The 128,755-nt window shown below is 33.9% G+C and overlaps 3 protein-coding genes and 1 long non-coding RNA gene across 6 annotated transcripts; 3 read left to right on the top strand and 1 right to left on the bottom strand.

Annotated features, from left to right (window-relative positions):
- Positions 1 to 31,988: 31,988 nt before the first annotated feature.
- Positions 31,989 to 38,626, bottom strand: LOC111516428 (mitochondrial ornithine transporter 1). The gene is given in 4 exon segments (XM_023172592.2): positions 31,989 to 32,691; positions 33,628 to 33,765; positions 33,768 to 34,160; positions 38,270 to 38,626. Coding segments are annotated over 4 exon segments (924 nt in total). The 5' UTR covers positions 38,337 to 38,626; the 3' UTR covers positions 31,989 to 32,365.
- A 6,982-nt stretch (positions 38,627 to 45,608) lies between these two features.
- Positions 45,609 to 48,405, top strand: LOC141485506 (uncharacterized). The gene is made up of 2 exons (XM_074182329.1): positions 45,609 to 46,779; positions 46,832 to 48,405. Exons 1-2 carry the CDS (start codon positions 46,752 to 46,754, stop codon positions 47,140 to 47,142), a joined length of 339 nt encoding a protein of 112 aa, XP_074038430.1. The 5' UTR covers positions 45,609 to 46,751; the 3' UTR covers positions 47,143 to 48,405.
- An 8,699-nt stretch (positions 48,406 to 57,104) lies between these two features.
- Positions 57,105 to 118,808, top strand: LOC111513218 (uncharacterized). Of its 3 annotated transcripts, none has more exons than XM_023169378.2 (14): positions 57,105 to 57,247; positions 57,349 to 57,688; positions 64,967 to 65,958; positions 66,012 to 66,113; positions 73,448 to 73,707; positions 79,082 to 79,540; positions 81,252 to 83,147; positions 85,353 to 87,981; positions 93,445 to 94,229; positions 98,748 to 99,578; positions 107,548 to 107,797; positions 110,354 to 110,492; positions 110,548 to 110,714; positions 118,413 to 118,808. In XM_023169378.2, exons 2-14 carry the CDS (start codon positions 57,369 to 57,371, stop codon positions 118,490 to 118,492), a joined length of 8,910 nt encoding a protein of 2,969 aa, XP_023025146.2. In that variant the 5' UTR covers positions 57,105 to 57,247; positions 57,349 to 57,368; the 3' UTR covers positions 118,493 to 118,808. The 3 variants fall into 3 exon arrangements, with proteins under 3 accessions (XP_023025146.2, XP_023025147.2, XP_023025145.2); XM_023169379.2 differs by having other exon boundaries at positions 66,000 to 66,113; positions 107,548 to 107,785; XM_023169377.2 differs by having other exon boundaries at positions 66,000 to 66,113.
- Positions 118,809 to 118,845: 37 nt separating this feature from the next.
- LOC141485654 (uncharacterized) lies at positions 118,846 to 128,141 on the top strand. The gene is made up of 3 exons (XR_012467333.1): positions 118,846 to 120,376; positions 124,827 to 124,989; positions 127,671 to 128,141. It is a non-coding gene; the product is annotated as an uncharacterized lncRNA (long non-coding RNA).
- The last annotated feature ends 614 nt before the right edge of the window (positions 128,142 to 128,755 follow it).

Below are 128,755 nucleotides of genomic sequence, written 5' to 3'. Positions count from 1 at the left end.
AATAATCGCATTGACCATTTGATTCACCTCAGCGGACTTATATTCTGCCCTTCTTGAAGGTATTATAATATGTTGTGTATAAAACTAAACATTATTCTAGTTTAGTCGTTTTTTTTTGCTTTCTTATAGATAGGTTTCCTTAAGAAACTTAATTAAGTGAGAATCATATTGATTTCTTTTCATTTTTCTCTTAACTGTTCGTGAAAGAGTATGAATTCCACAGGGTTCTAGTGCAGGGCACAAAATATGGACTTTGTGGCCCAGTAAAGTCATTTCGGCCCTCAACACAGGAGCCGTCCATTGAAGCAGAGATAGAATCCACAGGGAATATTTACTCGGTATTCAATTATTATTTTCAACTGAACCGACTTGGACCATATCGGAAGAATAGTTATTTTTTTGTACATTTTCTCGTTTTGAGACCCTCAGTGGGTCATTGTTCCGTTTAAAGTATTTAGAAATTGTAAATTTAATGAATTGTCATACAAGAGACTCGTTCCTTGAACTACATCAATAGTTTATTTACTTATCATTACTATATATAAATTAGGGATTTTTTTGGGCTGTCGGACACTGTTCTATTGAAGTCTCGCCCTGACCACGCACTTGGATGCTTGTTTTAAAAGGGGTGGATCCTGTAAACGTGATATGGCCATACCATGGTAACCTACCCCTGACTATAACTTCATCGTATTTGTCTTTCTAATTTCACCATTTATTCCACCCTGAATATTTCTGACTGCTTACCCATTACCATAGTTACCGTCTAACGTTACGTAAGCAGGATTGTCGTGCTATATGGGTGAAAATAAACAGTGTTGGTGGCTTTATATTTTGATTTCACTAGACATACCTACCCGTTGAATTTCTAGTTACTCGACATCATTATGTTCCACTATTTCTAGGTTTCGCGAGTGGATCATTACGAAAAGGCACTGGATGGTAAGGTAAACCTTGTGGCGACCTGATAATTAAGAACTTTCTTATGAACCCCGCCTCCTCCACTGTTATAAAGCTAGGACGGCCCATGCCAGTGCCCTGTCGCCTTCAAGGGTAGAAAAAGCCAGCCCCTATCAAAATAACATTATTTTCCCGAATTTTGATATTCTAACAATTGTCGATACTTTGAAATATTTCGGCACTTCGAAATTTCTTCGGACTAGAAATATTTTTTGACTTGCATTATTTTCCCGAATTTTTGATACTTTAACAATTGTTGATACTTTGAAATTTCGTCGGACTTAGAAATATTTTTTAACTTGCATTATTTTCCCAAATTTTTGATACTTTAACAATTGTTGATACTTTGAAATATTTTGGCACTTTGAAATTTCTTAGGACGTAGAAATATTTTTTACTTTGTATTGTTCTCCCGAATTTTGACACTTTAACAATTGTTGATATTTTAAAATAGTTCGGCACTTTGAAATTTGTTCGGACTTAAAGATATTTTTCGATTTCTACTAGTTTCGAAGTTTGGTACTTTAGTAATTGTACATACTTAGGAACATTGTGTTGCATTCCTGGACTAGGTCGGGAATTTAGATGGTCCAACAACCATTGATACCTTGAGGTAGTTCGTATTTCGAGAATTCTTTGGACTTGCAGTTAATTTTTTTTATATTCGGGTTGAAATAAGATCGGTACGGGATTTGGCGTCACATTTTTGGCGCCCAACGTGGAGCCTACAAACAAAACAATAATAATAATAATAAGAACGTTTTTTACGACATCGAATACTGACATAGCCGGTTCAGGATGTCTCAAAAAATAGTTATAAACCGATTAGGCCAGGATGAATTAATATATGAGTTACAAGTCCGTGGTATTGGCGTAGGTACGGTGGAAGAAATGCGCCATCGATTGTCCATGGCTATTCAGCTCAAAAAGAGTGGCGACAGTCTAAAATATCCGGCTTATCCATTTTCTGCTACGGAAGACCTGGAGGCGGTGACTTCTAAACTAGTTCAGTTGGAAACTGATATAGCTGACTTCAATAATTCGGAGAGTAGTGGTGATTTTCAAAAGTACCAGACCAAATTGTTACACGTCCTGGGTCGGATTGATAACATTCCGGTTGGCGAGGAGAACAGTCTCAACATCAGGAGATCGGATCTCTTAGCTAAATCTCTCTCCCTCTTAGACCTGTTGACTTCCAAAGCTGAGCAGTATTCGCGAAACCTACAATCAGCACCTCCTCAGCTCAGACTTCTTGAATCTACGGAGTCGGATTTCCAGAATGTGTCCCCTCAGCGGAGGTCGTCTGCTCAGACAGGTGCAGCTGAAGTGGCACCTGGTGTATCTTCAGGTGTTCGGCCTAAGTCCATTTTGCCAAACAGTGCATTTTTTGAAAGAGTGGAAGAACTGAGAGTGGCCCGTAATGTGAGCAAAGATGTTTTATTGGAATCAGGCATCGACCTTTTTACTGGAAGAGCGTACCAATTCTATTCAGCTTACAGGCACGAAGCTGTTAGATGGGACGATTTTGTCACTCTCCTTAGGGAGGAATTTCTTACTTCGGATTATAACGAGAAGCTCTTCGAAGAAATTAAACGTCGAACTCAAGGCCCAGACGAGTCTATGGGAATTTACCTTGCAGCCATGGCTGGGTACTTCAAGAGGCTGACGTGCTCGATTTCCGAGGAAGCTAAATTGAAGATTTTGCTTCGCAATATATCTCCCTACTACCAAAGCCAACTCGGATTGGCTAACATCGCCTCCATAAGTGAACTTTTAACTCTTGGTAGGAGACTTGAGGTTAGGAAGGCTTCCATCGAAAGTTTCACGGCACCTACTCGAAAAAGTAGTGCCCTTGCGTACTTATCCATACCTGAAGACGTCTCTGCGAGCGTATCTTTAGTGGCGACAGGGTCGTCGGGAACCAACCATGTTAGCACTCTTTGTTTTCGATGCAACCAACCGGGTCACCGAGCTAAGGGTGTGCTTCCAAGAAAAAGATTTGTTTCAAATGTAGAGAGGAAGGATACACGGTGAAGACCTGTCCTACGTTTTCAAGGTCGGAAAACTCCGATCGGCGTGTCTAAGAGGTCGTAGACACGCCGAGATATATACAAATTCGACCCTTCAACCAATACTGGACTACGTATTGGATCATACTCATAATGACGAGAGACCATATCTGCGAATTGATATATTGGGTTGTTCCTTACTTGCTTCTCGAACGATTTTAGGTAATCAGGTTTGGGACGTAGTTGGACGACTGGGAATTAAATTGAGCAGAGAACAGGTGGTATTTTGCACTGTTGCCAATGGTCAACGATGCTCTAGTATCGGAACATGTTCTGTACCGATAAGAGTTAGAGATCGTGTAAGATTAATGGAAGTATTGGTGGTTCCGGAGTTGGCTCATGGTCTCATTCTAGAGGCAGATTCCTGGATCCGGATGGGCATAGTACCTGACCTGCGTCATAACGAATGGCAGTTCTCCAACACAGAAGAAATACGAGTGTCCGTGCTCATTCAAGTCCAGGATTTGACCGTGTCTTCGACGACAGAGAAAGCTCGCCTCAACGCTGTGTTACAGCGAAATAAGGAACTTATGGGGATGTCTTTAGGGTATACGAACTTGGCGGAACACGTAATCAGGACCAATCACAAGCCCATCAAACAACGTTACTACTACCGGTAAATCCTGTAATTATGAAAAACATCGATGAGGAGTTGAATAAGATGTTGGATGAAGGCATTGTGGAGCGTAGTAATAGTCCATGGTCCTTCCCCATCTTACTTGTGAAGAAAAAGAACAACACTTACCGGTTTTGTGTGGACTATAGAAAACTAAACGCAGTTACAGAAAGAGATAGCTATCATATGCCCATGGTATCAGACACTTTGGATAAGCTGAAAGACGCTCAATACCTTTCGACTTTAGACATTAAGTCAGCTTACTGGCAAGTGCCTGTGTCGGAGGAATCTCGACCTTACACCGCTTTTACCGTCCCAAACAGGGGGTTATTTCAGTTTCGTCGGATGCCTTTTGGCCTCCATAATAGTCCTGCCACCTGGCAGCGACTGATTGACCAAGTCTTAGGCCCGGAGTTGGAACCCCATGTGTTTTGTTATTTGGATGACATTGTCATTGTTACTCAGACTTTCGAAAAACATTTGACGGTGTTAGACGAGGTGTTCCGTCGATTGCGGGAAGCGCACTTGACGGTTAGTTGGGAGAAGTGTCAAATATGTCGTCCGGAAATAAAGTTTCTCGGGTATGTCATAGACCGTAGGGGTTTACGAGGAGACCCTGATAAGGTTCGGGCAATGTAGGAGATCCCTGTCCCGAAAACTATATCTGAGGTTCGCCAAATTATTGGTACGTTTTCGTGGTACCGAAGGTTCGTACCCGACTTTTCCACGGTAATAGCACCCATCACAGCCCTTCTCAAGAAAAATCGAAGTTTCAAGTGGACTCCCAAATGTGATCAGGCCTTGCATCGAATCAAAGAATATCTTATAACAGCACCTATTCTCAGTTATCCTGATTATTCCTTGCCCTTTGTGATACAGACAGATGCCTCAGGATATGGGATAGGGGCCGTACTCACTCAGCTAACTGTTGAAGGAGATAAGGTAATATGTTACCTGAGCAACTCCCTGACCAGACAGGAAAGAAATTATTCGACAACTGAGAGGGAATGCCTTGCAGTCCTATGGGCCATTGAGAAGTTGCGGCCATATATTGAATATATATTCACGGTCATTACTGACTACTACAGCCTCAAATGGCTTCAATCGTTAAAGGATTTGAATGGAAGGTTGGCCGGATAGGCGGTTCGCATTCAACAATTTGATTTTCAGACAGTCCATAAGAAGGGTAAGGACAATGTAGTCCCGGACATGCTGAGTAGATCAGTTCCCGCATTAGATTCGCTTAAAGTCTCGGGTGAGGTTATTAAAGATAACTGGTACAATGGGATGTGTGATAACGTCCGACGATTTCCTCTCAGGTTTAGTCAGTGGAGAGTCACGGAAGGAAAACTCTTCAAGTTTGTTCGAGACCGCTATCAAGGATTGTGTCAGCCGACGGATCAATGGAAGGTGGTAGTTCCAAAATCGGAAAGGTGTGGGGTGATATCGGCCGCTCATGATCCCCCGACCGCAGGTCATCTGGGAATATACAAAACATTCTCAAGGTTGGCTGAGAAGTACTATTGGCCCAAGATGTTGCACAGTTCGTGAAACATTGTCGGTTGTGTGCCGCATATGAGTCTGATCAAACAACTCCAAAGGATATGATGGTCTCACATTCGAAAGTGGACCGTCCGTGGAAGATGGTGTCAACGGACCTTATCGGTCCTTTGCCGCGTTCCACCAAGGGCAATATGTTCATTCTTGTGGTGACCGACTACTTGAGTAAATTTTGTCTAACTTTCGCCCTTAAAAAGGCCACCACGGATGCGATAATACGTCGGCTCGAAGATGATGTTTTCCTCTTATTTGGGACGCCCCGCATTCTGGTGTGTGATAATGGAAGTCAATTTAGGAGTGTGGAGTTTAAGAAATTCACTGACAACTATAAAGTCTTAGTCAAATTTAATGCAAATTATCATCCTAGAGCCAACCCTACCCAGAGAACCAACCGTACGTTGAAAACGATGTTATCTATGTATGTCGCGGATAATCATAGAAAATGGGATGTAAACCTTCAAAGAGTAGCGTGTGCCTTGAGAACAGCTAAACATGATACAACCACATTTACTCCATTCTTTGTTCAGTTTGGGAGAAATATGGTCTCTCCGGGGAAGACTATCGGGTGGAAGTTTTGTTTGGCGAGAGTGGTGAAGCCCGTGAATCAGAGGTTAGCAGGAACGCTATGATGAGGCACGTATTCCTGGAGGTGAAGAGACGATTGGAGAAGTTTGGGAAAAAGAGCTCCGATAGATACCACCTGCGGAGGAGACATGAAGAGTATCAGCCTGGACAGCGAGTGTGGAAGAAAAATTACTTACAGTCGGATGTCCCTCGTTATTTTAATCGGAAGTTAGCACCGAAGTATGTTGGATCATACGTTGTCCACAAGAGGGTATCGCCTTGGACTTATCTCCTGATTTTACTTACATATTAGAGCCATATCGCCTGAAAAACAATATTAGTTAGCTCTGGGTTTCTGAATACTGTTTGATATTTTCGGTAAATATTCTGCATAATATGGATGTTCAAATATTCATACTGAATGGGAAAGATGTGACGACTCACCTTATATGTTTCTATTCCATCGCATGAACAAGGATCGGTAAATAGTCGAAAATAGGTTGGAGTTGATAATTTTGTAAACATTCAATAACAAGGTTAAGAGACAGCTGTTGGTTGACATCTGCCGAACTTTCGTAGTGTCGTTCTGACGACCTACACCGAACTACTTCTACAGTTGTCCACGGGTGAGGGATTGATCGGTTACTCAAATTGTCAAGGGTTGTTTAGGGTTGCATTGCTTTGAGAAGGAGTTTTGATGGGTCATGGACTTGTTTATGATGTCTCCAGTGGCTGTGGTGGAATTGATAGATTTATAATGTTGTGCACAGCGCCCCCTTGGTGCTTGTAGTGTAGATTGGACGCACTGTGGCAACAACTGGTTAGCTGTCAGATGTGGCAGTCTCTTGGATTTCGGGAGTTGACCTTCGATGAGCTTGGTTGAGAGTTCAAGTGTACCATCAGACTGCTTGTAGGATATATATGGTTGTATTTGTGCCATCCTTCACGGGGATTATTTCTACAAGTCAGGATTGTATAGTGGAAGACTGATTGGTCATTGTGGTGTGGATATTTGCAGTCTGAAACTTAAACTCTTTTGAGGATTTGTGGTGGTTACCGAACTCATTGTGCCAAGTGGAAGGATTTCCGAAATCAGGTATGTCTGAATTACTATCGCATCTCTCATGTGGTCTTAGCTATGATATCATCTTTTCAATTCTACAACCTTCGTTTCTCGTCCCTAGATTCATGAGAAACAGAAGTCCCTTAGTCACTCATCAAGTCCCAGTAGGACTTCCGTGCAGAGCACCGCACACGAAGAAACGTATAGAAAACCCCTTGGCCAGGGTAAGAATTTTACCATAAAATGTGTTTTTTAATGGTTTTAGTAATTTTTGATCCCAGCGTTGTCCTTCAAGTGAATATTAGTTTTGAAGAGAGGTTTCAACACTCATTCAATTTTCTTGATTTTTACGGGTTATATGGTTATACAGGGCACCCAATATACCAAGGGTATCGATTAGTCAACTAGACCCTATTGAATGGGGGTTGAATCTCACCTTGTTTTTATCTGATTCTGATTGAGAATTTTCTTTCGTAGGGTTTTTTTTTTTCCTATTTTTTTTGGGTCTTATTTGGTGATCCATTACTGGTCCAGCTTGTTGTGCCCTACAGGGTGATCTATCTTGGTGGTGCTACAGGGTGATCCATCTCCGCCGTACTACAGGGTGATGCACCTCCGTCGAACTACGGGGTAGCCTAACACCATATACCGGGTGGCCCAAAAGGAGCACGCAAGTTATACTTGGTTTATTTGAATATTTGTGATATAGTGAGTTATTTAAATTATTTTTTACCCTTTTGTTTATTGATACCTGATTGATATAGTGATGCATTTGTGAAACGGAAATTGAGGTATTTTCTTCCTTTCACGATTGCTTGTTGACACCGATGCGCCTACGCCTGAGCTCACGCGACGCAAACGAGTTTGTCTTACCTTCCAATACTAGTATTTACGATTTCACCTACTCAATTTTCGTGGTTGTTTTACTCGACGTATTGTAGTTTTCTTCTGAGCGTCGTTACTACCGTAATTTATGGCTGATTGAATTCGTGGTTATATACACCGCGCTCTTGTGTTGACATTTGAACATCGCGTAGTAGTGTGAATATCGCATTGTTGTCTTAGAAGCGTTGTTGGTTAATCCATGTAAGTTAGGATTACTGAATAAATCATATTAGGGATCTTTATCTTTTATTTCCATTGTGAGTTACTTAGGGTATCTGGAAGATTAAATTTACCTGGCGCCCATTAAGATCTATTTGAAATTTGCTAAGTTGTTTAACCCACTCCACGTCTCCCCATTACCATAGTTACCGTCTAACGTTACGTAAGCAGGATTGTCGTGCTATATGGGTGAAAATAAACAGTGTTGGTGGCTTTATATTTTGATTTCAACAGACATACCTACCCGTTGAATTTCTAGTTACTCGACATCATTGTGTTCCACTATTTCTAGGTTTCGCGAGTGGATCATTACGAAAAGGCACTGGATGGTAAGGTAAACCTTGTGGCGCCCTGATAATTGAGAACTTTCTCATAAACCCCCCCTCCTCCACTGTTATAAAGCTAGGACGGCCCATGCCAGTGCCCTGTCGCCTTCAAGGGCAGAATGAGCCAGCCCCTATCAAAATAACAATATTTTCCAGAATTTTGATATTCCAACAATTGTCGATACTTTGAAATATTTCGGCACTTCGAAATTTCTTCGGACTAGAAATATTTTTCGACTTGCATTATCTTCCCGAATTTTTGATACTTTAACAATTGTTGATACTTTGAAACATTTCGGCACTTTGAAATTTCGTCGGACTTAGAAATATTTTTCGACTTGCATTATTTTCCCGAATTTTTGATACTTTAACAATTGTTGATACTTTGAAATATTTCGGCACTTTGAAATTTCTTCGGACTTAGAAATATTTTTCGATTTGCATTATTTCCCGAATTTTGATACTTTAAAAATTGTTGATACTTTGAAATATTTTGGCACTTTGAAATTTCTTAGGACGTAGAAATATTTTTTGATTTGTATTGTTCTCCCGAGTTTTGACACTTTAACAATTGTTGATATTTTAAAATAGTTCGGCACTTTGAAATTTATTCGGACTTAAAGATATTTTTCGATTTCTACTAGTTTCGAAGTTTGGTACTTTAGTAATTGTATATACTTAGGAACATTGTGTTGCATTCCTGGACTAGGTCGGGAATTTAGATGGTCCAACAACCATTGATACCTTGAGGTAGTTCATATTTCAAAAATTCTTTGGACTTGCAGTTATTTTTTTTATATTCGGGTTGAAATAAGATTGGTACGGAATTTGGCGTCACAATTGTTGAAGATGATTTTTCGATGGAAATTGGGGTCAGTTGTCAACTGCTCCAGAGCGAATTCAGCAAACACACGTCGTTGTCTATGTCTATGGTCGTGAACTCAAACTTTCTGCCATATAAATTATTTCTATAGGGTAACTTAAAATTAAAAAAAAAATCGTCAGAATGGATAGGGTCATCCTAATCTCCTAAAGGTAAGAAATATACTTCACTACCTTATCTCTACCAGACATAAATAAATTTCATAAAAATCGGTCGAGCCGTTTTGGAGGAATGCAATCACAAGCACGGTTACACGTGATTTTTATATATTAGATTGGTATTTAAGTACCTATGCCAGTATTATATTCAAAATTCAAAAATGTATCAAAATTGTTTTCATGGTTAAGTTGAAACGTCATCCGGTTTATCGGGTTACGCAGTTCATCGAGTTCAGTCTGTCGAAGCTCTCAGCTGAAAGCTTCTAACTGCTGAGGGCTGGGAAGTCTGGCATGTCAAGTTTGATTCAACCAATGACTATTTCCCACACCGTTATGTAAGTGATCATTAGGTACGAGAACCAAATGCTCTAAGCAGATGCGTTGAGTCAAGAACAGCAACCTTCTGCATTTGTCAAGCCAAGATTTCTATCTCAGCGAGGCAAGCCAGCACCCAATGCTGAAAAATCTATTTATGGACATAGACTGAGATCGCATGCACTGGACATGCCATTAGGGTCTCAGGCGCCCTAGGCCCTGCACCTGATGTCACGAACCTCTATACTAGTGGTCGCCAACCTGTCGATCGCGAGCTACCGGTAGCTCGCGGAGGCAACTCTGGTAGCTCTCACAATGATTTCAATTTAAAAAATACAAACTGCAAAATTCAGAGAAGCTTCCGAAAATTCCACAAAAAAATCTAATTGTCATAATATTAAACATAAACAGCGGCAACGTTGCGGTGAGCGATCTGCCGCTGACGCCATCAAGCTAGAATTGGCTAGAACCGACTAGCCGGACCAGCGCGTTAGTGTTCGAGAACGATCTGGATTGCTTTAAACGGGATAAATACGCACGGCGCGGCGACATTGCGCTTAGTTTAAAACTGAACGCGTAACCAACGTCCAGCGGTTGGGTTAGTAGAGAACAACAAAAATAATATCATGGCAAGCAGTTGTAAGAAGGTAAAGACATGCCACTTTCATTCGGAATGGGAAGAACAATACTTTTTTACAGAAGTTAAAGATAAAAATATGTGTTTGTTATGTAATACTTCGGTCTCCGTTGCTAAAAAAGGAAATATTGAGAGACATCATAAAACTGTACATTCTAATTTTGAAAAATCATTCCCACTACATTCTGCCGTCAGAAAGGAGAAACTGAAACAGTTAAAAAAGCAGTTAATTGGACAACAATCAATATTTTTAAGAACAGTCGACAAAAATAAGGCTGCAACTGAAGCATCGTACCGTGTGTCCCAGATAATTGCACAAAAAAAAAACTTATGAAGACGGGGAAATGATAAAACAGGCGTTTTTAGAAGCTGCTGATTCATTATTTGCCAACTTTAGAAATAAAGACGAGATAGTTTCAGCTATAAAATCTATGCAACTTTCTGATAATACAGTGATGATAGGTACGTGTAGAAGTAATGAGCAATGATATTTTTTTACAGTTAAGAACTGACTTAGATAACTGTGTTTATTTTTCACTTCAACTGAATAAATCAACAGATGTCGTTGACACTGCCCAGATGGCCGTGTTCGTCAGGATGGTTTTTAGTGATTTTACGATTAAAGAAGATCTTTTGAAGTTCATTCCACTGAAAGGACACACTACTGGACATGAGTTGTTTCTCATTTAAAAAATATTATTTCTTCCGAGAAAATTCCAATATCCAAAATGGTAGGCTTGACATCCGATGGCACTCCTGCTTTGGTGGGTTGTGATAGGATCTGGTGGCGTTATGTCGTAAAGATGAAACTTTTCCGCAATTTCTCTGTTACCACTGCATTATCCATCACTGCATTATGTGGAAATTTCCTGAAACTAAACAACGTTATGAAACTGGTGGTAAAAATTGTGAACAAGATTAGAGCTCAAGCGTTACAAAGAAGATTATTCAGAACCTTGGCCGATGAAGTTGACTGTCAATACGGGGACCTACTCCTTCACTCTGAAGTCCGATGGTTAAGTAAAGGACGGATGCTGAAACGTTTTTAATGATGTCCTATCTGGCATAGTTCAATTCTTCAAACAACGCGATGAACCGACTCCGGAACTAGAAAATTCAATCTGGCTTAGAGACTTTGGTTTCCTCGTGGACATTACAGAGAAATTAAACGAACTTAATTTGCAGCTTCAGAGGAGAGACAGCGGAAATGATTTCTGATATAAAAGCATTTATCAAAAAGCTGGAGTTTTGGGAACAAAACCTAATTAACAGCGATGCCAAGCATTTTCCTATTCTTTTAGAAAAAATATCTCAAAATCTATTAGAACCCTATGACAACAAATATCATGTAGAAATAATTTCTACCCTGAAGAATAACTTCAAAAATCGTTTTAAGGATTTCAATGAAATGGCTTTAGTAGCGCAGTTTGTTGTTTCACCCTTTATGGAAATTGATATCCAACAGTTTGCAACTTGTGTTTTGCAGAACTTTGGCGAAGACATCGCTGCAACAGAAATGGAAGTCATTGAGTTTCAAAACGATTTAGCCTTAAAATCGTTAGTCTCAAGTACTGAATGTATCTGGCCTATTGTAAGTAAAGACAAATATTCAGTTCTATGCCGTGTTGCCTTGAAAGTGAAAGCATTATTCAGTTCAACCTATTTGTGTGAATCTTCTTTTTCCAATATGAAGTTTATTAAGAACAAATATCGCAATCGACTTACAGATGAACATTTGGATAATTGTATTCGAATGGCTGCATCAAATTATACTGCAAACATTAAAAAATTATCGATGAGTCTGAGTGTCAGCCTTCTCATTGAGCGTCCTTTTTTATTTTTCAATGTTTATGTTCACGATAGTGCGTTACTTTTTTGTTGTTATTATTAAATATTTTTAAAATTTTTAAATCATACGTGACATGCCGTTGTGGCTGGATGAAAGTTTTGTTTTTTTTTTTTTTTCAAACACCTCCGTTTGATAGGTAGGAATGTAGATATGAACAAGTACGTACTAGTAATATTAGTTATTTTGTTATTAATTTCTTATTAGTACATATGTATTATGTATTACCAGTTAAATAGTAAAATAAATACATATAATGATAAATTAACTGTGGATTATTTCATTTACGTTGCGTTACGTGGCTTCCATGTGGGTAGCTTGCTGTTTATTCCAAAATTAACAAAGTATCTCAACACATTGAAGAGGTTGACGACCACTGCTCTATACCCATGACGTGAGTATGGTAAGCTGGGGTGTTGAAAACACTATCCTGGCGGACCTGATAAACCTCTCAGTTTCCATCTCAACTCCAGAAAAGCGAAGGCCAAGTGCTTTGATAAGCGCCAAGGTCTTCAATGTCGTTAAAGAAGACCCTTTCCGTCGGCTTATCCTTGTATCGCCGCTGGAGTGAAGTGATTTCTGAGTCGTTTATGTTCTTTGCTGAAAAGGTTTCAACTACGTAACAGAGTTGTAATCAACTCGTTCAGTGTTGTAAACTAAACCGAGTTCATTCACCGCTCGGGCAACTGCCTTAAAGAGAAATGTTCCAATTCCTGCTCACTCATGGTCGCGGGCCATGCAGAGAAGAGGATGAGAACTCCTGATGAATTTACAGTCTCTATCCAGTACCATTCTGTCATGTAGATACTTCGAACTAAAAAGCCCATGGCCTCCCTGTTGTCGGGGAAAGATTAACCGTGGAACGGACGATTTGAAATACAAACTCCAATGACGATGCATCGTTTTTTGGGTCTTTACTTCGAGTTGATACAGCTCCTACCGCGTCCACTCCACTTCTCCAAACGGTTAGAGTAAGATTGGAACGGCAGCAAATTCGTAGCAGCAATTTTGTTCTTTCCCGACAGTTCCGATGATCAGGTCTGTCAGTTTGTGCTAATACTTGTCGCGGAGAGAGTTCTTTACTGCTGTCTGTACTGCTCTCGTGGGTGCCGTTGCTTCACTTCGTGGTAAGTACGTCTCCGGATGGTGCAGAATGTGCATTTTCACTACTACTTTGGAAAAAGTGTCTTTTGGGGGAGAACGTTCTAAAACAATTAACGAAAGTTCAACAAATTCTTTGTAATCATCTCTTGGCTTTTGGAAAAACTGACTTGAGAATAATTTCTAAAATATGTTGGCGACATGCTAAATAAACAAGATTTTTCTCTAATAATTGCTAGATTCTAGGTAGGGATTCTCCGAAGAAAGGGTCTTCGGCAATAGCTCTTTTGTAACATATCCGACCTTTTAAGAGGTAGTTGGTCTTTATACCAGATAAGTAACCACTAACTTGCAATTCGTTTAATTATATATTGTTTAATTATGTATAGTATTGTATAATATTTAATATTGAATAATATTTAATATTGTATAATAATGTATAATGTTTAAAGGAAACAAAAAATAGATCAAAAGTGATTTCATTAAGTATATTTCTTACCATATTCCACTTATTTGTCTGGTATTGGAAAATAACAAATATCTTCGAATATAAAGTTTTAACAAAAAGTGGTTACAGTAAAACTTGAAGATAGCATAACTTCCTATGAAATCAAAGATAAATCGAATTTCTAAGAAAAATAGTTTTTATTTTTTAGCGAAAAAATTGTTTTTTTTTTTTCAAATTTAATCTCGATGAGACATGAATTAACTTTATTCAGTTGAGCTGCAACTTTCCAAATCTTATTTTCTAAACAAATAGCAAGTGTTAGAGGGGTCCCGCCGGCATTACGACAAACAAATGGTTTCAGCTTATGCCTGATGACCACCCTAATGCATACTTTTAAGAAGAGTTTGAAAAAGAAGTGAGTTTTATAATATGTCATGGTAAAGTGGTTAGAGAGTTTATCCTGTTGAGTTTAACTGTTTGGAAGTTAAAATTTTTTCATTTTATATTTGAATTTATTAATATTATACATTTCGAACTCATCTGGTAACATATTGTAGGTACATACGAATTGCATAAAAGACAAAGAACCTTTAAAAAATTGCTGTTCTATGCTGAGGAATGGTGAAGGTAGACTTGTTTCTGACACTCTTTGAATGAATTTGAGATCGAAGAATGAAGCAACGCATCAGGCTTGGTTGGTCAGAATTATTCAAAAGTTTTTTAACGAAGGTACTCAAGTGAAGTCTTCTATTTTGCTTGTTGAGCCATTTACATTCAATGAGTTAATGAGAGAGGGGTCCACTTTTCCATATCCCGAAAATGAGACGACAACAACTATTCGGTATCTTTTCAACACGCATTTTATCAACGATCGTTAAGCATGGACCGTAAATAAAATAACATTAATTGAAGTGACTCAAAACAAGTGACTAACATAGTGTGCGATTCAATTTAATATTGAAAATATGCCGATTACTCCAATTGAGCTTAAGTGATCTAAATTCTCTGCCTACCAAACTTTTGATGTACTGGGAGAAACGCTAATTAGAATCTATGGTAAGTCCCAGAGTTTTAGCTGATCAACTTGCTTGTAAGGGATTGTTGGCTATGTGATAGTCTGGGCTTTAAGTTTAGATTCGTGCTAAATGGACATGCTTTTAGTAAAATTAAGTAGTTAGGCTCATTCTATCCGGAAAATTGTCTAGATCATTGTGGAAAAAAGTAAATTAGTTCATAAAAAATTCTAAAAGTTATAAACAATTAATGACCCTAAAAAGCAGTGTTCGGTTTTGTTGTTTATAGTTCGTAAACTATAAATATTTTTGAATTTTGAAAAAAAGATCCTTGAGGAGGAGGAAATTTACTTAAAAAAAGTTCCGACTCCCGAAACGGTATCTCCATTATTTATAATTTTAATTTAACGCTGAAAATAGCTGTCCGCGCGCCATTTTTAGGTTGCGTGCACGGCCTCTAAGCGAGTACGTAACTTGAAAATAATTTTTTTAAGGTACCTAGTTAAAGTAAACAGAAAAATTCAAAAAATTTATGATATAACCTAAACACCATAGAGAGCTGATTCCCGTTGGATTTTTCATTAAAGTTAATTTTTAACAATCTAGACAATTGTTAATTAACAAAACTCGTTAGTCCTTAGCTCGTTCATATGGGGGCGACAGCTGATTAACGGAAAAACAGATTTTGAAATTTCTAAAACTTCCTTTATCGTTCGAAGTAAAATAAATATTTAAATAATTACCGTGAAATGTTTTCGTTTCGAGGAGCCCTTCTTAGATATATACAAGAGAAGATTGCATGATGAAAGTTCTAAAAATTTTAATACTTTGTTTGTAATAATTTTTGAAAGTAAACAAAAAAGAAAAACACAATGTTGTAAACATTTTTTTTTCTTCATTTATCATCATTTTAAGGTTTTTTTATGTCAATTAAAGACATTTATAAACAAAGTCAAATAATTTTTATCTCCATTTGTTTTTAAAATTTTCATAAACAAATGGACTATTTCAATATTCAAAAAAAAATTACAACTTCATAGAGAACAGTCAATTATTTAATTGTTTATAATCGTTTTTATATATCTACTGTTTAAATTATTAGTTAAGACATTTTTTTTCTTTTCTTAAATTATAATTAACAGTTCTCTACAAAGTAACAAAAATAATTTCATTAACAATTTTATTGTTTATTAACTTAACAATTTGTTATGAACAAATTATCAACTTAGCTTTATTTTTTTCTTGAAAGTTATGAAAATTACAAAAACAACCACAAGCATAAATATACGGAAAAAATGTTTTTCCATTATTTATTCAATTTTGAAAATACACTTGCTGCAAAAGTTGCAGCAGCTGATCCATTTGTTGACTTTAATGCTTAAATAATTTTTAAACTATTAGAGATACAACAATAAACATGGAAGTCATATTTGTAGATAATTAAATTGTCTTTCAAATGTCATCTTGCATTTATTTTTTAGTTATTGTTAATTTGTTGTTTTAGGCATTTGTTTATAAAAATTAACGATTTCCTCGGGTTTTTTCAACTTTTCAGGCTTACAGCTCAGTAAATAATGCGAATTCGGATATTGAACTTCAGAGCAATTTTGTTAAACTATAAATTATCTTACAGTTGCAGTTGACTGCTTTATTCTTGATAAAACAATAACGAATATTATCGACACTAATTGTAATATTACGATTAAAATTTTGTATTTGAAAGGAATAAACTGCTTTCAGTTATATAAATATCATATCTACTCAAAAATATTATTTTAACCTCGTGTCCTTATATTTTTTAATGAAATTATTGCATGTTCAAAGCACTTTTTCAATTACAAACTAGAATACAGTGAAATAGTAGTAAGCAATTACGTGGGAATCTAATAATTCCCAAAATTTAGCGAAATTCATCAATAGCTCATAAAAAATGAATAAATAAACAAATAAGCAACTGCAACTGTAAGATTGTAAGATGTTCAATATCCCAATTCGCATTATTTACTAAGCTGTAAGCCTGAAAAGTTGAAAAACCCGAGGAAATCGTTAATTTTTATAAACAAATGCCTAAAGCAACAAATTAACAATAACTAAAAAATATATGCAAGATGACATTTGGAAGATAATGTAAGATATTGATAGATATATAATGAATGATGATAGATAATATAATTATCTACAAAAATGACCTGAATGTTCATTGACGTATCTCTAATAGTTTAAAAGTTATACAAGCATTAAAGTCAACAAAAGGATCACCTGCTGCAACTTTTGCAGCACGTATTTTCAAAATTGAATAAATGGAAAAAAAATTTTTGGTATTTTTATGCTCGTGGTTGTTTTTGTATTTTTATAAATTTCATTAAAATATAAAGCTAAGTTGAGAATTTGTTTATAACAAATTGTTAAGTTAATAAACAATGAAATTGTTAATAAAAAACAAGTTGTTATTTTGTAGAGAACTGAATTATGATTTTAGAAAAAAAATGTCTTGACTAATAAATTAAATAGTAGATATATAAAAAAATGACTATAAACAATTAAATATTATTAAGAATTTTTTTTAAATCATAATCGACAGCTCTCTATAAAGTTGTAAACATTTTTTTAATATTGAAATAGTCCATTTGTTTATGAAAAATGTATTAACAAATTGAGATAAAAATAATTTGTTTTAGTTTATACATGTCTTTTATTGACATAAAAACGATAAAATAATGATAAAAAAAAATTTGTTTACAACATTATTGTGTCTTTTCTTTTTTTGTTTACTTTGGAAAATTAATATAAACAAAGTATAATATTGAATTTTTTATTAATAAAACAACGATAAAAATAAAATAAAAACAACAATAAAAATTAATTGGCGCTCCGGGGCGACTTTATTGATTCCAGTGGCGCATTTGCTTTTTCAGCTGCAGGAAAACCCGGAAAAACCTGCAGCACACCACATCATCTGAAGATCTTGATCTAACAATGTCCTTTCTCTTATAAAACAAAATGTAGGGTGTCTCCAGAGGCTCCAATAAATTCAATGCATTGCCAAAACACTTCGTGACACGACTATCGTCAAACTTAAACCAGTCCGTTTCGTCTTTGACCAAGGCTTAATAATGACCAAATTCAACGCCAGAACCATAGTGAACAATGACTGCATGAATATTATAATAGTGGTCTGCTTGGTTGAAATGTTCATCTATTTTGAACCTTCCAAAGAGTTTCTTGCTTCCGTTAGAGTTTGAGTCTTGTTTGAAAATCATCAGTGTTATTATTAGATTCACTGGTGCCTCAGCTATACTTGTTTCCTTATAACAGTCAGTTAGTTTGGCGCATGTTTGACAATACAGTCGATCATCACCTGTTAAAAATTCCATTTTCAGATGATTTACCACAAATGATTTAATACAAAGTATTAAAATTTTCAGAACTTTTATCATGCAATCTTCTCTTGTATACAGCGTGACTCCCGGTCGATGGTAGGTTAGACGTTTCTAGAAAACGCAAAGCATGATTTTTCTGAAAATTTCACCTCACACATTTCCTTACCTGTTCTATCGATCTAAAATATTTTCAGCATTGCGACGTTGCCACTTCTATCAAAAAGTCCTAGCAATTATTTTTTTTATGGAACACCCCGTATATTAATACATTTTTGGAATCGCTCTAGTATTTTAATACTTTTTTGTTAATAATGTCCTATACCTATCTCTATCTGTTTTCGAGATAAAAAAGAAATTGTGCTAAATATGGTCCGAAACATAGCCTTAATTGAAATTAAGTACATCAGTACTCTCAATTCATGAAAAGTTGATATTTTGATGATAGTTTGGACAAACTCGAAATATTCAAAAAACACCAAGAAATCGACTCCATATCATACAGGGCGTGCTAAAATTACTATTATTTCCATTGTCCAAAAAAGTAATCGAAAGTTCATTTTTCCAAATGAAACCCCCTGTATATTACTCGTTAAATTGCAAGATGGTGAAAAAGGCTTCAAGATGATATATCATGTCCCTATACCTAAATCGTCAAGTTCTCTCAATAAAGTCGCTTCTTCTAGAAACATTATTTTTTTTAGAATTTGGATTTAGGTAGCAGTGGAATTATCACCTTATAGCAGTTCGGTTCATCTTCCAAAATGAATGCAAATATCGATTATTCAAACGAAGTTCTTATAACATTATTTATTATACACGGACAGTGTGATCAAATCATTGCCAGAACTTGTAGAAAATTCAACCAAATGTATCCTGAATTAACACCAATGAACGAGAGGAAGTTTGTAAGGTTACAAAATAATTTCCTTAACTATGACTCCATGTTAAAAGCGCCTTCAACATTACCAAAACCTGTTACTTCAAATGAGAACAATACTGTTAACGTTTTGGCATATTTTTATGCATATCCAAAAGCTTCCATTCGCAGTGCAGAAAAAGATTTAGGTGTATCACATGCTTCAGTATAACGAATTTTGAAAAATCACGGAATGCATCCGTATAAATTTACCAAAGTTCAAGCTCTAAAAGCAGAAGACTTCGAACGTAGAATGCATTTTTGTGAATCCCTTTTGATTCATACACAGGAAGATCGGGAATTTTTGTCAAAAATAATTTGGAGCGACGAGGGATGGTATTTTCAATAGAAGGAATAAACATTTTTGGGCTGATCATAATCCTCATGTTACAAAAGAAATGGGTTTTCAAGAAAAATTTGACCTGAATGTTTTCTGTATTCTGAAGAACAATAAAATTAGCTTCTTTATTTATGAAGACACACTGAATGCAGAGAGATATCTCCAAATAACCGATTTTCTTGAAAATTTGCCTTAAGAGGAATATAGGAATTCGTGGTTTCAACTGGACGGAGCGCCAGCTCATTCCACCCAGGAAGTTTCCAGTAAACTTGACGAACTCTTCGACGATCGTTGGTTTAGGCGTTTAGGGCCGTGGGATTGGCCACAGAGATCACCCGATCTCACGCCACTTGACTTTTTTTATGGGGTATTTTAAAAGAAATGGTATACAGTACTCCCGTGCCTACCAAAGAAGAATTGCGACGGCGAATAGTGCGGAGTATTGAAGATCTGGATCCCCAGGAAATTGAAAAAGCAACCACAAGTCGCGTTCATTTTAATGTGTTTAGAATGTAATGGACAACATTTTCAGCATTTATTGTGAAAATGTGATATTTTGTTTACAATTTTGTTATTTTGAATCATCCTATTCTTTTATTGTCTGTACTTTCACATGTTTCAGCCCACAAAATCTTACTTTTTACCTAGAAATGACTGATTTTTGGTACAATTGTTCCCTGGAAACTTTGAGCCATAGTTGAGGAAATTGTTTTGTAACCTTACAAACTTCCTCTTTTTCATTGGTAATTCAGGATACATTTAGTTGAATTTTTTACACGTTCTGACTTGATTTAATCACTTTGTTCATGTGTATAATAAGTAATTTCATAAGAACTTCGTTTGAATAATCGATATTTGCATTCATTTTGGAAGATGATTCGAAACACCGTCGATAACTCTTTGTAAATCTAATATATAAAAATTGATGTTTGTTGGTTGTTGGTTGGTAAGTGATAAACTTCTACATCGCTCAACCGATCGTGATGAAACTTGGCATGTATAAGTAATTTTTCATAGAGAAGGTTTAAAGGCTATCAATTTTTCTGTAACTCGCCACTAGATGGCGCTGTTGAATAATTTTTTGAAAGCAGTGTTCTATAACGCTACGCACGCCTAAGTTCGTTGATTCTGATTCTGTCAAAACATTGAAACAGCAGTGATACAGCAATATAGTACTAGTTACTTATAAAAGTAACCGAACTGCTATAAGCTTGATAATTACACTGCTACCTGAATCCAAATTCTAACAAAAAATAATGTTTCTAGAAGAAGCGACTTTATTTAGAAAACTTGACAATTTAGATATGGGGACATGATATATCATCTTGAAGCATTTTTCACCTTCTTTCAATTTACCGAGTAATATACAGGGGGTTTCATTTAAAAAAATTAACTTTTGACTACTTTTATGCACAATGGAAATAATAGTAATTTTAGCACGCCCTGTATGATATGGAGTCGATTTCTTGGTGTTATTTGAATATTTCGAGTTTTTCCAAACTATCATCAAAATATCAACTTTTCATGTGAAATAAAATAACACCCGTCAATAAAAGTATTTTGATTTGACTTATTGTTTTTATGTGTGATTTGTATGGAAAAGGAGCGAAAAATCGACAGTGAATGCAGAACGTTCCAAGAAAAATGGAACTTTGAGTATTTTGTGATTGAGTCCAGTAATAAGGCGCTATGTTTAATTTGTAATGAAACCATAGCTGTTCTCAAAGACTATAACATTAAACGACACTATGAATCGAAACATCTTCAAAGTTACTCCAAGTATACAGGAAGTTTGCGGAAGGAAAAATTTGAAGCTTTGAAACGCGGACTCAAATCGCAGCAATCTTTGTTTACCAAAGCGAATACTGAACAAGAGTCTGCAACTCGCGCCAGCTTTCGTGTGGCTATTGAAATCGGAAAACGTGGCAAACCATTCACAGATGGAGAAATGATAAAGGAATGCTTGATTGCAGTAGCTGAAGAAATATGCCCCGAAAAGGTAAATTTATTTAAAAGTGTCAGTTTGTCAGCAAACACCGTGGCTCGGAGGGTGCAAGACATCGCAGAAAATATATCATCTCAACTGTCTGACAAAAATGGACATCATTGGATGAGTCAACGGATGTGTCAGATACTGCTCAGGTGTTGATTTTTATTCGCGGAGTAGATAAAAGCTATGAAGTGTATGAAGAACTTCTTGATATTGATGGTATTCACGGAACGACAACTGGGGCAGATATTTTTAAGGGAGTTGAAAATGCCATTAATGAAAAGAACCTTCGATGGAGAAATTTGAAATCTATAACAACTGATGGAGGCAAAAATATGTATAGTAAAAATAAAGGAGTGGTTGCACTTATGTCAAAGGCTGTAAAAAATGATGATGGTTCAAAACCATTAGTCTTACATTGTATCATTCATCAACAGTCCTTGTGCGGAAAATGTTTGGATATGTCTGAAGTTCTAAAACCAGTCATATCAGTTGTTAACTTCATCAGATCCACTGGGCTGAATCACCGACAATTCCGCGAGTTTATTCAACAGATTGGAGAAAATGATTAACCATATCATACTGCTGTACGCTGGCTTAGTTGCGGAAAAGTCCTTAAGCGCTTTTTTGAACTTCGAGCAGAGATCGAATTTTTTTTAAATGAGAAGCAGCGCTTTTTTGCCGATTTAGAAAATAGTGAATGGATGTGGAAGTTAGCCTTCTATGTCGATTTGACAAATCATATGAACGATTGAATTTGAGATTGCAAGGAGAAAATCAGCTTCTCCCTGATCTATACACCAATATCAAATCCTTCAGGCAGAAAATAATACTATTTCAATCGCAATTACGTAAAAAATGTTTCACACATTTTGAAACATGTGAAATATTCAGCCACACTACAGAGACTGAATTTCCCGTCAATTTTGCAATAACTTTGAGTGCTTTCAAGATACTCGTTTTTCAGATTTTGATGTCATTGCGAATAAAATTAGGCTTTTTCAAAATCATTTTGATTCTGACATTGAAACCCTGGCTCCGGAAGTCCAAATGGAAATTATTGATTTACGGTGCAGTGATATGCTTAAGAACAAATAACAAAATCGAATATCAATTAAAAAAATATTTTTTTAAAGGCACTTAAAGTAAATAGAAAAATTAAAAAAATTCATGATATAATCTAAACACCATAGAGAGCTGATTTCCGTTGGAATTTTTCATTAATGTAAATTTTTCAATAATCTAGACCAGGGGTCTCCAAACTATACGGCCCGCGGGCCAAATCCGGCCCGCCAGTATGATCAATCCGCCCCGCGACAGCCAATGATTTACTGTCATCAATCTGGCCCGCGACAGCCAATAATTACCTAATTGTTGTTACTATTGCTGTGATAAGTTGAAGAAGAAAACAGAATGATAATTACTTGTTTTTATTTACTTGCAAGGTAAAACTTAACGACAGAAATGATGACAAAGAAAACTTAAGTATCTAAGTTTAAGCATATTAATAACTAACAAATAATTGAAATGAAACACAGTAAAACAAAAACACTAATGAGCTTTATGTAATTGTGATTTTCCACCGACAATACTTTGTAGTTGTGGATCAATTTTACTTGTACCAATTATCAAAAGAGATTCAAGATGCTCATCGGTTAATTGAGATCTGTAAACATTCTTCGTGTACTTCATCTTGGAAAACGTTTTCTCACACAAGTAAGTAGTACCAAAAACAGAAAACAACCCACGAGCAAATTTATGCAAATTATCAAATTGTTCCAGTGGAAGACTCTTATAAAATTCCAACAAAGATCAATTTTGATATTTGTTCTTAAGCATATCACTGCACCGTAAATCAATAATTTCCATTTGGACTTCCGGAGCCAGGGTTTCAATGTCAGAATCAAAAGGATTTTGAAAAAGCCTAATTTTATTCGCAATGACATCAAAATCTGAAAAACGAGTATCTTGAAAGCACTCAAAGTTATTGCAAAATTTACGGGAAATTCAGTCTCTGTAGTGTGGCTGAATATTTCACATGTTTCAAAATGAAATGTGTGAAACATTTTTTACGTAATTGCGATTGAAATAGTATTATTTTCTGCCTGAAGGATTTGATATTGGTGTATAGATCAGGGAGAAGCTGATTTTCTCCTTGCAATCTCAAATTCAGTTCGTTCATATGATTTGTCAAATCGACATAGAAGGCTAACTTCCACATCCATTCACTATTTTCTAAATCGGCAAAAAAGCGCTGCTTCTCATTTAAAAAAATTTCGATCTCCACTCGAAGTTCAAAAAAGCGCTTAAGGACTTTTCCGCAACTAAGCCAGCGTACAGCAGTATGATATGGTAAATCATTTTCTCCAATCTGTTGAATAAACTCGCGGAATTGTCGGTGATTCAGCCCAGTGGATCTGACGAAGTTATCAACTGATATGACTGGTTTTAGAACTTCAGACATATCCAAACATTTTCCGCACAAGGACTGTTGATGAATGATACAATGTAAGACTAATGGTTTTGAAACATCATCATTTTCTACAGCCTTTGACACAAGTGCAACCACTCCTTTATTTTTATCATACATATTTTTGCCTCCATCAGTTGTTATAGATTTCAAATTTCTCCATCGAAGGTTCTTTTCATTAATGGCATTTTCAACTCCTTAAAAATATCTACCCCAGTTGTCGTTCCGTGAATACTATCAATATCAAGAAGTTCTTCATACACTTCATAGCTTTTATCTACTCCGCGAATAAAAATCAACACCTGAGCAGTATCTGACACATCCGTTGACTCATCCAATGATGTCCATTTTTGTCAGACAGTTGAGATGATATATTTTCTGCGATGTCTTGCACCCTCCGAGCCACGGTGTTTGCTGACAAACTGACACTTTTAAATAAATTTACCTTTTCGGGGCATATTTCTTCAGCTACTGCAATCAAGCATTCTTTTATCATTTCTCCATCTGTGAATGGTTTGCCACGTTTTCCGATTTCAATAGCCACACGAAAGCTGGCGCGAGTTGCAGACTCTTGTTCAGTATTCGCTTTGGTAAACAAAGATTGCTGCGATTTGAGTCCGCGTTTCAAAGCTTCAGCACTTAAGCGCTACCTAAAAATGGCGCGTGGACGGCTATTTTCAGGTTAAATTAAAATTATAAATAATGGAGATATCGTTTCGGGAGTCGGAACTTTTTTTTAGTAAATTTCCTTTCAAAATTCAAAAATATTTATAGTTTACGAACTATAAATAGATAACAAAACCTAACACTGCTTTTTTAGTCTGGTTCACATGTACTCGATTTAGCTCTTTTTGGTGACATTTTTCAGCCCTGTCCAAAAATGACGACCAAGGTGTCATTCGATTCGTATTTTTGCCTAGAAAGTTTAAGGAAAGGTCCGAAAACGTGCACCGATAAAAATTACAAAAGTTATAAACAATTAAGTGAAAAAAAATTGGGCTTTAGTTTTTTCTTAATATCTCGGAAAATTTTCAAAATTTGGGAAATTTGAAAAAAGATCTGAAAAGATCAATGAATTTGCGTAAAAAAGTCTCGACTCCCGAAACTGTATCTCGATTATTTATAATTTTTCCAGAGCCCTGAAAATAGAGCCAAAAGCGGGTAGTCTGGCTTCCGCGCGCCTTTCGTCACTCTGACATAAAAATAAAAAAATTATATCAAATGTAAATATTAAGGAATGAAAAAATTCATGTACCTAATGTTGGGATACATCAAAAAACAATAATCCGCAGTCAAAAAATTTTTATCCCTATTTTAACGTTAATTATAAATTTGTTAATTAATAAGTTTTTCTAAATTGAAAGTTACTATAAAAATCCCTATAATTATTAAACTAAAACCCTGGCATTTTTTTCCTTTGGTGAAGTTATCCTTAATAGGCAAAAAAATAGATTACCGTTGCCAAAATAAAAAAATTCTTATTTTCTATTTTTTTATCAACAATTGAAAATTATAATTTTATAAAAAATACATTACAATTTTTTTTATTTTTTATTGTTTCAATGTCTCATGGCTAAAAACTAATTAATAATTTTTTTTCAATTTTTTACAGCTATTGTTAATAAATTTATTATAAACAAATACATTGTTTACAAGCAATTCGAATTTTTTTTTTGCATTATGTTAATTGAAAAAATCATGATAAAAAAAAATGGTTTCTTAAAAAAATTTCTTTGTTGCTAAAAAATGCGTTTGTTACTTAACAATCGTTTTTTGCACACTAAATATTAAAATTGAGGAACCGTTTTTTTTAATCATAAATTCTATTGTTCTTTAAGGTTTTGAAAAAACTGTTTTTTTAATTGTTTATTTAAAAAAAAATTTATAAACAATTTTTTTTTCAATACTTTGTTCTATAATAAAAGTAACTATGGGTTGTTTATAAACCTTTTAATATTGTGATACTTTGATACTTGTCTTTTTCATTCGCTCCTTCGCTTTCATCATTATAATGACTTTTAAACTATTGCAGTTATGACAAATATGCTTCAAGTCTTTTTTGTTCATTATAAATTTATTAACAATTTAAGCCTTTTACTAAATTTGTAGTCCTATTATTTATTTAATTATTGATCGTTATTTATTAAAAAAAAATTCAAGTTTTCAGGGAATTTACTAAATCAAAAACATACTGAAAGTTATTTTTAAAATTTATTAAATCATGTTTAGTACAGTTGAAAGTTTTTTTATAATTTTTATTATTTTTTTTTGTAATCTTTTAGATCGTTTTAGTGGCGGTGGCTCATCATCTGTGGTTTCTTCTGTATTTTCTTGTCGTGATGTTCCTTGAACCTCCTCCTCTTCGACTTCTTCAAGTATCGATTCACAGTATTCTTGAACTCCTACTGGAAAATCTTGATAATCATTAAGGTCGTCTTCATTTCCATCGGGATTACTATCGATAGCATTTAATCGACCGATCATGATATCAGTATCGTCAATGTCATCATCAAGTGATGGCCTTGTACTGTTAGAACATGTTTCACCTTTACAATTTTTGCATAAAGATGAGCAGGGAAGCCCAGCTTTTTTACATCCACATATATTTATTACACTCTTTTATGCAGGCATAATTAACCAGCTTAAGTAAGTCGTCAGGCGCCAGTTTTTCCGTTGTTTTTATCGGCAGGAACATTGTTTCAGATTTGATCCAACCCCAATCTTCCGGATTCAAATTATAATTACCAATGCAAAACTGAACTTGGTAATACGTCCTAAATGAGTGTAAATGTGTTGCTATTGTTGTTGGAGGTAAAGTTGCTAAGTTGATCGCAGTCTTTGATTTCGCAATCATACTTAAAAATCGAGAAACACGACACTGTCCTGATGTTGAATTAGCATCGAATTGACCGTACAAGGCCAGCATAATTCGCTGCGAATGAAAAAGACAAGTATCAAGGTATCACAATATTAAAAGTTTTGTAAAAAATAGAATCAATTTAAAAAAAACACAGTTACTGTCATTATAGAACAAAGTATTGAAAAAATAAAAAAAATAATTTGTTTATAATTTGTTTTTTAATAAACAATTGAAAAAAGAATAAAAAAACATTTTTTCAAAACCTTAAAGAACAATAGCCTATGATTAAAAAAAAAACGGTTCCTTAATTTTAATATTTAGTTGCAAAAAACGATTGTTGATCAACAAACGCATTTTTTAGCAACAAAGAAATTTTTTAAGAAACCATTTTTTTTCTAAAAATCATGATTTTTTTCAATTAACATAATGCAAAAAAAAAATTTCGAATTGCTTATAAACAATGTATTTGTTTATAATAAATGTATTAACGATAGCTGTAAAAAAATTTAAAAAAATATTATTAATTAGTTTCTAGCCATAAGACATTAAAACAATAAAAATTAGAAAAAAAATTGTATTGTATTTTTTATAAAATTATAATTTTCAATTGTCAATAAAAAAATAGAAAATAACAATTTTTTTATTTTGGCAACGGTAATCTATTTTTTTGCCTATTAAGGATAACTTCACCAAAGGAAAAATATGCCAGAGTTTTAGTTTAATAATTATAGGGATTTTTATAATAACTTTCAATTCAGAAAAAGTTATTAATTAACAAATTTATAATTAACGTTAAAATTGGGATAAACATTTTTTGACTGTGGATTATTGTTTATTGATGTATCCCAACATTACATGAATTTTTTCATTCCTCAATATTTACATTTAATATGTTTAAATATTTTTTTTATTTTTATGTCAGAGTGACGAAAGGCACGCGGAAGCCAGACTACCCGCTTTTGGCTCTATTTTCAGGGCTCAGTAAAAATTATAAATAATCGAGATACAGTTTGGGGAGTCGGGACTTTTTTTACGCAAATCCATTGATCTTTTCAAATCTTTTTTCAAATTTCCAAAATTTTGAAAATTTTCCGAGATATTAAGAAAAAACTAAAGCCCCATTTTTTTTCACTTAATTGTTTATGACTTTTGTAATTTTTATCGGTGCACGTTTTCGGACCTTTCCTTAAACTTTCTAGCAAAAATATGAATCGAATGACACCTTGGTCGTAATTTTTGGACAGGGCTGAAAAATGTTACAAAAAAAAGTACATGTGAATTAGACTATCTAGGGTCTTCAATTGTTTATAACTTTTAGAATTTTTTATGAACTAATTTACTTTTTCACAATGATCTAGGCAATATTCCGGATCGAATGAGCCTAACCACTTAATTTTACTACTAAAAGTATGTCCACTTAACAACACTATGACTATGAATAACTATGCTGTTTTTCAGAAAATTCAGATTTATTATTAGATATTTGATATTATCAGATTCATTTGAAAATGGTTGACAATATTTTTTGGTGACTTCCATTGCCTAAAATGGTGTTCACAGATTTGAAATCTATGAAAGAACAAATAAATAAAATCAAAATGAATGAAATGTGAAAATAATTAAAAATACTAAAAATAATCGGACTGAAATATTTGGTTAAAAGTCAAAAAGTGTACAAATTTGCAGAAATAAAAAATTGATGAAATTTATAAAGAAATCAAGTCATTGTGATCTGAAGTGAACGGACCATCTAAAAGCTTTTCTTTCTTATATTCAGGAGTTATAGATAAAGTGAGCTGAGTTCTGAAGAGACACGATATAAGAACAGTATTCACAGCCAACAATCAAAATTTCCATTTTTCTACGAACACCTAAGTGCACGATACCCAATTAGACACAGGGCATATACGAAATACCATGTTCCACCTGCTCCAGAACTTACATGAGCCAAACCAACAGAAGAACCTATGAACATGCTCTTGCTGTAAATCAGATCCACCCTTGCAGATACCAGTGACGAGACCTGGGTAGTAGACAGAGAAAAGTTAATGAAGTCAACCTGCCGGAAATTAATTCCATGAAAATCAAAAGATAAGTACTATTCTGATCATTCCCATACTGATTTCATAGTCTAATCAACAAGTTCAAAAACATGAAAAATAGATATAAAGGTCCTAAAAATATGAACGATAGCTCATTCGATTGGGAATCACCTCTAGAAAAATGTTTTTGAAGGATTTTGGTGCAGGTAAAAAATTGCAGTTGTTATTAACAAAATAAGATTTTTAAAAAATGGTATTTAGTTTTTCGTTAATAACTCAAAAAATATTAATATTTAAGCGATTTTGAAAAAATCTCGTTAAAGAGGAGGAAATTTCCGATAAAAAAGTCGTGACTGCCGAAACTCTTTCTCCATTATTTATAATTTTAATTTGACTTTGAAAATAGGGTTCCGCGCAGCTGTTACGGCATGCGCGCGCTGCCACTAAAGAGAGTTTATCAAAAGAAAAAATTTTTTATAACATAAAATGTCATTTTTTAAAATTTTAAAAAAATCTAGTATCTTCTTAACACTTGAATGAATCGAGTCCCGTAGAAAAAAAAAGTTTTATCACCATTTTTCAAAAAGTTATTCAATTGTTAACTAACAAACTTTTTTCCAATCTCCGTTGGCATAAATAATGGGATAAAAGATATAAATAATTGGCCTATAAATTTTAAACTTCGTGGAGCCTTTTTGATATATACACTTCATACGATCCTGCGATAAAAGTTCATAAAAATTTATTAATTTGTTAATTATGATTTTTTTATAACTATTGCAAAATGAAATATGTAAAAATTGTAGATAATTTTTTTTTCATATTTAGTTATGTCTGCTTTCACATTAAACAATGGCAGTTATTAACATAGGATATGAATTTTTTACCTAATTTGTTTATTAAATTGTTTTAAATAAATAGAGAAATTCAATATTTTTTAAAAAAGTTTTTTGCTATGTCTAGAGATAATTATGATTAAAAAAAATTCCTAATTTTAATTATTAATTGATTAAAATCGATTTTATTATATTTCGATTGTTTAAATAATCAAGAAATAATTTTGCTTTTAAAAATCATAATTTACACTTATAAATTATTATTCAATTGTTTATTAGTTTAACGATTTGTTATAAACAAATATTTTTTCTGAAGCAGAAAAAATTATAAAAACAGCTATATAAAAAAGTGCCATAATTTTTTTTTATTATTATACTTTCTAATATCTATCTAGCTGTTTTTATAATTTTTTTTCTGCTTCAGACGTTGGTCAATATTTGTTTATAACAAATTGTTAAACTAATAAACAATTAAATAATAAATAATTTTTTTTGCACAACTATTTAAAAGTGTAAATTATGTTTTTTAAAAGCAAAATTATTTCTTAACTAATTATTTAAACAATCTAAATATAAAAAAAATCGATTTTAAACAATTAAAAATTATACTTGAGAAAATAAAATTTAAATCATAATTACCTCTAGATAACAAAAAATAAAAAAAAATGTTCAAAAATATTGAATTTCTCTATTTGTTTAAAACAATTTAATAAACAAATTAGGTAAAAATTTCACATCCTTCATTCACTGCCATTGTTTAATGTGAAAACAGACATAGCTAAATATCAATTGAAAAAAAAAATATCAACAATTTTTAGATATTTCATTTTGCAATAGTTATAAAAAATCATAATTAACAAATTAATAAATTTTTATGAACTTTTATCGCAGGATCGTATGGAGTATATATATATATATATATATATATATATATATATATATATATATATATATATATATATATATATATAATATATATATATATATATATATATATATATATATATATATATATATATATCAAAAGGGCTCCACGAAGTTTTAAATTTATAGGCCAATTATTTGTACCTTTTATCCCATTATTTATGCCAACGGAGATTGGGAAAAAATTTTTTAGTTAACAATTGAATAACCTTTTGAAAAATGGTGATAAAACTTTTTTTCTACGGGACTCGATTCATTCAAGTGTTAAGAAGATACTAGATTTTTCAAATTTTTAAAATGACATCTTATGTTATAAAAAAAATATTTCTTATGATAAACTCTCTTTAGCGGCAGCGCGCGCATGCCGTAACAGCCGCGCGGAACCCTATTTTCAACGTAAAATTAAAATTATAAATAATAGAGATGAGTTTCGGGAGTCGGGACTTTATCGGAAATTTCCTCCTCTTTAACTAGCTTTTTTCAAAATTGGTTAAATATTAATATCTTTTGAGTTATTAACGAAAAACTAAATACCAATTTTTTTTAATCTTATTTTGTTAATAACAATTGCAATTTTTTACCTACACCAAAATCCTTCAAAAACATTTTTCTAGAGGTGATTCCGAATCGAATGAGCTATCGCTCATATTTTTAGGACCTTTATCTCTATTTTTCTTGTTTTTGAACTTAATAAATAACAAGATTATGAACCAGCATCTGAAAAACGTTCTCAAAAAAAGATAGTGATTTGAAATGGAATTAAAAAATTTTTCGATAAATTCAAACTATAATTAATAAAAACACTCAATTGAAATAAACACAACTTCTAGTTCATTTTTAGTTTGTAAGACACTCAGGCCAATAAACTTTTCTTGTTAACTTATATATTTGCTATATTTTTCAGCTGATTTTTTTGTAGTAGTGAAACATTCATCTATTTTGATCATTTACCACCATCTTTGTTCAGAATAGTTTTAATAATTCTATGCTTACTGTTAATAATATTTTGTTATGTAGTCAAAATTACTATTTTTGCATTTTTTATAAGTTCTGATAATTAGTTTTGATATTTTTTTTATTTTCTTTTCATAAATTGGTTGTCAGGATCTTCTTCATTTAAGCATACGTCATTTTTCTTTTTGTGCGACAAGCAACAAATGTTGTCAAACATTTCTCTTTCTACTGAGTCATTGTTTATCTCCTATGAATGATTATGAGCTAGCATACTGAAAGTCTGAAGTGAAAATTTCAAAAAAAGTGTAAGCCATACAAATGTATTAATTTAAATTTATATTTCAATTTTTTTATTCATGTAATAAGACCTTGTAGACCTGTTTGAATAATAAATAAATAAATGAATCTGTCTGATAATCAATTTTAAATTTCTCCCTCCTTACCAAACATGTTTCAGCCTTGTTGACTATAAAAACGTTCTTGAAATTTTGAGCTTACAGAATCCGAGGGAGAAGCATGTCATTCAGTCCTACAATATTTTCAGAACACTGAATTTACAGCATCGAATGAAATTTTTTCTTTATTGCTTTCAGGCTAAAGTATAGAGACAATATGGAGTAGGACAGGTTTTATGAATTAAAAAAACAGTTTTAATAACTTTGTAATGCTCTCTAAAATGTGTGACTCTTAAACCCCCTCTGAACATTGGTATTGAATCATCTTCCAGTCATATAAGGTAAAGTGCAATTCTGAATCGTTTTATCAATATTTTGGAGGTTATAAACCATTTCTTTCTTATTACTGCTGGTGTTCAGATCTAGTCAACATTCCAGGTTGTATGTTGTATCAATTACCGCTGTTATCATCAGTTCTTGAAGATCCTTCAAATAGTTTTGGAAAAGATATTGAACTTGCTTTTCAGTCAGCAATATGGAGAACCTCAGAAATCGACATTAATTTCAGACGTAAGGCTAAATGCTTGTTAGAATGCTAATCTCCATCTCTAGTAACATAGTTCATCAATTTTTTTGAATACTCATAAGTTGTAAAGAGAGTGGCAGTGGCTGGAATCGTCCTCAGTAATGTTGGAGATAAACCATTATACAAAGCTCCTAAACCTTCATTTCGAAATATTTTGAAAATCAGTTTCACCATATTATCATTCAAATTGTTGACTTGTATTCTAGACTTTGCTACATCAACTGGAAAAGTTAATGTCCAAAACAAGATTCCTCCTACACTTCCAGCTATCATCGTCTTAATCAATCCAATTTCCTCTTTTTTTTCACCAGGATTTCTAAGTAACTCCCTTGTACCTGAATTTGAAGTCATAATTTTATCAATTTAGTTTTTTCCATCATAAACAATATAGACATAATAATACAAATATGACTGAGGACAACATATCAGTAAGGGAAACTGCTGTATTACTAATACATGACAACATTCACTTCGGCAGCTTTGATCCTCTGGAAAAAATTACTGTACTAATTAAGCAACATAAGGAATAGGTTCAAGTCTCTTTTCAAAAAAATCAAAGTTGTACATATTACATACTTATTTTCTTTATTCAAGAACCACTTTTTGGTGAGATATACACTGGACAGCGTTTCATGGAAACACTTGAGAAAGCTATTGTATAGGAAACACGTATCGTGGTTTTGTAAACTGCCCAGTGAAAATCTAACAATATATTCATCACATATATTTGGAATACTCATTTTATATAATACGATTTTTTTTATAACAAATTTCAGTTCTAACATTTTCATAACTGCATTGAAAACACTTTTCCCACAACAGAACAAAAATACTGTCTCTTGACGCAGGTTTCACCAACTAAGACAGTCTTTGTCATCTGTTATCAAGACATTCATTTTGCACCAAAGGTTCCAAATTCAACAAATGTTTCAAGATATCTATAAACTCTCATATACTGATGAACTTGATATTTTAGTGAAATAAATTATATTTCATATTCTTTTTCGAATGATCATATTTGTTGAATAGTTGAAAAATTCACCATTCACAATAGAATCTCAAAAAATATTTTAAATCTTGTAAAGAAATAAACCAGAAGGTGAAGATCAGATAATTCATATGAATGAAAATACATAGACCACAAATAAGGCAGTAAGGAATTGTAAACCCCTTTCTTTCTCAGTCACTGGAACCAGTGCTCTTAGCCTTCCTTAATATATTATTATGTCTATGATAAACAGAGTTAAACATTTGAAGATTATAATGCTTACCTTCATAACCTCCAAAGAAAAAGAAATATCCAGGCATTTCTCTGACAAGGGTGGGAACTAGTCCCCTGAATAGTCCTCTTACTCCTTCAGTTTTAACTATATCTGTAGTTAATTTAATTGAACTAATCATTTCCTTTTATTATTGCCTTGAACGCTTTGTGCATTTGTTTCCTTCATGGCTTGTAGCTTACACTTTATCAATTCAGTAGGGCAAATAGCCACAGATGAAAAGAATGAAGCTGTAAATCCTGCGAATGCATTGCTAGTAATACTCAGATCATCTATATTTTCTGTTCTTGAGATGTTTTGGATCATTTTTTGACAAAATCCATAGCACAAAAATAAAACAGAATTTTCAGCAACATTTGTTACCAGTGCAGGAACTGTACCAGCATACAGTCCTTGATAAATCCCATCTGTCTTTAATGTTTTCATAAAACAATCAAACATGTTTTTATACACATGAGGAAAAGTCTGCATTTTCACTTTTACAGTATCGAGTGGTTGTCCTACATAAACAAGTGCAATGCCTCCTGTGAAAATTAAAATATACAATTTATTTATTATATATTTGTTGAGGAATGCTACCTAATAGTATTATATTTTAAACTGCTTATTTTTGCCATGTAATGTATATAAACATAAATGGACCCATTAGTCTGCCCTTCTAGAAGTGCAACTACTAAAATTTTTAAACATATTTTCAGATTGGAGTTTGTAGTTTCGCCAACTTTGAAAAACTGACAACTTCAAGTGAGTCTTTCAATGGTCAGGTTCCTTTGTTTTTATTGATTTTTAGAACTGTTGATGTTCATAAATTTTGAATAGGTTTCTCAACTTTTGTTGGCATTATCAGAAATACAATACTGTAAAAAGCATGTATTTTGTAGTTTCTCAATGTTTCGCCGACAAAGACAAATAGTGTTTGCCAACAAAGGAAAAACGTTTTTTTTATAACTGTACTGAAATCAACATTATAGAAATATGTATCCTTTCCTTAGATACGGAATTATTATATGAGATGGAAATACTAACTTGGAATGCAATTTTATTGTGTAAAAACGTATTATAAAGACTAAGTGATATATTTTTGAATGATGAAATACTATAAATGCAATTTAAATTTTTGTGTAATTTTTGTTAATAATCATAAGGAAAAATTCGGACTTTTTTGGAACAATTACAATCATTTTGAATAAAAAAAAATGCATATCCATAACCTCTGCGAGAATAAAAAAATCCTATAATTTATAACTATACCATTGATTTACAAAATTCATAGAGAGTAGCAGAAATAAGTGATCATGAAATTATTATTGATAATCAGCTCATTTTGTTACTAGGTTTTGTCACACATAACTCCAGAGGTGTGCCTGAACTATCACAGAAAACATTATATCATTCATGTGTAGACTCAGTTTTGCAATACGCCTCTACAACTTGGTCACCTTATTGTCAATGTCACATAGACAGTACAAAATAGATTCCTTAGATATGTTGCTCTAAAATGGATACAACTCGTGAAGCCTACTACTACCAAGACGTTCTGCAATGCCTGAAAATGTCTTTGGAAATTCGTAGGAAAAAAAATGATTCAACAATTCTATTCAAAATAGTATCTGGAGAAATAATATGTCCTCTTTTGTTTGAAGATGATTGACAATGTTTCATGATGAATTTCACTAGTTCGGACTTCCGTTGTCTACTATATAAAATGATTTGAAATCCCTGAAACAACTAAAAAAGAAGAATTGAAAATGAATAGCTGAAAATAACAATTATATTAACCAAAATAAACCTGAAATGAAATAATAGTAAAATAAAATACAAGTAAAAATAGAACAATTGAATAAATGAAAAAAAAAATAAAGAAATTAAAAAAGAAAATAAAAAATAAAAATAAAAAGTGGAGAGATTCCAAGTCACGTTAGTTCACGACGTTTCGATTGTTAGTATCTACAATCGTCTTCGGGTGATGACTCCACTTTTTATTTTTATTTTTTATTTTCTTTTTTCATTTCTTTATTTTTATTTATTCAATTGTTCTATTTTTACTTGTATTTTATTTTACTATTATTTCATTTAAGGTTTATTTTGATTAATATAATTTTTATTTTCAGCTATTCATTTTCAATTCTTCTTTTTTAGTTGTTTCAGGGATTTCAAATCATTTTATATAGTAGACAATGGAAGTCCGAACTAGTGAAATTAATATGTCCTCTACTGCTACGATCGATACTATTCAGAATTCCTAACCAAACTACACGTAATTGTGATGTCTTTGCTGTTCCATATCACACAATAAATTACAAATATCATAGCTCAATCTCTCGCATGCTAAGATTTGGTAATGATTTTATTAATATAAAACCTGTCTCAATTACTGGTGTTTCGTTATCATCATTCAGTAATTCTCTCAACAAACTGTTTTGGTAACATGATGCTCCGTTTCTGTATTCATTTACTATACTCATGTTTAATATAATTTTTGTCGCTACACAATCGCTGTTTGGTAAAATAATTTCTGACATGTTGTTTGTCATATGAACTTTCATGCACTCTGATTAAAAAGGAGGTTACCCGTGTATGTATGTAATTCACTAGACACAATTCCAGTAGCATTCTCATTCAGAATTCAGAAGTAGCGTGAGCTGTGAAAGTGCACTTTAATATGTATACAGGGTACAGCGTGATGACCGTCGGTTTTGGGAAATATCCTAAAAATTGGCAAGCACAGGTTTTCTGAAATGCTTTATCGAATGAAAATACAGGCGTTTTTCCAACACTTCCAGCTATACCTGAAGTTGGTACCAACTTCCTTAATTCAAATATAACACCTTGTATATTTTCTCATATTTTAATACCTGACAAAATTCTAACGTGAGTTTATGCAATACACTCTATTCCAAAAATGAACTGTTCTCGAGATTCATTTATTTACACAAAAAAAACTGGGAGTTGTTTCCGGACTTTGTCTGCAGGTGGCGCAGTCTGCAAGTTATTTCCCACTATGAAAAGCTGAAATTAATTTCATTTGGTCAATACAACCAACCGATAGATCGGTTTCGGGGTACTTGCCCCATCATCAGTACAGGCCATGGTCTCTTCAGAAAGGAGTGAACTGTCTGAGGAGGCGCAGTGGACATCCCACTGCAGCAAGAGTTCATGACTAGTTGTCTATCGGTTGGTCGTATAGACCAAATGAAATCAATTTCTGCTTTTTATATTGGGAAATAACGAATCTTCCAAATGGAAGACGTTGCACAGGTGCCTGATGGTTTTACTTCGGCTTTCTATGCGGCATTAGCTGGGTTAGTTGTTGTTTTTCTGTTGGGTATCTGCCACACGTACCTACAATTTTCATGAACTTCATGAAATTCATCAAGTTCTACACATGATTGAAGTGTTGATAGATTACTATCTTTAGTATTTTGAAAGATGATAGTCTTTCTATTTAAACTTTCTCGAACCAGGAAATCGTTCGTTGTCTGCAACACAGATATCTCAGAGATATATTTCTGACATCTTTTACATGTCTGAATATGTCAAGACATTTGAAGAGTATCTCAAAGATACCTTTTTTTAGATATCGTTGAGATATCTTTAAAAGACATTTCAAAAATATCTTTTTTGTTCTGTATATTTTTAATCCACTATGTTAAACTATGTGCAGCATATAACAGAGTTATAAGAGAAAAATTCATACATTTCCTTTCAAATATTACATAAATATACACTTGAACCTAATACATGTGGCCTCATCACATCCGGGTAGGATATATCAAAGGCATTCGGTTCATGCTCATTATGGATTATTTGCATTAAGCCAGCTGCGCTTCATTAATTTCAGTTAGTCATGTCTTGTGTTAAATGGTCGTGTAGTTATTGTTTACGCTTCTGTGCTGTTGTAAAGTTTCTTGTAGCTGCCAATGAAAATGTTCAAAGTATCATTGTTTTTCAAAAGTGAAAACAAAAAATAGCATGTTCAAAATTTTCATTTTTTCCAGAATCTGTAACAGAAACCACTAATTGCAGAAAAAAGGAAAGTAAGTTGATTCAGTTATGATTACGAAGAGTTTCTGAGGGACAAAAGCATAATGCAAATCAGTCTTTTTGACGTTACCAAAAGTTACTTACATTAAAGTGCTTCTGAAAAATTACAAATATTTTTTCCTGTGAAATTCATGGAGGAGAGGTCTCAAATATAGCAGTTAAAAACATCTTTGAAATTATTTAAAAGGTATCTTACATATGTCATTCAAAAATGTCTTAAAGATATCTTTAATTGTAACAAAATATATCTTTAAGTTGTCTTCAAATTATGTTTTCAATAAAGGGGACATTCTTAAGATATCTGTTGCATCGTTGCATCTTAAAGGGTACATCTTTGATATATCTTTAGGGCATCTTTCTGATATATGGGATATTATCTTTTCAATTTTGTAATGCACCGAAATAACTCAGAGAACTAAATAAAGTTATTCAATACAAAAGTTAAAGTAAAGACAATATTTGTAAAGTATTTATAACAGCTAATAAACTACTCAATTAGTGATCATTTTTACCATACACTCAGAGGCACAGGTTTTATACAAATTAACACATGTATATGTGCATCTTTGGTAACTTGAATAAAACTTACCCAAAGATCCTGCTGTAAAATCGATAACCCCATTTTTTAAAAGTTTAGAATGTCGGTTTTCACTCATATTTTCTATGATAACGGTCAATTTTTTTTGGAAACGACAAATTTCGTTCAAACTGGATCGAGTTTCAAAACCTAAGAAAATCTCATGGAAATAAATTGAGAACGTATGTCATAGAAATGAGATAAGTAAGCATACGCTTCACATGAGTTGTGTAACTTTTGTAATTTAGGACTTATTGACCTTTCAAACAAATCTATGGAGTAATAGATTTTTGTGATAATACACATTTGAATTGAATCAAAGGAAACAAATCCGGTGCAACCTTGCTTCCACCAATAGAATTATCAACTGAAATTAGCTTTCTCTCTCCCTTTTTTGTATAACCGTTGCTTCCCTCTCGGGTGCATTTGTCCAATTTCCTCTTGTCAACAGTTGACAAACGTTTTCGTGGGGGGCGCAGCAGTCTTGCTTGTATGCAAAGCCAAGTGAAAATGTGACTATGCAAGAAGATTCCATGCGATTAAACGTAAAAGCTGAGAATACCTACCACAGAGAAGCGACAAAGACGGCCATTTTGTGTCCCTTTTTCGTAGACGCATGCGTCGACTTGGTTGTCTCCACGTCATTCTCGGGCTTATAGTAAAACCAATAATGATTGAGAGTAAAGCGCGTTGTCATATCTAAATTTTACGTTCCCAGTTTATAGCAGAATCAAAATATAGTAAGCAGTAGAGTTGTAGGTTGTGGCAAATTATAGATAATACACAATACTAGTACGATTAAAAGGTATTATTTATGACAAAAATCAGTAATGAGCTTGTAATGAGTAATACTTATACATTTCCTGATTATACTGATCAGCTGAAATTCATTATTTTCTGTATAGTGTTAGATATTTATTACAACTAGTGGCAACGCTGTACGCAACGATATTTCTGTCTTTGTCACTTTACCGTAACTTCCATCTCATCGTTGCAGTCCTCACTAATGTATTTGCAGCCATGAGCGTATCATTGGTTTGTGAATTATACAGCGTGAATTGTACGTTTTACAGTTAAGTTAGTCAGCAATCGACGTGTTGTGATAACAATTGGTGAAAATAATAGTGCTATAAGTGTTTGAGCATTACATAATTATATTTCTACACCGTTCTCAAAATACTCAAAAAATAGGAGACATGGTCGGGCTTTCCACGTCGAAAAAGGTGAAACGGTCGGAGTCTCGGTCAGTAAGAGAAAAACAAATTGTACTGCGAGTATTTCACTGTCTTGAAAGAGATCATCAGCCACCAAAAGATGACTTTGTGCATATGTGCTGTAATTCTACGTGTGTACCTCCGAATAACCAACCGGCATTTCTACATCATTAAGTTGCACAATTACAAAAGATAAATTAGTTGATATGTGCTCTGATTATACCGGTGTACCAAAATCATCGATTTACAAAATACTAAGGGAAGCAGAAATTCATGGGGATGTACAAACGCCAAAAACTAGTAGCGGACGAAAAAAAATAACAGTTGATGAGGAAGCCAAAACCAGTATACGAAGAACTATTTACAGTTTCTTTTTCAGAAATGAACTGCCCACACTACAAACAGTTCAGGTGGCACTTGGCGATCATAAATTGGTCCCAAAAATGGGTAAAGAAACTTTTAGGAAACTTGTACACGAAATGAAATTTACGTACGGAAAATTTGACAAGAAAAGCATTCTCATTGAACGTTAAGAAATAATAGCATGGAGAAGAAACTATCTAAGAAAAATTGACGAATTTCGGAAGCTCAAAAAAAATTGTACTTCATGGACGAGACATGGGTTAACCAAGGACATACGGTCAAAAAAGTATGGCAGGATGGTAATATAACAAGTGCACGACAAGCCTTTATTGAAGGTTTGTCAGTTGGGTTAAAACAGCCATCTGGAAAAGGTAGTCGTCTGATAGTTACGCATATAGGAAGCGACAGTGAATTTTTACCAAATGGTGAATTAATATTTATATCTAAGAAAACAGGCGACTATCATGAAGAGATGAATGCGGAGGTGTTTGAAAAATAGTTTGAAGGCATCATTCAACTTGTGGAACCTGGGTCTGTCATCGTCATGGACAATGCCCCATACCATAGTCGACATTTAGAACCATTACCGAAAAAATCATGGAAAAAAGCAGCAATTCAAGAATGGTTAATTAATAAGAACATCCAATATAACAAAGATAGTTTGAAGGCAGAACTACTTCAGCTAACAAAATTACACACAGACAAATATAAAAAATTCGCAGTGGATGAAATGGCGTTAAGTCGTGGAATTAAAGTTTTAAGGTTACCACCATACCACTGCGAATTAAACCCAATAGATTTGATCTGGGCGCAAGTAAAAGGATATGTGGCACGAGAAAACAGAACATTTAAATTAGTGGACGTGCAACATCACCTACAAGAAGCTATTCGAACTGTTTCTGCAGAAGACTGGAAGAAATGGAAGAAGAACAAAAAATGTGGGACGTAGATAATCGTATTGAACACAATATCGAACCAATCATAATTCACTTTGATGATAGCGGTAGCAACAGTGACGAATCTGAGATTGAAGATTAGACGAAAATTTGTACATTTACATTCATATTATATTCTATTATCAAAAATTTGTAATTTGTATTTTCTAGTACCCCTGACGATGAGTTTAAGTTACTCGAAAGCTTGTGAATAGTTATAAAGAGTTCACTTATCAATTGCTGCAACCCAATAGTATATATATATATATATATTATTGTTTTTTTTAATATTGTTTTTTATTAATATTGTTAATTTATTTGGTACCTACTATAATTACCACGATTATTACTCCGTTTTCATAAGGCCCACCTAATGACTACAACGATTAGGTAAATTACTATATTGCAAAGTTTCAATGAAATAAATAAAAAATGTGTATGAATATTTTAACTAACTGTACTAAGAATTTTTCTTTCATTCTTAACCCCCTTAAAAATTAATAAACACGCCCCCAATTTGCTGTCAACTGGGCTTACTTCTACTCTCAATCATTATTGGTTTTAGTATAGTTGTCTCCATTAGTCTGTGAGCACTGAGGAAACATAATGAGAGGTAGTTAGTTACAAAAGGTAATACCTACCTAACTCGGTATAAATTAAAATTATGCTATTTAAGCAAGAGTTTTCAGGAGATAATTAGTTTTGAAGAATCCATCGTGAGAGAAACAGTAGAAAATTCAGCAATATTTAAGGCACTTGAAATTCAAATTAAAACAATGCTCGAACAGGACAAGCGATGTGTGATATCTATAGATGAGATGGCTTTGAAATCCAATCTTTTTTTGATACAGGAGGTGATGAAATTATTGGTTTTGAAGATATTGGAGAGGCAAAAATGAGGAATGCCATATGTAGAAATGTTTTCGTTATTATGACTAGAGGACTTTATTCTCCCTGGAAACAACCGATTGCTTTTTTTTTTTATTGAATCAGAGCTACCAGCAAAAATTCTACGTGATATTTTCGATAAGTGCATTTCTAAATTATCCAATATAGGTCTGCATGTTGATGGCATTGTGAGTGACATGGGCTCTAATTTTTATGAATTGTCAAAGTTATTAGGGGTCACTTTAGAAGAATCTGAATTTGAGCTCGGTGGTAAAAAACTTGTTTATATTTTTGATCCTAGTCATTTGATAAAAGCCACTAGAAACAATTTTTTAAAACATTCATTTCATTTTGAAGGCAAAAGTACATCTTGGTCTTTTGTGCGCTCTTTTTATGAGCCATAGGCAATTTTATAGATTCGCACCAAATCTTACCAAATCTTACCAAAATAAAAGTGAGTCTAGCAACATAAGTTCTAACCCGTACAGTTGCCAGTGGAATGAATGCATTCGTGGCAATGAACTTACTTCCTGCTTCTTCTTTTAGTACAATACACGTAATAGAGACATTCAATAACCTTTTTGATTTGTTCAATTCGTGTTCTTCACGACATTTCTATAAATACAAAAACGTTTTAGAAGGTTCGAAATTCCAATTAGACTTTTTTGAAGAGGCTCTAACGGTTTTGAAAAATCTTGAAATTTTCAATTGAGAGGACAAAAATGTCACAAATCGAGTCAGATTTAGAAAATGTTGGATTATTTCCATGAATAGGGTAATTAAAATATGGGGTGAGCTTTCCAAATCAAACTATAAATATTTAAAAACAAGAAGACTCAATTCAGATTGTCTTGAACATTTTTTTGGTGCCGTAAGACAACAATGCGGAAATAATGTTAATCCGACCCCCATACAATTTCAAAGGGCATTCCGGAAGTTGTTTTGGCAAAATTATTTTCATTCCAATCATATGAATTGTAAGAATGATTTAGATGATTTATTAATCAGTATACAATCCACAAATGTAAATGATATATTTATATCAGATGAGAATCACTTTTCTCCAGCCCGTGCCTTCCGGATTATGATTATTAAAATGAAGATGTATGTAAGTACTCAGAATTCATTCATTCACGTTTGTGGATACATTTTAAAAAAAGCTCTTCAAGTTCATACATGTTATGTGTGTCACTCTTTCAGCACGAAATGCAGGACTTTGGATGTAAATCGTCTGTTGAGCTATTTTAAAGCTTATACTACGGAAAAAAACATGTTTGGAAATTTGCGCTCACCACCAGATGAATTCATAAATTTTATATATCAGTTGAAATGTTTATTTAACAATCGATTTACAGAAATTTTTACTGGGGTAGCAGTTTCGAATATATTATTCAACCTAATGAAGGATGTAGATTTTCTTCATTCTTGTGGAAATTTTCCAAAAATGTACATAATTAAGCTATTCATAAGAATGAAATTTTTTTATAGTATCAAATATACTAATAGAGATATTAATAATACCAAAGGTGAAACTGTAAAAAGGAAACTTACGATTCTGTCACATTTTTAAATTGAGAGGTTTTGGTAAAATATCTTGTTTCATTATGTTTTCATTCGTAACCTTACTTAATTAGAACCCTCAGATTGTATTGATGTTGTTAAATAAAGTTTAAGTTGAGATTACATAAAATAACAAAAGTCACTTCTATTCATCTTTAGTGGACTTATTTATTTCAGAAGATATAAAATGATTATATAATATGAGCATTATTCTATTATCGTAACTTTATTTTAGTTTTTTATCTAATGTATTCCTTAAAAGCCAATTCATCATAAATAATAATAAATTGGCCACATAGTTGAATATTCTCTCTTATTACTGCGAAAGTTATTCAATAGCAATATAAAAATTGAATGGAGTAAGATGCCCTTCACACTATAACTTTATATATTCACAGTGAGCCCACGTACTATACTAGAACGTAAGGGTATGTATTTTTATTAGTATATATCGCTGAGACGTCATTTTTTTCAGTGAACCAGGTTGTCTATCACTCAAAATCTTCGGTTCGGAGTTGGGACACCGAACATCAAAGGATCCGACGTTAATGTCGCTTCTCTGTGGTAGGCATTCTCGGGTAAAAGTATCCAAAATACTGTCACCAACATGTCACCACAACATATCTAACAATCAGCACGGACACTCCCTTGGGCGGGATATACTTCGCGTCGCTATGTCGGCCATGTTGAAAAGCAGTGGACCTGTCAAGTTTAATTTTGGTATTAAATTGTGTTTTGCTTTATTTCGTGAGTGTTTTATTATTATTACAATGGATGTGCTGTTTGTGCTGTAGTGAACTGTAGAAGCAGCAGGTTAAAGACTAATAAGAGTTTATTTACGTTTCCAAAAGATATTGATAGGTGAGTTAAACTCTTTCATAAAAGTTATTTGAATGTATCTTGAGGAGATAGGAATGTCTTGAAATCAATGCTTGAAATCCATTTTCTGTCTTTTCTCTTCCCTGGAAAAAGCTTGGAATTGTTTTATTATCTGTCTAGGGCAAATTGGTATATTTGTCCTAATACATAACTGCAATATTGCAATACTTCCCCTTGCAACATTTCGGAAGTTACTCTGCTGCCCTTTTCTATCCTTTTTTGAAATATTTTCAATTGAATTACAACTACAGATCTGATAAGAACTTAAGAATTTTTTCATTTTCAGGGTAGAGAAATCCTAAAAAATGGATTCCTGAAATCTTTCATAATCGTTAGATTGAATCTTAGCATTTCCCTGTATTATGATCACTTTATTATGGAACATTTTACGTTGGATACATTCAACGAAAATTGAGAAGACAAGCATTTACTTGTTATTGGGTATTCTTCAATATTGCTAAAAGCCATTTTTTAGGGCTATCTTTTGGACAGTGACATGTGATCGTGATGATTTGAGAGAAAAAGATGTGAACCTGCATAACTACAGAATTTGTGAAGGGCATTTTGAGGACAAACACTTTCTCAATCACCTCAAAAACAGACTGAAGCCCAATGCTGTGCCATCGATATTTCCCACATTGGAAAGTTCCTCAAACTCACATTGGGATCACACATACGCTGCATTCTCCACAGTAATCGGTAAATACAAAAATTGCAGTGAGTTTTTGCAATCATCATCTCAGATTCATCTCGTCTGCTGCTAGTTATCGAATATATCTGTGAAAGATACTATAAATACACATACATACATGCATGTATGTATGTAGGTACCACTAATATATTTTTTATAATCAACTGCATTTTTATTTGAGAGTTTCAGTTACTAACGTTTGTGAGTCGCTTGTTGAGCATCGATTCATTTAATCTTTTAATTTTTCTATTCAAGCGAGTTCATACATGATTTCAAACTGAATTTGATCATATTTGGAATTCATACGACTCCAAATACAAGTTCAAGAACAAATTCAAACAATATTTGATAGAGAAAACATTTTATTGCGTTTCTGATTTTTATGATTGACTTCTTTTCAAAGTGGTGCAGAATTTTGTTACAATTGGATGGTGATATTCAACAAATGAGATAATCTTCAGTTGAGGATCATACCAGACTATAATCGCCCCTTAATGAAACCTTTTAATTAGAGCTCAATTTCCCATACACCATACTCGTACTCGATGCACGTTTCAGTAACCAAATTAGCATCTTATTAATTGATGTTTAATATCAATTTCACTTCTGAAGATGCTAACTTGGATAGTGAAAACGTGCAACAAGTACAAAAATGTTTGGAGTGTAAGAAATTGGACTCCATTCGAATGTTTCTTCTTTAACACCAAAGTTTCCAGTCACATCTACAGCTCTTAATGTATGAATAGAGGAAAATTTTTGCATGGGTTGTAACAAACCAAACGAGATGATGTTTTCCGTAAACTGATTTTGTGCCAGTCAAATCTAATTCTAAAAACCCTTAGCTACCACTTCTTATATTATTTGAAAGAATTACAAATAGTATCGTATCAATATATTCTTCATTATGGTGAATAAAATAGCAACAAACAAATGACGAACCTTATTTTATTTATCGCAAGTCTGGCCCTGAGTAATCCGCTTTTCAAGATGGCGTCTTCATACTTTTTGAGATCAAAGGCGGCATCGTAGAGTGTCCGTGCTCATTGTTAGGTATGCTGTGATGTTACTTCCAGACCAAAACGTCAATATTGCAGATTGGAGAAAATACTCGCATCTACGAAGTGTTTCGATAAATAACATTCATAATGAAAGACCTGTAATGCTCATTGACCAAGATAATATCCATTTGATAATTGCCAGACAGATACGGAGTGGCCCGGAACATCTTCCAATTGCCAGTAGATGTAAATTGAGTTGGTCTTAAATGGACCAAGCCCTATTAACCCTTTATCGGGCGACTCCCTGAATACTTTTATGTTGTTTAATGGTCAACGTAAATATGGTCACGTCAACTTCAAAACCCTTCCAAATAATATCCATGCCGTTTGACGTGTCGCGGGCTACGTTACCATATAGTTACGTTGTTTTTGTGGAGGGAAAAGAGCCGGTTGGTTTTCGCGCCAATCAAAATGTGTGTTTTTACGAGGTTATGCATGTTGGTAGCGCTGCAGCGTTATAGGTTGTGTGTGACATTCGTATAAAAGTTTCAATTCCTACTGAAACCATAGTAATTTTATGTCTATAGTGTCACTGCTGTTTTGTGAAAGAATCAGGTAATATGTTGTTTATTTGTTTCCGATCCAATTTACACGAATATAGAAGCAATGTTGACTTTGAAATATGCGTATCCATATGGTTACATTACCCATATTGAGAAAGTGTTTCATCTGGGTTTCGAAATATATATTCATGGAAAATCTTGGAATAATTCCTTCATGTTCATTTTATGGGAGGAAGAAATTCAAACTTCCACCTTTGCCTAATATTTCCGATGGTTCCGATGATGAGAAAAATATGACTCTGAAGCAAATTCAAAACAAAATTAGCAAACGGTAACTGTAACTTCAGGAACTGATAGTTCCGACGACGAGGAAAATCTAACATTGTTCCAATTTCAAACCATAATGAAGCAAGTTATGGATCTCACTTCAGGTAATCATCATAATATAAGGAAGTGGGGAGGTGATAATCGATTTTTTTTCAGCATATAATGAATCAGATGAAGAAGATATATCTGGAATTGAACAAAATTTCGACGAAGAGGAAGCAGAGATAGAGGAACCAACAGCAGAAAAAGTGAGAAGAAAAAAAACACCAACTTTCAGCTGGACAAAGGAAGATATATATGAAATGAACAACACATATTTCGTTCCGGATACAAATGAAGAGATACCAGCTCCAATCGAGTATTTCACCAAACTCTTCTCTTTTGACATAATGAATGATATAATCGACCAGACTAACCTGTATAGTACACAACTAAATGTTAATTCCATATTCAATTCGAAAAATTGAGACGTAATATTCACTTCAACGATAATGAAAATCTTTCTGGTAACACTACGGACATGTATTTCAAAATCCGCCCTTTAATGGAAAAACTACAGTCTAATTTTCGAAAATTCCACACTGAAAATCAGTACTCTGTAGACGAAACGATAGTCGCTTATAAGGGTACTCGTGCGGGAAATCTCCGTCAGTATATAAAAAATAAACCCCATAAATGGGGGTATACATTTTTTGTTATTGCTGGTGTAAGCGGATATATATTAGATTTTATTCCCTACCAAGGTTCGAGTACCTTTGATGTTTTGAAGGGAACTACGAATGAAATTACTGTGAACGAGTTTTACTTGGGTGTTCAAGCTGCAACTGTAATTGCTTTAGCAAAATCATTGCATGATCCAAGCAAATCGACTCTATTTTGTGATAACTATTTCGCTAGTCTGTCACTCTTCTTGTATCTCAAGGATGAAATGAAAATAAATAGCCTGGGAACACTACGAGCCAATATAATTGCTGGTTGCCCGATAGAAACTGACAAAGTTCTACAGAAACAAGGGAGAGGATGCTATGACTACAAAACCGATAAAGACAAAGGCATTATTGTAGTGAAATGGGTTGATAACAGGGATGTTTTATTAGGCAGTACTATATATGGCATAGATCTCATAGACACTGTGAAGAGATACAATAAAAATACGAGGACAAATTCAGACATCAAGTGTCCAGCAATCGTCAAACAATATAATAAACATATGGGTGGTGTTGATACAGCTAATGCTCTCATGGGTCTTTATAAAACACCTCACAAACAGTGCGTTCCACTAAACACTCACAACAACCACGGTTTTTGCCGTTCCACTTGGTTCTGGGCGTCACAATCATTAACTCAAGTGGAATGGATTTTGGAGCGTTCATTTAAATAATACGCATAGGGCGTTTAAAAAAACAAAACAAAAAGTTGATGAGGTTGTTACAATTTGTAAGTGGTATCAATAAGTTCTATTAATTGTTGGTTGTGGATAACATGATTTATTAAACAAAAATTATGTATATACTTTAATTTTAGAGGAGTATTTAACTAATTTATGTTCGTATATAATAAAAATGCCTTTTACGGCGGCAGTTGGAAATTTGTTGGTGCGTCGAAATAATGCTCCACAAACTACTAGTTCGTCCAGCTCAGATGAAGAATGGAATACAATTTTACAAAAATATAATCGTGAAAAACGAAAACTTAGACTACGTATTATTGATTACAATAATGTAATTACTCGTTATTCAGATAAAGAATTCAAAAGTCATTTCAGGTAAATTATTTTTTATCACTTAATACACTATAGATTTTGAAAATTTTTCTCATGGAATTCTTTATTGATCTCTTTAGACTTTCAAGATGTAGGTACATTAATTTATTTACATGAGCTGATACAAGAAGATTTAGTCCGACGTGTTCCCGGATGTCCTACAATTCCTTCCCGTCATCAATTGATGATAGCTCTTTGGAAAATGGCCACAACAGATTCTTATAGGTTAATTTTTTTTGTAAATTAACCATTTTAGTAATTTAATTTAACCATTTTTTTTTCAACTTCTCATTTTTGTAAATAAAATTTATAATATATTTTAGTATTATATACCATAATTCACAAGTATAAAATTAAACCCTTTTTTTATTTTTACCGTTCAGCATCTGCAGGAAAAAGTTTGAGATCCACAACAGTATCTCGTTCGGCACAATAGAACGATATTGTTGTTGTCGCCATGTTTGCTGCTTTTAGTTTTAAAAATTGCGCTCAGTTTCTCAAAACACTCACATCGACCCACCTCTTGAGATTGGTCGTCGTGAGCTAGGCGTGAGCATAAGTAATGACGTCATTAATGACGTTTTCGCCGCGACCACAACGATCGCGGTCGCCATGTGGAACGCCTGAATGAGTATTTTAGGCGTTGTGAACGCTTAGTGGAACGCACCAAAAGCAAAAAGATGGTACTTCCCCATATTTGCATATCTTTTAGATGTGACGGTTGTGAACGCATGGCTTCTTTATAGAATGGATTGTGCAGCTTTGAACCAAAAATATATGCCTCTCAAACGGTTTAGGTTGGAGGTTGCGATGGTTTTGTCTCGTTGCGGACAGGAAGCCAGAAGAGGTCGACTCAGCTTTGACATTGGAGTACCAATTATACATCGTCCGGTTTCTGACAGACCGGATTCTGCATCAAGGACCGGATTCTCTGATTGAGTGTAGAGCTGATTCGGCCAGTACTTCGGAGATTTTCTCAACCATTCAGGTCCCTCCCACCATTTCGATTGAATCAGTTGTCGTGAAGAACAAGCTTCCAATTTCCTTCACTCGATTCCAGACCAAAGGTTTCCAATTCTCTTCATATTTGATCCAAGCTAAGACAGTAGTCGAATCAGACCAATAATGAACCAAGATACTGGAATCGATGCTATCGGTAACATTTCTAGATAATCTTGCTCCTATGGTAGCTGCTAGTAATTCCAATCTGGGAATGGTCATTCATTTAACAGGAGACACTCTACTCTTGGCTTGTACGAGTTGTACATTCACGCTATTGCATGTTTCAGATCTCATAAATATGGCTGTAGCGTAGGCAGCTTGACTTCCATCACAGAAAACATGCAAACTACAGTGATTCTTTCCTTCAATGGAATCAAATAACCATCTGGGTACTTTAAGGTCGAAAAGAATTGGAATTTCTTCGAACTATTTCAAAAAACCTCCTTTGATACCTTTTTGTACCTGAGTATCCCACCCTATTTTCAATTTTCCCATGTCTTCTGCAATAATATTTTGGGATGAAGAGAAACTGGGCATGAAAATCCAATTGGATCGAATATTCAGTGAGCTATCGACAAAATAACCCGTTTTGTTATCATTTCAGTATGAATATTTCGAAACCATTCTGATGTCAACTGCAATGTATCAGAGTTTCTATTTCAAGAAAGTCCCAAAACCGAAGAAAAACTGCTGTCATCAGCAGAAGAACCATCGAAGGCAGAATGCTCCCACCCTCCCATATCAAACTTGGCATCAGCAAAGAGCCTTGTCGAAACTTCAATGAAATTCTTAATTTCTTCTCTAGTGTCTAAGCTGACAACGCCAATATCTACATAAAAACTCTTTAGTAACTGAGTTATCATGTCACTATTTTGGGAATTTTCGAGACAACTTTTCAAATGGTATTCGATTACAGCTCCTAACAGAAACGGGCTACAGGAAACCTCGAATACAACCCTTGTAGGTCGATATGTTTTCAGCAATCCTGTATCATCTAGTCAAAGGAAACGCAAAAAATATCTTTCTTTGGGATTCAAGCTCATCTGCAAGAAAGCTTTCTTTATGTCAGCTATGAGTCCAAATCGTGAAAAACGAAATCTCATCAACAGGGACGGTATTAATTCAATGAGATCAATACCCTTTTCTAGGCATTGGTTTAAGGATGGCTGATTTTTCTGTCGAGAAGAGGCATCAAAAACAGGTCGGATTTTTGTAGTCGTTCTGTTTTCTTTTACCACGTGGCGATGTGGTAGATAATGCCCTTCTTCGAGTAAATCCGACTCGGGCACCTCTTCAATGATACCCTCGGTTCGCCATTCTATGAAAATCTGGGCATATTGATCACGTAAACCATCTGAATCGAGTTTCTCCAGCAAGGATTATAATCGTCTTATGACTGTTTCATAATTACTCGGTAAAGGAGAGTGATCTTCTAGCCAAGACAGACAAACTTCGTATCTGCCATCTTCGTGCCTAACAATGTTTTTCAAGAATCGAGACATGACAAATTCTTCGATTTCTTTCTGTGTCCTCTCTTCTGACGGATCAGAAATCCCAAACACATACAGTGATCATAAGTCAGCAATCGATTCGTATTTGGAAAACATGGACATCACTATCAATGATTTCGGAGTTTCTTCATGGTTTTCTTTAAGTTTTCCCATCAGGGTCCAACCTAATAGAGTTTCAATTGCTACTAGGCCGCATTCCAACTCATATCGGTTACCAGTGAATAACTTTCCAGCTATATCAGCACCAATCAAAATATCGATTGACTCTTCTCTGACATCACTGATTTCGATGCCAACAGACTGTAATTTATTTATCCAAGGACCTTTACGAATATAGTTCACATTACTGCATATGATTGTTTGATCAAGGGCTTCAAAATTGCAAGCATATTTATTCTTCAACTCACTCAATTTTATGCGATAACAATTATGTTTGACAACATTCGTTCTTGAATCACCAAAAAGAGCGTGAATAATTTCTTCTTGCCGCAAACAGTTGTATCCCATTTCTTCAGCTGCAGATTTCGTGATGTATGATTTTTGAGAACCGAAAAATTATTCGAGCTGTTCTGGATTTGTCGAATCCATTCAAATTGACGACTAATATCTGTAGAAAAACTTGGGAACTGTTTGATAGACTGTTTTCTACACTTGTACTCTTAACACTTGCTTTTGAGTCTGAATCTTCGGACTTGGGAAACATGATGACATGATGTTCACCACCGCAAAGAGTGGAAGTTATCGACACCCGACATTTTTTGGAAATATATCCATAATTGAAGCAGATATAACAGCAGGCTTCTCCAAGGAGTTTTTTCTTGCGGTCAAATAATGTCCACTTTTTTGCTTCAGTGCGGAGTTCGCTTGGATGATATCCACTACAGATATTACATTTTTTGTGTAGTTTGTTATTTATCAATCCAGTTGCGGTTGGTAGAGATTAATGATGTTTTCGGGAATCATTTTTCTTCTTGAATTTATCCTGAATGCCGAATCCAGAGGTAGCCAAAGTTATTCTTTCCTCGTTCTCGACTTTGTTCCTGAGAAAATTCATCAACTTGTCTAGGAGATCTTTGAGTGTAGAGTCACTGTCGTAAAGACTGTTTCGTTGCCATACTCGTATGAGGTCTTCTGGGAGACAAGACTCCACTAAAGGATATATATGGCTTCACAAGTATCTGAAGTTACATCGAGAGTCTTTTAAACACGTAACTGGGATTCCATTTTGTCGTAAAGGATGTAAGATTATTTTGAGACGATAAATTGTTCAGTATTAGTTTCAACAACTCACGCACGTAGAATTCTACAAGAAGATCTTTCCTCCCAAATCTCTTCTTTAGGCTTTCAATTACTTTTGGGTAATTTTCTGCACTAGGAGGGTAACTATCTATGAGTTGACGAGCTTTCGATTGGGTATCGATGCTTGGATCAGATACTGAAATTTGGAATAATTTAATTTTAAGCCAGTAAACCACGCGCTTTATTATAAAGTCATACATAAATAAAAATCTACTAGGTGGTAGAAAAACTGGCTTCATTTCCATAATCATTAATAAATAATAAATCAAATTTCCTGTAGGAAACTACACACATCGGAAAAGTCTAGGGATATTTTTAAAAATGGCAATAATTTTTTTTAGATCGCTTTAGGGAAAAAAAGTTAACGGGTGATTATTAAACTAATGTAACTTACAACAAAATTTATTAAATGCTCAAAAATACTGAGTGCGCATATAAGCAAAACTAAAAAAAAATATGGCTCTTCTTTGGCACCCCGAAAAAAAAAAACATAATACAAAAAAATGGGAATCAGTGCAAAGTATGGCCTCCACGCTGGTTTATTACGGCCCTACATCTATCGTGCATCGACAAAATGAGATTGTCAATGTCTTGTTGAGGTACATTTGCCCATTCAGCGATTAAAAGCTATCTCAATTGAAACGTTGTGTGAATGTTCCCCATATGCGGAGTAATTCTTCGTTGAAACATGTCCCACACATGCTCGATGGGATTCAGGTCCGGTGATTGTGCTGGCCATGGCAATACATCAACTCCTTCGTTGGTGAGCCAGTCAGTCACTAGACACGCGACATGTGGACGAGCATTATCGTGCATTAGGTGGAAGTTTTCACCAACAGCACCAGCAAACGGACGGACGATAGGTAGAAGAATGGTGTCGAGGTACTGTCGAGCTGTGAGGGAGCGATTTGGAAAAACGCTTCTGGAAAAACGGTTCTGCCGCCGATCATGATTCCGCCCCATAGCATTACTGTACCACCTCTGTATGTGTGGACTTCCTGGACGTGTCTCAAACGTTCATTATTTCCAGGTCGTCTCCACAGTCTTACTCGACGAGAATCTAGATGAAATTCAAATCTGGATTCGTCTGTAAACAAAACTGTGGCCCAATCATTTGCATCCCAGTTTGATGTTCTTTACACCACTCCAATCTTCTACCGCGATTGCCTCTCGACAAAGGTGGACATCTAAATGACCTTCTGTTGTGGAGATCTGCTCCATGCAGTCGATTTCTGACAGTATCATGACCAATGGTTACCTGGTGCGTCTGCTGCAACACGTTAACCAACTCAGGTGCTGTGATTGTCGGTTGTCTTCTTGCGGTTAAGACCAAAAATCGGTCTTGAACTGCAGTTGTAGCGCGTCCTCGCCCTGGATGTTAATCGGCTGGACTGCCAGTTTCACGGAAACGCCGCCACAATCGACTGATAACACTTTGGGAGACCCCCAAACGAAGAGCTACATCATTTTGCCCCATGCCACCTTGAAGAAGCCCTACATCCAATGGTAAGTGATGGCGTTCCATGTTAAAGCACAATATTTCCAGTTTAACTGCTGAGCAAGAACTGCATATAATGTACAAACTCGACACTTTCATATTATTCATTTTAGCCGAAAACCTACAGTTTGTAAAAAACTTGGTAAAAGATTAGTTACCGTTTTTGCAGGCTTTGTTCAACCCATAGAAATCTACAGGGTGGTCGAGTGTACCAATTTAATCGAAATTAAATGACCTCATGCATTTATTTTTATGATATTTAGTATGCTATAAAAATATCCCTAGACTTTTCCGATGTGTGTATTTGAACAGAATACGTTTTCACCTGAACTGATTTATTTTATAAATATATAATATCCCTCGGATTATCAACTAAACCAACCGCCACTGTCATATGGTCCAACTTACTTCAAATGTAAACAAACTCTCCATAACCTCTCATTACCCGCCACCCCCCCTCGCCCATAAGTTGTACAGAAAAGGATAGTACGATACCCGTTTCAAAACACATGCATTGTATTGATATAGGCACGGTACAGGCATAGCAACTCTATGTCTTATTATTACTATGAGATTATATCGAAAACCCACTAACACAGGACAGTATCTGAACCACGAATCCAACCACCATCAATCGACTAACATCAAGAGTCTACTAGACCGTGCTTTCGGGCTCTGTAATACAAAGGAAGGTCTCGAAAAGAAACTAGGCATCATCAAAAATTCTACATTATTTTTAATAAATATCAAAATAACTACATAACATGATTTGTGAATTTAAATAAAGTTATTTGGAAAGTAACATTAAAAACAAAAATAACAATTCAAAACGCTTAGAAGTGCGAACTTGTTTCCTCCTTTTCATAAAAGAGGATGTATGCATCTCCACTCACAAGCGATTTTGGTGAAATTGGTGACACGTGTGAATCATTATTGTATTCGTGCCACGTGCCAGTATAAGGATGTCTGCAGAATGATGTGTAATGTCCGCTGTAGGTAGATCCACGGTGATTCGAAAGTTCTTATAGATTTTAACGACAAGGAGTCTCATTTTCTGCTGCATAGTTGTTCATGTCTAATCCATCTAGAGGAAATTCGATGGCAACATTTAACTTGCCTCTAAATCTTTCTGTTTGAGAAAATCTTTCAAAATGAATAACTAAAATACGGGAAAACTTATGGATCAATAGAGACTTTGTGCATTTTCTTCTTTCCTTGCAACTTGAACACGTCGGTTTTTCATGTCCATCCAAAGTTTCCTCTCTTGTGAAGAAATCCAAGCGAGTTATATGTACTCAAATAAATCAGCCATGACTCTTGCGCTTTTTCGTTGTTGCTCAATTTTTCGTTAATCTCCGTTAAGGTCGGAATGGTTACTCCAAAGTGATGGTGGAACAGACTTTAGCTAGAAGACAGCAAGAGCTCTACGAGGAAAAGAATCCGACACAACCAATACTTGTACTTCCCTACATTAGAGGATTATCGGAAAGGATGAGAAGGATTGGGTCCAAGTATAACATCAGAACCTGCTTCAGATCTGGAAACACTATCCGTAGCAGCACAGACACAGGCACAGTTAGGAGAAAGCAGCAAATCAGGAAAAGCAGAGCAAGTTTGGAATCATCAACTTAACATCAAGTGTACTCAAGCTGAAATCATCCACAAGGAACAACACTGGTTCAGAAGAAAATCTAAAGAAGCCGCAGAAGTCTAACAACGCATGTAGCCAATCTAGCGTAGAGATACGCAACATATAAAAACTTCTAATCAAGCGGAACACGACCAACTCCCGCCAAACGATCAGCTTCCGCTAAAAAAAGAAGCGAGGGGGGGAGGAGGGGATAGGTGAAAGCAGTCGAATGACTTATAAATACTCAGATCTCGGAGGAATAAGCCCAGTTATCATCCGAAGACGATTGTAAATATTACCAATCGAAACGTTGTGAAGTAACTTGGTTTGGAATCTGTTAATTTTCAATTTTCATTTCTTGTTAATAATTTTTGAATTTTCATCTCGTGTTGATAGTTCGTTTTTTTTGATTTTTTGGTTGATGCTTTTATTTAATTTCATTGTAATTTCAGTTCTTTTGCAGCTAATCTTTTTTGATTTTTTACAGATTCTTTCAGGAATTTCAAATAAATTTATATCATATATAAGACAATGGAAGTCCGGACTAATGAAATGCACCACGAAACATTGTCAACCATCTTCAAACAAACGTGTTGGAAGTAATTGTTCGAACTTTACTATCAATTATTATTCCAATAAATGAAATTGCCTTATGATGAATAATCAAATGATAATTGACTGTTAAAAATAAATCCTTGAAAAATTAATATTTCGTTTATTTTGTAAATCATCATAGCAGTGAAAAAAAATTATTTTTCGGGGTAAAAAAAATACTTTTTTTCACGGTGAAAAAAAGTTATTATTTACGCACCAATAGAGATACAGAAATGTCGAGTTTTTTGACAGTTGTACAAAATAATCAACTACACAGAAAGACAACCGGATGCCGTGAAATTGTATTGGAAGTATGGATAACATTGAGGATAAAATGTATGGAAAAAAAAGTATTATTTCATTATTTTGGAAAAAAATTTGAATTCGATTCCACTGGAAAAATTGAATAATATTTACAAGACAACAATCGTTCAAAAGCGATAGCTTATCGGGACAAAAAACCACGTCGAGATGTATTGAAAGTATTTATTTTTAATATATTTCAGACGACGTAAATTCACATTCACAGTTGTACAAAAAATGTTGTATGTATGTCGTGCATAAAATTCATGTTTTCGTGGCACCTTCGAGAGAATTTTTGGTCTCGGCCAAAAATTAACACTCTCATGTGGCAATAAAAAAAACACTGTGCTACAAAACCCGCAATCCATTTCTTTTCAGTTAATTTTGCACATCAATCGATTTTGTTGTCAAAATAGTAACACCGTCTTGCCCATATTCTAGACGACAAAAATAAGAAATCAAATTGTAATCAGTTGGATTGACAGATTTTATTATATCAACGTTTAGCGGATGTTTAGAGAGGCAAATCACTTTGTATTTGCGATAATCTAAGAACAACGATAATTCATCGATTTCGTTTGACAAACATTGGAAATTAGGGTGAAAAATTGTCAACCCTTTTGTGTTTACCATGGGTGATTGAAGATTATTTACATTGTTCACCTGATTGGTTGAAAATGCCGAAATTCATTGAATCCTTTTATAATTTCTTTATTGAGAGTGACTAAGTGACGTAGATCGAACGTTTTTGACAAAATATTTTACATGGGGAAAGGAGTCGAATGTCGAAGTAATCACACTAGGGATATTCTATGCATCTTTCTATGTTCTATGTCTGTGCTGTGGTGACGTGGAGATGATTTGACTTTTGACATTTATGATATATGTCATAATAAACTTTTTTTAGATTGGTTCATTGAATTCATGATTATCTAAATATTGCTATTTTCCGCATACATATTTTCAAAATCCGGTAAATACTCAGTTTTGTGCTCTATAGAGAACTAAACTGTCAAATTGTATCAGTTAATGCCTTATTCTGCAATGTCTTCATAAAACCGTTTTCAATTTCAGTTTTAGGTGACGAAGGTAATATGTGGAAGGAGCCTGATCCCGACCCTGGGGGCGATCGCCCTTCTGCTGCTCAAACTTCTAGAGAATTAACAGAATTGAAAGATCAGAATGAACAGCAACAACTAATGATAGCACAACTCAAGGAAATGCTTCGCAAAGAACAGAGCAGTGTTCCCCAAGAAAAAGTTGATGAATATATAAATACTCTTAGTAAGGTAAAAGCCAAAAGAACTAGATTGAAGAAAGATGAGTCAGGAACTAGGGAAAAACATAGCAGTACTGTGGATAGTAATAAAAGTGAAAAAGTCAACTTGCTGAAACAACAGATGGAAGAAAACAAGTGGGTATAAAATTGGTCATAGTGATTTTCTGATATGTTTTTAAATTATTTTATTGTCTATTAGAAGCATAGTTGAAATAATTCTCATATATCAAAAAATTAATTGGGTCATTTACACTTTCAATTTGACAGTCATTATCATTGAATCATTACAGAAGCAAACTTATTCACTCAAGAGTGGATTCTCAGTGGCAATTTCTGGAGGGGAGACTATCAAAGTTACCATGTGAAAAGGTTGTTTTGAAAGAGAGGTGTTATTGTCTCTTATTTCGGAGCCTTTAGGAATGAGCACCTTTGTAGAGTTAATTAATAATAGTTTATTGATTTCATTTTGGACATCTGGTAAATTTTTGGAATATTTGCAGGCAGTTTCGTAAACATGTTTGTTCTCACCTGAAATGATAAACAGGTATTCAAAACGCTGTGCCCTCCTTTCTGTGTTTCTGTGCTATTATGGCTTCCCAAAGATCAAAAGGTGATCATATTAGGATACACATGATTTTATTCACCACATTACCTTTAAAAATTGTTCCACCTTACTTCATACTTTTTTGCATGAATTTTCTTTTTTTACGGAGAAAATAATTTTTTTCTCAGAGCTGTTTATTGGTAGTGTATTGTGCAATTGAAAAATTTGAGCTTGAAAGTTCACTTTGATATGGCTACTTCGCTTGAGTATTAAAAATTCAAATGAAGTTTGAATGAATCCAATTATTTTAGCCCTTTATAATAAAAGGACTTTGTTGTGCTAGTTTAATTACTAAGAGGGAGAAGCAATTGATGAGAGTTACTTGCTCTTGTTGAATAATTATGCACCTGAGATTATCTATACAGAATTTATCAAGGGAGGATGGGATTAGATTATGTACACTGTACAATACAATTGATATATTAGTATACAAATTTGTTAGGAAAGTAAGACGAATTTTTAGGCTTGTTTATTAATGGTTTATTTATTTCATCTCCCTGGTCATTTACTGCCTTATTCAGGTGTTTAATTTAGTTTTTTTGTTGAAGTAATCATTGAGTGAAATAAAATGGAAAACATGTATGCTTCCATGGTGTTAAAAATTGAACCAATACAAATAATGAAAGACAACACTTTCCTAAAAACGAGCCGGCCGTTTACCAAGATTGGGTTGATATACTAAAATTTCATAATAGTAGGCACTAAATTCTCGGTGGAAATATTGATTTTTTTTATCTGTTATTACAATTTAGTCATAAAGATTTAGTTCTGTTTCAATACTGATAACGGGTTTTGAATTCATGTTATAAAAACTTTAAAATTGGAAATACCCTTTTCAATAATATAGTAATAGAATGCATAATAACATTTTTGTATAATACCTACCCTTAATAAACATAAAAGAGAAATAATACACTTTCTATATATTTAATCCATTCCTAAGAAGTTATAATGTAGTCGACATCACAATATGAGGTACCTTCATTTCTAGGAAAAGGATTACCTGTAAATAAAAAAGATATTTTGTATTAGGTAAAACCAAGGGATTTGTTTAAACACTGAAGACGCAGACGTCCAAACTTATCTGAAGGAGTAAAAACCATTGTTTACAATGTATATTATGGGCTCCGTGAACGGAATGAAAATATGTTGCATAACGAAGTAGTTGATTTGTGTAGTGATTTAACTAAAGTATCGGCGAGAAGTGTTCACAGAATTCTTAAAACCTTTAAAGAAAATTAAGGTAAATGCGATAATATATCTAAAGACATTGAAACTAGAGGAAGAAAACAAATTCAGCTTGATAAGTGCACCAGATATGCTATTTAAAAGAAATTCCATTTGTTTTTTTTCCTAAATGAAATTCCAACCGCAAAAAAATTTCAGCCGATATAAGTAAAGATGAATCGATGCCCAAAATATCTGAACATGTTTTACTGCGCACATCAAAGCAAATGAACATTAAATTTATGAAAAGAGGTCGGAAAAGTGCTCTTAAAGAAAGAGAAGAAATTGTTTTTTTGCGGAGAAATCACTTATAAAAAAATTGAGTATTGTCTTGAAGGTAGGAAGATTTATGAAATAAGACTTGGTTGAATCAAGGCCATACTGTCTCAAAGGTATGGCAAGATTTAAAAATGAAAAGTTGTCGACAAGCTTTTATTGAAAGCCTCTCAATAGGATTAAAAGCGCCAGCCAACAAAGAATGGAGGCTCATAATAACTATTACTATCCGACGATGTTAAAAGTCCAATTACTCAATATTGCAAAGAAACATTTACCTCAGTTGAAAAAATATGATTATTTCTTTTTGCGATTGTTTGCAGATTTTCACAAAAAATCAAGATAGACTACATATGGTCAATTTTACATAAATTAGATGCAAACTTTTGCCAAAAAGACCTTGAATTTTTTGTAAAATGCTGCAAATAATCACAAAATGTCTGGAAAATTTGAATTCTTTCCTTAGTTTAGATTATAAGCATGATTTCACAAAACTTTGAGTAAAATAATAATGGTACCTATTTTTCTCATGAAACATTTTCACGTTTTATTACTTTACAACCGATCTCAGGTTTTATTATGTCAATCTTATTTCCAAAGGATGCACATTTTTTTATAAGAATGACTTTTTGTCATAAAATTAATAATACAGATTTTTCTTCTCTCAGCATTTCCATCCGTGGACACAGTGTATATTTTTTATATAATCAATATAACTTAGTTATTATTTGTGAATATAGTTTTTAAATACTAGCAATATACTTGAAATTAATTTTTCCTCATCTGTCTAGTATAATTCTCGTACGCCACTGCAAGAAAAAGATTAAGGTAAAAACGTCACAGTCATTTTTGAGAATTTAGTGCCTACTATTTTGGAATCATATAAAATAAAATCCAACCCTACACATATTTAGTCGGTAAAATAAATTTCTTCACCTACAGTGAATCCAGACACAATCAGTGAATGGCTGTTATCTATGCATCAAATTTTGTGTAAAAAATGAAATGAAGCAACGTGTGAAATGTTAACAAAGGCCTATAGTGAGTCTACTATGAGTAAAACAAGAGTTTACACATATTACTGGAGTTTTTTCCCAACACAAAATCGTTATTTTTAACACCTCGACACGTGTTTCGATCACTAAGTCTTCAAGAGTTCAGTTTAATCTTCCTCTTGAAGATAATCACTTGGTGATCGAAACACCTGTCCAGGTGTTGAAAATAACGATTTGGTGTTGGGGAAAAACTCCAGTAATATTCATTACTACACCAAAGGTTCCAAACAGTGCATCATAAGAGTTTACGATTTTTTTTTAAGGATAAAACACAAGCTTTACAGGAAAATCCTTAAGGCGCTCTAAGAGCGGTGCCAAAGTAGTGATTCACATTGGATATGAATCGCTGGAGAATAAATCTATTTGGAAAAACGTTCTCAGGAAGTTTGTTCCACATAAACGCAGTTCTCCAAATGAAAGAGTTCTTGAACAGTGAAGTTCGAGGTGTACTGAGTTGAACCTCAAAATGATGAGCAGCCACAGTCCGTTGCGTATTTCTGATAGGTACCGCTGTTGGTGGAATCAAAAATGCCAAATCACTTGAACACTTCCCGTGAAAGTATCTATAGAAGAGAGACAAATCTCTCGATTCTCTCATCGAACCTTTGTTCGATGTTCCAGACTATAAAGGTTAGAAGTGATGTTCCCGTTTCTAATGGCTCTTTTCTGGATGGAATCAAGCAGCTTCCAGGGTTTGATTAGGGGCGGAGCTGCATACACGGTATAATCGTGTCCAAGAAGGCCAAGATAATGTATCTGCTCACAATTCATTGCTTGTTTGTGAATTTTTGGCCAAAAACAATATTGAAACGATTGCCCAGCCTCCAACTATGCCAGATATCGAATGTTCGGACAATAACTTACGAAAATGTAATATCTTTCAGTTTATAGGTGTGAAACTCATGCTTCTGAGGTATTTCTTCACAGTGGTTGTTGAAAATTCATTTTCACGAGCAACTTTTGTGGACTGTAGGGGGTTATTCACTACAGACGCAACAATTTCTATATGTTTCTCGTGTAAGATAGATTTTCTTTCGGTTCCAGTAGCTCAAGTTGTACTTCTAGTTATTTGTAATTTTTCAACCTATTCCCGGAGATATTTTCTGCAGAACGGATTATCAGGAAATCTTGTATTGCACATCCTTTTTGCCTCATGAAAATTACGGCTTGTCTTGGCTTAAAGAACGATTGCTTCTGTTTTTACTTTTAAAGATCTGGCGCGAATTATTTTTGAAAATGAACGAAACGAAATGAAGCAAATTCTCAAACAATTTTTTTCTATTGCACATTACAAACTCAGTGTAACCTATAACTAACTTTGGTGCTTTTTCAATCCTCTTTTGGTTTCAGTACAAGACATTTTTCCTAGTCTCCAATTCATATACCAAAAACTCCGCAACCGGTTATCCAAATTCAAAACAGTTAAGGTCGTTGTATGGAGAATTGAAATAACTTTCCAGTGAAGCCTCCCATTTCTATAAAAACAAAGTTGATAGGGTCCTTTTTGTGGAGAGTGATGTCACACACAATTATTCCTTTTCATACACATTTTATCTGACTTCGATATCTTGCGCAATTCAAAAGTTGAAAGGGGGGACTATTTACTGCACTGCACTGTATATGGAGTTGATGATCTGTGTCTAGTATACGCTTAGCTTTTTGTTGTCACGGCATAACCAGACTAGTCTCGATGTGACTTTTTGGTTTCATCATATCACTAAGGGCAGAAATTATTTCGCAACAATTACGAAACATATTGAAAAATGTTTGCAACAATATGATAAATGCATTGACTTGAATGGAGGTTCGGTGTTCAAATTATGTTGTGAATACACTAACCCATTACTTGATGAAAATTAATAACACTATCCATATCAACTGAAGAAGCTACTGTGTACTGAAACGCATTTTTAGTAGAATTCATAGCGAGAAAATTGGTTTAATTATTTTCATGGATAGTTTAATTCGTGTGTTTTAATCTCCTATCTTCTTCGTTCCTATCATTTGCTCTAATTTTGATTGAGAGATTGATTTTCGCTATTCCTGAATGACATTTTTTCGATTACACTTCGGTGAATATTTCGAATTTTGATAATTTTCCATTGAACAGCCTATTTCTCAAACTTTCTATACCTTATTAATGAACAGATTTCGATGAAATTCTAGACCGCACCAAATCAAAACCTACCGAATCCATTGGAGTAGTCAAAATTCTGGTGAAAGTTCTAATATTGATTGAAAAAAGGTTGGTAGGGTAACAGGTTCAAATTTTTCTTAACAAAAACAATTGTTTCTTGCCGACGTTTCAAATTTAATTAAATTCTTCTTCAGGGCTCTGCAACAATGAATTTTTATAAACATACCTTCCACAAAACGTATACGATTATTATCGTTTTAATTTCACAAGAAATAATGAGCTCTCAATTAAATTACTCACCAAAAAGTAGTTTTTTCGTGTTGATAATATTACTATTTTAAAAACTATCAGACATATTCGATACATATTTAAAAAAATAAATAACATTGCAACAACCAAATTTCCGAGACAACACCAACACAAAACGACATGAAACAAACGAATGGCTTTATCTGTGGGGTTTTTTATATTCAGTTCTTCAGAGTCTCACATGTGTTCTGAAACTTGTGTTTTAAGATACCGTCCGGTTTGATCAATATATCATTTGTGACAGCTTCCACGGTTCAATTTGTACACTATATTGGATTGTATTTCTTGTGGTGTTTTTGTTTTTTGTTTTGAGAAAAAATGCTTTCCAACTGTATTTTCATTTGAAAAGGTCACTTCAATTTGTTCGGTTCTGAGTAGCATTCCAATTTTATCAGAGTGGAATTTTGTGATATTTGGGTTTCACCCCTGTATTTTAGGAGATGAAACTTATTTCTTTAAATATTTTTCTAATAAGGGCTCTAGGAAAATTATTTTTTACTAGGTAATTCTCAATTAATTGGGGATTTTGGTTATGGAATTCAGAATTGGAAATGGCAATTGCTCTTGATTTCAAATTCCTTCTAATGTTGATTTTACTCTGAAAATTATGTTTTAAAAAATAATTTGAAAATCCCTCAGAAAAAGTTGGTTTATGATACCGGTCTACCTTTAAAATTCGGTTTGCATCTTTGATTATTTTAGTATCCAAAAATGCTAACGAATTGTTTTCATCCATTTCTAGAGTAAATTTTAGTTTTGGATGAAAACTATGAAAAGTGTCTAATATTTAAGTTTGTTTTTTTTTGGAATGGAAGTAACAATATGGTCAACATATCTTTTGAAAAAAGGCAATGAAAATGACAACTTTTTGATGCATATATTTTGTAGTTCTGCCATGAGCAAATCTGCACAAATGGGTGACATACAATTTCCCATTCCCAACCCAAAAATTCGTTTGTAAAAAGATCCGTTGTAAAAAAAAATAATTGGAATCTATAAAAAATAAGAAAACTTCCATGAAAAGATCTATGTGTAAAGTGGTAAAGTTTGAAATTATTTCCCATTTTTTTCTAATTATACTAATCAATAGATCTATAGGAATGTTAGTAAAAAAAGATACCACGTCAAGAGAAATTAAAATATAATTCTCAGGTATAATTTTATTTCTGATAAAATTAGAAAATTCGAAAGAATTTACTTTTTCGAAACCGTGTGTCAATATTTCGCTAATCCATTTCGGAAGCCTATAGACAGGAGAACCAACAAAACTAACGATAGGCCTCAAAGGTATTCCATCCTTATGTATTTTTCATAAAAAATACATTTTAGGAAAAACTCTGTTGTTACATGGGAGGTATTCGGCACATGTCTTGTCTGTATATTTATTTTCATGCGGTGTTTTAATCAGTTTGTTGGATTTGTCTTGAATTTTTTTTTGTTGGATCTTGTGGTTCTAAAATTGAATTGGCGAAATAATTAAATGACATTTTTCAAATTTAGTTCCCATATAACCTTTTTATTGACGAACGCATTCCTTTGTAATTTTGACCATTTCAAAACTACGTGAATCGAGTGGTGTGACCAGATTTTAAAAAACTGTTATAGTTTTTTCGATTCTTGACATTGACTTATAAAACTTGGCCATGAAAACGAAGACTTATTCGTGAAATTCTAGATTTCTTGAATATCTACCTAATAAAAAAAAACATTCTAGATGGTTGAAAACATATGATTTATAAAAATGCTTCAATTTTAAACGAGTTACACTGTATATGATTTTTGAATTTTCAAAATGCTTATTTCAGAGCCAAATTGGCTGAAAGAGGATTGAGAGAGAAAGGCATCGAAGAAATGGTTACCATACTAAAAGCTCAGTTCGATGATTCCCAACAACTTATTGATTCCACTCCAGGCTTGTTAGATTATGATAAAAATTTGGAATATAATAAAAATACTAGTCAAGAGGAACTATACAATATTTTACTCGTTAAGGAAAAAAAAATTACAGATTTAATGGAAAAAACTCGAAAACAGGAAGGTTCGATACTTGATTTGGAGGAAAATTTAAAAGAAAAGGATTCTGTATTAGAAGCTCGCACAAAAGCTATAACACTCATGAGTGATAGTTTGAGTAGAAAGAGCAAAGAATCACTGGATGCACTAGATGAAACAAGGGAACAGATGAAAAAAATGCAAGAGGATTTCATTAAGTTAGAGAATGAAATGAAGGAGAGACAGATGAAATTACTAGGTGACTTGAAATTAAAAAACTTACAAATTACCGAATTGCAAGAAAACAATGAACAACTAGTGAAGGAAAAAAATGAATATCTAAAGCATAGTAATAATTCTGAAAAACTAGAAGACGATAACTACGAGAATCTTATTGCTACTTTGCAACACAAACTAGACCAAACTACCTCAAGCAATAATCAATATATTGAAAAAATTGCAGATTTGGAGAAAAAATTGGAAGACAGCTTATCTGACATTAATAGATTCAAAAGTGCGGGAATTTCAATGGAAACAGTGGAAAGTAATGATAATGAAGTTGCAAAATTAAAAAAACAGCTAGACGAAAGTAACAAAAATATGATTAAAATAAAGGCACAAAGTAAAAGCAAAATCAAAGAATTGAATAAAAAAATTGATGCATTCAAAAAAATTAGTGATGCCAATGCTCTGGTCGTACAATTACAGAATGAAATTACTAAACTAAACGAGAAAATTGCAGAACTAGAAGAAGAGAAAGGCAATATGCAGTTGAAAATGGTCGATTCAACTGATTCTATTAAAGGTATAGATAGTTTCAACTTTTTTCATCAATAATAATTTTAGTTGTACTTTCAGAAGATAGAAAATCAGAAGAAAATACAGCAATACAGGAGGAACTGGATAGGAACTTGAAAGATCTTGAGGAAAAAGATAAAATTATATCATTGCTAGAAACAGGTAAGAAAAACTACTAATTTGTTTTAATGTATTGTCATTTTTTTAACAGGTACATTATATTATCTGCATTATTTCTTCTTGGAGGAGGGATGGTTTCATAGCAAATTCGGATTGTTCTCGTCAGTCAGTCTCAAAGTTATTTGGATGTGTTCTCATTGGATGTCATCTTTGCTAGTTGCACTGTCGCTATTGAATTAACAACAGAGTAATTTTGCTAAGAAAACAAAAGTGACTAACAATGAAAAAACGCACATTTACAATTTCTATGTAGTCAATTCTGTTATCAACTATATAATAAAAGGTCCCACTGATCCCATGTGTGCTAAAAAATCATTGAAGGAGAAAGGTCATGAGTATACATTTTTCCCGATAACTTTAAATGTTCAAACTTTGGGTAGCCGTGGTTCAATGGAGAGATTAACTCCGAACATTTCACCCATAACTTTGATGGACATTATCAGCAATGTCCTCAATGGTTAGGGGCGATGGTGTTATAGCGAAATTATCTACTTTCGACAGTTTTGGCTGGTGTCAGTACATGATCACATTTCTAGCAATGTCCAGTGGATTTGATTTCAAAATAATTATTCTGTCCTTACGTTGAGATACTGATTCATGAAACTTTTTTATTTGTCTGGTGGCATCGCACTCACTGGCGGATTCAGCAGATTGTGACGTAAGGCTGACTGTATGAAAAACGAATGAAAAATGATGTGGCAATCTTTGGACTTCACATTGAACTTGCTTCGACACTTGCTTAATTCCAGCTGTATCATTCTGATGCCTTTCACTGGCACAGAGATGATTACCATGATAAAAAACTCAAAAATGAAATGGCAATTGGCCCAGAAGAAATTCCTATCAGCATTCTGATACTTTAAAAAAGAATTGGCAGGACCTCTTGTACACATATTATTTACCAGTCTTATGAAGTCAAAAAAATTACTCAAATATATGAGAGGAAAGAAAAATTATGAATTGAGAACTAGAGGCTATTATAGAAAGACACTCCTTCATCAAGTACTGCAATTTCTTGCAAGTAAATTTGCTTTATGATCTGAATGAGTTAACTACTTCTGAAATTTTTGTTTGTACAGTCAAATTGCGATTGTTTTTATTTGAAACATACATTTTTCTAATGTAATTGACATGATCTATACTATGAATGATTCTGATTCTAAATTAACAATGGGAAATTTAATGTATAAAAATGAAATCTCAAAACATTCACCTCATCCAACGTATCTACACAGTAGGTTTTGGTAAATGCCTGCCGAAAAACAACTACTTCCTCGACTAATACCATGCTGGATATTGAATTATATCCGGCGACATTATGCCCCACAGATACCTTAACCTTTTTCAGTCTCTCGCATATACAGGGTGTCCCTGGACTTCCTCTTTTCCTCTCGGGAATGTATAGTTGGGGTCAAAATATCACCAGTACTTCATATAACTTTTTTTCCTAAAATCCTTCGTTACCAAGTAACGGGCCCTCGAAGTTACAAAATGAAAAATGTTTTTCTTTGATAACTTTTCAAGTGAATATTCAAAATCATCCAAATTTTGGTAATTGACTAAACAAATGAATTCCTTCGATGAGCTTTCATGCAGGAGTCAGTTGTTTTGCTACAAAGTCAGGAACGGACTACCCCCGATGGTCCACACCCCAAAACTTTGAAATGACAGATATTTTTCAATATTTTTCAACAAATTAAGGTTACTTGGACAATTTTATGAATAAAAGTACTCGTGTGGAAAGGCGATCGGAGCAACGAGTCTTGATAAAAATGTAGTTTCACTCGACGACATCAATCCCGCTCGCCCACCATTATTTGAAATGAATAATTATCAAGGCAGAAATAATAATGATAACGTTAATTCAACAACATTTATCCTGAGATGTCTACCATTATTCGAAAATATTAGTTTTTAAGAAAAATGGAAATGATAGGTAAAATGTTCATAACGAATTTTTATAATGCAAACACGTTTAACTAACGAAACTCAAGAGCCTCAAGAGCAAACAGAAATGAAAAATCCGCTACAGAAACTGCTCGATATGACCACCTTCTCTCTCTATACATTTTCTTAGTCTGCGAAGACACCCTCTCTGTACTTGAAATAGCATTCCAGGGTCGTTTCGTATGGCTTCACAATGTAATGTTATTCTATTCAACAATGCATCTCTTGTGTGAATAGGTGTAGCGTAAACAAAGGCTTTTCAGATGCCCCCACAGAAAGAAATCCAATGGATTTAAATCCGGAGACCGCGATGGCCATGAATATGGCCCACCTCTACCAATCCATCTATTGTGGAAAATATGGTTCAGATGGTCACGCACAATCAAACTAAAATGAGGAGGAGCGCCATCATGCATAAACCACATATCTCTTCGGGTTTGCAATGGAACATGTTCCAAAAGTCAATTCAAATCGTTCTGAATGAACTCCAAATAACGTTCTCCATTCAATCGGTCCTGTAGAACGAATGGTCCTATAAGATGGTTTCCTATGATACCAGCCCAAACATTCACGTTGAATTTCCGTTGGTGTTTGGTTTGCAATATCCCATGGGGATTTTCTTCGGCCCATATATGGAGATTATGAGAGTTGATAACTCCATCTCTACTGAAACCTGCTTCATCAGTGAATAAAACTCGATTAATAAAAGTCATATCCTCTCTTTGCCTATCCATGAACCAATTGGCATATTCCAGTCGTGCTGGAAAATCTTGAGGTGTCATGGCATGTACCTTCTGGATGTGAAATGGGTGGAGCAGTTGTTCCCTAATTATTCTATGAATAGTGGACTTGGATCTATGGAACTGTTCTGATAGATTTCTAATGCTCATTGAAGGATCATCAGCGACGGCTTCCAAAATATTTTCCTACAATACAACGGTACGTACAGTCCTAGGAGCGCCCTCACCACCTCGTTTTGGCAAAACTGTACCTACAATAATATCGAAATAAAACAACGTGCTCAAATTAATTATCAATTATTACATACCTGTCTCCCTCAAGCTGCGATCGACACGCTCGAATGTTTCTCTTGACGGTACCGTTCGATTGGGAAAATGCTCGGAATACAGACGACGAGCTTCTGCAGCATTACAAAATGCTCGTCCATAAAATACATGCATATCTGCATATTCATTGAATGTAAACTGTTCGGCCATATCAAAAAAATTCAAAATATCCTATAGAATATTGACAATACAATGATAGTCATATGACAACGCACCACTCAACAAAACAAAATCGCATTCCAGTTTCTCATTTTTTATCAAAACTTTCTAAAAGGTTTTTTTGTCAACATCTGTGAAAGAAATGGAACATAATTATTCCCTGGATATTTTTCACCTGATCATGTGCAGCCGTTTTTGTAGTTCATTCGTTTGCTTTTTATTAGTATAGTAAATATTTTTTCCGATGTGCGTTTTTTCAGCTAAATTTAGATTCGTGTTGAAGAATTTCTCCCATAAAATTATAATTATCAGTGAAACTCCTCAACAGTTTAGCTGTGAAGAAGAATTTGAAACACTCGAATGTTGAGTTTCATGAGATTCAGATAACTGATCAACAAGAAACGTGATTATTCCACACGTATTATGTACATACAAAATATGGAATGAATTCGATATTTCATAGTAGAGTAGCTTGTTAGTTTAAAAACACCACGAATCTACAGAACTTGATATTTCTTTTGAAAAAATATCTGCTATCACAATTGTGACTTAAACTTCCATATAGGTACTGTACTTTTTGTTTACGACTTCATTTTAGCATACTTTGTATTATTCCTGTTATAAATGTTGTTGAATTAACGTTATCATTATTATTTCTGCTTTGATAATTATTCATTTCAAATAATGGTGGACGAGCGGGTTTGATGTCGTCGAGTAGAACTACATTTTTATCAAGACTCGTTGCTCCGATCGACTTTCCACACGATTACTTTTATTCATAAAATTGTCCAAGTAACCTTATTTTGTTGAAAAATATTAAAAAATATCTGTCATTTCAAAGTTTTGGGGTGTGGACCATCGGAGGTAGTCCGTTCCTGACTTTGTAGCAAAACAACTGACTCCTGCATGAAAGCTCATCGACGGAATTCATTTGTTTAGTCAATTACCAAAATTTGGATGATTTTTAATATTCACTTGAAAAGTTATCAAAGAAAAACATTTTTCATTTTGTAACTTCGAGGGCCCGTAACTTGGTTACGAAGACTTTTAGGAAAAAAAGTTATATGAAGTACTGGTGATATTTTGACCCCATCTATACATTCCCGAGAGGAAAAGAGGAAGTCCAGGGACACCCTGTATATAAGAAAATGAATATTTTGGATAAGATATTTACCACAGAGTATAGTCTTGCAAATGTTTCTTATTCACCCAGCAGCAGCAGCACGCTAAAATCAATTGAGTAGATCACCTACAGACTGATTTCGAGGTATTAACCTGTGTAGGTAAGTTACAATATTTGTAACAAAGCCTAAATGCTAAGATTTATCAAAAGACATACACTACATATTTTAGATCTGATGCAATAAAATCGTTGTATTTATCACTAGTTCTTAGTATTCTTAGTATTCTAGAACTATTCTTAGTATTCTATTGTTTGGTCACCGCATTATATAAGTCATAAAGGTTAGAAAAAGTACAAGGGCGTTTCACAAAATTTTTAATTTGGAAAATGAGATTGTATTTTCACGGAATTGATGCCCATACCAGGCTTACAATAGATTGTTCAGATATACCGTGTTAGGAATCCACGTTAAAAGGTAAGATCTCGTTAGTCCTTAGCTCGCACAAGTTTGTCAACTTCTGAGAGTTGTCGTTCGTATGGGGGTGACAGCTGATTAACGGAAAAACTGATTTTAAACTGATCTTAAAGAGGCTGTCAGAACCACCCGTTAAAGACGGTTTGTCTATATGCAAAATCATCGAACCAATTATGGAAATACTACTTCCGCTACAAGATTGCAAAGAAACTATACTGAAAACTTCTCATCCCTTGATATCACACATTTGTCTTCTGCCCAGTTGGATGATCAATTACTTTTGATATTCTTAAGTCGCCCCAGTTGTTAGATTTAATTTGTTTTGTTTTGTGCTTGTTTTTTTCTTTTTTTTTGTCTATTTTTTATTGATATTGTTTATATGCCATTTGAAATTGTATATGATTCTGTAAGCTTACTTTGAATAAAACAGGTCCTGATAAGATACCCTTGCACCTGATTAAAAATTGTATTTATACTCTAGCAAAACCACCACACTGGCTATTCAATCTTTCTATTGAAAAAGGAATATTCCCAGAATTTTGGAAACAAAGCTATATCAAACCAGTTCATAAAAGTGGACTTCGTAACAATGTTAAAAACTATAGAGGCATATGCAATCAGTCAGAGTTGTCCAAAATGCTGGACTGTCTAATCACTAGAAAACTTTCATTCGATTTCAGAAACATCATAATCAATAAACAACATGGTTTTACCAAAGGGAAATCAACTTCTACGAACTTATTACTTTATGAAAACTACATCATAAATAATCTTGAAAATAGGCTACAAGTGGACTCTATATACACAGATTTTTCTAAAGCCTTTGATAGAGTCAACCATAACCTACTGATTGCTAAGTTGAATGCCTTGGGTTTAGAGGGAGATGTTTTAAATTGGATTGAAAGCTATCTTTACAATAGAGTTCAATACGTTAAATATGGCAACTCTATATCTGAACCGATAAATGTGTCATCAGGTGTTCCTCAGGGATCCCACATAGGCCCATTACTGTTCAATTTATTTATCAATGATGTCTCCACTGTTTTTACCTCCAGCTCATTTCTAATGTTTGCAGACGATTTAAAGGTGTTAAAATCAATACAAAATATATCAGATGCTCAGGCACTTCAATGTGATTTGGTACAGTTTTCTAGCTGGTGTGATGTCAACCTTTTGCATTTGAATTCAGATAAGTGTCAAAAAATTACTTTCTCAAGGATCAATAATGTATATGATTACTCGTATAAAATCAATGGGAATGATTTAGCAGTAACGGGTAAAATAAAAGATTTAGGTGTCGTTTTTGACTCTCATTTAAGTACCAAATAACGGAAGCCTCATCTCGAGCCCGTAAGATGTTAGGTTTTACACTTCGTTCTGCTAGAGACCTAAGGGAAGAATCTATAAAACTGATTTATTGTGCACAAGTGAGATCCATTCTTGAGTATAACTCCATTGTATGGTCACCCTATTATAATGTTGATGTTTAGTTGTTAGAGGGGTGTCAAAACAAATTCTTGAGATATGTTGCTTTTCAGTTAGGATTAAATAGAGGAGAGTATAACTACTCACAGATATTGAACATATTGAACATGAACACCTTAACTCATAGGAGACTTGAAACAGATCTTGTGTTTGTCCTCAAAGTATTAAACGGCTATATTGATTCTCGAGAAATAGTTGAGCTTTGTACTACTCTCTCTGTGAATGATAGAAGAACCAGAAATAATGATATTTTTGAAATTCCTTTTTGTAGAACCAATTATGGTCAGAATGAAACAATATGTAGGATATTGAAATCAGCAAATCATTACCATCTTAACCTGGAATTGTTTAATTCATCATTATTATCCTTCAAAAAATCGATTAAAAACATCTGATGTATCTTTAGTTTGTAAGCACATGTACAATTTATAAAAAGATATTTGTAAAAATTGGCTTGTCCGTGGAAATAAATAAATAAATGAATACATATAATTGTTACAAGATTTAATTTCATTTTATGTATCTCTCCTTGATACAGTCTTCAGATTTATTTTGATTTTTAATCAAGTGATATTATAGAAACATTATTCACAACAAGCTTTTACTTACAAATTGTATGATATAAAAGCTTGTCACAAGATAATCACGTAACTTGATCTTAACAAAAGTAATAAAAAAAAAAATATAAACCAGATCAATCTTGCGACAAGCTTTTGAATTGATGGATTTGATGTGATTCAAAAACTAGTTTCTTCATTTTAGGACATAGGAATGAGAGCTTGTTTTTTAATGACTTTTGACCTTTAATCTTTTTTTAGCACATAAGGATCAGTGGTGACTTTATATTTTGTTTATAGCAATGTATTTAAGACCTGTACCAATTTTCAGCTCTATAAGAATTATTGTGAATTGAAATATCTATTTTGAATAGATTACTAAGGGATCTTCAATTATCCAATCTATTTTTTGTAATCTACAGAATTTTGTTAAATGAAAATCCTAACATTGAAACATACTGATAGGTGTCGAAACACAAAAAAATTAAGATGATGTTTTTCAGAGATTATATCTTTGAAAGAAGAGATGAAGAGTCTCAACGAGAAAATGGCAGACTTCTCACATCTAAAGAATGCACAAGTAACAACAGAAATCCAGTCCATACAGATCGAAGAACAACTAGATAAATTGGAAAGTGAAAATAAAGAACTTCAAAGGGTAATAGAGGAACTGATGAATGAGAAACATGGGCTGATGGAAAAAATTGAAGATGTAACTAAAGAGAAACAAGAACTTAATGCGAAGCTAGATAATTATATCCAGGTAAATAAATTAGATATTTGAACTTTTCCTGTAGTGCTTGTGTTTTGTCCTTCAAAAAAAAGTCGATGCACGAGGATCTCAGAAATAGTAAGAATCATACATAAGTTATGGTTGAAAATTTAACTTGACTAATGGGGTATAGGAGGGAGCAAATAATTCAGTTTATATATTTTTGCCAGTATGATGTTAGTTGAATAGGTCCTAATTTTGAAATCTTAAGGTGGTATAGAAAATTTAAAAATATACCTTATAATTTCATTTGCATCATATGACTGAAGGTAGTATATGGAAGGTAGGGACTAATGGGACTTTCAGTCAGACACTTTCCAAAAATAAACTTACTTTATTTCACAAATCGCCAAGCTTTAGTCTCTGAATAGAAACGCTAAAATTAATTACAATAGAAAAGAATTAAAAAAATGGACAATACTCAACATTTTACTGAGACAGGACACAAAATTAAATTTGATCAAGCAAAAGTTTTATATTCAGAAAAAATATGTCCAAAAGGCTTATTCACGAAATGGTCCTAATTAACAAAAATTCTAATAATATGAACAAAAAAACAGGCAGTATAATTTACAATTATTTACTAGACATAGATAAATCACGGTAATATTCTCAAATTGAAATAGTCACACGTTGGATAAAATACATTCAATGAGCATTTATGGAATAGACATTTATTTAATGATAATTTCACTCTTATCATCACAGTAAGCTATCTGAAAATTATGGCATTATTCAACATCAATGCGACAATTTTTTTAAATTTTTTCATCAATATTAAATTTTCAATAGTAAAACTCAGGTTACTTGTAAGTTTGTCAATTTTTTTTTAGTTCTTTTCTATTATATTTCATTTGAGCATCCTAAAGAAGTTTCCATTCAGAGACGAAAGCTTGGCGATTTGTGAAATAGAGTGAGTTTGTTTTTTGAACCAATACCCGTACGTCGAGGAAACGCAAGATCTGCACATGTACAAAATTCAACTGACCCAAGAACTGAAGGTAAACGACCATAGACAACGATGTGTGTTCGCTGAATGGGATTAGGAACAATTGGCAACTGTCCTAATTTTCAAAAAGAAATCATCTTAACCATTTCTGGATAAATAGATACGTGAATAAAGAAAATTGTTGAGTTTGGACGATACCAATCCACATGAGATCCAAGGCCGCCCAATGCATCCCAAAAAAGTAACTGTTTGGTGTGGATTTTGGGCTGGCGGCATCATCTGTTGATCAAAACTTTACAAAATCCACAATTCCACCAGTAGCACAAGGGGATGGTTCAATTACAACAACAACCATAGAAAAAGCAAATCTACTAGCTGAACAATTTGCTTTCCACTCCACAGTCGATTTTCTGGGAAAGGAACCACCCACTATTTTTACACTAGAATCCACAATGCCTGTCTTTCAAGAAAAGGGTTTTTCCTTCTTGTTGGAAGATTGCTCGCATTCAGCCTATTTCCAAAAAGGACAGTGATATCAAAATTCATGGAGAAAGCGGCAAACCACAATATCCTTAAATATTTGGGAAGTTTTAACATCTTGAGCGATCACCAATGTGGCTTTTAGAAACAGATCAACTGGCGATCTTCTATCGTATGTCACCCATATTTGGAATAATGCAATCGAGAAACATGATATTTCTAAGGCCTTTGGCCGTGTATGGCATGAGGGTTTGCTGAACAAACTTCGATGCTATGGCTTGTCGGATCATTTTTTGGGTATGGCAATCCAGCTTCCTGAAAGAACGTTCCCTGCTAGTGGATGTCGATGGATATCTCTCGAATACTTTTACCATCAATGCTGGTGTTCCTAAGGGATCCATATTGTCTCCAATCCTCTCTTTATTGTATATCAACGACTTATTGGATAACACCAAGAGTCCAATATATTCTCAATATATCTCAATATATATATTCTCAAAAAATAAAATTATTCAGTTTAAACAGGATCTCGCTGAGGTTAATTGGGAAAGTGTAACACAGAGTACAGATGTAAATATAGCATACAACTGTTTTTCGAATATTTTCACTAGAATAATGAACCTGATCTTTGTGGAAAAAAAGTTGAATAAAACTAGGCCCAATTCATGGATAACAAGGGGTATAAAAAAGTCTTGCTCGAGAAAACGCTCATTATACAAAAAGAAGACACTAGGGCTGATAAGTACTCAGTATTTCAAAAAGTATTGTGCCGTTCTCTGTAAAGTTATTGCAGCTGCTAAAAAAATGTCTAACACTGAATATATAATGAAAGCCGAAAATAAAACCAAAGCTACATGGTCATTAATCAAAAAAATAACAAAACCCAACTACCACAAAAACAATATCCTAGAAAGTTTTGCAAAAAAATATAAAGATTCACAAACCATAGTAAATCAAATCAATAAGTATTTTAGTGAAGCTTGCCCAGACCTAAATAAACCAGATAGTCCAGATTATACAAAAATAGAAGAATGTGAAAATGCTTTTTTTTTGAACCTACCACTCCGCTTGAAATAATAGAATGTATTAGACAACTAAAAAATAAAAAATCTGTCGGTGAAGATCAGATTCCTATGTGTCTATTGAAAGAAACAGCAGAGATCATAGCCTATCCTTTGACTTATATTATAAATTTATGTTTCTCACAAGCAATATTCCCACAAGTACTAAAAGTGGCATCTATTAAAGCTATATTTAAAAAAGGAAACAGAGATGAAGAAAGTAACTACAGACCCATATCATTATTGCCAAATCCCAGCAAAATTTTTGAAAAGCTCATGAATAAACGTTTACTCAAGTTTTTATATGATAATGTGTTGTAAGCAAAAGAACAAAATGGATTCCGTAAAGGTAAATCAACCGTACAAGCAATATATCAAGCCATAGAAAAAATTTTACACCATTTGAACAAAGATGATTGTACTGTAACTTTGTGTATTGACCTGTCAAAAGCATTTGACAGTGTCAGCCATGAAATTTTATGCAACAAACTTGATAAATATGGAATCAAAGGCATATCTTTGGACTTAATCAAATCCTATTTGACAAACAGAACCCAACATTTGATTGAAAATGACATCTCGGGGATAATTAAATCAGAATCAATTGTGATAAAAAAGGTGTGCCACAGGGATCCATCCTAGGTCCATTATTATATATATTGTACACAAATGAAATACCAAATGTAGTTAATGAAGATATTGTATTATATGCTGATGATATATCGGTCATCGTAAAAGAAAAGAACTCTCAGTTGGTCATGACAAAGATAACAAATGTGCTAGATGTATTGAACAATTTCCTCACAGCAAATGACTTACTACTTAATATTGACAAAACTCAAATAATTCATTTCGCAAATAGATCCTCGCCAGAGTTGAATACCTTTGAATATAATAATCAAAATATAAACATATGCAATCAGGTAAAATGTTTGGGACTCTTGATAGATAGGAGACTGGACTGGAAAAATCACACAGACTACTTATCAAAAAATATTGCAAAATATTGCTATGCATTGAGAATACTGTCGGAACATGTCTCAACTAAAGCTGCCCTCTCTGCATACCATGCTTATATTCAATCTAGAATAAAATATGGACTAATATTCTGGGGAAACTCTGTTGGTATCTCTAGGATACTCATACTACAAAAAAAATGTATTAGGTATATCTATAAGATGAAAAAAAACGATAGCTGCAGAGAAGCTTTTATTAGGAGCAAAATTTTAACTTCGATAAATCTCTATATATATGAAGCAGTAGTTTTTGTAACAGAAAACAAATCAGAACTTTTCATTAACTGTGTAACAACACAGTTAATGAAAACACAACACCAGAACAAAGAATGATCTTAGAAATGAGAAATGCAACTATACATACATACAGATAAATGTCAAATATAGCGTTATAAACATTTACAATAAATTTCCACTCTAAGAAATCTTCCAATTTCAACAATGAAATGTCGTTTGAAGAGCTATCTCGTAGAAAAACCTTATTATAGCTTGCAGGAATTCTTAAATGATAGTATGCTAACTATATGAATGTTATTTACATATGCCTGATTTTTGTATATATTGTTTTTTTTGTGTCTTAAAACTACTCGTGAGATAATATTGATTATGAATGTAAAACTTTGATTTGTTATTTAGTTGTTATTTACCACTGACATGTTCCACACTCCTCGGAGTTTATATATGTACATTATATGTAACTGGAGCAAATAAAGATCTATGACTATTGCTTAGCTGACAACAGCACACTTGTCCCCGTCATTCCATTTAGATTACAGGACTGCTTCTCAAAAGTTTGAAACACTGTTCCGAACTAGAAAACTGTACACACCTCAGCAACTTTTGATGCTCTATAAAGCTCTGATCAGACCTTCTTTGGAGTATTGTTATCATTTACGTAGTGTCGCCCCTAAGCATACCCTGAAACTGTTGGATTCCATCCACCAAAGAGCCATCCGCCTGATTGAAGACATGAACATCATTTGCAACCATGATAGTCTGGAACATCGAAGAAAGGTTGGAGATTTGTCTCTATTTTATAGGTGCTTTCACGGGAGGTGTTCAAGTGATTTGACACATTTTATTCCACCAAAAGCCGTACATATCAGAAATACTTGACAGACTGTGACTGCTCATCGTTTTGAGATTCGACTCGGTGGTACATCTCGAACTACACTGTTTAAGAAATTTCCCATTTGGAAATTCAAATCCAACGTGAATCGCTAGTTTCCCACACGCACCCATCTTAGAGCGCCTTAAGGATTTTCTTATAGTGCTTGTGTTGCGTTTTTTTTTTAATCGGTCCATATTTCTTTGACAACGACGTTGGCCAGGCCATCACTGTCAACGGCGAGCACTGTAGGTCGATGATAACCGACTTATTTTGGCCTGAATTGCGATTTGAGGACATGGTCATTTCACGTGGAGGTGATGTGAACTGGCCACTGAGGTTGTACGATTTGACCCTGTTACACTTTTTCTTGTAGGGTCGCAGGAGTATGCGAATAAGCCACAAACCACAGCGGTTCTCAAAGCCTACATAACCCATGTCATTGGTCATATTCAGCCTGATTTATGGAAAATTGGACGTTTCGGATGCGTTCCACTCAGAGTAGGGGTGGCGGACATTTGAACGATTTTATATTCCACACATAATGACTACAATAGGTCTTTCAAACGACTAAAACATTTCGATATCTCACACACACTTTGTTTTATCCAAATTTGAAGATAGGAAGCGCTCAATGAATTATATATCATCATTCAATATCATCATCATTTTTTCTGTAACCTTTTCACTTTCTGATATCTTCGGGTATCAACCTGAATTTCATTTGAATGTTACTTTTGTATAATTTTAGGAAAATATGGACTTGATAGACAAACTAGAAAAGTTGAGTGCAGAAAAGGTCTCATCAGCAGAAAGCATTGAAATTGTTGAAGGTCTTACTCAACAAGAGAAACTTGAGCTTGCAGCCTATCAACAAACTATAGGGGGTCACTCATATGAATCTATCAAAGGTCCAGAGGATGATAACAGTGATCATCCTCCAGAACTCAACGAGAGTGTATTGCAGTTGAATGAAGATTCTACAGAACTCTTAAGGAAAATTGAAATGTTTAACATGGAAAGAAAAGAAGTTATGCTGAAACTAGAAGCTCTTAAAGATGAAAATAACAGTCTCTCTTTGAAATTGAATGAAGTAGAAAATAATAGGGATATTCTTGTTGAAACCTACGAGCAGTTACAAAATGAGAAAGAAGAAATTCAGAAAGAAAATGAAAAATTGAAAGAAGGAATCAAGCATTCGGAGCCAGTGGTGAGTTGAGGAGTAATTTTTTCTGTTCTAAAGATGTTCTGATCTTCTTTTCATATTTTTAATATTCAGACAGAACATTCTAGTACAAAGAAGTTAGCATATATTAAAAGTAAAATAGTAAAAAAGAAAAATTAACTAATCAACAGTGATATACATGACATAAAAAAACATATATTCTTAGGGTGGTGTACAAAAAAGTTTTTTAAAACCTGTTTTTCACTTTTTTTTTCACCTTCCATAATCAGAAAAAAAATTGTAATGTAGAACTCTATACAGGTGTGAAAACGGCAAGTTTTTCTATTTACTTCAATAAGTAACTGCTCAAATACAAAGTACATTTCACAAAGAAAATGTACTATTTATCAGTAACTTGTAGTTAATAATTTTTACCTATCAAAAAAAGCCGAGATTCGAGCGTAAAATCAACAATGAATGCAATAGAAAATAAATATTTTTCACATATAGTCAGTGGGCATACTTGAAGACTGGCTGTAAATCAAATCATCTAATGGAACAATTCGTTCAGGCCAGTCTCAACTCCCTACACTGCAGGTTAATGGACTGACACCTTTCAGAAAACAACTACTTCCCTGGCTAATACCACGAAAGGCGTTGGATTATATCCAACAGGTGTCCGCGCAGGATTTTTCACCGAAGTTATTCCTGCATATGATGTTGGCGATACAACTGTCGCAATAGATTTTCAATTATTGGAACACACTTGCATACCGGTTTTGGGCTGTTTGGCCACTCGTCAGTGCATCAACATAAAGTCGATGATTTCCGATTATTGAAAGTCGAATTCCTTTAGAGTATCTTTCCTCGAACTAGACTGAAGCAGACAACAAACAACAGGTTTGTCATCGCCCCATCTGCCTGTGAAGGAGGTAACCAACAGCAAATCCGAATTTTCAGATATGCTGTTTTTCTTTTGATTTTCCACAATGAATTCAATACAGTCGGAGCCCAAGGCAATACATATATCTCCTCGTCAATACTCTAGGAGTGATGAAGGTTGCTATAAAGCACTCTAAAGGATTCATATTAAGACAATTGATAACTTTGATATTGCTTATGCTGAATACTCTTAGATACTACCGGATCAGTGGTCAAACACATGGAGGCTCTTAAAGTTATCAAGAATTTTTAATGTGGAATTCAAGACTTTTTAGCAGCCACTGCTATTTGTATTCTATCAATATGTTACTGGTTGGTGGTCAGCAGCACACCTGTATAAGTAGTACCACAATCACCAAATTTCTCATTTGTTCAATGGCGATCTCGCCTAGTTATTATTTTATCATTAGTAATATTGATTATATATTCATCATTATCTTCATTTTATGACAGATTCAGCTTGTTATCATCAGTTTATATAAGATCTTTGTAGAGTCCGGTAATACCATTGTAGAAGGTATTTCCACATTTTCAAGAATATTTACATTGGGTGGTTGCTATTTTGAATCATTTTATCAGTTTGAATTTTGCTGAAACTATTTTAATTGAAATATAATTACTGGGAATTGCACGTTGAAAGGTAAGACCTTTTTAAACCTTATCTCGGAACGAGTTTTGACTTCTGAATACTATAAATGACAACTGATAAATGCAAAAATAAATTATAACTGATCAGTCACATTACCCAAAAGTTTGATTAGATAATACATTCTAACTTTATATAATAGATCTTTGAATAATTGATTATTTCCAGGTAGGTGGAAATGATAGTAAAGAAGATTCTTCCACAATCATCAAATTTCAAGAGTTGCAAAGTCACTATGAAGAAATATTGAAAGAAAATGAAAATCTTAAACAAAAGCTTAAAGAGCTTGACTTTGAGATCCAAGAAAAGGATAACCTAGAATCGAAACTATCGGAATCTAAAACCAAAATCGAAGAACTCGAAATGAACGTCAAGCTGAATCTTGAAGAAATTAACAACTATCAAACAATCATTGAAGATAACAAACTTGAGCTAATTAATTCTGCCAGTATCATTAACGAACTCCAAATTAACTTGAACGAAAAAGAACATGACATTAGAGAACTGAACATTCTTATGAATGACCTAAATAAAGTAGTGAGTGACTTACAGAAAGAGAATGAAAAATTAACGAATTTTGAAATCATGGATAAACAAGTCAACGAATTAAAAACTGCTCTTAATGAGCAAATGGAACTTTTTGGTGCAAAAGAACAACAGTATAAAGAGGAGATTGCCGATTTAGAAAGCAGACTCTCGGATATGAATCATCAGTTGTTGCAAACTGTAGAAGTTGAGAAAAAAAATGAAGAAATGAAAATGATGTTGAAAGAGCAGATGGAAAAAGATGAAATCATCAAAACTCTCAAAATCCAGATGCAAGAGGAGGACAAAAGAATCAGCGGGATCATTGAAGAGATGAAAGAAAAATATACTAGACTCCAAAATCAGTTAGATGGCAACAACGATTCTCTGGAGAAGAAAGTTGAAGAACTGTCATTGAAGAATAAAGAGCAGCTCGAAAAAATGAAAAAAATTGCTGCAAACTTAAAGAGAAAGTCACAAGCATATTCCGAACTGGAAGAGAAATATTTTGAAGAAAAAGAGAAATGGGAAACTGAAATTAACAAAAAAGAAAGTGATGTTAGTGACAGAATGAGCAGCCTGGTAGTGCAAGTAAACAATCTTTCTGAAGAATTGAACAAGAAAACAAAACATCTGGAAGAATCTGAATTCAGACTGAAAGAATTTTCTGATATTATTGATAATCTGGAGCAACAAAAAAGTGATTTGCAAAATTCTTTGTTGGAAATGAAGCACAAACAAGATAAAATTTCTGAAGTGAGCTTAAAGCAAGAATTGTCCTCCAGTTTGCACGAGGAATTTGACAATCTCCATTGTAGCAACGCATCAACAAATGAAGACAAAATCAAAGAGCTGGAACTCATTATCGAAACAAATGATTCTGACATATTACACTTTAAAGAACGAGTGCATAAACTCGAAGAAGATATTTCTCGTCTTCTTATAGAAAAAGAAAATCTTGAAAAACAATCCTCAGCACTAGAAGAGAAAGTGCTCCTTTCTTCCAAAACAATAGAGGAAAGACTACAGGTAGGGGAACAGTTGAGCAAGAAACTGTCAGAAGTTGAGGAAAACAATTCAATTTTAGTAAAGAAACTAGAAGAAAGTGAAGAAGAAAATAAAATTGTGAATAATAAATTCAAAGAACAAGAGGAGCTGATAAATAGACTGAAAGTCAAGTTGAAGAAAGCACATGAAAAAGTAACTCAGTTAAAAGCTACTCAGTCTTCAATGGAAGAGCAAGAAAATGTTAATGCTGAACTGAAAAAACAAATGGCTCACCTGGAGGGTTTGGTGAAACATGCTCATGAGGAAAAAGAAGAAATGCTGAGCAAAAATCAAAGAGATTATGAGAAAATCGAATCTGATTATCAATCTCAGTTAGAAGAGTTAGGAACTTGCAAGAATGAAATAACTGTTGAGTGTGAAAAACTGAAGGAATTGTTGAAGAATATGCAGGAGAGAGAAGAAGAGTTGATATCTGAGTTGGCAGAATATAAACAAAAGTTGCAAGACATGGAAGGTGAATATGAAACAAAGGTCAGTTTTACATTCTATTGCATTTGAATATTCAAACCAGATAACTATTTGATTTTAATTGTTTTACCAGAGGGTAATAACTGACAAATATTTTCACTATATATGCCCAAAATTTTGAAACAAATCTCAATGATCCGTATGATGAAATAAAATCTGTATCTCCATAACTTTTTTTCACTTCAATTCAGTTTATTGTCCAAAGAAACAATTAATGCTTATAATTAGGGACAAAAATATAATTTAAAAAAATCTTTCAATAGTTCAATTTATATTTTTGAAAATGTGTTTTTATATATATTTTTCATTTCCTTTTCAACCTCATTCTTTACAGATCAACCCTCACAAAATTGTGTAATGAAAAGGGGGTTTAGTTGTACCTTGTTTGAAAGAAGTTGAAATTCTCAATACAATTATCTACTTCTTTCTCATTTCTCTGTTAATCATTCAAGATGAAATAATTCAAATATTCAAAATTTTCACCTAAAACATAAAAAACAATCCGAAAAGTTTTATTTCCAAAAATCAATATTTTTTACCAAAATGTTATTCCTTCTTATACTGTCCTCTACGAAATATCTTGTGGTAAAATAGTAATCATCAAAAAAGGGTCGCGTTTTTCTGTTCTTGAAATAAATTTGAGATCTTCATGCATTAGGTAAAAATACTCATATAAAAATAACTTCATACCCATTAACGACTAAGATGTTTTCATGATAATCTAACCTGTTATGAAATTAATTTATGATGTTTTCAAACATCTGAGCAGTAATTGTAAAGTTTTTTTGGTAAAGTAAAAAGCAATTTTCTATTATCAATTATTGTGTTTCTGGTGGCTTCATGGATAAGGAAATAAATTAAAACAGTTATTCAATTCCCAACAGTATGTTGAGAGTGGTTTAACATCTTTTATCTAATTTCCAGATTCAACTCACAAGTTGTTATTCATTTTCACGCTTTTGGAAAGGAATTCCTATAAAACAACAATAAGTATTGAAAGTAGGCTGGAGAATCCTAAGAATAATAAGTTCAAAGACCATTGGAATAACTTGATACTTTCCATGTTTCTCGATTATTACTCTGCAGATAGAAAGTCACCTGTTCATCTATTTTTGCATCAACCATAGTGATAATCTTTGTACTTAGCTACATGGCACTGATAATGACCAATAAACCGGTTTTGACTGCTTTGTCAATGAACTTTTTTCTTTTTGATTCTCATACAGGTACTTTTCACACCAATATTTTGTATGATCGTTTCTAAGATATTGTGATAAAAAGTTTATGAGACCAAGGCTATTGTTTTTAAGATACAGGGTGTTTAAAATGTAGTTTTAATTTTTGTTGTTTCAAATTATTCTGAGATATTATCGGTAGTTGCATTTTAGCATGTAAGTGCGAGAATTTTTGAATCAAACTTTCAATAACCATTGGACATGTTTGGGAAGGCGTCAAACATAGTTCCATAAATCACCAGACATTAAGAGTTTAACAACATTGCCGTACCAGAATTGCATCAATAGCAGTTTTTCTTGTACTGAAGTGAAGATTCTTGAGAGAGAAACATTGCCAATCACCTTCAAACAAACGGTGAATCTACCTGATATATGTACACTTGTCAAATCAATAACATATAACAGAAAAAGAACTGGACCTCGGACAGACCCTTATGGAACGTCAGATCTAATTGGTTTCAGTGAGAAAGATTGCAGAGACTTCACAATTTGATTTCTATTTATTAAGTAGGACTCAATCCACTGATATGAAAGTCCTCTGAAACTGTTGAGCAGTTCACGACATCATTCTTTTTCTTTCACAGATCATCTCATTTATTTTAAATCACCATGGCTTAAAAAAGAATATTGAACATCTATTAAAAAATAGTTTTCAAAAATGGTTTGAGTTTAATTTGTACCAGTTCTGTTTTCCTTTCTATTGTGTAGGATATATTGTGACATGAATCTCGCCATAACATTCGAACCATCGGGTATCAACCCAAACAACCTTATATATTTGAGAACAACTCTTTTGAAGGAAGTCAATGTAAAACCCTGTAAATTGATGATTATTTTTAAACACACCTTTCATCACTACCACTCTTATTTCATATATTTTTATATAGGTAAGCATCTATTGTCCATCCACACTTTAATAATCCCTGTACATATATATTTGATTACTTATATATAAAATATTATTATATTTCAGATACTTCAACTGACAGAAGACTTGAAAGCAGCCAATAACAATGTGGCTAATAGACTTGAAGAAATTAATGAGTTGAAACACCAACTGGATGATACTCAAAAGCAAATATTCTCTCAAACCGCAAAAAATGTGGTAGATGGTGTTGTTACTGAAGCTACAGAACGAGTTTTCATAATCAACTCCAAAGAAACCCAAACCGAGATTCATGAAACAGTACTGGTAAATGCTTTTCATGAAAAAGAATCTGAAATGGTTCCTACTTTCCATTGGCCCAAAACCCAAGAAAATCTACATGGAAATACTAACATTTCAGAAAATGCATACATACAGCAACCTATGGAAGTAACAAAACAAGATCTGGAAAATAAAATAAAAGCCCTAGAAGTTCTGTTGTACAATGTGGATAAAGAGAAAGAAGAAATATTGAGTCAATGTTCAGGAATGCTCAACGAACTTACTCGCTTGGTGTATGAAAAAGTAAATGCACCCCATTCAGATGTCTCTCAACTTCATTCAGATACAAAGATAAATGTTCCTTCGGAATTGGAGGCTCAGATTTTATCTCCGGAAGACCTTTTGGAGACTGCCAATGATAAAAAGACACTTCAACAAATTGAATTTGAAAAGTGTTCTCCTTCTTTAGGCCAACAAAAGGAAGCTGTAGTAGAAGAAGTTTCACAACCAAAGAAGGCTTATCTTACTTACCAGGTTGGAACTGAAGCATTTGGGGAAAATGATGACGGATGGGGCTGGGGCCCCGAAGAAGCCAAGCTTGAGGAAGAACACCAACATCAAGCTGAGAGCACTCCTCATGTACAAGCTCTGAGAATTGAAATCACTCGTTTAAATGAAAAATTGCAAGTTTTTCAAGTAGAAAGGGAAAATCACTTGGAGGAAATTAAACAACTCCAGGTCAAATCTGGCAAACTGATAAAGAAGTGCAAAGAACTGAAACAAAAGAATGATCTTTTGCTTACTCAAAAACCTAAGAAGACAGATAATTCGGATTTCTTTGATTTAGAGCAAACCATTCAGGAAGAACTCAAATTGCAAATAGTATCTTTGGAGAAAAAGATAAAAGAAATACATGGTGACTTGGAAAAGGAGAAGACAGAAAAAAATCATATGATGAAACGTATTGACGTACTCTCATCTGCGAATGAAAAAATGGTGGAAATGAAAGAAATGCAAGATGCTGAAGTGCTTCGATGGAAAAGGAAATATGAAGACATCGAGGAAAAGCTTCGAGAACAAGAATGGACCAGTGACGGATTCATTAAAGGAACTATGGATAAACAATCAGCAGATGATGACAATAGCAGTCAGAATTGTGAAGAATTACAGCAGATGATAAAAGAATTATCACTGGATAATGAAGAACTTCAATCTTTACTGAACGAGCAACGACAGTTGAGAATTGAAGCAGAGAAAAATAAAAATTTCACCAGAACTGATGAAGAATTCATAAAATTGTCTATGGAATTTGAGGATAAACTGAAAAATTTGCAAAAGGAGTTTTCTGATAAATGTCTTGGATTTAATAAAACCATTGCCGAAAAAGAAAAAATGCTTGAAGAGCTTCTTGGTGAATTGAAATCAAAGAAAGATATCATTCAGAGTATGGAAGAAACTTTTGAAAAACTAAATGAGACCAACAATAGTTTGAGAATATCTCTTGAAGAAAACATTGCATCAGCAAAACAGGACCAGAATTTGCAGATGTCAATGCATCAGAAACAATTAGAAGAGAATATTGGTCAGCTGAAGGATTTACTTGATGAAAAAGCGGCAGCTGCAACCAAAATCCAAAGTTCTCATGATGAAATCCTGTCGTTGAATAAATTGCTTCAGGAACAAGTAGAATACCTGACAAATGAACTGGAAAATATCAAACAGAGATATTGTGAACTTGAGACAACTAGTTCAGATAGCCTTGAAAAGTTGCAAAATGAGTTGGAATCTCAGAAACTGAGCAATAGTAGACATGTGAATCCAGATGAAGTAAATCCTGATGTTCAACAATTAACTAATAACACTGCCAATACCCTACTGGAATTGTTTGAAAACTTTAGTAAAGTAAATGAAGATTACTCAAGTTTGAAGATACAGTATGAAGAAGCTGTGAACTTGAATGAATGTAAAAGTGACAAAATTCATGAATTGCTGCAAGAGCTGATGGATTTGAAGAGAGAATATAGTGAAGTCCAGAATACTACTTCGAAGAATATCTCAGATCTGCAGAATGATTTGGAGGAACAAAAGATAAAGTTTGACCTGATGCAAAATGAAAAGACATTCGAAATTAATGAATTGACAAAACAGTTGATGGAAGAAAAACAAAAGAACAATGAAAAATGTCTTGAACAGCCTTCAGAAGATTTGGTTCAGCAAGTAAATGATTTAGAAAGATTATTAGCTATCAAAGAAGAAAAAATAAAAGATTTGGAGAGAGTTGTTGCGGATCTTCACAAACAAAGGGAAATACTTGACGAAGAAATAAAACAGTTGAAGAATGATTTGAATGAGAAACAAAAGGAATTGGACAATGTTGTGGCTGAAATGGAGGAGAAATTTTCGAAAACTATGTCTGAGTTGGAACAGAAATGGGAAGTGCAAGTTGATGAAAGAGGTGAGTGTTTCAGCATAATTTTAAACTCGCATCAAGTATTCATTATATCCTATCTGTGTACTTTACCTTTAGTAATATTTTAAATGTTTCTTATAATATTACTGATGACGTCTCATTTATCTCATTATTTTACGTAAGCTACTTATTCAACTGATTAATTTAATCCAACATGTCTTCTTCAATGTACTCAATATTGATATAAAACTTGTAATCCTTCATTTTCTGAACATTCAACATCATCATGTACTTGAATCTCTTTTATTGATACTTCTGGGATCAATGCATGTAAAAACATAATAAATGAATATGATTTTCGTCAGCTTCTAAGATCACACAAGCTCAAAAAATAGGTGAAAGAATGGATCTGTATGATAATTATTATAAAAATATACAAGAAGTTTTTATATCGGTACTCTTTCATTTATCACTTTGTGTAGCATCTCCCGTGAATAATTAAAAATAATAATTTCAATAATCCCAAGAAACATATTTTTATACAGGAAATTAAAAAAATAATAATTAAACCTGTATCAAGTAATAAAAAAATGCAATATAAGAAATAAAATAATAACAAATAAATATAGTTTGAAAAACTAAAAAACACGCTTTTAAAGAACATCGAACTGAAAAGTTAAAAGTAATTTTTTTAAAATAAGCTTAAAACAATAACGAACGAAAAATACTAGTATTATTGTGAAAAAAGCAACGGGCGCTTAATATACAAAAAATATGGCAAAAAACGACCACGCTTTTTTCACAATAATACTAGTATTTTTCGACCGTTGTTTCAAGCTTATTGAAAAAAAAATTTTAAGTCTTTAGTTCGATGTTCTTCAAAAGTGTGTTGTTTTTAGTTTTTCAAACTATATGTATTTTTCATTTTTTAGTTTCGTATGCTATAAAAGCGTGTTTTTTAGTCTTTTTAGACTATATTTATTTTATCTGAACTTTGGGATCAATCAGCCGTATATTGTTTAGAAAAATGACGATTCATATTTTCCGATTCCGGAGAGGGAAATTGAAAATTAGCGCCATCTGCTCGCGAATAGATCAAACAATAATGTCGATATATCAAGGAGGTTACGTACAGAGTCATCGGACCGCGAATAGATCAAGCAATAATGTCGATTTATCGCGGGGAGCCCATCTGCCCGCGATAAATGAAAGGAAAGGAGAGTTACATACAAACAGGTGAAGCGCTAATATAAAGCGTGTAAAAAATCAGTCGAATCAGGAGAAAATTTCAATCGAATTAAAATGAATGACTCAGTTAAATCTGGTACTTTGAATGCTATTGCAATATCATTTGATTATTCATTATTCATCATCAACAGATGATTTTTCCAATTTTATTTTGTGTTTAATAATAACATTGATATTTTTTCTATAAGTAGACAAACTGGTATAAATTTTAATTTCAGTGAAATAAAACGATTTTCTTACAAAATTGCTCAATATTACACTCGTAGGAATGTATGTTATTTTCAATTTAGTGTTTATTTTTATTGCATTGAATATACATAATTTTCCATTTTCGATATTTTGGTTTTATTAAATCATTAGATCTGTAGTTACCGATTACTCTTTCTTTCAAATCGAAAAGTTCGATGACCTCTTGGATGATAAAACATTTGAATTCACAATCTGCTTTAGCAAAAAATATGTTGTTTGTCTTTACCGATCTCCTTCTACGGATGTTAATATATTTTTGAGAAAACTAGAGCTACTCTTGTCTGACCTGCCGATAAATAGTTTTATAATCGTAACAGGTGATTTCAATATCAATTAAAATGACTGTGATTCTCTGGTTAATGAGTCACTGAAGAACTAACTTTTATCATTTGACTTAAGTATGCACGTTGATAGGGATACTCACATCTCTCGATTTTCTGCATCCTGCATCGACTATGTAGCAATATCGACTATGTCTCTAGCAATATTGACAAGCAAAATGTTTCATGCACAGTTATTCCATCCGGATTATCTGATCATGAAGCAGTGATATGTTCTATTCTGTTAAAATCAACAAAAAAACAAACCATACATAAGTATGGTAGATTGTTCAGTCGTTCAAACTATGATAGGTTCTATCAAAACTGACTTGAAATAGACTGGGTGAGCATATTCTCTGAATGTGACCCCTTTTTATCATTCCACAGTGCATTGTCTGATGTGTTCAATAAGTCGTTTCTAGAACAAATAATTAAAAATAAATGTAAAAAGCCATGGGTGACAAAAGGATTGAAAACATCCTCTAGAAACCTGCGCTCACTGCATTATATCAGAAAATTCACAAATGAAACATTTTACGGGAACTACTTCAATGATTACAAAAAAGTATATCGATCCATTATCAGTCTAGTTAAGAGAATATATTACGGCAACAGAATGGGGGAATCGAAGAATAAAATTAAAGAAACTTGGTCATTAGTGATATAAGAGGTAAAACAAAAAAGAAAAACTCTGAACTCTCACTTAATCCTAATATAATAAATGAGTTCTACTGTTCTATTGCTGAGCAGTTGAGTAACACAATTCATGCTCCATATGATCCATTGATCAACTTAGAAAATATAAAAATTCATGATCTTATTTTATATGACACTGACCTTAATGAATTGTTTAAAACACTTCATGACATTAAAAATAAAAACACGGACGGATATGATGATATTTCCGTTAAGATTCTCTTGAATTTACCACTCAATGCTCTAGAAACTTTGGTCGCCCTTATTAATACCTCATTCAGAACTGGCTCATTTCCTTCTTCCCTGGAGACTTCCGTTGTCATTCCACTACATAAAGGTGGTGATTTAGATAATCCCTCCAATCTGCGTCCTATTTCCTTAATACCGACTTTAGCAAAAATTATTGAGAAATTAGTCAAAGTACGTTTAGATGAATTCTTAAAACTGCACTGTATTATAAACAAAAATCAGTTTGGGTTTCAAGATGAAAAAGATACAGATGCTATCTTCTCTTTTTTATATGAAATTTACTCTGAATTGAATGCTGGTGAAGCAGCTGCCGCAATTTTTTGCGATATTTCAAAGGCGTTTGATTGCGTCAATCATAAAATTTTATTAATCCATAAATATGGATGTAGAGGTGTAACGAACACTTGGTTTGAATTGTACCTCTCAGGTCGGAGTCAAATGGTGAGGACAACGGAACTCTCGGAGAACTGGGCCATTGAATCTGGTGTACCACAAGGCTCTGTGTTAGGCCCTATTCTGTTTCTGCTATATATGAATGACATATCTATGATTAACATATCTGGTAGTTTCACTCTATTCGCGGATGATACTACAATATTGTGGAAAGAAAAAAACTCAATGGAGCTAAATAATATAATATCATCCGACTTGAAGAAGGTGAAGAGCTGGTGCGATGCATATTTACTCTCTCTAAATACATCCAAACGAATATAATATCATTCAAATGTTCGCTTGATGACATTTCAATAGACGCTGACGTATTACAAAATAAATTAAACACAAAGTTTCTTGGTGTATTCATTGATAATAGGCTGAAATTTGATGAGCACCTTAAACAACTGAAGAGTAAGATCTCCTCAGGATGTTATGCAGTTAGAGTGGTTTCAAATGAGTTAGGTTTCCATGTCGCAAAGACCGTTTACCATGCACTTATTAAATCTCGATTACGTTATGGAATACCTTTTTGGGGAGCATGCAACTCATCCCTTCTCTCTTCTGTATTGATATTACAGAAGAGGGCACTAAGATGTCTCTGTAAAGTTAAACCCAGAGAACTGTGCAGGAATTTGTTCACTGCCAATAAAATGTTAACAGTCATCGCACTTTTTATCTTAGTTATAAACATAAATCGAAGTTCAACTTCGCTTCTACTCCTTATGCTACTCACAATAGCAATTATACCTTTAGACTTCCCATCCCAACTTCGAATTTAATCAAGGATTCCATATACTACAATGGTGATAAATTGTTCAATCATTTACCATTAGAAATGAGATCTGCAAATTCAAGCAACGTTAATTTCAAAAAGGCGGTGAAGAACCTACTTGTGGATAGACCCTATTATAGTTTGGAAGAGTATTTTAGCGAATCCTTTTAATAATATATTAGCAATATATTACTAATTTTACTACTATTATACTATCACTTTATACGTGGTGGTATTTTATCTATACATTTTTAGAACTTTTTTTATATTTACATTTATTCATTTTTGGAACTTTTTTATATCTACATTTATACTTTTTTAGTGCTTTTTTTATATCAACATTGTATTTCTGGGACTTTGTCAATAAGATGCAAATCTTCGGACAATAAAGTATATTTTGATTTGATTTGATTTGATTTAGATCATTAGAAGGATATATCGTTTTTTGAATACATTATTTTTTTAAATGTTTTCTGAATAATTTATAATCAATTCATATGCACATGTGGTGAAGATTCATAATTGATTATTGCATGTTGAAATCTCGACCCCACAAATGTGTAATATAAAATAAGTGATTTATGCTTAGTATATTTCTCATATATTTGTATTTATACAGTAGTGGTATGTGTTTTCAGACTTGTCATATCGTTGTTTACTGAACAAGAAAAGTTTTGATCTTGTACATTTTCCACAAAGTTGAATTACTATCTACAAATTAACTTTACTTGGAAAACCGAAAAAATGATGATAGTACCAGACCAGAACATTTTATAAAATATACTTCTAAGTTAACCATATATTATTTCGAAATTAGACATGCCTCATAACTTCCTTTTCAGAATTGAAGCTCAAATTGTTTAAACAGAGTCAGTAGAAAAGGAAAAAACGAAATGTTAACAAATTCTGGGAGGAACCAAAAAGGCAGTTCTTATTTATCTCAGTGTCTATTATCATTTATACCTTCTTGCCTTGGTAGACTTTGACGGTGTAGAATAACTTTACTTTCAAAACCACGAAATGAAAATTCCTTCATTACCCATCAGATAATAATAATGATTGAAAAAACTTCTTAGTGAACCAGATATTTTCTCAATATCAGACATGCCTAAGAACTACAAGAAAATTGTAGCTACTAATACATTTTCGACAAAGTCGAGAAAAAAAATGAAATGTTAACAAAACCCGGGGGATCAAAAAAGGCAGGTCAGATTTCTCTTAGTGTCTATTATCATTTATACCTTCTTGTCTTGCTAGACTTTGCGGGTGAAGAGTAGAGAGAAGCATGCTACTACAGAAAAATCGATATTGAATAACCATATCTAAAGTATGTGATTTTAATGACAATTTCTGGCACATAGTTTCTAACAATTTCTGGCACATAGTTTCCAGCAAATAGTTGTTATATATTTTCCGATGCACCTTAAAAATTAACTTTCTTGAATTTTTCATTTAATTCAACGGACTTTTCAATATTCATCATTATTTTTTTCATCAAATTCCTTAAATATTGGAGATAGTAATGAAAACGCATTTCAGGAAATACAGTTGCTGAGAGTTGGAAGTATCATTTGAATATGGTTGAATCGGAGTTTGCTGCAGTTCAAGAACGGCTTAATAATGAAATAAATGAACTGGAACAGAAGTGCAACGCACTTGTTAATGAAAATAATGAGTTGAGAAAGAATGTAGATACAGAAATTAAAAATGAAGTTGACCGAACTTCTGCTATGCAACAACAAATCAACGATAGTCAACAAGCTATAAAGGAATTGACAGAAAGGCTCGGCGAAGAGCAAATTGCGAAAGTTTCTTTGAGCAGCCAAGTGTCAAATTTGGAACATGAAAGAATAAGTCTTAAAAATTTGCTGGCTGAAAAGGATGTTGAGTTATCAAGTCTCAAACTAATAATCGAGACAACTCAGAAGCAATTTGATGAGAAGAGAGAAGTCATAGAGGAGATTGTGAAAACTCTCGAGAGAAATACATCTTGGCCTTTATCATGTGAAAAAGAAGAGGTGCTGAATGAACTCCAAAGGCAGTTGAGTACAGTTAATGAAAGAGATAAAGAAATAAGCACGTTGAAAGAACATATTTCCAAACTACAGTCCAATTCCGATGCTTTAAATGATAAAGATAAAGAAATTGTGAAGTTGAATGATATGGTTAGTGAATTAGAAAATCAGATAGTTCAATTGAATGAAAAAAATCAAGATATACTTAAAGAGAATCAGAATATTGAGCAAATGCAGAAACAGTTAGGTGTGCTTCAAGAGAAAGAAGAGGAAATGCTGAGGATACATAAAACTTTAGAAGACTATAAGGTAAGAATCTTGCAGTAAGTTTTAGTATTATATAGTATACAGAGTAGGACGTACCCCCTCTTTAACTTTTGAACGGGACAAGATATCAAGGTTGGACAAAATGTACGAATAAAAGTAACTATTTCTTGATAAGAAAGGCAATAGTGTTGCATCAATTGCCGCCGAGAGGGCGCTACCAACTTTTTTTCAAGCAGAAAGAGGGGCCTTTTTAATTTTCGGAAATTGAATTAGCTGTTCTCGAGTAATTACCTGTTTTATATTTGTTTTGAGAATCCACAAGCAAACCATAAATATCATAGAGTGTAAATCACAGCCGGAGTTAACTGTGTCAAAGCTATTTTCCGTTTTTTTGTTGTCGGATTCCTTGTAGCTGCGAGTCGGTCTACATTGGAACTACGAAAAAAAGTATAAGTACTTGTCTTTCTGAACACAAGAGAAATTGTCGCCTTGGACAAACCGAAAAATCAACTGTAGCCGAACATTCTCTCAAAAAAAAACACTTACATTATCTCAGTATTATTTGATAGAACTCAAAATTGCTATCTAAGAGTATATAGAGGACAATAGAAATTCAAAAACATGGGAATAATTTCAATAGAAAATAAGAGGCAATGAACATTAATACAATCTGGTTAATCGTCTTTTATTGTACACAAAGCTCAGGTAATCCAATTGAGAGAAATCAGGCCACAAGCACCATTGATTATATAAATCCGGAGTCAAATACCGGCATTGTAGTTTCTGCGTTGGAGACAATGGGAACAACAACCCGAGCTCTTCGACCGTTATCTCATTGCCTTTGATAATGTCTACCATAGTAGATAGGCTTTAACAGCTACAGACCACTGCCAAAAATTCTGGAGAGTAGCTTTGACACAGATTAATATCATAATTAAAAAAAAATGTATTCAACTCAGTCCGGTTTTTGAAATATTTACCATTCACTCCTTGATAATGATGAAGTTTACAAATGTATTTCTTATTTTATGAAATATTCCTGGAATAATTTAGTTGCAAAGTTCTTTTGTTCTATCTATGAGATCTGAAGTGCGATTACCTGATATCAAGCCCTTAGGCTTTTTTGTGGAGATTCATGAAATCTCAAACACTACACGACTGCAGTTTATTTCAGAGCTCATGGTGGGCATTGTGGGGCACCCCTTAAGACACGGTCCCGGTAAACCAAACCGTTAATATTTTCGGGAATTTCTCCATTTTATTACATGTATATTGTGATTGAGGCTGCAAAAGGAAATTATTTTGAAGTCTACAGGGTGGCTCAAAAAAAGTAACATCAAAGTTTTTTTTGTCAATGGAACACCATCTATTTCGTTACACTTTTGAATAGGCCACGAAAAAATAATATGATTTCATAAAAGGTACTATGTACCCAACTATGACCGTTCTCGAGTTATTGATTTTTTGTTAAAAATGCTAGGTACAATTGGAAACTAAATAACATCGAAATGTATAGAAATCATCCCTTCGAATTCTGACCAAGCATTAAAGATGCTTTTCACTATTGATTTCTGTGAAACCCGTTTCTCAATATTTTACAAAATAAAGAAAGGTTGGTTGGGTAACAGGATCATTTTTTTCTTAAAGAAAATTGTTTTCTTGGCAACGTTTTGAATTCAATTAAATTCTTTTCCAGGACTCGAAAAGTTGTTTCTTTGTGTTAATATTACTATTTTAAAAACCATTTGACATGAACATTTGGTTCATATCGTTCTGTGTTGATGTTGTCTCGAAAATTAAGTTTTTGCTGTCTCGAAAATTAGGTTTTTGTAATGTTTTTAATTTTTTTTTAAATGAATCTAATATGTCTAATGGTTTTTGAAATAGTAATAGTAACACGAAGAAACTACTTTTCGAGCCCTGAAGAATAATTTAACTAAATTCGAAACGTTGGCAAGACAGAAATTGTTTTTTTTTTAAGAAAAAATTGATCCTGTTACCCAACCAACCTTTCTTCAGAAAAATTATTGGATTACTAAACTAATTAACTGACTATACAGAATGTTCAAAAATCATTGTCACCTTTTTATAATTTCTAACAAAGATAACTTTGTTATTTTTTTTGCTCTGAATAATATAAAATTCAATTATCTTTCATAGTTTTTCAGGTATTGGCGTTTTCAAATAATAGTTCTTACTTCCATAAATTTTTTTTAATCAAGATAGCTTTGAAACAACATTTATTCAACTTGTCGAAAGAATTCTTATTGACTGTTATTGTGTTTTACATTATTTAAAACATTCACTGAATTATCACCCTTGAAAATTAAAACTTATCCCATTGGTTAGTGTTTAGAGAATTGCCTTCATGTATAACTATTGAATAGCTGTCATCAATCAATTTATTGAGCATTTCGTTAGTTCGGACTTCCATTGTCTAATATGATATAAATTGATTTGAAATATAAGAAAGAATCTGTAAAAAATTTAAAAATTCAAAAAATTAAAAGAGAATAGCTGAAAAATAACAATTATATTTAGCAAAAAAAACTGAAATTACAATGAAATAAAATACAAGCAACAACCAAAAAATAAAAATAAAAAAAATTTAATTATCAACGCGAGATGAAAATTAAAAAATTATTAACAAGAAATGAAAATTAAAAATTGAAAGATTCCAAACCAAGTTACTTCAAAACGTTTTGATTGTTAGTATTCACAATCGTCTTCGGGTGATAACAATCTATTGAGATTCCTTAAGTAATGGTACAGTAGTTGCAGAAAATTTTTATTTGTCGGTTACTCTTTGCCAATAATTAAACTTCATGTTATTCCAACCAACAATATATTTTGTCTTAGATATTGATATTTCACTAATCATTAAACATTAGTTGGATTTTTTATAGGTTAAAACTATTTGTGAAATTTCAGTTCTATTGTGATTTTTAATGCAAATTGGATTTTAAAATATTTATTAATTTCTTAATAATCGCAACAATTCTAGTTTCATTATAAAAATAACTAATGCTAAGTATGTGACAGAATGTTCACACTAATATGCAGAATTTTTTGTACACAATACTTGAAGGGCAGAGCGCCGCCTTAACTACATTCAAGGTACAGCATGACAGCTTAAATACATTCAAGGTACAGCTTGTAAAGGAAGTTTAGAGTTACTTTGTATTAAAGCGAAATTTTATAAGAGTATATAAAAATGTTTAAATTTTGATAAAAACTGGTTGACTGTGTTATAAATGAATAAAGTCTCAAAAATAATTGAAATTAGAACCAGCTAACTCATGTGGTCTATTTATTTTCCATATTTAGTTTTTTTTTGTTTCAATACCACCATAATTATCTACTTTTAGAAATGAACTAATATTTTTCATCAAAATAATATAATCTAGTCACTAATTCTTCTGATATATATGATATATATATATATATATATATATATATATATATATATATATATATATATATATATATATATATATATATATATATATATATATATATATATATATATGATTATGATATATATATATATATATATATATATATATATATATATATATATATATATATATATATATATATATATATATATATATATATATATATATATATATATAATAAATAGATAAGTATTCTTTGATCATTCCCATATTGATTTCAATTTAAGAGCCACCGGTATACAGCTGTTTCAGCCTATTGGGCATCGTCAGTACCGGGCAGGCGGTCCTCGATTGAAGACAAAATGAGAAAAACCCAAGAAAGTACTTAATAAAAATAGCTGCATATATATATATATATATATATATATATATATATATATATATATATATATGTATATATAGACACCAAAATCTAGATGTATTTTGCAATGCAGAACAACTTCCAAAATTTTTCAAAATAAGAGTACTTTATTCCTGTCTCAAAATCAAATATGTGAAGGCTCCTCGTATATTACGTGTGATTTACTGGTGGTGCATGTGGTGGTGCGTTGGTGCATGTTTAGTTTTAGGAAATGCACAAACTTTTATCAAGAGTATATATTTATTTAAAATAATTCCCAGATATTTACACTTTTTCAGCTATTAATTTCATTCGTTGAATATTTTATTGTTTAAATTAAAATGTTCATTTATTTGCTTAAATTGATTTTTATTCCCTAATAACATAAATTTGGATTTTCTTACATTCACCTGCAAATTATTATCACAAAGCAATTTAACCAATATCTGATAGACCATTTGTGAAAATTATGACCAAATGGGTCCAAGAATGTAATCTTGTGGTACTCTAGTATTCATATATATATATATATATATATATATATATATATATATATATATATATATATATATATATATATATATATATATATATATATATATATATTACAGTTTTTAAGTTTTTTAATTGTGGTAGATGAAAATACCCAATAAGATCGATAAAAACCTCATATTTCATCCACAAAAAATGAGTTTTGTTTCTTATTAGACTTCTATATTACAGTACCATATTCAAGCTTGTTTTAATGATTACTTTTTGCAGATTCGATGTAATAATAATCAAGAAGAACTTAATAAATTACAATATGAGAAAAATGAAGCATTCAAAACACTAGAGACATATAAACAGAACTTGGAAGAACTCAAGCTCCATAACGACTCTTTACAAAGTTCTATTGAAGAAAAGAATCAGCAGATTGAAAAGTTGAAACATCTACCAGAAAATCTTGAACATGCTGAGGAAGAAAAACAAAAAATTGAAATGGAAATGTCCCAGTTCAGGCAAGATTATTATGTACTTCAACAGTCTCTTTCAGAATGTCAGCAGCAGTTGTTCCAAGCTACCCAAGAATTGGCTAACAAAGCCTATGAACTTGAAAATCTTAATCAGCAATTGGCCTATTCACAGAGAAATTCAGAAATTCTAGATGAAGAATTGAATACATTGAAAGAGCTTTCAGATGCCAAACAACTAGAGTACATGCAATCAATAGAGGAGGTGAAACAAAACCGAATTAGTGATTTGGAAAATCACTATCAAGAAATATTGTCCTCAAAAGAAATCGACATTCAAACCATCAGAGCACAACTCAATGAATCTCTTTTGAACCTACAGGAAGTGAACGAAAAATTCAACCGTGAATTAGCAACAAGAGATGAGTCACAGAAACAGTTACAGAAAAAAATCGTTGAGCAAAATTCCTTGTTAGAAGAAGAGAACAATCAGCTGTCGGAAATGAGAGGTATTATCGAGCAGCAGGTGATCAAAATTGAGCAGTTGAAAGAAGAGCTGTTCCAAAAGTGCAATGATTACGACAGTCTCATTGCTGAAATGGATATCAACAGGAAAACAATTACACAACAACCAACGCTGGTAAGTTTCTTTACACAATACGTGACATAACCTGCCTTTCAATGCAAACAATAAGAACCTTTATGATTTGAATGTGTATGTGAAAGGGTAGATTTTCCTCTTTTGAAATATAACAATCGGTTCCATGCTCTCATATTAACGAATATTTCGATCTGTTGAATTTTGTTGCATAGATATCAGTCACAACTATCTTCCTACCTAGTACCGACTTGGTAGGCTGGTGAATTTTTGGTAGACCTTATATTTCAAGAATTGTAAGATCATAAATCTGTAGACTCCTGATCAAAGCCAGTGAGATCAAATTTTGACACTTCTTGAGCGTGTTTTTCACTTCTGAAATCATCTTAGGCAATGGGTTCCTTGGTATTCATTATATTGACCGTACCCAATTGAATAGAAAAAATCTTTCTCTTTCAATATTTTGATAATTTTTCTCTTTCTTGGAATATCATTAGTCTTTCATGACAAATTATTAGAAATTCGTTTTGCCAGCTTTCCGAATATATCCTTTCGTTTGTCTCCAGCAAGTGCTGGATTGCACTATTAACATTGACCACACGACTTCTTTTCGAGAACTCAAACCAAATTTCAGAATCTTATTCAAAATATCAGGTTTTTTCTTATTAAACGAATGAATCGTAAGATTTTGAGCAATGTTGATAACATTCTTCGACTTTTTGTCTGTTTCCCTAATTGCAAGTTTTTTGAGTTTCTTTCCATTTTTTTGTCTCCTTGAGCGTATATGTTAGTTTTTTGAGAACTTCACATGCATTCACTTCAAGCATACCTTGTTTGTAGATTATGATTTCGAAGATCATGAATTTTCATTTAGCAAAAAGCAATACTTTGGAACAGGATTTTTTTTTAAATGTTAACTTGAATAAAATTTGGTAAAACAAATTTACTAATACATGTTTTCAAAAACCTAATATCTGCATCTATTTTCCTTATCCTGATAGTAAACTTGGAAGCTATCCTTACTGAAAGGTAGCCCTGAAATCTCTGATGAAGAGTATATCCAAAACAAGCACGTTTTCCAGAACACCAAAACTACAACACTCTTTGCTTCTCCTAACAATAGATCCCTGGATATTAGTTTTACATATGCAACTGAAATAACAAGGAGTTACCATTCTTGAATGTCTTGGTCATTAGAAGTAAATAGTGTCTAGAATTTTATGTTATAAAGGAAGAATGCCAGTACTTTTAGATATACTTCTGATAGCTCACACCATTGTCCATAACAAAAAATATCGGAACTGAACTTTCTCGACCAAAGACTTGTTAAATAAGTAAGGAAAGATACAATATTGAAAAAAATGTTATCCAGAGCACAGCTGAGAGCAATACGTATTCTTCAAATATAGCAGATAAGTCAAATAGGAAACGTTAATTTAAGGAGAGTCTTTGAAAATCCCCGACTTCTCTGAAAGATGCTTAATCAAAGTTCATAGTCGATTCATATGAACCAAGATACACTATATCACATTTTCAAAAAATCGAACATGAAAGTAGCTTTTACAACTGCTTGCTCACTTCAACAAATGCTAGGTAACTCCGAAGACAGAATGTTGTTGAATGAAATTTCAGGGATATTCAAATAAGTTGTGAAAACTGTGATAAAAATATATAGGTCAGACTAAACAATCTATTAAAACTTGTTTCAAAGAACACACAGCAGCAGCAGAGACCAGAAAAGTTTGATGTCCTTCGGAATGAGTTGGAGATCGGCCATAGAATAAATTAATTAAACTGTTGAGATCGATACCTGACACAAGATAGCAAACTGTGGCCTGAGAACTATGAACAGTGACGAAGGTTCTTTTCCAAACAGCCCATTGTTTATCTTCAAACGAATCACTATCAGAAATTATCGAAAACTTTCACGACATAATTACCCGCCAATTTATATTCATGAAATCACTGATGTGTCTCTTAAAGTGAAAGTGTATCCAGTTTAATATAAATAGAGATATAAATGGTAAAACTCATGTTGAGGTGTTTCTGAGCAGTACTTGTTTTGGAATTAAAGATCTAGCAAATACCTGGTTTACTTCAAATAATCTAAAACGTAGCAATAAATAGACTTGAAATATTCTTATATCCTCAAATAGTAATGTTGATGATTATGTAAGTTGTTTAAGTCACATAGGGAGTATTATCTATAAAGTGTCTAGTGCTCTGTTTGTTGTCGGACAACCGGGAAATGCCGTGGGTTCAGTTGCATTAATGAATTGCATATTACTTACTGTAATTTTACTCTGTAATTTCCTAAAGTATTTTGATTTGATGTCTCTCTATAATCTCTGTATTTTCAAGCTTCAGGAAAAAGCTGTGTTGGAGATCCATAAAAATGTCAAGTCAAAAGCATTCTTCAGATCTAGTAACAAGAGTCCACATAATCTGTCCAAGTCCACTTTCATTTCAAAATTGGTTTCCACATCTAAAACTACCGACTCATTGTTGCATAACTTGACGAAGTCAAGTAAATACTTGTCAAGTAAATACTTCCATAATCTTTCCCAAGAATTTTTAACAAGATTATTAAAGTGGAAATTTTACTGGAAATTTCTATGTTACCTTTTTTTTACTACTTTTATATAACAATAAATTGCTATCGAATTAAGAAACATATCAATTTGAAATTGCGAATTCAGTTAATACTAATCTGGTGATGCTTACCAAAAAAAAACAACGGTTCCGTGGTGGTCTGTTGTAAAGCAAAACTTCAACATCGACTGCCCAACTGCCGAATGAAAAATATTTTTCCCTACAAGACAACTGTAGTGTTCAGAAAGGGTAATCAAACAGAGCTCAACTCCCAATTACACACTTTATTCACACTCAAGTTCATATGTCAATGCCCAGCACAATACTCGTTCCCTTTAAGATATAAAAAGTATGAATATGTTTTCTGTAGTAATAAAAACAACGTAGTACCTACCGGAAGGGTTTATAAAATTAGTTCCCTAGACATTACACACTCCTCCCCTTATTTGGTGTTTATATGAACATGTAAAAAAAATATATTTTCATATTTATGAGAACGACAAAGAAAAAATCAATATTTTAATCTATCAGGAGCTTTTCTTATTCTTGTAGGACGATTTATTGGAGAATTCACAATATCAGATGGTTGTAAGTGAGGGTTACAGTTAACCGATTCAGAATGTTCATTTTCAGTGGATTTTTGTACTGACAGATTCAAATCAGTGGAAAATTGCAAATCATTGTTATTTTCTACACTAGCATTTATAGTTTCACTTAATTTATCTTTTTGATCATAGCGTTTTCCAAAGTAATCTGAATTTAAAACAAAATCGTTATCACTGCAATACCTCATTTGATTGAAATGTCTTTTCCAATAAAAATCAGTTTTGCATACCTTAACAAGACACACATTTTTTCCTAAAAACTTTTCTATTTGCGCCTTACACCAACGCGATTTTACAGTCCTATAATCCCTAACATACACAATCTGATCTATATAAAAATTATTTTGTCTGTTTCCCCTGTAAAATTTTTTATTTGATTCTTGAGCAGCAACCAAATTATTTTTCACTTCGGTGTGATTTTTGATAACTGAATTACTTTGTATTGGCATGATTAAATCCAATCGACTTATTAGAGACCTTCCTAAAAATAATTTGGCTGGTGTTTCACCAGAAGAACAGTGAGGAGTGTTCCGATAATTTAATAAAAACTTACATAATGATAAATTTACATTTTTCAGTTGATTTTCAGATATTTCTTTAAGTAAGAATTGCTTTACTGTCTTTACTGAATTTTCAGCTGCCCCATTTGAAGCAGGGTTGTATGGAGGTGTAGTTACATGGTTAATTCCATTTGATTGCATAAATATCTGAAATTCATCCGAAATTAACTGAGGTCCGTTATCGGATACCAACATCACGGGTAAACCAAAACGGCTAAAAAGTTCTCGTAGTTTTTCAATAGTGGCCTCGGAAGTAATCGAACTCATCTGGAATACTTCCAGCCATTTTGAGAAAGCATCCGTTACAACTAAAAAATATTTCTGACTCAAGGGACCAACGAAATCAATATGAATACGCTGCCATACTCCACTGGGTACTGGCCAAGGTTTTAATGATGTTTTTTCCGGAGCACTACGAATTTTCTGACACTCGGAACAACCTTTTACTAACCTTTCTATATCTTTGTTCAATGTAGGCCACCAAACGTATGACCTCGCCAGCGATTTCGTTTTTACAATTCCCAGATGACTGCTATGTAGCTCTTTTAGAATAACTTCCTGCAATGAGGAAGGAACAATCACCCTGTGACCCCAAAGCAGAATATTTTCATCTGAATCTATTTCATTTCTTCTCCTGAAATAAGCTTTAATATGATCATTTGAATTTGAAGGCCAACCCTCATTTACATAACTCAATATATCCCTCAGTACCGGATCCAAAATGGTTTCCTGCTTCATTTTGATAATATCAATAGGTAAAGATGAACAACTAGATAAATAATTTAAGGTTACATGGGAACCTTCAAATTCAAGTAAATCATCTTCACACGAAAAAGTTTTTTCTTTAAAATCTTGAGTATCACCCACAGGTAGGCTTGACAAAAAATCAGCAATATTTTCAGAAGTATTCACGTATTTTATAGTGAAGTCAAATCCACTTAAAAAGTATGCATATCTTTGTAAACGATTCGCTGCCATGATAGGAATTCCATTTTTAGGCCCAAAAATACTAACTAGAGGTCTGTTATCACTGAATAAGGTAAAATGCCTACCATACAAAAATTGATAAAAACGTTTAACTCCGAAAACAATTGCTAAGGCCTCCTTATCTAATTGAGAATAACGTTTTTCAGCTTCTGTTACCGTTCTAGATGCGAAACATACCGGTCTCATTACGCCATCTCTACACCGTTGTGACAACACTTCCCCTAAACCGTAATTACTACTATCCACGCTGAAGATTGTTTCATTTGAAGCATCGAAATGAATCAGAAAAGTATCAGATAGCAAAACATTTTTAATTTTTTCAAATGCTTCTTGACATTTTGAGTCCCAATACCAAGAAATATCTCTTTTCAGTAGTTTGTACAGGGGGTTCACTATATCCGGCATATTTGGTATGAACCGATTGTAGTAAGTAATCATTCCTAAAAATGATTTTAATTGCGTTATACCACTTGGTATAGGCATTTGTTCGATAGCTTTTAGTTTCTCAGGAGATTTATGAACTCCTGCTTTATCGAGCAACAATCCTAAGTAAGAAACACTAGTCTCAAAAAATTTGCATTTTTTCTTTTTCAATGTTAACCCACAGTCTTGTAAAATTTTAAAAACTTTTTCCAAATTTGCTAAATGTTTTTCATCATTAGATCCTGTTATTATAATATCATCTAGAAAACATCCTACGCCCGGTATATTTATAAATAATTGTTCCATAATGCCCTGAAACTGCGCTGGAGCTGATGATATACCATATGGTAAGGAATTATAAACAAATAAACCTTTATGTGTTGAAATTGTTGTATATTTACGTGAATCCACATGAAGAGGTATCTGTTGATACGCATGCGCCAAATCGATTTTTGAAAATTTTTCACCTCCACTCAATTTTGACAATAAATCGTCTATCCTTGGTATTGGATACTTGTCCACCACCAAAAATGGATTTACTGTGACTTTGTAGTCACCACAAATTCGAACTGAATTATCACGTTTCAAAATTGGAACAATTGGGGTGCCAAATTCACTATAATCAACTGGTGAAATAATTTTGTTTTGTAATAATCTCTCAATCTCCTCATCAACTTTATTTTTTAACGAAAAAGGCAAAGGGCGTGGCTTGCAAAATTTTGGAATGGCATTTGGCTTTAATGTTAATTTTAACTGAAATTTATTAAAGCATCCTGGAGTGTCAGAAAAAACTGCTTTAAATTTATTCATAAAATACTCAACATTTGTTTTTTCTCCCAAATATTTAACTTCTTGAAAACTCATATTAAATGTATGAATGAAATTTCTCCCAAGCAGTGGAGATCCCTTTGTATCAACAACACAAAATTCTAGAAACTGTTGATTGTAATTAAAGGTAACTTGAAGTGTAATTAAACCCACAGGAAAAACCTTATCCCCTGAAAAGTTTATCAAAGTCATGTTTGTATCCGACAGCGGAAAATCCATAAAATGTTTCCTATAAATACTAAGTGGTAAAATCGAAATGGCAGCTCCCGAATCAAGTTCCATTTTTAGTGAAATATCATATAAAAATATATCAATAACAATAGGTCTATCTGATTCCTGTCCTAAACAAAGCACCGGCGAACTTTCATCTTGTATCTCTACTGGTACAGTTAAAGATTCCGATAAAAAATTTACTCGCTGTCCTTGTTTGTTACAGACAGAATTCAAATGACCCTTTATCGAACATTTATTACAAATGTACTCACGAAACGGGCACTTATTTGCATAGTGACCCTTACCACACCGAAAACACTTTACATTTCTTTCGTTTGCACTTCCTCCACCTTCTTTTCTCCCTCTGAAGCAACCTGGAGATGCTGATGCCTGAGATTGAGAAGAGTGACTGCCTCTACCATGTTTTATTTGTGCTGGGGCTCGCCGCTTTGACATCCAATTTATATCGGCTTCCCTCGGCTCCTGCTTCATTTCACTTTCACATTCAATAATTCCCGTTAATGCCGACTCTTCGATTATAGCGATAATTAACGCTTCAGCATAGGTTACGTCTTTTTTTTCAGAAAACAGTTTATTTCTCACTTTTCCTGGGTTATACCGGTTATAAACTTATCGCACAATTTCGTATCAAACGATGTGTCAAACTCACAATTCATGGCTAGTTTATTCAACCTTGACGACCACTTTTGTGCACTCTCCGATTTTAATTTGGCTGCAGCGTAAAAATTAAATCGTTCCACGAAAACAACACTTTTTTTCGTGTAGTACTCATCCAGTTTTTTTACCAAGTTTTTTAAGTCTGTATTTTCTGGATTGTCCGGAACACACAAAGTTTGTAGCAAGGTATATGCATTTTGATGCAAACTATTTAAAAGAATTGCGCGTTTTACCAAACAGAGGTAATCGCATTTGCAATAAAAAACTGATTTAACCTCTTATAATGAATTGACCATTCATTTATTTCAGGGTTAAACTCCAACTGTATTCCCATAGTAGCCATGTTTCTTCTGAAAAAAAACTTACTGTTTTTTTTTGCAACAACACTGACTTGAATGACGGCACTTCCAATTATCCTCGTCGCCAACTTTTTGTAGTGTTCAGAAAGGGTAATCAAACAGAGCTCAACTCCCAATTACACACTTTATTCACACTCAAGTTCATATGTCAATGCCCAGCACAATACTCGTTCCCTTTAAGATATAAAAAGTATGAATATGTTTTCTGTAGTAATAAAAACAACGTAGTACGTAGTTTATAAAATTAGTTCCCTAGACATTACAACAACTATCCCAAAAACGGTCAATTTGAAACAAGGCATCAACACTGACTGCCGCGGTGACCCTTGTTTATTTTCAATAAGCAAAGTGTGTTTTCTGTTGATTCCATTGATAGCGTCTCCATGTTTACTTTTACTCAGGCTTATCCCTTGAGAACGAAAACTTGAAATTCCTAAACTATTTTTTATTTTCTATCACCACTATTCAAAACTAAGTACAAGATACAGAATGTATCATTATTATCGTATATCATTTTTATCCCATTTTCATACTTTTTTGTTCTCTTATAAGAAGACGTGATACTTTCAATCATCAGTTGATTACACCATAAATGATGTTATGATCAACAAAGTTTGAGTCTGAATTTGCGAAGGATATTGGGTTGCTTAACAGAGATCAGTAATCAATATCATGTAAATAATCACGTAAGTTATCATGAATATTGTTATGCATATTACCTATTTCAATTAACATATTTCCTATTATAATTTTTTATTATTTTCAGAATGAGAATCCAGGTACCTCTACGGCGACTACAAGGTCAATTGCAGAAGAAGATTTATCGGATCCTGTTAGTCGAGCCGAATTAGATTTAGCTCTCTATATGCTACATCAAAGGGATGTTCGCTGTGAAGAGCTTATGGTTGAATTAGCACTAATTTTAGAAGAAAGAGATACTCTGCAGTTGAGATTGTCTAATGCTTTGAGAGAAAACGAAGAAACCAGACGCAAAATTGCGAAAGGTGAATTAACAGGTAATTTGATTATCAAGGATTAGACTTAGAGTAAAATAATTTAATAAAAAAAACTTATAGGACCAAACTATTCAGATGAGCAAATAAGAAAGCCAAGTAAATGAGTTTAAAATTGAATATGAATATGAATCACCATAACAGATGAAAAATGAAAACCTATTCGCAAAGAAACAAATTGTTAGAGGTTTGAAAAATAAAAATATTTGAATTCAAAACTTGAGTGAATAATTAATCAAATGAGACTTATAGAACTGAAGAAATGAATTTTTTATGATATTAAGGAAGTATATACGAGAATGAATGTCGTAAACACTAAAGAAATAAAAAACAAAACCCAATTTACAAATTATGTGCTGAAATAGAACTAAGAGTCAAGGTAGAGAAAGCACAAAAAATTATGCTCCAGCATGTGAAGGTGGAACTCAATAGACCTCAAAGTTTAGTTACTTGGAAATGGAAATTCCCTAATCGAATAATTCCTAAATTTCACACAATTTATACTAATTGGTAAAATAATCTGACGGAGGCATGTTCCAAACTGCTCAAGAAATACCATGATGGTTGTACTGGAGGATATATTTGCAGTAAACAAAACTTTAACAAGGATGCAATCTCTGTAATCTATGTTGAGAAAACCTCAAGTCAAGACAAAACCGTTGAAAAATTGACATAATTCCATATAACTGATCGGCAATACGATGAAAATTAGGTTAGATAAATAAAAATCAATAGCAATAAGCTACAAGGAGGGTTATGCAGTCAGGCTTTACTTGCTATTACTTTACTGTTGAAAATGTCTAATCCAATTGTAACTGAAGTTGATCTGGAAACAACATAGAAACAGTAAAAAGAAAGACATGATATACAGTGTGTAACATAAGTACGGTAAATTATTCGAATAAAGTATTCCTAAGATATTTTTAAGAAAAAAATCGATATAAACTTGTGTCCGGAAATGCATTGTTTCAGAGATATGGGGTGTTGAAATTGAAATTTTTTGTTCGTTTTTTAAAAATAACTCTTGCAAAAAATAAGTAATTTGCACGAAATTTGGTACCCGGAGTGATTTTGACGTGGGAAATCATAATTTTGTATTGGTTTTCATGTTACACCCAGAGGACGCTGTGTACACTGTCATTATTCATTTCAAATTGCCTTAACTTTTTTGACAGCAAAATTTTGGTACTTTTCATGAATAAACGTAATTCCCACACTTTTTCGAAGTAAAAAAGGTACAATTCCTACACAACGCTAGAGGTAATCGTTTTCGAGATGTGTACCTTTTTTACTATACTACAATGGCTGTCGATTTCAAATCGATTATTCTTTTTAACAATGGTTTTTATATTTAAAATAACCAAAAGTCTCCAACCAACATATTTTAATGAATTTTTGGTTTTTAATAATCAAATACATGAACATGAGACAAGATCTTATAATAATTTTCATATATATAGAACCAACACTGGTGGCGGAACTAAAAACTTATTCTACAAGGGACTACGAGAATTTAACAATTTACCAAATGCCATTAAAGAGGAAAATACTGTAAGAGGGTTTAAAAGTAAATTATTGGAATACCTAGAGCGTTAGTTAGTTGGAAAATATGTATATTATATATAGTTACTATATCAATATTGGTTTTCAACATTGGGTATTATAAATTGTATATTTTTTATTATTATCTTTTTATTTAGTTTATCTTCATTATTGTTATTATCTATATACATATTTGAATTTTATTAATATTTTTGGCACTGGAAATTTAAATTATTAATTAGTTATTATGTCTTGTAAGATTAGGATGTATCCTATAATAATAAAGATTACATTTACCTTGAAAGAAAAAGGTATGGGAATTAGGGTTTTCAAAAAAAGTACTACACGTTTCCTGTCAAAAAAGTTAGGTCAATTTGAGATAAATAATGACAGGGTACGCAGCGCCCTTTAGATGTTACATGAAAATGAATACGAAATTAGAATATTCAAAGTCAAAAAAACCCCGGGTACCAAATTTCGCGGAAATAACTATTTTTGCAAAAATTATTTTAAAAAAACGAACAAAAAAATTCAATTTTAATACCCTGAATCTCCGAAACAAACTATTTCCGGACACAACTTTATATAGACTTATTATTATGAGTTTTTAAATTTTCCTATCGATAATTCTGATATGTAAATCTATTAACCATGCATTTATGTTATGTGTTTGTTCATGTTATATGTAATTGACTAGTCTGATAAGTTTTAATACTGTACTGCACTGTGTAAAGCTTCATGGATGAATAAAAATTATCTATCTATCTTTCTTAAAATTGTGTCAGGAATATGTCACTTGAATATTTTAACGTACTTATGTTACACCCTGTATAGACTCTACCCTTGACAACATATGCAATATGCATCCATGGTCTGGTGACAGAGACGCCTTGCTTGTATTGTTTCTCGTTTGAAATTTACAGTAGACTCTTTTGAAATTTGTACTCATTGTGTTATAGATTTACAAAAATATTGTGTCATACTAAGAAAAAGTATTTTGAACATATAATTCCACAGGTACTGAAGAAACTTCATCATCCAATCTGGACCCAACCACCTTGCAGAGTATTCCATCAGCTGCATCCTTGAAACATTCCGATCAGGAGTTGTCTTCTGAAGTTCAAGAAATTCCTAGTAATCAAGACCTCGCGAACAAGTTAGTACATTTCTGTGATTTATCATCTTAACATTAAATTATATATTTTTTTTAGATTACTGGAGCTCAAGAGAGTTGGTTATAAAAAAGATAAAACGTTTGTCGATGAACAGCAGCTGCGCAGGTATCAACAGATGTCGATAATGCAGCAGCACATCAATGAAGCTTCAAAGTTGCCGCCGGAAGCACAAGCCAAACTGGTAGATGCTAGTTATACACTGTGTAAGTAGAATAATTTTATATTTTGAATTTCTAATAATCATTATGGAAGTAATTTCAATAAGCGAGTACTTTGAGTAGGTAGGGGGTAATTCCAAAATGGTCGGGTTTATTGTGATTCACATCTATTCAAACTCCACCAAACCGTCAACTAGGTAAGCAACCCAATGGTTTGGAAAGTAGGCACCTGTGACACATTTCAATAAAGCACCCACCAGCTCTGATCCTCTCAGGTAACTAACCTACAGCCATCCAAGTCATAATGTGGATCATCTTCAGGAATATCCTCTATGACAGTCATAATGGCATACTAAAGAGATTGTTGTCAGATCTTCATGGTTAAAAATTTTCACCTTGAAAATCGCAGTAACCTTTCCACATGAAATCTTACAATACATTAGATTCAGTCATAAAGGGCTTTTTGCCTTTGGTTTGGAAAAATCATCATTTGAGCATAGGAGAAGTTTGTTTACTCTCCTGACGCAGATACTTGCAGATGCTCTTGGTGCTCAAGAATTTGGTGCAAGACAGATTCATAAGATAACATGTCCTTGAGGAGGTGAAAATTCACTTCATGGCTGCACCACCTATGTTTGTATCAGGTTCAAGAGTTAGAGAACTAAGAAGCTCTTGCTTTCGATCTGATGTTACAGGTAGGACAGTTGAGATCGTTTAACTTCATGATACATAAAGGATTTCATGAGTAGCTAAGGAAAGAACAAGGTTTTCTATAACGAGAGGGCGTCTGGTATCTCGAACCATTACCTCCCAGCAGAGGTATTTAATTTCAAAATGTATTTCAGTTTTTATGTTTCTACCTTATATTTCACTCTGATTTGATATATACAACATTTAGTCTATAGATAGATAGATATTTGTTTTCACTTTCTTGCCACTTCTACATTGATCAAGTAGGCCAGCTACATAAATAAAAAATATATGCCAGCCTTTTTGAAAAGTGTTGCTCATCGGATCCATATCATATGACAGACTTGAAACCAGTTATGCGGCACCACTATATGGGTTATAAAGGAAGACGGAAGGCGTGCCCTGCAGATTGCATCTAATAGATTAGACAGTTTGCATGAAAGCATGTAAAGTGAATGTAAGACATTTGCCTTATTGCCTCTTCAGCACCAATCTGGGCAACATTACAAGATGAAGCACCCTCAATTCATTCATAAAATTATGACTTTATGTCACAAATGAGTTAAATCTACTCATGCCGTCGATGACAGTACGTAATGATTTACATATTTGATTTAATCCCAGCCATAGCAATCTTGTTTAAATTGAAAGGGGTATATTTTTAGGAGAGATTGATTTTTGAGAAAGGAAGGTTTTGGTAAAAAAATCGTGAAGCCAAAACCGTTCTTTCCCAAAAATTAATTTCTCCTTAAAATATACCCCTTCCAATTTAAATAAATACTCATTAAATAAATCAAAAAATATTCAATAGTTTTTTTTTAGTAATATGAAATTTTCGGTGGTTCGTTATAATCAACCTTATTTATTTTGTTTTGTATTATTTTCTTTGGTTTTCAATATAGCATCTGTAGAAGTTCTGCAAAATGAAATCAGGAATAGGAAATAGGAATAAAAAAAGTTTTACAACTCGAATAAAATACTGATAATGGGAGAAATTTGCTTTCTTAATGTATGTGTATGTTTATACCCCTTAAAATTTTCCTACATACCTAAAAATAGAAGAATGTTCAATATTGTCAGTATTCAATTTGGAAAGAATCTTTTGATTGAAAGCCAAATTTTTATTCAGCTTTATCATTGACAACAGTTTCTTTTGCAAGCCTAAATCAAAACTGGCGTGCAAAATTTGATAAAAATAAATTCCATTGTTCAATTGATCTACAAAATTCAAAAACTTTGCTCTGTATACAAACATTCATGGATATATGTCACTCTACTTTTTCTGATCGATACTTCTTGACATGTTCCCCATCTAGCCCGCTGTAAGCGGGCGTGCAAGGCGTGCACTGCACGCGGGCGACAGTTCCAAGGAGGCGGCAAATTGAGCGACTCATCACTTAATATTCAAAGTCATTGTCCTATCAAATAGCCACTCCGTCTACTGCTTAAGAAACGTCATCGCATAGAAAAATTTCACGACCTGCGCGGCACGCGTATTGGCAACCGTTAAGACTAAGATGCAATACCAAACATCGTTTGGCTATCTTCTAGCCAAAATTTGTTCCATCATCACTTTAGAGCAGAGGTTCTCAAACTGATTTTGTCTACCGCCCACTTCGAGAATTAATTATTTTCTAGCGCCCCTCAAATTTTTTGACTTTACTACATCTTAAGAATCACAATCGCAGTCATTATTTTAATAACTAAATTATGTGTGTCATGTGAAAATAAGACTTTCTGATGAGGATAATGTAAAACACCATTTTGTAATATTAGGAAAACTTTTATTCATGTTATTAAAACAAACATTTCAATTTGAATTTTAAAACTAATTTAATGTGAAGGATGAATTTGATGATTTTTAACAAGGTTGTTAATATCAGGCTCGAATTTACTCAAAAACTGCCGTAAGTCACCGCGTTCGCTAATTTGCAACCGATTTCTCTTTTTAGTTAGCAACGTTGCCACAGCACTAGACTATCAAAAATCGTTGAACGATGGACCACAATCCAGGATACAATTGCGGAATTGGCTTTTGTAGCCAAAATTCATGGTATCCATTCTTGAATTTTATTTTTATTTCCTCGTTCGTTATCAGTTCTATGAGTTCTTCCAGCTGGGGTGATCCTGCTGTGTTGACATTTGAAAAAGGATCCAACACCCAGTCCGTTATTTCCATTTTAAAAATTTCCTGGAATCGTACTGCGAAATCACTGTGGAGGTTCTCCAAATGTTGGCAGTAAACAAGCAAGTCGTCGTTATTGAAGCATACTGCTGACAAATCAGGGAAATTGCGAAACTCACGTCTGCCGATATTATTCTTGTATAAGAGCAATTTGGCTACAAAAGCAGCAATGACATTTTTTGTCTTAATCAAATTCAAGTTGTCACCTTGAAGTTGGAGATTGACATCATTAAATAATTTATACAGGTCTGTCAAGTACGCAATATCATTCTTTGAAGTGATAAGATTGTCGTGCAATTCTTTGTGTTCCATGAACTCTATTACAGAGTCAAATAGATTGTAAAATGGAGTCAGACAGTTACCTCTTGATAACCAATGCACTTCTGTGTGCAACACAAAGCTGATTGAATAATCTGTCATTTAATGAGCTGTTTCGGATTTTATTGACTGCTTTGATGATATATTGCAGTGATTGAGAGAGGCGCTCACTCAAATTTCTGTCAACCAAATGTTGCCTATGAATGACGCAAGATACAGCGAGCACATCTAGAATTTTATTTTTTAAGTACGCTATGAAGCCTTTGTGATGTCCTGTCATAGCCGGAGCGCCATCCGTAGCAGCTAATATAATATTCTTCGGTGGAATTTCTTTCTCATCACCAAATTTTTCCAGTGTATTATATATGGTTTCGTCTTTTGTATCCGTCTGTAAATTTCTGGCAAATAGTAGTATCTTGATATATTTTCTCATTTTTAATAAAGCTCACGTATGACAACAACAATGTTTCATTGTTGTGTATTTAGAAACTTGTGTTTCTAACAACTCAACCATGCCACACAGTCCCCTACGGCTCTGAGGAATGATTGATTTTCTACAGCCCTCTACGACTCTAAAGAATGATTCTCCACAGCCCCCTACGACCCCCGACGACCTGATAGACTAGAGCTTCGGAAAGGATACATTGAAATATGTCCCGTGGGGTCCAATAAAATCATTGCTTCATTGGTTGGTAAAGTGGACTCATCTAACTGAATTGAGAATTTAGAAGTCTTCAGATGATTGCACAATGACTCCTCAATGTTTTCAGTCATCTCATCAATTCGTCTTTGCACGGAACTATTGCTCAAAGGAATTTTTCGGATAATATCTGCCTCTGGTTTATGGAGCACAGTAGTTATTACTCCTTTTATTGCCGGGTAAAATTAAATCATCTCCAATAGTGTGAGGTTTACCTGTTTGAGGAATTAACAAGGAGATATTGTAGGAAGCTCGGAGTCCGTTGCCGTCTTGCTTAGAAGCCGATGAAAAAAGTTTTGACACAGTTGACTGAGCTGAGTGATTCTTTTCCAGTTCTTGAAAATAAGTCACACTTTTGTCTTTTTTATCTGACTGCATTTTATTCAAATGATATTGTAGCCTTAAGGGTTTCATCGCTTCATTCGAAAATGTTTTTTGAAAAAGAAGGCACATAGGCGAAGATGGATTTGTGGGATTTTCAATAAACCCATGTTTTATATATTCCGCGCTATACTGCCGTTTCTTCTTTTTTGCTTCGAACATAATTTTGTCTTCAAAAATGCCGAAGTAAAGAATCAAGTATTAAAAACTTGCTAATGACATCACTCACAGTATTCACCATCGCATGTACAGCACTTTACCTAGCTAGTCGCTAACTGAATTCACTTGTTAAGCCACTTGAACTGAAATTATTTTTATTTATGGTGCTGAAGATAGGTGTGCTCATATGACAGCCCGGGTTTTAAATGAAAGGCATGCAGCATGTTCTAGACCTTATTCAAAAATTTGAAGAGACCGGTTCTGTGTGCAACAAAGCAGTAAAGTAGCCGAGAGTTCGTACGGAAGCCGCACATATTGAGATTTTAGGCCAATTCGCCGTTGAGCCTACTACTTCAATTTCGAAAGTCGCTAAGTTAGTAAATATTTCAGTTCGTTCTATACACAAAGTTTTGAAACTAAACAAGTTCTTTCCTTACAAAATGAGTATTCTTCAGCAACTCAGTGAGGATGACTATGATAGGAGAATTGAATTTTGTAAAATAATGACTGCGAAAATTCAAAATGACCCGAATTTAATAAAAAATATTTGCTTCAGTGATGAATCAACTTTTTTTCTTAATGGCTTTGTAAATAAGCATAACTGTAAATACTGAAATGAAAATCCACACTTGTTTCGAGAGGATCATACGCAATATCCACAAAAAATAAACGTCTGGGCTGGATTTCTGGGAAACGAAATAATTGGCCCTATTTTTATTAAAGGAAATTTAACTGGTCAATTGTATTTAAACTTATTGGAAAATGTAATCGATCCACTCATAACACAGTCCTTAGAACGCCTTGTTGATGAAGACAACCCGCTCTTGGATGAACAAAATTTACAGCATGCATGTCCGACATGCATGCTCGATCGACGGTATCCTGACAAATGGAATGGCCGGCGAGATCTCCGGATTTAACGCCATTGGATTTCTTTCTCTGGGGTTATTTGAAAACAATGGTATACAAAACTCCCCGGCAAAACATTCAGGATCTAAGATACAGGATTACTGGCACATGCAGACAAATTAATAACGAAACATTTACAAAAGTCCGACAGGAATTCGAGAATAGATTGTACTTTTGCTTAGCTACCAATGGTGAATATTTTGAACACCTAAGGTACATTTATTTAATTGCAATAGCTATTTTTTTATTTTTTATTATAATTAATTTTCTTTTTGCCCTATTTTAGGAGAACGAATCAACCAATTTCAGTTTTCTAAAAGGGGTAGAGTGAGGATTTTTAAGATCTTTGAAATGATGTGTTACAAGATAAGTGGAGAACTAAAAGTATTGGTCTAGCATGCTACAGAATAAGCTTTATGATAGTCACTTTGGATGAATGAAAAATGACCTACACAATGGATCACCCTTCATGCGTTTTTCTCCAGGGTTACTATTCACTTTTGATAAACTAAAAACGATGAGATGAGCTTTTGACTCTTAGCTATAAGATATCAAAGACGTATTCAGAAAACACTTTATTGTAAGATTTTCACTAAACAGTTTTACAAAAACGCAACATGTGTTTCGCCATACAATGGCGTCTTCGGGCGTGTCTTTACTAACTATATTCTACATTTTCAACGCTTGATATACCTAATTTTACAATAAAAAGTACCTACATTTCAAGTACCTAAGTTGTGATGAATTAAATTACCTGAGATTATGTCCCAGTTTCCACATTTGAAAAAATATTTAGTAACGGGGAATTTTTCAATTCTAATTGATCATTCAGTAAATTACCCGAATTCTTGAATCTATTGATTTCTAAACATTCTAGAAGATTAAGTTTCAAACTTTTCTCTTCTAAATGTAATACGTCGTATTTATGTTTAAACTTATAACCTTCTGCTGAAAGGTGGTTTGCAAATGTGGAATTGGTCTTTTCATTTACAAAACTGCGTCTATTCTCTTTAATTCTTTGGAAAAAGTTCTCCCTGTTTGGTCAATATACAGTTTAAGGCAAGAGCCACAAGTCAGCTTATATCTAGCGTAGAATAAATCTAAAACAAGCACTTTTCCCAGTCACCAGAACTGCAATACTCTTCTTGATGCGCGTTTCACTAACCAAGTTGGCGTATCTAACAGGACACACTTTCCGCTACACATCAATGATTTTGGGTAGAAATTTGAGGAGAGTTTTCTCGTGAAAGCTCCCGCAAATTTTAACAGAGTGCGATACATATTTGTTACTGTTCATAGTTATCATGCCACACTTTATTATTTCCAGACATTCGAAAACATCCAAAAATCTAGTGTCATGTACCGATGATGTTTAGTCTGACCAATATATTTTCTGTCATATTTAGTTCATATATTCCCGACTTCTCATTTTCCAACATCTTATCTTTAGGGTTACCTAACATTTGTTGAAGTGAGAAGAAGTTTCGATGGCTACTTTCACGTTCAACTTTCTGAAAATACGATCTAATCAGGTAGTGTATCTTGGTTTTTACGAAAGGACAATGCACTTTGACTCGTAGATTCTCTCAAAATTTATATTTCCTGATTAAGTTTTCTACAATATTTGAAGAATATCCTTTGATTTCAGCCTTGTCCCTAATAACATTTTTCTTAATATCGTACCTGAAGGGAAACGTAACAAGCCTATGAGAGAAAGTTTTGACTTGGCGTGGTGTGAGTAATCAGGAATATATTTAAACGTATCGATATTCTTCCTGTAAACATTAAATTCTAGACCCCAATTAATTCTAATCACTAAGACATCCAAAAATGGTAACGCTTCGTTGACATATGTGAACTCAATATATGGAGTTCTGTTATTAAGAGTTGAAACGAAGTCTTCTACCTTTGATTCATTTGTATGAAGAATCGTAAATACATCGTCTACATATCGGATCCACGTCAGTGGAAAGTAATCTTACTCATCTTTTGCTTCCAATTCAAATCTGCTTGTGAACAGATTAGCAATGAAGGGGAAGAGTGGGTTTCCCATTGTTTGAAGAAGCAGTTGTTGAACTGGAAGCAATTCTGTTCCATGCAGATTTTTATTAATTCATGTACTTTTTGATTACTCCTCAACTGAGACCGTTGATCCTGAAAACATTTCTCGCGAATTTCTACCCGAAATCATTGATGTGTGTAAGAAGGTAAAAGTGTGTCCTGTTATATATAAATTGGGAGGATTAGGAATTAATTTTCTTCATCTCCTGAAGACTCCAACTTGGTTGACGAGGAGATGGTGATTGAGAAAAGTGCTTGTTTTGGAAAATAAGATAATGTTTTACCAGTATTCTACAATCAGTGAGAAAATTTTCGATAAATTAATCTTTTCCTTTTTCAGCTCGAGATGTCCAAAGTCCTTCCAAAGTTCTGCTCAACTGGCTCTGGGGCAAAAGCACACCTAAAGTAAATGAGTCATAGCAGTTACCTACAAGATGTATGAAATTCACAAAGTGAAATGTGCCTATTAAATTTAATAAGTTACTCTATACCTTGTAGGGCTTTTCTAAAGTGTACCTTTCTTGTATATGTTTCGGTCAGCTTTATGATTTGTAAAAGAAACTAACTTCATAAGAAATTTATTTCTTTATTTCAAAGAGGCAAATAATATATTTTATATTATTTAGTGTGATATGTTGTTTTAATATGTAGGGCCCAATATGTACAGTTATCTAAATTGCATTTATTAATTGTTGTAAAAAGTGAAACAAAGTTATTAAATACCTTTTTAGAAATATTTTTGAGTTTTTTTCAAACACGTAGTGGCAGTACGAATAGTTCCAAAGCTGAATATGTCTTTAATTTTAGCACTCTTTAGTTACCTCACCTAGCTGAGCTTAGAGGTTATATAAATGCTATATTTTCTACTTCAAGAAAACTCAATAGAAATATATTCCACCCCTCTTCATAAGTGAATATTGCAAGTAGGTGGTAAGAGGCCCTAAGACTCAACAGTCTCTCAATACTATAAGGGTTTTTGAATCGAGTCCTAGAATGCTGAGAATACTGGTTAAGTTAATCAGATTTCTCAGGGAATGGTCAGTGAGATGATGTTTCTGTTAGTCTGTTTATCAATCTCAGATCTTTTACAAAAACGTAGAAGCTTGTCAGCTTTTTTTACTTTAGGCCAGTCAGCCTTTTTGCTGGATTTTTATCCAAGTACTTTCCTCCAGCTATGGATACTTTCCATTTAGAGGACACCTGAAGAAAATAGGGCCGGGTAACACAGATTTAGCTGCAAGCAAATGTGAATATGATGCACTGAAACTCGTAAGGCAAGAAATTTATAGACAATCTAAATTAAGTCCAAAAGAATATGACCAATATTAATCAAAGTACAAAATAATATAGCAACAAGATTGTTAGAATGAGTGCAAGTCAGGCGTCTTCCAAACAGCAAGACTTTTCAGTTTCTCAATACTATAAGATCAATTGTACACAACACTCATTTACTCGAGTTCCAAAATACTGAGAATTATTCCGGAATTATATGAGGTGCAATTCCTAGATATCAGAGGGTTTTAGTCACTTAGTAAATCTAATAAAAACACATTTCCCAAATACTAGAACTGGAGCACAATCTATCGATGCACGTTTCGCAGACCAAGTTAGCATCATCAGTTGACTAAAACACATTTGTCACAGCATTTTATGTACATCTGAATGAACCAATACCTTCGTTAATGAGATAAATCAAATGAATTCTCAGTACTAATTTTTATGTCCATTTATTATTATACCGTAATTATACCTAAATAGTACCTTCTCAATTCTGTCTGTCTGTCCATTTGAAATCTGTTTTTCCATTAATCGGCTGTCGCCCTCATACGAACGACAACTCTCAGAAGTTGAGAAACTTGTGCGAGCTAAGGACTAACGAGGTCTCACCTTTTAACGTGTGATTCCTAACACGGTTGCATAATCATCCCCGCTTCAACCAGAAAATATTGAAAGTCGTTTGAGGAAATATGAAATAGAAAACTGTATATCAGTAAGTACTCCAATATAAAAGAATTTGAAATTAGAGAAAATTGCTGAAATTAGTCTGAAACTTACAAAACGTACAGGGAACCCATTGGTAGTCTTATGTTCATTATGTTAACTGCGTGTCCAGATATCTGTTTTGCAGTGAATTATTTATATTGTGACGTTAGCTGTCAAACTGACAATCACAAATTTTTTCGCTGCGAATAAATTGTTATTTTCCCAGTGTTTCTGGTTGATGATCAGCCATAAAACCAGTGGTTATCTCTCGTAATAGTGTAGTGCGTTGGTTATTGTGTGCAAGTACCCTCCGGACTTCTGGTGAGTATGTTCTGATTTATCATTTTGCGAGACTGTTCATCATATCGATCGCCCTTGGGATTATACAGGGAGTGAGTTATTAGTAGCAGTATGGAGGAACTGCTCGACAGCTTGATGGCCAGGGATAGGGGTGAAGTAATTACCCTTAAGGGGTTATTACTTGATCGCCTAGGCCTGAGCCCATCAGAGTTGTTAAAGGGCAAACCCGGGGCGGTAGTTCGGACGCCCTCTGACCACCCATCAGGGGTCAAAGAGCTTCTTGAGCGTCCGCCACGGAGAGTATCCCTCATAGATACTTCTGACTATGCCACTCCCTCTGCACAGCCTGTTTCAATACAAGTAGATGAAAACAAGCCGCAAGAACCGGCTAACAAAAAGAGACGATTTCCAGAGGAGTTTCCTCCACTCCCGACTAAACCAGCCGTCCCGGCTAATAAAAGCACCGGCACGAAACCCAAAAGGGTAGTCAGAAAAACAAAGCTTCGTGACGAAGCCAAAAATAGCACTTCCGAGTCGGAACTTTCCACTACTGAATCCTCCGTAGACGGAGAAGGTGAAATGTCTGTCGATGAAATCGAAAACAAGTCAGACATTACCAGTGACGACCATTCAGGGTGGCTCTAGACAGCCACAACAAAATCAAAATCAGGTTGGAAACCAAAACATTCAGGGAAATGTCTCTCCCATCCCTCCGCGATCTGAGGCGCCACAAAACGTCAAAAAATCACGCGTCCCCCCAATTGTCGTTCGTCAGAACGACAAGTGGGTCAAATTTACGAATTTAGCTACCCTACACAAAATTTAGCTATACAAAAGCGGTGAACTTGGCTGACGGTATTAAGGTCCAGCCTTCCACTATCGAGGACTACAGGAAAATGTCCAAACTTCTGGTGGGGGAAAAATCCCCCACCACACGTACACCCTTCCTGAAGACAGACAAATTAGAGCTGTCTTCAGAGGAATACCAGAACATTTGGAAACCGCTGACATCGAGGATGCGTTGATGAAGAAGGGTTTTCAACCAACATCTGTCTCCAGGATGATGCGTGGGGATCGCCCACTTCCTCTGGTTTTGGTTCAAGTGAGCCAAAACCAGAAACATATATACGATGAACGAGAGCTTCTTAACGTTAAAGTTAAGGTTGAGCCCCAACATTAAAGGACACTGGTCGGGCAGTGTCACCGATGTTAGCGGTTTGGACACAGTCAGAGGAACTGCTTAGCCATCCCCATTTGTATTAAGTGCGCCGGCAGACACCTTTCAGGTGAATGCAAAAAACCAAGAGCCGAACCTCCGAAATGCAATAATTGCAAGGGGGTGCGTACTGCGAACTACCGGGGTTGTCCTGAGTTCCCCAAGGTTCGCAGGAGGACCAAGGTGGCCGCAAATGCCCCCCAAAATGCATCCACACCTGGGAGACGTCCTGCTGGGGCATCTAATACGCGCCCGGGGATGAGCTATGCAGGAGCGGCAAAGAGCGGCAACACCTCCGCTAAGCCGACTGCAGCATCCAACAGTCCTAGTTCGTTGAAAGTTAATGACATCTGCTCCGCTCTGGACCAGATGAAGAAACGATTCATCCAGTTCCCCGTACTTGAAAAAATGTTTACAGTGAACACCAATGTGATAACTGGAACCTGTTAATGGCTAGACAACTAACATTGCCTAGTTCTCTTAAGGTTGTATTTTGGAATGCCAATAACATATCCAATAAAAAACTTGACTTCGAAAATTTCCTAATTGCGCAAAACATTGATGTCGCACTTGTGCAGGAAACCCACCTGCACAATGAACCTTTTGGCATCCCAAATTACCGTTTCTACCATAGAGAACGAGTTGGACATGCTGGAGGAGGAGTTGGCATTTTTGTCAAACGTAATCTTCCTCACGTACGATTCGGCATTGACTCGGATCAGTTACACGGCACGGAAGCGTGGGCGTTGAACTCCAACTGAGAAGAGGTCGTCATAGACTAATCTCAGTTTACAACCCTCCGCGGAATCGTCTACTCCCAGAATCACTGGATGAACTGCTGTTGTCGACAGATACCCCCACAATTGCTGCTGGTGACTTCAACGCCAAGCACAATCTGTGGAGCAGAATCACCAATGCGAACGGCCGAGCGCTCCATGCACATGCTGACAGGCATGAGTATCGAATGATGGGTCCAGGTGAGCCTACGTTCTACCGTGGGGATAACAGACCTGACGTGCTTGATATCGCACTACTCAGGAACGTCTCCATGTCCTGCGAAGTGTACACTTTGTCGGAATTACACTCAGATCATAATCCAGTCATCCTGATGCTGGGTGATGATTCCCCTCCTCAGGACTATCGCATGAGATCATCCACGTTGGGAAGCCTTCAAGGCTCATCTAGTGGAGACACCTACAGACTGCGAGGCACTTCAAACTCTCAACGGTCTCGACGCGGCAGTGGCGGATTTTGAACTGTCTGTGAACAACGCTTTCCGCGCAGCCACAACCAGGACAGAGTGTCCTCTGCGAAACTATAATGAGTTTCCTCCCAGGATGAAGAATCTTATCCGGGAGAGGAACCGACTCAGACGAGTTTATCAGCGGACCCTCTATCCTGGGGACAAGGCTGCTGCTAGCAGGATGGCCAACCAAATTAAACAGGCCATCATTGACTATAGAAACGAGAGGTGGAGTGAGTGTTTGGAATCTCTTGAACCTGGGGATGATGAGCTATGGCGAGTCACCCGCAGGCTCGAGAAGAGGAAAACTGCTCCCTCCTCTCTTCATGGACAGCGCGGCATCTGCTACTCCCCCGCCGAGAAGGCGTTGGTCTTTGCAGATACAATGGAAAATCAGTTCCAACTTAACGTTGATCCGGATGATGATATTGACCGTGATATCCGGCTGGAACAGCGAGTTTAGCGTATCCTCAGGGAGAATGATGACGATGTGGTCCGTCCAGCTTCAGAGGAAGAACTGAGGGGGTACATTAGAGCCTCCAAACCCAAGAAGGTTCCGGAAATTGATTCAATCAACAATAGGTTGCTGAAGCAGCTTCCGGAGAACTTTATCAGATATCTGTTGGACATCATAAACAGCTCAATCGCCCTCAGATACTTCCCCCGAAGTATCCCGCTGTTTCCCCAGAATCATCGTCCAATTAGTCTGCTTTGCTCAACGGCTAAGCTGGCTGAACGTGTTGTGCTACAAAGGCTAACTGAAGAAGTTGAAGACCGAAATGTTCTGCCTGATGAACAATTCGGTTTCAGGAGGGCAGACTCCACCGAGCTGCAGGCCTTGAGACTGGTCGAAAACTCCATCTCAGAGCTAAATAACAGGAAGACAGTCCATCTCGTCCTCCTGGACATTTCAAAAGCCTTCGACCGAATATGGCACGAAGGCTTATTACACAAAATGCTCGATTTCCACCTGCCTCGGAGCCTGATCCGGTGGATTAGGTCCTTTCTGAAGGGCAGATCATTTCAGGTCCGAGTTGAAGGAACCCTGTCTCCCGTCAGGGAAATCCAAGCTGGAGTGCCTCAAGGAGCTGTGATGTCTCCACTATTGTACAGCCTTTACGTGAGCGACCTTCCGAGGTTCGATCACGTGAATGTTTCCCTATACGCCGATGATACGGCTCTTCTCGCTTCTTCCATGGGACGGGGGTTGGCGGTTGTCTACATGCAACGTGCATTGGACGACCTCGAACGCTGGTACCTGGAATGGAAGATTCGGGTAAACCCAGGATAAACTCAGGCGATAGATTTGGGGAGGCGCAACGTTCCTCCAGATACAAGAGTCACGATTTCAGGTTCGTGCGGAATGAAGCCATCCGCAGAGATTTGAAGCTGTTAACCATACAGCAGTCCATTCAGTTGAGGAATCAGAGAGTTTTCGAGTCAGCGGAAACTCATGATAATCCATTAGTTAGGGAAGCTGTAGATTACACTATAGACGACCCCACTCGATTCAGAAGGCCCCGTCGCTCGGTTGAGTGAAGGCCCCACGACGTCTGTTAAAATGAACAGTTTGTTCATCAATACCCCAGTCAGAAAGGGGTACACAAGGCCAGAGCGGTATAGATGTCATTGACCTTTATGCCGTCACCAAAACACTCTAAGTTATGAACCACTCGTCCTCCTGACGAGAGACAGTTGAAAGGGTACGGGAAAAGATTCCAACCTGATTAAAATGAAGATGACATTCTGAGTGAATTATTTGAGTCTTTTTCAAGATTGTGTAGGAGAGGAACACTGGAAGCACCTGAAGAAAGTGTTGAGGTATCTGCGCGGAACTTCTGAACTGAAACTTTGTTACAGGCGACGAGAAAAGGGCCCAGTAATGATTGGTTTTGGTGATTCTAATTAGATAAATGACACCGATAGGAAATCAGTTTCCGGTTATTTATTCAAATCATTTGGAAATCTGATTTCTTGGACAACAAAGAAACAACTGTGGGTTTCACTTTCAGATGCTGAAGCTGAATAAGTACGTTGCTACTTATTGCAGTGCTGCATATTGATATAAAATATCACTACATCAGAGAAAAAGTAATTAGCAGAGAAATAGAGCTGAGATATGCAGAAGCTAACAGATACAAGAAGCAGATACACTGATGAAAGGACTGACAAGAGGTATGTTCTTCTTATTCAGGCGGGTGTTGGGGAATTAATTTGAGAACATCATTCATCAGTTTAGTTGATTTATACTTTTATTTATCAAGTTGTATGTAGTTGCTATTGTGTTCATATAAAAAAGAAAAACAGTTTAGTCAATAAGTGTGCAAAGTTAATATTTAATTAAATTTAGGTAATCATTTCCAAAAATAAGAACAGCCATTTAAACAGAGTGGTCTAGGTACTCTGCATAGTTTGAAAAGTAAATCTTGATACTGCATCCGTTTTTTCTCTTCTTTTCGGACGATATTCACTTCACTCGGATCAGAACACTCCTTGACGAATATTGCCTTACTTTGTAGGTCGAGGAGCACTGCATCTGGCACATTAGCTTATCTATATCTGTGCAATGAGCCTTTTTCCTGAGAATAGTACAGCAAACGTGTCACGAGAGGCAGCACTAGTAGTAGGGACAAACAATAAATTATTCACATGTAAAACAGTGTTATTTACATTATATTAATTTATTATTTAAAAATATAGATCTGATATATCAAATTATTTTGCGCTAGTATAATGCCAACAAAGCATTGCTGTTTTGCGAATTGTACATCGGATAATAGATATCCGGAAGAAAACGTGTTCTTTATACCATTCATAAAACCTCATAATAATGAGGTTAGATGTAAGAAATGGATACATGCTTCGAGGAGAGTGGGTTTAACAGTGCAAAAAATAAATAAATATTCATATGTATGCTCTAAACATGAAATGAATAGTAAATTTTTCATAGTTCATTACCATTGTTTAGAATGAGATATAACCTCAATCGTTTATTAAATTATATTCATTATATTTAATTAAATTTATTTCATTACCATCTATATTTGATTCATATTTCACTTGGAAATAAATCTGAAATTCATAATTATTTTAAATTTCTTTTATTACAGTTTGAATCTACCGCTACTCGTTTACTAGATAGAGTCTGTATACTAACCTGTCTAATAATTCACTTTTTTTCCAGTTACTTTTAAATTACGGCATGCAAGCCAACGTTTTAATGTTACAACATTGTTATCCTTCACAGTTGCAAATTTTAGTTTTGCTCCAGGAACATTTTCTTCTTTTAAAAACATTCTTTATCAATTGTACTTTATGTTTATATGAGGATTAGACAGTGTTTGTCCCTACCGAACTACTAGCGCTGTTAGTGAGTGATTTTTCGTACTTCAGGAAAAAGGTTCATTAGTAGTTCCAATGAATTAACGCCTTTCATTCTCTACAATAAATTCATAAGGCAATACCAGTGTTTCGTCATTGCCATAATAATGTATAATTCAGTAATAAATGGATATAGGCTGAGACTGAATATGTCGGACATATCAACAGCATATGCATTAGGGTCACAGGCGCTTCGGGGCAGGCTCTACATCTGGTGCATTTCAGTTTCCAAATAATGCGCACACAACCACATACCATGCAGGAGAGTGGTCTGAACTCCTGATGACTGAACTGCAACATTTTTCTGGATCTTCACGTAGAGTTGATTTCGGCTAATCTAGAATCCACTTGACTAATCCAAAAAAGTACAGTAGGATCGAAACAGCAAGCATCTTCCTGCCCTATAGCTCAGATGACCAGATCTGTTGAAATTTCTGCAGATAGGTACATGCCGTGGACAGTTCATTTCTGTAATTATCTCTTGAGAGTAGGGTTTTCCCACCCCAAGATAAGTATAGTCTCTCCGGCATCCAGATGATGTAGGAATCTTCCGTCTGTAAGTTGCACATCCTCTCCGTAATACCCTCATCATCCTCTTTTGAGATTTTGCACATTATCTGTTCCGAATTCCATTCCATATGTACTCGTCTACAAACCTCAAGGACCGATGAAAATCATTTTCAGCAGAGGCTTGCAGTTCATGATCATCCATATAAAATAAATCAGTGACCTCATAGAGCAACGAATATTGACAATAGTAAAATTCAAAAAAGAAGCCCTTCTTAAAGTGACCCTACAATTCACAGTTGTGATGGGATAGATAAAGTAGTAGAACAATTTCGCGAAGCAGTTATGTCCTATCTCAAAAACTGTCCTTTGAGGACTAATGGAGATGATCAAAACTACTTGATGGAACAAAATATTCAAAGGAAAGGAGTTATAATTATGTTACACAAAAAGTTGCAATGCGAAAAACCATGGACAAGTATCTGAAAAATAAACTCCACTGCGCCATAAAGCTAAAGCTTAGAGATAGTAAAACATATACAGCGTGAAAATATAGAAAGATTAAAAAAACCTTTTGGTTAAATTGAGAGTTATATTTTTAGGAGGGGTTGATTTTTGGGAAAGAAAGTATTTGGCTTTCCCACACATGTTAGTATTGATAGTACCTTTTTTAATCGTTCAAATGTTGGTTTCAAATTTTCAAACTTGAAAACACACATAAAATATGTATTGGTTCTACCGATGTATTGAATACGTCAGTAGAAATACAGACGTAACGTGACTTGGAATCTCTACACTTTTTATTTTTATTATTTTCTCTTTTCATTCCTTTAATTTTTATTTATTCAATTATTATATTTTTACTTGTAGGTTATTTCACTATCATTTCATTTCAGGTTTATTGTTGCTTAATATAATTGTTATTTTCAGCTATTCTTTTTTGATTATTCTTTTTTTACTTGTTTCAGGGATTTCAAATCATTTTATATAATAGACAATGGAAGTCCGAACTAGTGAAAAAGCTGTTTTTGAATAAGTGGAAATGATAAAAAATGTATAACTAATATAACAATCAAAATTTCAAAAAAAACTTGAATCACGGCTGGACTTGTGAAATATATTGAAGAGAAATGCAAGTAATTTTTAGAAATGAAATGAAATCCATCAAAACAAAACAATAAGAAGTATAAGGAACACATAAGTTAACCAAATGGTCTATTGAAACACACTTAAATGTCTTGCTATCAAAATGAAAACAGTCAGGGAAATTACAAACGGCGGAAATTCCAGGGAAGACAGCAAAATAAGGAAAGTTACAGACGATGGCAACTTATAAAAAAATACAAGAGACATGGCAGACTATTTCAATGATTTTTTTCTGATTGATTCGTCCGTTACTTGATGAAGATCCATAGTAATTTCATAAACTGCACCTCACGATTTGATCTTCATAAACTTTATTTTTAAAAAATATATCACGACATGTTTCACTATCACAGTAGCTTTTTCGTAGTGAATGACATACTGCAAGTTAATTCTATTGTATACTCTAATTTTTATATACCACAAGTAATCATGAGTGAGAGCTACCTACACTAAGGTACTTGTTTGATCATGATTACCTAAAACAGCTACTCAACTTTTATACCTGAGGTATATCCTCAAATTATGATTACCTATAGCATATTATATTAATTCTACATTAATAATAAAATGTTGGTTTCCTCAAAAACAAGTTCAGTAATTGTGATCTATTTGAATCCAATTGGTCATTCAGTAAAATGTTTTAATTTTTAAGTTTAATAATTTCCTTCGCTTTCAAATAATTAAGTTTCAAACCTTTATTTCCAATGTTATACCAGTTTGACCAATATATACCTTCAATATATACAAGTTCCACAATTTAATTCATATACTCCTGATTTCTCGAATCTGGATGTTTTATCTAAAGTATGTATTGGTCAAACTGGCAAAACATTCAGGAATCGCGTCCAAGAACATCGTATAAGCTTTGTAAATGAGAAAACAAGTTCAACATATATTACTGGAGTTA

Source organism: Leptinotarsa decemlineata, unplaced genomic scaffold, assembly GCF_025532065.1.
Source record: "Leptinotarsa decemlineata unplaced genomic scaffold, Ldec_3_MD MMD2_tig00026328_RagTag_RagTag, whole genome shotgun sequence".
Classification (NCBI taxonomy): domain Eukaryota; kingdom Metazoa; phylum Arthropoda; class Insecta; order Coleoptera; family Chrysomelidae; genus Leptinotarsa; species Leptinotarsa decemlineata.
Note: the sequence above shows the minus strand (reverse complement) of the source record. Positions and strands in the feature narration are given on the sequence as shown.

Bases quoted from the DNA above. Each gene is read 5' to 3' on its own strand.
- LOC111513218 (XM_023169377.2), top strand. From the start codon at position 57,369: ATGTGGAAGGAGCCTGATCCCGACCCTGGGGGCGATCGCCCTTCTGCT. The intron at 83,148-85,352 runs GTCAGTTTTACA...ATTATATTTCAG, and splicing joins AAGGTGAATATGAAACAAAG to ATACTTCAACTGACAGAAGA. The intron at 110,715-118,412 runs GTAAGTAGAATA...TTCCTTTTTCAG, and splicing joins AGATGCTAGTTATACACTGT to CTCGAGATGTCCAAAGTCCT.
- LOC141485506 (XM_074182329.1), top strand. From the start codon at position 46,752: ATGAAGCAAGTTATGGATCTCACTTCAG. The intron at 46,780-46,831 runs GTAATCATCATA...ATTTTTTTTCAG, and splicing joins AGTTATGGATCTCACTTCAG to CATATAATGAATCAGATGAA.